We start from the raw sequence: 111,379 nt of genomic DNA, 5'->3' as shown, positions 1-111,379 counted from the left end.
TTGTTACGACTAATATGGATTGAGTTGAGCAACTAACACTCCAAATTAAGGTGGACACGCAGTTCGTCTCAAATGTAAACGACTCATTTCAAATAATAACAGCCAGGGGCAGAGCCACCTTTGCCCCCAATGTTTTGTAAGCGTCCACTAATCAATGTAATGTTTTGTAAAATATTAACATAAATTTGTATGTTTTCAGTTAATGGCCCCCCAAATTCAAATCCTAGCTCCGCCTAAACTAAAGTACGTTTAATTTTCAGTATGCAAATTGTTTATTGTAGAGAATTTTGTTTGTATGATGACGTATATTATATATAAAATGACATTAAGTATAATTATAGGATAATCATATATATTTATATATATATATATATATATATATATATATATATAGAGAGAGAGAGAGAGAGAGAGAGAGAGAGAGAGAGAGAGAGAGAGGCTTGTTTCCAGAACTAGAAGTCGACGTGTGAACAGTTTTTATCATGTATAATATATCTAGAAAGAAAAACCCTAAGTTTAAGAAGATAACATGAAGTTAAAATCTATTTCATGCTAACAATTGTGGTAGTGGTAGAACCATAACCAAAAACTCTTTTATATTAAATTTTCAACTGTGTATGTTTTAGTCTTTAGCAAAAAAATATGTTAATGTGTTTACATGTGGGCGCTAAACCAGTGACAGTGAGACCAGACATCCAGAGGCCCACAGCAAAGCAGCTCCCACAAGCCCACCGTCCAAGAGCTCTAAGCCTTCCACGTGCATGAACACGTGGCATGATGGAAGCATGTCGTCACTCATATATTTGTCACAATCTAACTCTAGCCCCTGATTTGCTGAGGACGGTGATTGGGATGAAAAACATCACAAATATCTAATTTAAAAAAGGAAAGGAACACGTGGCGAGCGATGGCTATCCTTTGATATATGCCGGTTTCGGCTAAGGTTGCGCAGCCATCATTACGTTAGGATTCCGCTACATCCATAATAGATAATACTTTGGACATTGAATTTGAGACACTTCTTGAGAGGTACACGCAAGGCAACAAGTAGTTGGAGTGCGTGCCACGTGTACAAGATTGTTAACGTAATGATGCTCATGGCCGCCCGCCCGCCCGACCGCCCGCCCGCCGCGCTGGTTTGGTTGGTTCGTTGGATTGAGATTCCTACCCAAACGATAGACTGTCTGTCTAGCACGTGCGTAATATTACTCGCCAGCTAGCTGGGAGGACGGCCAGATTAGACTGAATGGCCATATAACTGCTCTGCATGCACGACACGTAACACCAAATCATGCGCGGGTTTGGGGCCTACTTCTCTTTGGTCCTGGGCCGGGCTTTCTTCGTTTCGTTTTGTTTGTTTCAAAGCAGAGGGCTCTGTCCGAGGCTTCTGGTTAGCAACTTGGCATAATCTATCGGGAGCTTCTATAATGAGGAGCTAATTTGAGGAGGTTATGTGAGGAGGCCCATCTCACCATCAAAAGGGGTGTGGACCCCCCAATGCACCCCCCCATGTACTTTGTTTTTGGTTATTGATGGTGAGATTTCACCTCCTCAAATAACCTCCTCAAATTAGCTCCTCATTCTAGCATTTCCGTAATCTATCAAAGAAAGCCCAAAGGAATAAGCCCCAACCCAACGGTCACAAGGGCGGAGGGTATTTACGTCGTTTCATAAAAATCCCACATTCAAATATGCTTAACATTCCCAGGATCGCAAATGTTTCCCTCCACCGAGAAACCCTAATAAGTTTGCAAAGAATTGTTGGGTTCTCAAATCCTCCTTCAACAATTTATTTAATTAATAGGTGAAGATTGCTTTCTAAGTTAAGGAGTAAAAGTTTTGGATTTCAGATTCCGGTTCTTGGCAATTGGCATTGTCAATTTGTCATTATCATGGATGAAGAGTGCATACAAAGCTCAGCCTCAGCCTCAGTGGATTCGATTTTCAAGTTTGAAAAGATTCTTCCTGGAGTTGAGAAATCTGCTTCTATGTCTCCTGCTCGAGTGAAAAACCCAAGAATTCTTGAGAATAAGATTGAATGTCAGACACCGGAGAAGATAAACGAGCCTTTAAACACCAAATACCACGAGGGGCAAGCCCAACTTCAAGATCCAATTTTCCATGGCTTCTGTTTCTCTTATGTTTTATCTTCTCTAACAAAGTACGAACGATTGTTTGAGTCTAAAGCTTGTCATCTTTTTTAATTTGCAGATATAGGATTATGGCAGACTTCTTTGACCATATGAATTGTTCCTTGAGGTTGCTTCGTCTGCGTAAAAGGTCACCTACTTTTCAAAATATTTCTACTCAGGTGGAAGTCCTAGCGAAACGGTAATGTTTGATTTAGTTCAAAATATTTCTCCTTAATGTGCAGTTTCTTTTCCATGGTGGCTGGTAGGATTGTTTCGTTTTCGTATTGTTTTCCTTTTCTTGTTTTTTTTAACTTTTTAATCAATTGGACGAATAATTCACAAGGGATTGGTGCTTCCAATAGACTTAATAGGGTTTTGACTAATATGCGTCAATGAAATATGGTGCGATTCTCAAAAGGTTCAAACTTTTTAATGGATTGACGGAAAATAGGACTATGGCTTTTGTTCTAATATGAGAATTCAACCAGTATATACAATAAAATGGTTTTTATAGTATTGGTTCTCCAGTATCAAGATCATAATCTTAACTTATAAGATCATGCAGTTTAGCTGTCAATCATCTAGATTCACACCTGCTCCATCAATATCAACCTAATGAGTGAATGGAGAGAGCCAAATCCATCAAGGACCAGGATCCATTTTGTATTGTTAAGGACTTTAGCTTCTTGTTTGTAATTCTCAAGATGTTGAGAATAACTTCATAACTAGCAGCCAGAGAAATTCTAACTTACCCTTAGCTGCACTTCCACATGTTATTTTTCTAAGCAACTAGTACTTCCAGATGCTATTTTTTAAAACAACTAGTATGAGGATCTGGTCTAAAGTTTCCATTGTTTAATTTATATTTTGTTTTCTCTTATGAACTTACGAGTTATGAGTCATATATACTTTTTACTGAACTGTTCTTCTTTTTATTTTTCCAGAAAGTTCTTGTACAAGCATCTTGCTCAAATGAAATTTATACTTCCTGAAGCCATAAAGATAGATAGAATTTTGGTGCAGGACAAGAAAACTCCATGCATGAAGCCAGATATGAATATCACCTTGCTATTTAATATTGTGGAAGGTCACTGTGAAGTATCTGACTTTATAGCTGTGCGCCAAGTTTTTGCTTCTAGGCTCATTAATTTCTTTGCCATGCATCCTGAGGTACTGTGATGTCTCTTCTTTTTGTTTTTTCTTCCTTCTTCGAAGTGAGAGACTGTTGCAAGCTCCTTGGTTGGGCCTAATAAATATTTTTGTAGATTTCTAGGTTGATGGTCTTATTTTGGCGCATGATAAGTTGACTATATAAAACAGGAAATGTGGATCTGAACTGTTACATTGCTTGTGGTGCCACATAGGACATGAAACAATACCTAGAAAATGTCACTTTTGGTTCAGTAAGTGGCATATGATAGCCCCATGGTGTATAAATTGTTAAGCAATCAGATTGTGCTGGCTTCCACTTAGTGATTCTGTTAGGTGGGCTTGGGATTAGCTATTGGGTGCCATTTAGGAGATGAAACAGTGCCTGTCAGAAAGTTGGGTTGAGTAATTTGTAGATGAAACTCCCATTCTGTATGAAATATGTGGTGATCAGGTTAAATTGATTCTGTTTCCTTCACTTGGGCTTAGCTTTTTGCATCATTCATTTGATTAGTTAAGCCAAGGTGATGAATTATTTTGGTGTTAAAAGATAAAAGCAATGAACTCATGCATTTATATTTCTTCGGTCAAGGCTTGTGATGTTCCAGAGGCCATATTGCCAGAGCCTTTTAGCCAACGAAGAGAGATACCTGTCCTGGAGAAATTACCTATCAATTCTTCAATGGGATTTAAAGCAACTTCAAATGAAACTGAGCTGTTTTTAGAAAAAGTTCATCCATATCCATATGTGAGCAGACACTTCTCTCAGAATGCTGTTGTTGCTGAAGCAGAGAAGGCCCAACTCTTAGCATCTCCAGTCCCCTTGCCATCTTCTGGCGGTATGAATAACCAAGGTATTAAGAATGAGCAGAAGAAAGAATTTCCAGTTCTGTCTTCCAAACCTGATAGTATAACTGAGCTAGATATCAAAAAGGGGCAGCAGAACAAACCATGTTCCAAGTTCAGTATTATCAACCACTCAGTGCAGCTGAATCACCCTCAACGCTCTAGTGCTTCCGGTGTATCAGAAAGCCCTCTTGTAAAGCTCACCTCATCTGCTGATAGTATCATGATAGAAACACCTACACCCTTGACACCAAGGAGATCAATGCCCAGTTGTGACGCCGAGCATGTGACCATGAACAGCCAATCAGCATCAAGTCATAAGCCTGCAAAAAGAATTCTAGACTTCTCACACTTGGAAGGTGATAAAATTTCATTGGACTGCACTGCAGATGAGTCGGACTGCTACAAAGTTGTAAACGAAAACATCCCTAAAACTAAAGAAGGACTTTTCGAGGATGGAAATGTTACTTGTTCTCTGGCAACACTGGAGGTATGCTGGTTTCAAACTTCTCTAGTTATTCTACTGAATGTGGCAATTGCACAGGAATTTAATTCTTCACTGTTTTCTTAGACTTGCATTCTCATAACCTGTTTTTCTTGAGGGTGTTGATTGACGTGGGTAATCTTAAATCTGTCAGCCAGAATATCTAGTTTGAGGTTCATGATAAGATAAATAGATTGATTGGCATCTATTTTGCACTCCATCTTTAATCTGTACTCGTCTGCATGATATGACACCAGGAAATTTATTGCTGTTTATTTTTCCATGTAGATACTCTGATATTGTTTTTAGGTGTGGAAAGATGCTAGATTTTGCCCTTCTACATGCATTTTTTTTTTCTAAACTGTGCAGTTGTTCTGCTTCTATTTTGTACTTTTACCTTTTACCTGTTAGTCATTTGAACTTAAAAAATAACAAAAATCTCCTTATCTGTTTCCCACTGATTGGACTTTGCCATTATAGGTTGAGCAGATCCTTGGTTGCGGTAATGAGGATCTCAAGAAGAGCCAAAAAAGTGCATTGCTGTGCCAGCAGATGTCTGCTTGCCTGGATGACTTGGTTACTATAATCCACAGTATATTCAAGTCTCTTAACTGGTCTCCGATCACAAAAGAGGAGCTTGTGCACAAGATAATTATGAATAACTTTGATGTTGTTGAAAGAAGTGCGTATCAATGTGCTAACTACTGGTACATGTTTGATTGCATCTCAAAAGTAGGTGTTTCATGACTTTACCTTGTTTTCTTTGCAGGAGAAGTTGAAGAACAGATTGATCTTCTTGAAAGGCATGTTCCAGATTGGATACACAGGAAGTCTTCTGGTGGCGATACTATGTACAAGTGAGTTTTTATTTTCATTTCTTTTTAAAAAATAAATTCATTCATATCTTTGTGTATGAGAGATCTCTGTTACATGATTATCAGTGTGTTATAAGCTCTAAAAAATAGAGTCGTAGATCTTGAGCTTATAGCTGAGTTGATGGTGACTTTGTTCATTAGTAGCGGTGGATTTGGATTCGAAACTAGTGTCGTAGATCTTGGATCCCGCCATATTGTTTAGTACTTGATTTATCCGATCCACTACAATATGGTAGTGGAAGGGGATAGGAATTGGTGCGATGTTTTCTAGAAAATACTTTAGGGTAAGTGGCAGGAGTCTTCCCGTAAGTAAACTCTGTGGCTTGCATGCAGTTTCGCATACCTTTTTTCGATGCTTGGTTAGAGAGCAATGGGTTCGGGAGTAGTGATGTCATGATATATATATTGGAAGCTACCTGCATATTTTCCAGGATAGGAAGTTTGTGTGCATGCCTGTTGTTTGAGGCTGCAAAGGAGTGGGAAATTTGAAGGACCTTACTCAGTGTACCTAGTCAGCTTATTTATTTACATAAGAAAAGTAGTTCCCAAGTTTGTACCTCGTACAAGTTTATTTTCATTATGGATATTTGTTTTTCATCTTATTCAAAAGCTTGTCACGGCTTCCAAATCAGATTCAGAACATATATATGGTGTCTTTTACTTTTCAATCTCATGTTTTCTCCGACGACATGCAGCATCAAGAAAGTGCCAAACTTGAACTCAGTTCTATCAAAGCTTAAGGCGAGCATGATAATTTAGATCGAGCGACTGAATTTCTTATTAAGAAGGCTTCTTTTGAAGTTGGTGGCACTTGCAAAAAGGAAACTGCGGAGTCTTGCTCTACCAAGTTCCTAACGCAGCTTCACTGCGCAGATGCTTCATTTTAGAAACATGGTGTTATCTATATTTTCAAACCGTTGATTAAAAGAATATATATATTTTCAATTACACCACAGGGAATATATATACATACTAGCGCTTTTTTGTCTATTTGTACTCCGTTTCTTTTTTGTTATTTAATTCTTCTTCTTTTTTATACAATTTAATTTTTCTTTTATTAACAAGTGAAGATGTCAAAGTGCTTTTTTTCTTCTAACTTATTGGCTTTGAGGGAGGGGAAAATGGAACAAAGGACCTCTAATTTGTAGATAATTATCAATTGAATTAAGTTTAATTTGGCATGTGAGGTAGTTATTACTAGTAGTAAGAGAAATTAGACCTCTTTTTTTAATGTGTGTTAATTACCTTTTTACCCTTTGGTCCCGTTTGGTTTGCAAAAAGGTTTTGATGGAAATATTTCTCATTTCTTTTTCCAAGGGATGAAAAATGGAAGATTATATTCCCATATTTGGTAGTGCTAGGAAAGCAATCAGGAAATACCACTTTATTTCATTTCCCATGTTTGGTTTGCTTATAAATGTAAAACAAAGTTTGTTTAATTTTTCAATTATATCCATATTAGATTAAAAAAAAATTATGCATTTAATGTTATATTGTAATTATAAATTGTTTATAGGGACAAAATGGTCATGAAATATGTGCATTTAATGCTAATATTAGTTTCCTATTGAAAGGGAAAATGGAACCCAAGAGGGGTGGAGGGTTTCATTTTCCCCCTTATATGCCGGACAACCACTTCCCATGTGTGGCCATTTCCGATGAACCAAACGTAGTATGGAAGATTAAGCTTCACTTTTTATCTAACTTTTCTTTCTAAATCATGTTTTTATTTCAAGCTCATCCCATATATTTTGTAACATTCAATAAATAACATTACTTTCATTGAAAACAACATAGCGCATTCATTTATCCGGTAATCTTTTTACTGAGTAAATGTTTTAGATTTTTATTTTTATTTTCTTTCAAAATTTCCATAATTTAATTTCTCTTTGTATCGATATTTTTGTCAATTGTTTATATTATATTTCCTGTCGTATTTCATCAATATCCATTCGATAGTTTGCTACAATTATATTTTGATTTTTGTGCTCCAAAAACGTTAGGGGGAAAAAAAAGGGTGTGAGCTCAAACCGAATCCAACCGTCCTTAGATTTGTTCAGTTAATATGATGATTTGTGCATAAATCCGAACCAAAACTAACCGTTATATCTACAATATGGTTTTTGGTTTTGGAAGGGAGTCATATCGTACGCAATCGTATCCATCCCCAATACAATTTCATAGAGTAGTTTATGTGCAAACAAATATATTTTTATTAAATGGCTATAATATTTGTTTTTTGGGTTGCATTTTGTCGATACATATATTTGTGAGAAATTTGCATAAATATCATCTGAACTTTTAGCCATGTGTACAATTACCACATGAACTTTCAATTTTTACTTTCAACCACTTGAACTTTGTAAAATGTAGCAATTTACCTTCTATTATAACTCCGTTAAAATATCCATAAAATAAAGTTGCATGTTGAATATGTGATATTTTTTAAAGGACATTTTCATGAATTTATTATAATTAAAAACTTACATTTTTAAAAGTAACATAATTAGAAAGAAAAAAACAGAATTCAACCTAATTAATTATACCCCAACCTCCCCCACACCCCTTCTCCTACACTCCCCGACAGCCCCCTCCTCCCCCACCCTAAAACTCCTCTCTCTCTCTCAACTGCACAAAGAAGAGGCCAAACTCTGCAAATCAATAACAAATTCAGCAATATTTAATTGCCAAGTTGGATTTTATCAGCCTAAAGAAAAAAGGAAAACGTCATGATTGCTCGGTTTTAATGTTTAGCACTTTGAGCATAGCTTTCACTTTTTGTAAGACTTCACCTTGAATTGCAAATTGGTAGTGGAGGAGAAAGATGCAGGGGGAGGCGAGAGATAATATGCTTGATTTTTGTTTTTGTTTTAATTAGTTTCAAAATTTTAAATTTTTTTAATTGTAGTAATTTGACTTAATGGAAATTTTAACGGAGTTACACGCAGGTGGTAAATTGCTACACTTTATAAAGTTTAGGTGGTTAATAATGAAAATTAAAAATTCATGTGGTAATCTCGCATATGCCTAAAAATTCAGGTAGTATTTCTGCAAATTTCCCTATATTTTTTATTAAATTAAAAGGGACTTACTTTTATTTAAAATTTTCAAGCCACATGATTAATCAGTCAAATAAAAGAGTAATGTAAGAGAGATCACAAATTATATACCACATTATGTGAAAGAGCTAGAAGTCATCTAAACAATAAATACATGAATAATCATTAGAATGTCCCATATCTGTTTCACTTAAAATACGTCGAACATAAAATTACGAAATATGCTCAATCAAATACCAAATATATTGGACAATAGATCTTATATTCTAATGTAAGTGTATAGCCTTAGAGTGACATTCAACTTTTATCTTTTTTATTTTATTTTTTTTAATCAAAAGAAACTTCATTAGATTAACTTCAACAATACAATTAAAGATATGACATCTAAAGCACATATCCAAAGAGGACAACAAACGAACATGCTAAAAACAAAACTAAAGCGGATAAAAGTTGCACTAAAACTACTAGCTCACATTATCACAATTAAGTATAATCTCAAACAAAGCCCACAAATCAAAAGCCATAAAGCAACCCAAAAGCTTAAATATACCATACCACCTGAACAAGCCCCAACCACAACTTCTATCCCTGAAAATTGCAACTGAATAACCCACGTAAGTACTTAACAAAAACTCATCGCTTCAACATGCAAAACATTTGTAAATCCGGTAAAATAGAACCATCGACAATTGGATGATAATTTTTTTTAGTACAAGCGATAGTCCAAACTATAGGGGAGTCACACACACAAAACTACGATGCCAATTTTTAGTTTGTAAGAGCCTTTCCGACGGCTCGGGCTGAGAGGGGGAAGGCCTAAAAAGTGATTCCAGCGGCTAGGGCTAGCTAGGACAGTTGCTGGGGCCCACAAAACCAGGCTAGCCCTCAGGCAAGATGAGCTCGAGTTCAAGCTTGGGTTTGCTGATGTCAGGGACAAAAAAATTTAAAAAAATCTAAATTAAAAAAAAAAAAAAAGGATTTTTTTTAAAAATAAATACTTAGTCATATTTTTCACTTCCCACACCAAAACTCTATACAAATTTCTCTCCTCATATCTCATGGGAATAGTTGTTGCCATGGAAATGAATGGAAACACCACAACTTTTTGCAAGGGCAACCACTATTCATGTAGCTGCACTAGCCCCCCCTTGCCATGACAAAAGGCAAATGGGTGGAAGTGAGTCAAAGCCATTTTTCACTAGATTAGACCCGTTGACAATTGAAAGAGACTTTGAATATTGTTTAATGTTGAGATTGTATGTTTATAACAAAAAAAGTATTTGCCGCATAAAAAAAACGAAAAAAAGTATTTGTATTTTTCCAAATACTTTTTTTGCATCTCTTAATTTTTTTTAAATAAAATAAAGGGGGTTTCACTAAAACACCCAATCCTAGGCATGTATTTATAAAAAAACCCACACACTATTTAAACATAGAAACACACCCAAAACCCATCATTACACACACTCAAAATCCATTTATAAACACACCCAAAAAATATACAATTGTTGATTTTGGGTGTGTTTCTATGTTTAAATAGTGTGTGGGTTTTTTTATAAATACATGCCTAGGATTGGGTTTATTTATAATAATCTATAAAATAAATCAGTATCGAACACTTTTTTTTCTTTTTCTTTCAACTTTTGCCTAAATTTGTTATAATCAAACACCAACGCACGCTACTTCGCATCAGAAACGAGGTGATAATCAAACCCATCACAGTTGTGCCACGTGGCAATCAAAGTTGTTTGGTGACCGTCGGATGTTGAGCACAAGCCAGAGGAGGCTTTTATAGTGAGGAGAAAACCTAACCTTAGCGCCGTCTGAGGTTGAAGGCTTGGCTTCTTAATCTTTATCTCTTCTTATCCCACACACAAAAACCCTAGGAAGGCCAAAGCCTCAAAGGTGAGCTCTTTCGCACTTCCGTTATACTTCTTAATCATGTATAGTATCTGTATCGCTTTCTGAGTTAGGGCTCTTCTTCTTTGTTTCGATTTTGTTTATGCTTGTTTTCTGGGTAACACGGATATATAAAGGTATGAGGGTTATCCGGCAGGCGCTTGATCATCAACTGAAGTTTCAGTTTCTTTGTTATTTTACTTTTTATGTCTTTCAAATTCATTCGGCGGCCAGAAGGGCTGCTTTTACTTGGTGGGTAATGCAATTATGCCACCAGTGTTGTAGTGTACTTTTCTGGTTGGTTTATTAATTGTTTGCGCAGCCAAAGATTATGTTTGAAATGCTTTACTTGATGGGATTGCAATTTTGCTACACTTGTGCTCGTATTGTTCACATATATTATTACTAATACTTTGGAAGTGTCTTCCATTATTATAGATTTTGTATTTCTCTGTGTTCGAGGATGTGAAAATTCCAAAATTTTAATTCTAAGCGGGTTCTTACCATGACAGTGTTACCGGTATCATATTATCCAGATTCCGCAATTCTACTTGTATCACAGTCTTGTATATATGTATTGTTCTCTTAAATTTAATTAAGATAAACTCAGTTTTGGAGATAATTGTTGATGTTTATGGGATTTGGATGGTGTTCTGAACTACATGGTTTTGGTTTCGTTGCCAGTGTGTAAAATTGTACAATTGATGCATTCTTTCATCAGTTTCATGTTGGCACTTCATAGATGCTTGGTTTTCTTAGTAGATTGAAGAAACAAGATAACAGAAAATAGAATCTTTGTTCTTTATTTGAGACATTGTAAAATTCGTTCTGAATTTTTTTTGAGACATTGTAAAACAAATTTCTCAGTCGTGTCGGAGGTTTTATTGCGTAAAACACAGTCTACTTAACTTTAGATGCAATGTTTTGGATCTTGAATTATTTTCAATTGAAACTCATCCCTTCATCTTACAGTACCCACTTTTTATGCAGATGAATCGGGAGAAACTTATGAAGATGGCCGGTGCAGTTCGCACTGGTGGAAAGGGTAGCATGAGGAGGTGGGTTAACTTTTAAGCTTGAAACTCCTTTTCTCTACCAAGTTGAGTCACAGAGGCTGAAGTATCAAGTTTTAGTCTTAATGATTATGAGTTAAATATGCATGCAGTTGTATGTGGGCCAGTTTAATGCCTAATATGTCACTTAATATGGTTGATGCTCATTTGGTCTGCATGCATTATATTGAGCACCTGATGAAGTAGTTTGCTTCATCAAATTATTGATTTGCAATTTGAGTTCCTTATGTGAAGCAGTTAGGGATGGCATGTTGAGTGGACTGTTGTCTTTTGTTGTTTTACAATGTTTTTTTTTTCTTCTTATTCTTGTAATTTTTTAAGACTTTCATAGTCTGTTCTTCCCATTGGGAACGGAAAGTTTTATCTTTTATTGATTTGTATAACCATTGCAGTTGTACTAAAGAACCAACAAAGAAAAGTAACATGCAATCTTTATGTGGCGCACTGTGAATTTAAATACAATCATTTAGTGTATGCTGCATTTGGTGCTCATTACACCAGATAGTTCCCTAGTTTAAGGAGCTCATAACAGAAAGGTAGTCTCCAATTGGTGTAATTGCTTTTTCAGTAGAGAGCCTACTCTGGAGGAGATTTTGATGGGTTATTCTGCTCCTGTTTTGAGTCATAAGTCTTACACATTCGTGCAGTTCTTTGTAATTATCACATGTTTTTCGTGTGATCTTCATCTTGTTTGTACATGGTTTTGTATATTAATTTATGTTCCCAATTTCAGAAAGAAGAAGGCTGTTCACAAGACAACTACCACTGACGACAAAAGGCTTCAGAGCACCCTTAAGAGAATAGGGGTGAATGCTATTCCTGCAATCGAGGAAGTTAACATATTTAAGGATGATGTTGTCATCCAGTTCATAAACCCCAAAGGTGAAGCTAACCTGCCAGAACTCTGATCCTTATTTTGATTTACTTGTCCATTTCAGTTCAAGCTTATAATATTTTGATTTTCTCTAATAGTTGATGATTTTCCTTGTACATTTCAGTTCAAGCTTCTATTGCTGCCAATACTTGGGTTGTTAGCGGTTCTCCTCAGACAAAGAGTATGCCAATATTTATTCTCTATCTTTTAAATTTGAAGTGATGGTTGAACTTGTTAACCGTTCTGGTGTCTTCTATATTTTCAATTTAATAGTAATATAGAAAAATGGATAGAATATTGGTGTTATGGGCTTCCATAGTGTATTTACACAATCAATTTACTCTTGAGTTTTGGTTGTCAATATGTGCTTTGGATTGGAAATTTGTTTTGAATGTTGTACTATCTGGTAAGAGAACTCTACCTGAGTTTTGAAACAATAGACATATATACATGTTTGTTTGTGTTTGTGCCTGGATATTATGCTGCATTGAGCCTTTTATTACCTTTTGATTGACCTTGTTTAGATTTTTGTCATATTGGCATATAACTTGACATATGATCTTTCTCTGTTGTAGAGTTGCAAGATATTCTTCCCAGTATTATCAGCCACTTGGGTAAGTGTGCTTGTGATCCTTTTATTCTGTTCTTGCTTAAAGAGTAGTTGGGGAATTCCTTATGACACCTTTTATTATTTTCAGGGCCAGATAACTTGGACAATTTGAAGAAACTGGCAGAGCAGTTCCAGAAGCAAGCACCTGGTGGTGGTGGTGGTGGAACCGCTGCACAAGAGGATGATGATGACGAGGTCCCTGACCTTGTTGCTGGCGAGACCTTTGAAGCCGCTGCAGAGGAGAAGGACAAGGAGGAGGAGAAGCAAGCTTCTTAGAGAGTTTCAAGGGGATTTTGTGTCATTTTATATACTTTCAATTTTCTGAAAGTTTTTAATTTTACTTTTACCCCTTTTTTAAAAGTCTGACCGTGGTTGATGTGATTCTCCTTGTGATACTCTGGAGAGTAGTTACTTTTATCTTTTGGTTAAAATCTAGTTTTACTATTTTCTAATTCTTGATTGATTATTGTGTTTAATGATTATTGTCTTGTGACTGTCGATGTGTTAAAAGAAGCATCCTGTTTGAATGTAGTTAGGTGGTTGCATATGTTGTTTTATTTTAATTAACTTTTTATATTAGACTTTGGATTTAGAGGGAGTTTAGGGTAGCAACTAGGAGACAAAATATTACCGAGTGGTGGTGGGTTGATTAATGTGATCAAGTCTGTTAGTTTGTCAGCGAGTTGAGTTGAGTAGCTGCTGCTACAGAAAAGCGCCTTTTATTTTACGGTTGCGTTGCGCCAATTAATCGTTTAAGAAGCCATGTCCATTTGTTGTTGGTAATATTGAATTAATTTATTCCGCAAGATTTTTGTTTAATTACTACCAGGCAAGGTTACGACAATTCAGCTTGTCCTTATTTTATATCAAAATTTCCTGAAAATCAAACTCATCACATCATCAGAATTCAGATTTCAGATTTCAGAACCAAACCATGAAACAATAGCGTATATCAACTTGACATGATTATTACATGGTAGGCAGGCAGACATCAAAAAGCCAAGAAACGAAAAAGGAGGAAAATACAAGAAAGAATACCACAGAAGAGAGCTAGAGGTAGCTTGTTTGCAGCGTTCCCAAAAACACATATCATGTACCCTTAATGGTAGGAGTCGAGTCCGTTTGATGGATGGATTTTATAAATTTGTTCTAGTTTTGGTTGGTAATGGAAATGGCCTTTTCAAGATTTCTGAAAGCTTTTTCATAACGTAAGAATCCCATAAACCAGAACTCGAAATCATCCTCGGTAACTATTTCTATGTACTTCTGTTGTGGTTTGTTCACATTCTCGGTTTGGTTAGCTCTTTTGATCTTCCTTATTGGTATCTGAACCTGCAAAAAATCCATTCCGCCCGTTTATATAAGTTGTCGTCTTCGTATATATAAATTAGAATAGAAGATTAGATATTAGAAGAAGAGTAAGAAGCGAATAAAAACCTTGTAAGGCGTTCGAACGACTTGTCCAGTTGCAGTTGCAGTTGCAGCACAAGGGACAGAGATGGATCTTTCACTGCAAAAAGCAAGCTTTTGAGTGGAAATAAAAAGAAGGCCAGGAATAGGACCCGCCGTGGTTGATAAGTAGCACTGGGAGGCCTTCAACAGCTCCTCTCCTTCATTTACACCAAATATCTGTTTAAATATATTCCTCCTTCCACCCTTCTGAATAATTCTTGCCCCCAAACTCAACTTCCCCTTGACAGTTTCAGACAGCTTGGGCCCAAGTTTCACTGCATTAATATTTAGAGTCAAATCAAGTCAAGTCTTCCGATATCTAATGAATCATCTTGGTTGAGAAATGAGTTTCTCACCGTGCTCGCGTATCCTGTATGCGAAACTGCTACTTTTCTTCCCAAATTTGGTGTTGAGGCCTTTCCCTGAATCACCTTCTTCATCTATATATTATATTATATTATATTGTTAGCCAGGCAATATACTTACTTGATTGCAATTTGCAACAAATTGGATATTTATTTATTTATACATAATTATTAAATTATTAGCTACACACACCCATACATACATAGATCAAGATCAAGTAAAGTAGCAAGAGTATGTAATTACTGGTTTTGAAGGAGGAAGAGCAATCTGAAGAAGATGGACTGTGGCATAAGCTGATAGGTTCAGATAGAGAAGAGTGTTGCTGCTGCCTGTCTGTCTCTGGTGTTGTGTCATACGAGTTCATATACGGATTTGCAACATATTCATCTGCAAAATGGTGTTTCCTTTCCATGTATGAAGATCCTCTTTCTTCCTGCCTCCTGGTGCAGCTTGTCTGCGGCTGGCAAATGTCAATGAGCTCTTGGTCTTGAAAAGTCTGAGTCTCTCCTCTCTATCTCTAGCTAGCTACTTAATAAAAGGAGAGATACAACAATAACAATACAAATGAATGCTATCCATATAAATTAATATAATACAAGATACAAGTTTCAAAGATTCTCCTTGTGGAGTTGTTGACTGACTGTTGAAGTTGAACATATATATATATATATATATATATACACATTTTCTTTCTAGAAGCAACATCAACAATCAACATGCCATGTATGATGCAGCAGTAAGCAAAGCAATTTCGTGGCAATGGGCGAGCTTGGAATTCAAAGTAGCTTCACTTTTCCATCAACTTCCAAGTCAACAAAAGATGGCTGGCTGACAGACTGAGTTGGAACAACACACAGTCACTAAATTTGTGGTTATTTGACTGATTGATAGATACATGGAAATTAGAGTCCCATATTTGAAAATTGAAAATTGAAAATTAAAAATCAAAAATCAAAAATCAAAAGAAAAGACTTGATGAGTAAAATTTGATAAACAAACTTAGTAGTGAGCTTAGCTACTCTAAATTCTAATTATAATATTGGTTTAATGAACTCATTCAGGTTATAACTTATATTATATATGCTGCATAAATAATGAACAGCACATAGCCACATAGCCACATAGCACATACATACAGAAGAAAGAGATACTGTACATGCATCCTTCACTAAAATATTACTAGCTCAACCTGCCTGCAGGCTGCAGCAACAAGTTAGTATTTTCGGTAATGTTTTGCGCACATGCCATTGCCAGCCCAGGGCTGCTCTGCTTTTGTTTGTCTGCAAATTGCATGCAGTTCCTTTTTTAAAATTTAAACAAACAAGTTTCCCAGAAACTTACTTCACGACTAGACCGCAACAACAAAAAATAATAATCATAAACTCCATTACCATTTGGGTTAAAATTAAATTAAATAGAATAATAATAGTAATAATAATGTTTTCTTTGACCATATAATTATTAATTATTATTAGGTAAGGTGGAGGATGGATGAGGTTGCCTTGCCCACTTATTTAATAGTTAATTGTCTTGGCAATGGTAGGCACTGGCAGACAGCATTTGTTTTTGTTTTATAGAAAAGGACTTAGTAGTCTGGATCTGGAATAAATTGAATAATCTCTCTCTACTCTCAAATAATGGGGATAAGGATGATATGGCATTTCATCCGATTCAAAAGGTTTGGTTTCTAAGGAGCCAAGCTTTTTTCTTTTCTTTTTCTTTGGTCTTATTTACGAGACTATGAACATGACATGTTGTATTTTGTATGGGTTCAAAACATATAGTTTTCTAAATTCTCACTTGCAAGAGATGTGATCTAGTTCATTGCAATAGAAGCTAATCATACGACTCACATACTAATAAATTGAAGCTATTGAACTATACCATTTCAAGTAAAACTGCCGTTCAATTCAATAGATACTTGAATTATTGAACAATCATTATGATGCTCTAATAGTAATAAGTCCACTGCCTGCAATGCGATGCGAGTGTCAATTTGCCAAGTTGCCAAACACAAAACAAACTTGTGACTGGTTTGGTTTGGTAGCAGCACCCTCGTCCCCCTACTCTTTCTTTCCCTTGCATTTTGAAATTTTATCACTAAAAGCCGTTGGGTTGGGTGTACAAGTTACCAGCTTCGGCTGTCACTAAAACCCAAGTTGCTATGTGACTAACAATCCAGTCCAATTTGTTTGGGCTTAGAACTCCAAGTCCAAACCAATTTCCGACCATGATGGAGCCATCAAACAATCAATGCATATCGTATATACACACACACACACATACGTATATACAATACAGACAAAAACAAGAACCCCCCAAAACGAAACTAATTCTGCTCGAATATCATAAACCCTAGAAGTAGAAAGCCCTTTTTGAACGTAATCTCATGGATCCGCAGCCAGAGCCAGTCTACTACATCTGTGGAGGTACTGATTTTGGGTTTGTTGTTGGAGAAAGTTGGCTGGCTAGGCTAGCAAATAGACACTAAATTAGTGTTTGTGTTCTCTTGTGTTTGTGTTGTTGTAGATTGTGGGATGGAGATTCCCTTGAAGCCAAACGATGTGATTCAATGCCGTGAATGCGGTTACCGTATCTTATACAAGAAGCGCACTCGTCGCAGTAAGTCTCTATCCTCATTCTTTAGATTTCATTCATATTACCTACCTTACCACCATGCATGATGTATCCTTTCCTTTTATTGCGATTTTTTAATCAACTTTTTCAATGCTCGTTTTCTGCTGGGTGAAATACATTAACTTGTATATGCTTGAATTGAATTGTTGCATATTCAATTCATTACTTGCTATTGGAAAGTACATAAATTTGGGGATTGGGTTTTCTCAATGATCAAATTTCAGTTGTCCGTTATGGATTTCGGTGATTGGAATGGTATTGTGAGTTGAACTTTTAAAAGCCTGGTAAAAAACACTGTGTTCTTCTGGTTGCCGCCCTTTTAGTGTAAGATGTGGATATGCTTTACATTTCATGCGTTCTTCATGTTTTGTAATTAATAGCTGTTATCTTTCCAGTCCTAATTAAAAACTTATTACACCATGGCAACAGACAATTACTTGTAAGTAAAGTGATAGGGTGTGTACAAGGTAGTTATGTTGATGCCAAATGGTTTTAGTTAGTTTTTGGGCTTCTGGCTTTGAGGATATGGTTTTATGTGCATAAAACAGATTGTGATTAGCCTACACCACGATGCACCAATGCTGTCTCAGTGGGCTTGCTAGAGCAAATTCAATTAAAGCATTGCACCCAATTATGCGCCTTCAATTGAATTTGGTCCGGAATTCCTACTGATTATTTATGGTCAGTGATTAGTCTAGCAGTATTGGTGCATATTGGTGTAGGCTAATCACAATCTGTTTTGCGAACAAAACAATACACGCATATGTCTCTTGTTCCCTGCTTTATTTTTCTTCTTCCTAGAGAGTTAAACTGATTGATTAAAGGCAATTGTTTTGTTGTGCCATTTTGTTTATGTAAAGCATTAAGTTATATGCTAGCCCTATAGTAATGTGCTATATGTAGACTCATTTCTTTTCTTATCTGTCATATTGGGATCACCATGTTATACTAACTACCAGCACAAGTATCACACATTTGATACATGCACAAGTTATATTAATATGCTCCTCTTTGGAAAGAACTTCATCCATCGATCCTGTAGTCCTATTTGAAACACAAACAAAAAAGGGATATACACACGCACACACAAGTTGTATTGCTATCATATACATATATATTTTTCCTATTGCATTGTAGTGTCCTTTTTGTAGCACTTGGGAATGCCTTTTGGCTAGCATTTTGATGGTGTTGTGAGTCCAATTTCCGGTCCAAGTGTTGCTCTTTTGTTTCTTTGCTGATTATGTTAATCACCCTATCTATGTTTCTTTGCTCTTTTGTTTCTTTGCTTGATTTATACGACTCATGGTTGTTTTTGCAGTTGTTCAGTATGAGGCACGCTGAAGAAGAGACTTGGTGTGCTTGTGTCGGTCAGGGATCCGTGTATTGAATCTGTTTGATGTCTTTGAACTTAAGTCTCACTGAGATGTTTGTATAATATCCGTACGTTTTTGGCCACTTGTTAATATTGTTTTGTTCTAAATCTTGCTCTTTACATGGTTGTATAATTATTGAGATTCACAAAATAATTGGCATTTTGGTCATACATGGGTTTGATAAATATATACAAGGGACAATATGTGTCTGTCCCCGAACAGGATGTGAATGCTGAGTCTGAGTGGTTCTTCCAGGCTCCAGCTAAAGCAAGCACTCAGCAGCAGTTAAGCCCATGGAGTTGTGAATAGATTATATATGGAGTCTTGAAAGTGACATGTTTTTATTTAAAAATTTACAGAGAGAGTCATCTTTCTTTGTACTCTTTACTCGGCAGTGCTAATTGTGTTATCGTCTCACATCCCTAGTCCTATATTCATGTGTTCACATCCTATCAAACAAAAGAAAACTGTCTCGATATAACCCAAAACACAATATTAATGGTTCAAAAGTTCACGCATATTGATATAGAACCGGCGGAATATTCTGTTTTTGCATCTTCCAAGTTCCAGCTAAGAAGATATTATGTATCTTTGACAATTATTACTAATTCTATAATTTCGAGAGAAAGAGACATCACTGGCATTTAAAGTGGAATCAAAAGGTTATCATTTAGAGGACAAGGGAGAAATTTGCGCTCTTCATAAGAAAAGAAAATGTACCTCAATTGCTAAAATCACGTAGCGTGCCGTATGCAGCGGTGTGACAATCACACTTATGAAAATTCTTTCTATTCTCTCTATGTACAACTAACATTTAAGAAGTTGAATTTTGATTGAGTCAAGGCCGCAAGTTCGACTAGTTTGCTAAAGTGAGCGGATTTTATTGAAGGCCGTCTTGGTCTATATATGTATTCTTGTTATGCTTGGTTGCTTGCTAGTTGCTGTCTGGTCTTCTGATTCACATTGCATTTCAAAGTTGTACGCGTACAAGTTCTTTCAACCCTTGGAAAATGGCAACTACATCACATGAACGTTGATGTTGGATGGACGAACGATGCATCCACAACCACAAGGACAAGGCACCAGTACTCGACTACATACCAATTAATTCAATTTCCACATGCTTGCCTTAATTAATTCAATTTCAATAATATATTAGATGATGGATGGATCAGTTTTAGTTTGGTCCAAGCCAACATCTTAATTCACAATCATTTTATTTAAGGAGCTGATTTTCTATTCCTCTTTTGTTTGGTTTGGTTTGGTTTGGCTCCCAATCCATGAAAGTTATTTTCTTATTTTGTGGGGAGATGGGATAGGATAATCAACGTATTGGAAGTTGAAACTTGTGAAAAGGACGTGATATATTATGCCGTAGATTCCAAGGTGTGGCGTGAAAAGGGCTTTCGTGGGGATGCGTGGGCACTGGTGGACCAATGCAAATAAACTCAATTTCAATTAGAGAGAGAGAGAGAGAGAGAGAGAGACAACTTACAACTTGCAAGTGAGTGACATGTGGACAGTGATATCCTTGTTTAGCTCACGGACAAAATTTGGTGGAAAATACTTTCCAATGTATTTTCTTAAGGAATGGAAAATAGAAAATTCATTTCCATGTTTGGTAATACTGAAAAAATAACCAGAAAATACAACTTTATTTTCTTTACAATGTTTGATTCGTGTAGGAATGTAAAACAAAGTTTATTTAAATTTTCAATTATACCCATACATGAAATCAAATAAAAAAATTAATGCATTTAAATATTCGTTTAATACTGGCTTATTTTCCCAAAGTTTCTCATGAGAAGGGAAAATGAAACTCAAGGGGTAGGAGGGTTACATTTTGCCCCACTATTTTTTCCATGTATCAGACAACCATTTTTTATGATTAAACTTACTAAACATGGAAAAACAATTGATTTTCCATCCCCAAATCTTTTTTTTTCATGAACCAAACGCGGTCTTTCTTGATAGAGAGAGGCTGTCCCGGCTGAGAGCCATATACCATGGTATGGTATTTATTATGTACAATTTACAGTCTTACAGACAGATAGTATACAATTATTAGTATAATATAATAGTAATTATTAGAAATATACGACAAATTTAGTTGACTTGATAAGTCAATGGTCACTCAGCCAGCCTCTCACGATCTCATCCTCTCGCTGTCAGTGTCTGTGTCTGTGTGTCTCTCTGAGTCTCAGCCCAACCCAACCCAAGAAGAAAATCCAAATGATTAACTGTACGCATACCCTACCCTGTTTGTGGCATTGTGTATATCAACATTTCTATTAAATCCATGGATATCATGCAATCGAAACGCAAGCAATGTGGAAAATCTACCTTAAAACTCATCGTATATCTTATTAATTCTAAATTTCCAGCTCTCTCTCTCATCTGTTTCTCACTCCTTGGAAAAATCAACGAACCAACTGTCACTCTTTATCAAATTAGTAATTGTATAATTTGTATTCTAGTACGAAGGGTAGTGTGTATATTCTTGTTATTATATATTCAAAGGCAAACTCAGCCATTTCATCCACACAAAAAAGGCAAACTCAGCCATTCAATATAATTCGATATATTTGTTGCAACTTGCAAGTAATAAATAAAGTCAAGAATGAATGGGCCTAGCCTAGAGAGAGAAAACAACAAAGTCGGTTTCTTTCTCTCTCTGCAGCAGCAGCAGCAGCTTTACTAGTACTCTTCTATATATTTACTAGTACTCTTCTATATATAAAGGGTAAAGCACTTACATTACATGTGGCCCGGCCTCAAACTCAAATCAACAAGATTGATCAATACATTCACGAGTACCCATATATACATTAGGCTATCATAAATAATATTAATTATGGGTAGTCAGCAGCAACATCATGATCAGTTCGAGTCCCAAAGGGATCATCATGCGTCAGAAGCAGGACTTGTACAAGGATTGAGAAAAGATGATTTAGAGCTTGAGGCGCTGGATCCGAAGAAGAAGACCAAGTACGAGGAAGAGGAAGAGGAAGAGGAAGAGGAAGAGAAGGAGAATCTGGGGTTGGAGGAGGAGTTTTCAGTGGAAAGGATATTTGAGAAGCTAACAGTGCCGTCATGGAAGGAGCAGCTGACTGTGAGAGCGTTTTTCATAAGCTTTGTGCTGAGCGTGCTCTTCAGTGTGATAGTGATGAAGCTCAACCTCACCGTCGGTATTATTCCTTCTCTCAACGTCTCTGCTGGACTCTTGGGCTTCTTCTTTGTCAGGACTTGGACCAAGTTCCTCGACAGGTATGGCCTCCTCAAACAGCCCTTCACCAGGCAAGAGAACACTGTTATCCAGACCTGCGTCGTTGCTTCCTCCGGCATCGCCTTTAGCGGTATCTGTCTATCTATATATCATCTCTTGACTCTATCTCTTCTGATTTTTTATTTTCTATCAGTCTATGTACTACCTTCATTATATTCATTCATTCATTATGCTTTGCTAATTAATAAGCTGATGACATTAATTAAAATTTAACATATCGATCTTCTGCCATCTGCCATCTGCCATCCATGAAGATGAAGATGAAGATGAAGATGAGATCCAGCTAGCTTCATTCATTTTGATTTTGTTGATGTCGTTAATTATTAGTTTCTTTCTGTAAAATGACATCTTCTTTTATTTTTTATTTCTTTTATGAAACAAGGAAATTATTAAAACCAACCAACCATGTTTTTCGCATATACTTCATCTATGTTGTTGTTAAATTTAAATAGAATTTTGCTGCGCTTAGGCCGGCATGATTTTACATTATTAGTATTTGATGTAATTAAATAAATAGTGAGAGTCGTTAGGCTGCGGATTGTGTTTGGTCAGAATTTGGGATTACATGTTGCTGATAGGCCTCCTGTCCTCACTCCTGAGGATGTTTTAGAGACTTTTAGATCAGGATAAGATTGGCTTTCTGCAGTTACTGTTTATGTGAATAGTGACTACCTTAGTAATTTTTTTGATGCATTTCCATCTATTGCCATGACAACCCAAGAGCCAACTATTCACATACGATATGAGGAGATGAATTTGTATGGAGTTTTGGTGTGGGAAATGAAGAATATGACTAGGTATTTATAGAAAAAAAATTCTGAAAATTCTGAAGTTTTTGGTTTTTGTTTCTGTTTTTCAAATTTTTATATTTTTAAATTGGCTGCTGATATCAGTGTGAGGTCAGCTTGCCCAGGTTGATGGAGCCCAACGCTTGCCTTGGCAAACTTTGGCCACAAGAAACAAGATTGGGGCCTAGGGGGTCTCTTGTCCGGGTGGCCCCTCCAGCTGGAAATGCTCCTACTAAGTCGAGAAAAAAAAAAAAGAAAAAAGAAAAAAGAGATTAAGTTTAGGCAAGTGGTGTGGTGGTGGTCCCAATATGATATGAAGATAAATAGTGAGGGGAAAGATGATTGAATTGAAATTGATGGTGTATTGTATCATATATCTGATATCATCTATCATGATTCATGTATGTATGATATAATGATATGCCAAGCTTATATATTTATTTATTTAAGTACGTAATGTGTAAAGTAAATGTACAAACTGACAGGAGGGTTTGGGAGCTATCTGTTTGGCATGAGTGCACGCATTGCCCAGCAATCCACAGACCACAGTACTAGTGATATCAAAGATCCAGGCTTGCTTTGGTTCATTGGCTTTCTCTTTGTTGTCAGCTTTCTGGGCCTCTTCTCTGTCGTGCCTATTCGAAAGGTACTTAATGAACTTATAAGAACTTTAGTGGATCAACTCTTTCAACACTCACTCACTAGTCAAGATAACATGAGATTGGTTTCAGATCATGATCATAGACTTCAAATTGACATATCCAAGTGGCACTGCAACTGCTCATCTTATCAACAGTTTCCACACTCCTCAAGGAGCCAAGCTAGCCAAGTAACTCCTCCTTCAAAATTATTTTTTATTTATTTTATGGTTCTAATCTAAACTCCTTTTTTTTTCTTTGGATTATTATTATTCAATTAGGAAACAAGTAAAGGAGTTGGGAAAGTTCTTCTCCTTCAGTTTCTTATGGGGTTTCTTTCAGTGGTTCTATACTGCTGGAGATGATTGTGGATTTGTAAGCTTCCCTACGCTCGGCCTCAAAGCATATCAGAACAAGTACTACTTATACATTATTCTTATTTGAATCTGTCCGATTATATATATATGTAATGTAATGTGGTACGTAGCTCGATCGATCATGATTCATGAATTTCTATTTGCAGGTTCTTCTTTGATTTCTCGGCCACATATGTTGGAGTAGGGATGATTTGCCCCTACATTGTGAACATATCTGTTCTTCTTGGAGGTATTCTGTCTTGGGGTTTAATGTGGCCTCTCATAGAAAACAGGAGTGGCGATTGGTACAGCAAAGAACTCAAGCCAACTAGCATGAATGGCCTTCAAGGTTACAAGGTGTGTGATCTGTTTTCTTTTCTACTACTCCTTTTTTTTTTTAACAAGTTATACTTGTTATCTTCAAACTTACCTACCCCTGTACTGTATTTAATCAATTCATTAGGTCTTCATTGCCATTGCCATGATCCTCGGTGACGGGCTATACAACTTCTTGAAGGTGCTAAGTCGAACCCTCATCGCCTTGCAATCCCAACTCCGAGCCAAAGATGTGAACAACATTCTCCCGATTGAAGATCAGGTGTCTCCAGCTGTGACCTCTGCTCTCTCATATGATGACCAGCGCCGCACCCAACTCTTTCTCAAAGACCAAATTCCAGCATGGTTTGCTGTTGGAGGCTATGTTGCCATTGCTGCAGTCTCAATTGCCACTGTACCCCACATATTTCCCCAACTCAAATGGTACTATATATTGGTCATCTACCTCTTTGCGCCCACCTTGGCTTTCTGTAATGCATATGGCTGTGGACTCACTGATTGGTCTCTGGCCTCCACTTACGGAAAGGTGGCCATATTCATGATCGGGGCATGGGCCGGCTCCGCACATGGTGGTGTTCTTGCTGGCCTTGCAGCATGCGGAGTTATGATGAACATTGTCTCAACAGCCTCTGATCTAACCCAAGATTTCAAGACCGGCTATCTAACCTTGGCTTCCCCCCGCTCAATGTTTGTGAGCCAAGTCATCGGTACAGCAATGGGTTGTGTAATTTCTCCCTGTGTGTTTTGGCTCTTCTACAAAGCCTTCACTGACCTCGGCACACCAACAAGTGCCTATCCTGCTCCCTTTGCTGTTGTGTACCGTAACATGGCTATTCTCGGGGTGGAAGGCTTCAAATCTCTCCCCAAGCACTGCCTCTTACTTTGTGCCGTCTTCTTTGGCGCGGCCATTCTCATAAACGTGATCAAGGATTGCATTGGTAAGAAGAGGGCACGCTTCGTTCCACTACCAATGGCAATGGCAATACCTTTCTATTTGGGATCGTATTTTGCCATTGACATGTGCATTGGGAGCTTGATAGTGTTTCTGTGGGAAAGGGTGAACAAGGCCAAGGCAGATGCTTTTGTGCCTGCAGTAGCTTCTGGTTTGATCTGTGGGGATGGGATTTGGACTTTGCCTGCTTCAATACTTGCTCTTGCCGGGGTTAAGCCACCAATTTGCATGAGGTTTTTGTCAAGGGCAGAAAACGACAGAGTTACTAAACTCTTAACTGGTTAAACCTAAGGCTGATCAGTATGATTGATAGCCTAGGTATATGAATATGTGCAAAGTCTTGGAATTAGAAGGTTGCATATCTCTGTAAAATATCAAAAGCTGCTTTGGAGCAGACCAAGGCACTGCCAAATAGCCGTACCAAACTATGTTATTAAATAAAATTACATTAAGTGTTTTGCTTGCTTAAATTGATAATTAATCTCTCGTAGTCGATTTAGTTTACATAGCGCCATTCATTTTTAGGACAATATCCCCTCAGTGTATCATTCACGTTTCTATTCCATTTCAATCTTGATTTCATTTCTTCCAAATAAGCAATTAAAATCTCCCCTCAGTGTATCTAATACAACTTAATCACGGTTGATGAACATGTATATATAGTGTGACCAGGCTAATCAAGCGTTAAGTTTGACGAGCGATCAACTAACAATATGGATGATCAGAATCAGAAGGGTCTAAAAACATTCCATTGCCTAACTATGATGTCGCGTGGAGGAAGTAAGTATACCGTATATGTATGATACTATGATTTTTGAGAGGAGGAGGTGCGCCCATTTGATAGCAAGACGGACTATATAGTGTACAGGAAAAAAGGCTCTTCAAACGCAAGGAAAAGAAAGACAATAAACAATCGATAATGGTAAAAACAAAATTGGAAGTGCCACCCGAAATTTTTTTGGTCCTCTTTAGATTTGAAGTGCGTAAAATGGAAGTAACGACTTATGGGAATAACAAATGATCTAATACCATAAAATTTCAGGGGTTCACTTCTCTATATATTTACATATAAGCATCTCCACACTCCAAACCAAGGCAAAGAAAGGCTATCATCATCATCACTAGCCAAAGTAACCGAGAAAGAAAAAACCTCCTTTCAGTGAGTTAATTTTATTTATATTTTGTAAAACCTCCGTACAAGGTAATTAAATATTATCATTGGGAGGTTGTTCCGGCCATGGAAGGCAGGAAGACCAAGGGCAGCCAAAAGATTGAAATGAAGAGGATTGAAAACCAAGATGATCGCCTTGTTACTTTCTCGAAAAGGCGATCTGGTGTGTATAAGAAGGCCAGTGAGTTAGCAACCCTATGCGGCGCTGAGGTTGGTGCGGTGGTATTTTCACCCTCCGGAAAGCCATTTTCCTACGCTAACTCCTCCATTGACTCAATAGCCAACCGATTTCTAAATGGCCACCGCCACCATCATCAGCACCATGATAATATTAATGATGATATAATGAATATTGATGCTCTTGATCGTAGCCGCCATACTATTGTGGAGGCCTACAGGCAGGTAAGAATCGATGAGATGAATAAGAAACACAACGAGTTGGTGAGCAAGCTAGAAGTTGAGAGGGAGCGAGGGAAAGCGCTTCAAAAGAGGATGAAAGCAAAAGCAGAAGAAATATCATCATCAGCAGAAGCAGGTGGAAGCACTGGAAGCACTGGAAGCAGCAGCAGCAGCGGCAGCAAGAGCCAGTTACAGGGCTGGTGGGAGGCTCCTTTTGAGGAGCTCGACTTGATAGGACTTTCGTTCATGACATTTCAAATTTTGGGGTTTCACAAATGGATTTTGCATTTTGAAGTTTCTCATTTTCTAAATGAGTTCGCATTTTTGGGTTTCGCTATGAATTTTTGCACTTTAGGGTTTCGCTAATAAATGGTCACATTTTGGGGTTTCGCTAATGAATTTTCATATTTTGGGGTTTTTCTTAAATAAATTTACGCAATTTTTTTTTGGTTTCGTTAATGAATTTTCGCATTTTTGGTTTTGCTAACAAATTGTCGTATTTTGGGGTTACGTTGAAGAATGTCGCACTTTAGAATTTCGTAAATGAGTTTTCACATTTTTGGGTTTCGCAAATGAGTTTTCACATTATTTGTTTACGAATGAATTTTCCTATTTTAGGGTTTCACTAATGAATGGTCAAATTTCGGATTTTCATAAATGAATTTTTGTATTTTGATGTGTTGCTAAATAATTTTCACATTTTAGGGTTTCATCAATGAATTGTCGCACTTTGGGGTTTTGTTAATGAGTGTCGCATTTTAGAATTTCATATATGAGTTTTCACATTTTTGGGTTTCACAAATGAGTTTTCACATTTTTTGTTTACGAATGAATTTTCCTATTTTAGGGTTTCACTAAGGAATTATCAAATTTCGGAGTTTCAATGAATTTTTGTATTTTGATGTGTCGTTAAAGAATTTTCACATTTTAGGGTTTCATCAATGAATTGTCACACTTTGGGGTTTCATTAATGAATTTTCTCATGTTTCGGTTTCACAAATAAAATTTTGCATTTTTGAGTTTCGCTAATGAATTGTCGCATTTTGGAGTTTCGCTAAAACCCAAAAGGTGAAAATTAATTTTTGAAACTCTAAAATGCAAAAATTCGTTAATGAAACCCTAAAACTAGAAAATTCATTCATGAAACCCTAAAATGAGAAAATTCATTTGTGAAACCCCAAAATGCGAAAACTTCATTAACGAAACCCCAAAATGAGACAATTCATTCGTGAAACCCCAAAATGCGATTATTTATTTATGAAACTGTGAAATGCGAAAATTCATTTGCAGAACCCTGAAGTGCAAAAATTCATTAGCAAAACCCCAAATGATTAGTGAAACCAGAATACAATCAATAACCATTTTCCAAAAACTCAAAAATCAACAAAAACAAAGATAATTAGCTTAGAAATATACTTAGAAACTAAATTGAATCGCATCCAGATTTCAAGCCTCAAGGGCTTTGTAGCATCCCAAGTCAACAGTCAGCACCGTGGTTATACCTTGTCCATATTAAAATTTAAGATGTCAAATGCTTTATTTATTAGTCTCGGATAAAATCAAATATAAAGAAGAAAGAGGAACAAGAGGGCATATGTGTCATCTTAAAACATTTATGAAAACAATCCATGCCTGCAAATAATAAGAAAGTGAAGATTACAGTACGCGGCAGGCAGGCAGGCAGGCAATGTGTCAATTTTTGAGGAGCTCTTCTGATAACACTAGACGAGTGAGCGAGCAAGCTCTTCAACACTCCTCATCATCATCATCATCCCTTGGGCCTTGCACAGGGGACCAATATCACATCACTTTGCTTGACACGGGTGCATCTCAAATTCTCTATACACCCTCTGTCGTTACCATCTCAAGCAGCCCAATCCTCATCACTAAGATCAGTGTCCTGCACAACGCATAAGCTCAAAAACTCAGCCTTTTCCATACAAATGTTGTGCCATCGCCATCAATGGCTACCAAGAGCAACAATTAAGGTTCACTTTCAGTAAAAATAACAAAAGTAAAGGAAATGGTATTTTGCTAGAGCACTGCATGAATTATGCATATGATTGTTGTATCTCATGCATGAGAGGATCATACGTCCGTTACTCTAGCAAATATCAATCACAGTTTCAACTAGGAAATAACATCTTGAAACAAATCATTATCATCTGGCTTTACATGCCAATTTCCAGTGATCAGCACCCAACGCACCAACCCATCTGATCTGATATATACCATCACCGTTGAATTACCAATCACCTCTGTGCCATCTTCAAGGACTTACAAATTATATATATCCATCTCCAAAACAGTAGAAAAGAGATTTAAATAAACTAGAAATTACCTGTGAGCTACTTGAGAATTCTTCAATATCATCCTCTTCAACCTACATGTTTATGTACAATTTGAATTACCATTTAAGAGGTCGTGCTTGAAAGTAAAACTCAAGCTGCAATATAAATCACCTCCAAATTTGCACTAATACAAAAATATTCATACTAGGAAAAATCATTTATGAAGTCGCGACAACCTAATTTATGGCCAATAGAATATATTTCGTCACTATGAAGCATATGAAGCATACTTCTATGTAAGATAATGCTCTAAAAGACTTCTTTCTCGGTGGTTTGTTAGTTTTCATTCAAGGAGAACTAAGCACATGATCATATTCAAACAAGAGTGGGGCCAGAGATCCACTCTAATGAACCAATTCCCTCTTCTTTCCACCTCCATCCTCCAAATCTAAGGGAATCACAAGAATCAACAATCTTATGTTTACACTGAGAAATACATTTTGATTAGAGTAGAGCTTCTTTTGGAGGATAAATTAGAGCAGAGCTTTGATAACAATCACAAATATAAGTTCTAATGAAATTAAAATTTTAAAAAAAAGGGAAGAAAAAAAATTGGGAAACTGAAACCCTAATGACCAAAGTACAAAGAGAAACACATATTATCCCAGACACAAACATACCTCATCTTGTTTCTTCTTTGCCAAGCTTTTGCCTCCTACACAAACACAGAGGTCAATTATAAGCTAACTTGCCCACATGTAGATGCATACTTAAGAGAAGCTGTTATGAATAACTTTCAGAATAAACAAATAATACAAGCGGGAAAAAGTAACTATCCAGAAGAAGCATGATAATAAAAAGGTAATCAATCCCATAACATTTGAATATGGATTTTGTTGAGAGAGAGAGAGAGAGAGTGACCTGAATCCTTTTCCTCGATAGTTTTTGCCTTTTCCTTAGGTCGTCCATCCTGCAAGGACAAAAAACTACCTCAGCTGGGGTAACACTCCGATGCAAAGCAGCCATGGCTAAGAAAAGGAAAAATTAGCCAGAATTGTTGTTTGAAAGGGCAGGGAGAAGTGGAAAGGACCATTAAGAACTAACAGTAACCTGATTAACCTTCTTCTTTGAATCAGTTTGGTGCGACTTCTGGCCAGAAACTGGAAAACATCAACAGTTTTCACTGTTCTGAGTATTCCGATACCAATACATTCATAATAAGAAAACTAGTTGGGAAAATAGCAACCTTTTGTGGATGCAGGTTTCTTTGGATTTTTTGGTGTTTCATGAACCTTTGAAGAAGGAAGCTGTACTTGAGTTTGCATACTGGAGTCCACTTTCTGTATAAAATTCAGAAATTTCAGAGCATGGTAAGCATCAAGCAGGAGTTGAAGGCAAAATGGCAATGCATGGTGCGCTATTTTATTTTCATATGCCCAAGAAACTCAGAGATGAAGCCCACCCTGACCGGGTGTTTCATTTCGGTTTTCAGTTTCAGGCTTCTTAATAGTCCTGAAACATACCATAGCTACATAACAAAAAGTTCCCACGAGTAATAAAACTAACAATAAAAGTCATAAAACTTTACCTTTTTCTCCACTCTCTTAAACAATGTAGATATAGTAGCCTGAATAAGCGAACTGTGATTTCTATGAGAGTCCTCCACAGATGTAGTCACTGCAAAGGTAGAATGCGATTGTTTCTTTGATTTAGCTTCTGACACAGGGGACTCCTGATTTTGTTTGGGAATTTGAGCTCCTTTCACAGAATCCTCATTAACAATGTCAACGTCTCCAAAGCTGAGATTTTCAGTCTGTATCTACCAGTTAAGGGAATCAATCAAGGTATAGCTAACTGAGATGGAAGGTTGATGTAATGAATGTATGGTAAACCCAAGTTCAATTTACAAAATAGCTGGTGGGTACATACAAAAGTAAAATTTTAATGTCAGAATTCACCAAATTAAGACAAATATAAGGATATTCCCACTAGCATGCTTCCCGGATGATGAATCAAGTCCCTCAATTTTTTCATCTTCTCCTTCGCTTAAGTAAGTATCGCTTTCAAAAGAATCATCTCCAGAAGAAGCATTTCCAAAACTGTACCAACAAAAATGTTAGAGATAAATGGAAGGGTGAGCATGATACAACATCTACAATTAATTGGTGACAAAACAGGAGTTCACTGAAGCCTGTGTGGACACATCACAGGAAAATGTGTGCCTTCTGGACAATGAACAAGCACTCTCGTTTCTTTTATTATTCTCCAGTAAAAAGAAAATATATCAAAATGGTTAATTATCTATGATAATCTAATTAAAGGTTCCACAACATATCATGGAGATAATAGACTAATAGTTTACATATTTAATATCTGTAGAGGCTACATGACATTTCCACAAAACAACTCATCTGCTGAAAAGCAATGAGTGCATTCAGGCCTTCAATAAGTGACGTCAGAATGGACATTGGGCATCAGTGCCCTTTGTAACTATTTGCAATATGTTTCATCTATTTTTTTCCCTTTTTCTTTTGGATGATAAGAACTACTTACTCATAGGTATATGAGATAGGTCTGAAAAGGCAAATATGGTAATGCAGCACAAATGAAAAAAATATCTTTTGTTTCCAATATTATCATTCAGAGATGGCCTCAGCACCTATAAGGTACATGTGTGTGGGTGTGTGTGTTTGTATGTTCCTGTACAAATATGTGTACGTATATATGTATCTAGTTTGCATATTTAGTATGTGTGTACTTAATTCCCCTAGCTTCTGATCTCTTATGACAGTATCTAGTGAGTGCAATAAAATGTTTAGGCCAGTACTTGAATCGTTTTCTGGCAGTTCTTGCTGAATGTCGAACAGGTGTTGCTCTCACCAAATCCTTGTTTCCATCATCTGATACATTATCTTCAACATTAACATTTGGGGAATGTTCTACATATGTAGTTTCATTTTTACGATCACTTTGCTTGTTTGCAGATGTTGAACCTGCACCACCTTTAAAGTCATATTCTGCATGTTGTCCCTGAAACCAACAAATTCCTGAGAGTGGATCATCAAAAAATGATATGTACATTTTATCAACACAACAGATCTATATGAACAGAAACTAACCTCAGTAAGTTCCTTAGGGAAATCAAGTTGGGCTTCTTCGGGGTTCTCAGCTTGTGTCCCAATCCACCAAGCATCGGAAAATACGACCTGGGACATGAAAAGCTAATGCTGATATATATGTGTAAAAAATGCTTTGAGAAGCTCAGTTTCATATAACAAGCACATGGCCATAGACAAACAAAACGAAAGATGTGGATTTTTTGGAAAGGGGCTGCAAAATGGCGTTATCACACTCTGTAAGAAGAACAAGAAGAAGATTCTTGGTGGAAGTTGTATGAAACAATAGCTCTGAAACATTATGTACACAAAGAGAGGAGTTGCAAGCATAGGGTAATTAGTATGAATACAATGAAGACATGCTATTTCAATAAACCCAAAAGATACAAGAATAAAATTTATGTAGTTCTTTTGCCTTATGAGATGCAACTTTCAGAGTACAAGTTTCCAAGAAATATCAGCTTTGCAGTTCTTTTGCCTCATTCTCAACCAACTAATACTTAGTTCTATGAGTCTTAACTGAATCAGTTACCAGTTAAAAACAAGTAGCAATTCTAACTTATTCAGACATGCAACTATTGACTTCTAATAACCCTCAAAGAAAATCATTAGAAAATGGAAAAGAATTCAAATGATATGATAAAAGGTCAACTTGTCTTCAAATTTATATCATAATTGACAGTTCTGCACTGCTCATCAACCAAGCGTATGAACAAAATGGTATAAGATACGCATCTTTCTACGACCCCTTAAAATAGAAACTTAACAATCAATGTGGCAAACAGACTGTAGAAAGTAGCTGACCATATTATCGAAGTAGTCCTCGCACATGACACTCTTCCCACCCCTAGGGAACTGCATAGTCAGATACCTGTTCTTGGGGAACACAATAGTCCCAAACAACTTCATCCGACCCTGAAAACCCCAAAATTAAAATTTTTCTCAGAAACCAAACAAGCAAAATAAAATTAGAGAAGGATGAAGGATGAAAGTAGTAGACCTGAGGGAAATCGAGGTATAACACGGGGTTCTTGGTGCCCAAATCCTTGAGCTCACCGATCTTACCGCCTCCAATGGGAGCAAGGAGGCCAGGGAAGGAGAAGAGGAACCTGTTCTTTCGCTGAGATTTCTTGAGAATGTCTTTGCCATGGTGCTTAACAACAGTGTTTGAGGGGGTGAGAGGCGCGTGGGGCTTAGCAGGGACCTCTGAGAGTAGGTTGTTGGAGAAGGCGAGGGCTTTGAGCCTCTTGCGCTGCGTCACCTCTGGGTTTGGATCCTCTTCGTCTTTGCGCTTCTTCTTCGATGACGAGGTTCGCGCCATTTTGATTCCACCGGACTTTTCTCTTTTTCTCTCTGTCTGTTCCTCCGACTATTATTTTATATTGATTTGTAGGGTTTTATTGACTTCAGAAGGAAGGCGGGAAGCAGAGAAAAACCCCAACTTTATTCTTATTATCCTTTTATTTTATTTGATAATGTAACGTTTAACGGTAGCAATAATTTGATAATATAAATTTTAACGGTAGGGTGGGAAGGAATCTTTTGATAAATCAACAAAAATAGAAGCCATAGTGTGTATGGTAAGGATTTGTAAGTGCAGGCAGCGCGCATCCATCGCCTCACACCCGCTCCCCCACCCTTTTTTTTTTGGGTCACCAATCAGATTGTTACAAAATTGCCGTTGGCTCCGTATTCAGGTTTAAACTTATAAGTAAAAAACGTGCATAATCTGTCAACCATGCCCTAAGCGCTTCTCTATTGCAAGAGCTTATATTTATATTCTGGACACCCTTCAAAATACTTCATCATGTATGAAAAACAATCTCATAAACAAATTAATGGATCCCCAAACACCACCCAATGTGGCAAACGGCAGGGAAAACTCTGAGCACTCAAATGCTCTACCACAGTTGTAATCAGTGAAGAATTGGAGACAATCATGTTGTTTTGGGCATCCTGCCATAAAACATTATAGGCAGGTGACTGCAAATGAACTGCTATTGTCCAAGCTAATTCACAAGGCCCCTCTGTTTGAAGACGTCAAGCATCGCAACCCCTATTTTTGCTGGAGACTCCACCACTGTCACCCCAGCTTCCCTAAGGGTCTTGATTTTGTCTTGTGCTGTACCCTTCCCCCCTGACACAATAGCTGCACAAGCAGATGCCACCAATGGCAACATATGTGATTATCATGTTATGAGAATGATATGAAAGCACACTCAACCATAGACAATGAGAGAGAGAGAGAAATGAGAGAGAGTAATGAATAATATACCTCCAGCATGACCCATACGACGGCCAGGAGGAGCAGTTAGTCCAGCAATAAAAGCAACAATAGGCTTCTCAGTTCCACTTTCCTGTTTGATTGGTCAGATAATCAGTTGCCACCCATATACAGAAAACAGATAAAGATGGTAGCAGTGAAGCTAACTGCGAGAATTTACGAAGCTGAGAGTCGAGTGTGTGTGTGTGGGGTTGGGACTCTTTCCTTAAATGGAAAGGGAAGAGACCATTTCTTTTACAACAAACTGAAAATAAATCAAGTATTTATCTTAAAATGTTCATCTAAAATTAAATATGTGGATCAATTGATTCTTCAAAAGGTAAGGGTCAACAAAAAAATAATTCTCTCTGGTTATCCCCGTAGCAAAACTCAATTCTTGACTCGTAGAGCATATTTACGAGTACTATGTTATAAATAGAAATGCTAAAAGGGTTTATCAAACTTTCTACTCTGCTCAGAGGGTGGGGCTTAAAGATAGTGGGATTGTTACCTTTATCAATGCAGCAGCATCCTCTTCTGCAGTCCCACCTATCTCTCCAATAAGAATGATACCTGAAACACATACATCCTAGAATTACGTTCAAATCACATGTCCCCCACTTCAACACTTTTTTTTTCTGTACATCTTACCCAAAACATCCGCACAAATTAAAGGGTAAGAAACCTTACATCAAGTTAAAAGGGGCACATAAAAAAAAAATTCATCACACAAGAGTTACTTCATTTGTTTTTCTTATATCCAAATAATTCTTTTCCAATCAATGAAGTTTAGCTAACATACAACACTATATCAATAAAATGTGCTCAATGGAATTTTTAAGAAATCAAAAACAGTCAGACGAGCATCCACAATTAGAAAAGACAAAAGTCCTGAAGGTTGAACTTGAATGGTAAGTATTCAAGAACTCACGCAGAGGCACACCACACAAATCTGAATCACAAAATATCAAGCCTAGGTTCATTACTTTACAAATGGGCAACCACCAACATTATAGTTGATGGATATAAATATTTCAAGCAAATGGCAGAGAGAGAGAGAGAGAGAGAGAGAGAGAGAGAGAGAGAGAGAGAATTCTATACACTTGCTCTTAAGGCCCAGAGTATCCTGATTTTTTTTATATGATACACAACATTCTTTGTAAATGAGCACTAGTAATAGCTTACATGAAGCACAGTCACGCATTAAAACACGAACAGATCTGGTGAGTAAAAGGAAAACCATGGACCTATACATGCAACCATAAACAAATAGAGTGCATAGATATATCTCCAGAGCAAATTCATAGAAGCAAGCTCTGTCTGAGGATCATGCCACCAAAAAATACGAACTACTAACCTTCTGTCTGAGGATCTTCTAGGAATCTGTCAATGCAATCAACAAAGTTTGTACCGTTAAAAGGATCACCTCCAATACCAACACAGGTGGACTGTCCAAGGCCAACAGCAGTTGTTTGGAAAACCTGCAAGGTAAAGGGGCAAAATTAGTTAGAAGTATAAGAAAACTGGCATAATATGTAACTTGGAGGTGGTACCCACAAAATCCAAACATCGAACAAGAAGAGGATGAAGATATGACCATAATAATAGTGCCCAATCTTCCGAAAAACCAAATTAGTATCAAAATTTTCTGTTGGAAAGGCAAAAGATTTCTTTCTCCCTTCATACATCGTAATCAGAAAGTTCTCTCTGGGTCACAATTAGTACTCACCGCTTCATAGGTCAAGGTACCAGATCGAGAAACAATTCCTACACGACCAGGTTTATGAATGTAACCAGGCATAATTCCGATTTTGCATTCACCAGGCTTGATAATTCCAGGGCAGTTTGGTCCAATGAGCCGAGTTTTAGATTGCCTGTTAAGAGCAGCCTTCACACGTACCTGAAATTCATAATTATTAGGTTCAAGGACAGTTTCACATGAATCACAGAACACTAAACTCAAGCTTAACAACCGGGCTTGCAGTGAACTGAAATTAATAATAAGAGCCATGACCAAGTTCAATAAAGTTCACATTCCAAATCATATGATAGTCCAGGAAGGACAAAACTCAATAACCAAGCATTTGCAAGTCCCAAAAGATTTGATAACTGACATATCAGCTAATAGGATTGTGATACAAATTGAATTATATCGACAAGACAAAATGTTATACCCAAGATCCAAATTGTCATGTATGAACATGTAAACTTATCTTTCGTATTTAAAATGATAAAAATATACTACCATATCATGTTGCGGGATCCCCTCAGTGATGCACACAACAAGATCCAGCTCTGCTTCCATTGCCTCCATAATTGCAGCAGCAGCAAATGGTGGGGGAACATAAATGACTGAGGCATTAGCCTTTGTTTCAGCTTTTGCTTCTGCAACTGAGTTGAAAACAGGGAGTCCCAAATGCTCGGTCCCACCCTTCTTTGGTGTTACACCACCCACCTGTTTCAGCACAATAGTATAAAGAAATGAAAGAAAAAAAGGAAAAATACATAACAGTTTGAAACAAAGAAGGTGATTATAATTTATAACGTTACGTAGCATTTCAGAGGAAAACTTATCATGGGAAATTCAAACCTTCAAACTTAGTCAATTAATTGTGAAAAGTCGTGACCATTCTAATCTAGGAGTCCATTTAATTTTAATGCATTAGCATAAGAAACCCATATTCTCAGTTTCACATGTCAACAAGAACTCATTTTCCAATTATTTTCACCAACTCAAACTCCCCTTTTGATAGTAAGAGACATAGATGTTTAAGCAAATGAGAAAATGAATCTAAGCACAAATAATGCAGTACTGGTATCAATGAAAATCCCAAAACTGTAATACAGCAAAATAATCTCAGGCGGCACTAGAATAAAGCATAATTTTCTTAATTCCGTAATTGATTTCGGAGCTTGGGTTAGGAAAAACAAAAATAGAAGAAAGAAGAAGAACCCCAAAAACTCAATAAAGCAAATAAAAGAGACGAGAAGAAGAGAGAAAGAGGCATGTTTGTTATTGATACCATTTTGGTGCCATATTCGATGGCTTGTTCGGTGTGGAAAGTGCCATTCTTGCCGGTGATTCCTTGGCATATGACGCGAGTGTTTTTGTCGACAAACACCGCCGGCGGCGGTGGCGGAGCCGGGGAGTAATGTCGACGCTGAAGAATAGAAGTTGACGGAGACGGAGATGGTTTGCGTGATGCGATTGAACCGATCAGCTTGGCTACGGCTTGGCGACCCATCACCTCTTTTGATGCTGTGCTTCAATTCAAGGATTCGATCAACAAACTGCTTCTCTCTCTAGTCTAGTCTTTTGAAGGAGCTTCAGATTCTGCTCTGCTTAATATGGGCTTCTTCTTGAGAGAGTTTTTTAGTTGGGCTGCGTTCTGTGATAAAATGATGCCCTAAATCATTTCTTATTGTTCTGACGAAAAAAGAATAATATATTTCTTATTGTTTGATAAAAAGATATATATTTCTTATTGGTCCCTTTTTATCCGGTTTAATTAAGGTTGAAAACCAACTGATTACTAAATCTGACAAAACAGGAAAAGAATTAAAAGATCAAAACGTCTTCAACCTCCCGCAACGAAGAAATAATATTTTCTTAACCTAGCTAAAAGTGCAATTAGTAACGTCAAAAGTGTTAACATCACAAGCTCAAATTTACATAATTTCATCGAAAAATTAATAATAAAAAGACAATGCGCTTCAGTTCAGGCCCAAATAAACTAACAAGCACTCAGACCCAAAAAAAATAAACTAAAATAAGCACACTCAGATGACATATCGGATCCTCATTGAGTTAGATAATCTGTACAGTAGTCCGATAGTTCATGTCAAACAATTCAATTTCAATTAGCCTTAAATGCCTCTAGTAATCGGAGACAACGACACAGACGAAAGGAAACCAATAACTCTTTTCCGCTCATTCTATTTCAGCTACAAGTAAAAGTTATCAACATCAACAAAACTAAACAACCCAATTGCAATTTTGAAATTCTGCCAAAAACCTCCTAAATTTAGATCCACATTTCTAATTAGTTGGGACCTCCACAAGAAAAATTATAGATGCGAGGAACCAAGTTAGCAAAGCATTATTCGGTGTGGCAGCTGCTGGTTCATGCATTCCAGTAACTAGGCCAATGTTATGATGGTGTTTGCACTTCCCCTTCACAGAACCTCCATGAACCATCATCTGCTTGCCTTCTTAGAACATACCAAATTTTATACGTGCTGGAATCAATCCAAGAAAAAAGAGGTCAAATATCAAATTTAACATTAAAAACATGCAAACCAAAATCTAATACTCAAATGCAGATTCTCCATTAAATACACGTCATAAATTCAACTCACCTGTAATAACTTGGGTTCTTTTGTTCAGATTCATTAACAAGTTCAGCTGCTTCCTCCAGGACAGCCTCGATTTCTGCTCTCTCTCCTCCAACTTCATCTGATAAAATTTCAGCTCGCAGGACAGACAATTGTAGCAAAACAAATCTCCAATAACAAGACCTCAATTTTGCAGCATCAGCCAAAGCCTGCCACTGTGAACCATGCATGCGAAAGTAACCAAACAAATACATAGAGTAAAGCAGTAAACTTAAATGAAGTAAATTACTGAGCTTATTACAATAAAATGTTTGGACATATCCAACTTATTCCATGTCATAAGTATTCATAGACTGAACTTTGTTAAGATAATACTATTTAAATAACAATATCAAATATTCAACAACCTCCACAAATTATACCTGAACAAGCATTGACTGATCAAGGATTTCACAGAGGCTATCAATTTCATGGCTAGGCCCCAGAGCTTCAGCTTTAATTGCTTGCCATTGCTTCACAAGTTCTTCAGCTTCTTCAATAGACATAAGCCTCCGGAACACAGTTGTCGAAGAAGACAGATATGAAATTTGTGGATTTTCAGCATCTGAGCAGGTCTTGACCTGCTTCATAAAAGTCACCAAAAACTTCTTAAGCCTGCCAGATAGTCCATTTCCCTTGATATAAGCAGGTACTGGACTAGAATCCACAGATGAATCTGTTGTCCAAGAAATGGAACTTGTGTGCGTATTTGGCTTACTAGGGCTCCATTTAGAAGCACTTCTCATCTTGTTTCCTTTCATGCATGTTAACCTTGAGGAAGCAAAAACAATGCACCCCAGTACTGCCACAAAAGTGATCCTTCCCACCAAAACTCCTCTAGCAATCCAACCATTCCAAACTTTGTCACGGTGCATGCCAAGATTCCTTTTCAATTGAACAGATGATGCACTAGCACTGCTTCCACTGCCAGTCTTGCCCAATATTAAGGGACTCTGAAGATCAGTTGGAGCCAGCTGCTTAACAGCTGTTCCAAGATGTTGAGAAGAGTTCATATGGGAAAGAGACTCATCGAAATCTCTCCGCTCTGACACAAGAGTAGTGGAAATTGGTCTGTGACTTAAAATAGGCAAATTCTGTGGAGCTACTTTGCTTTTCTTGCTCAAAGAAGTCCTCCTTTCACCACCAAAAAAGTTGGCCTGCAAGGACATACATACATATATAAACCCTCTGGTAAAGTTAAAGCTATTATCCTTTAACAGTCCATTATCGTGAATCTCACCAACGATGGAGGACAATCTCGTGAGTCTGGAAACACAGCAAGGACAGCATCCTTCAGCCACATTTCCTGATCAAGTTCAGCAGGCAGTCCGACATGAGAAAGTATTGACCTTTAAAACAAACATAAAGTCTGTAGTGAAATAAGTAGCGTGTGAAGTGGCACAATATAGAACACATTGAATTTTTCAGGACCTTCCCATTACCCGCTGTTTCAAAGTAAAGATAAGCATGCTCCTAATGACAGCTAAGATGAGAATTCCAGCACACAATAAGAGATATACCAATGTTTGATTTGCTCCACAAGTATGCTTAACTTCCTTCCCTGAAATTGGATTTCGTGCAGCAGCATTTGAATTTAATTCAAGCTTCTGAAGCTTTTCAACAACCATAGCCTCATTACCCTGGAAACCGAGGTATCACCAAGTATTCCATTGAGGAACATAAGAGAAGGATTGAATAAGAAAAAAGGAAAAATAAATTCATAGTTTCTGCAAGATATCCAAAACTATTCTAATGAAACAGCACAAGAAATACAATTAGGAGGAAACTGAAAATTTTACCTGACCAAGAAGGAACAAGCAAAAAGTTTCCTCAAGTTTCAGATCAGTACCCTCTGATGCAATCAGACACTCGCATATAGTCTTTGCTTTGTCAATCTGCACAACCATATTATAAGGGCTGAATTAACAAAATGGAACATGTAGCAACGCCCTCTGCCCCAAGTAACACAGAGAGAGAGAGAGAGAGAGAGAGAGAGAGAGAGAGAGAGAGAGAATTTGAAGATTACTATTTCAGCAGGCTTCATATTCAAAAATAATAATTTGGACATAGGAGTAGAAAGAATTTACCAATTCCTTTTGCTTGCTTGAAAACCCCAGGGAAATATGAGCTATCAACACTATGTAGAAACAATTAAAATCAATAACAACCCTTTGATTCTGTGATTCAAGTGATTTCTTATTCTTCCTTGTAATAGCTAAGTCATCCCATGGAAGAAGATCAACTATCTCTGAAGCCATTAGTCTATTAAATGCTTGGCTCAAGAAGCATGGCCAGTCTTGAACTCGACACGACGTTTCCACACCAAGCCCCTGTCTGACCAATTCACGCAAGGCTGCAATTGCTCCTCTTCTTCTTTCAGCATTCTCAGGTGAGTGAGGCATGCCTAGCAATTCCAATGTGCAAGCAGGTGCAAGCTCCTCCAAAGATTCTTCTATCTATAAAACATGACCAACATATGCTTACTTTAGGGCAAGTACAGGCATGGAAAAAAGTTAAGTGCTGTCTAACAGAAATTTGTCACATTTTAAAATTTTCAACCACCAGGTCAATCTGACTAAGAACAACTTAACTTCTCAACATTTGGTCCACCATACTTTGATTTATTATGTAGATATATGTTCTCTACTTTGCAAAACAAACACTTAGATACAGTCAGATGATTTGAATTCTAATAGTTCCATTTCAGAGCAACAGACCAGATGCCAATTAGTGGATTGAACCAGTAAATGCCATGAAAAAATATCATATAAAAAAAATTGGCACAAAAGCACATAGAAGATGAGAGATTACCTGAGATAACAGTGCTATTTTCCCAATAGACCTTTTACTCCTTAGAAGACTCTGTGCACGAGCGAGAGCTTCAAATCCTTGGGACACCTTGTTCTTCTCAAAACCAATCTTTGCAGTTCCACACTTCAAGAAAGCACCTAGGATAAGAAAAGGAGGCATAACAATGCTGAAACAAAATGGAAGGTACAATATCCTGACCTCTTTGCTGATATGCCTTACCTCCGCTAGTGCCATAGAAAGAAGAAGATCATGAACATACGGCTTAGCATCTGGATGCTGAACAGCTACGCGACCAATATCTTGCACAAGCTTAACTTCTCCAACCTAGAATGAAGAAATCCAATATTATTATACCCACCTTCCAAAACAAAATCCTTTCTTCCTTTTTTAAAAAAAATTAAGCAAGAAAAAACTATTCTATAATATTACGAATAAGATAATGTTACAAACTTAATAAATGCAATTAGGCAACGTGTATCTACAAGAGGAATACACAATGAAAAGTAGGGGTGAAAAAATGAGTTTCACGACAAACTGTAGCAATCAAATTCTGAAAAGAATTCAATCCCTCTTAAATTAGTGTTTAACAATATTTATTTTTCTTTAAAGAAGAAAAAAAGAGCCTAAAAGGCTGAAGGCTGAAGGCTGAAGGCTAAACACTAAGCCACAAAAATCTATGTTAGACTAAGTAGATTGTACAAAGACAAATCTGTACCTCTTGAAGGAGGCAAAGAGCACCTGGCAACCAAGCCCAAGGGATTCGTAGGGAAGATTTAGGTGGGATCTTTTCCTTAATATTACCAGCATATTCTGGTTCAAAAAGAAGCTTATCTCTCACATCCATTAAAAGACCCTGCAAAGCAGCCCACAAGAGAAATAATTTAAAGATGAAATTAAACAACCCTCCTTCCACCTGGTATATCTACTACATATAATAAAAAACTTCAACGTCTCAACCTGGCGAGATGCAACAGCATCCATGGTGTAACCTTCTTCAATTTCAGCACTCTTCAAATCCATCACTGATTTAACAACCTCATCTTTTTCAGCTTGATCAGGAACGCCAATAAGCTGCAAATTCATTACATTAGCATTAAGTTACTAAATGCAAAGTCAGACTAATAATAAAGTTCAGGAAATATGGATATGTTAGCGCAAGATTCACATAAACATCACACAAATTGTACACACTAGACAAACTCTGATAACTTGATTATGCCACTTCAAGTGTAAGGATGGCAGAGTTTGTTCAACAGTTGACGCTCTTGAGAACAATGTTAAATATGGCACTATTGCAGATGATGCTACTAGCCCGCAGACTAAAGAGCGACTCAAGTGACTCGCAGGATCCGGAGCCAGAACAAAATGCAAAAGGAGGCGGAGGGAAAGCAATTTTATCCCCTTTCGATTTTCTCAGCTCCAAACCAGAATGAATACACATTTAACAAATAATCAGGATTTAACAAACACAAAGCCCACCAAGATTACACATTACAAGTAGCAAGAGAGAGGATTTTTTTTAAAAAAAGAGAAAAATGAAGCAGTGACCTGGTAACAGGTAATGGGAATTTCAACGGTGGTGCGAGGTGGAGCGGTCTCCACAATGTGGGTGTCAACTGCATTCACAGTCCAGCGACCGGTAATATTATTATTATCCTTCTTCCAGTAAACCCTAGAAACACCGATTTCATTGTCACTTATTTCTCTGGAGAAACCCCAAACGCAGACCTTGTGATCTTCCTTGTGATTACTGATTCGGCAATGACAACAGGAAGACAGAATGCTTGGAAAGGCGTGAGACAAAGCAGCCATGACTCTTTTTTCCCTTTGTAACTATCTTACTGATGAAGAAGAAGCTTTAGAAATGGAATGGTAAGGGTTTTTGCGTTGAACAAGAAACAATTTGCTTTTCTTAAAGGTGAAAGCAGAGATAGACTCATTGTTTTTGGACTGAGACATGAAAATGAATCTTTGGATTTCTTATGCAACCATTTTCATTTTCCTTTGCTTCTCCAAATTTTGGTGCCAAACAGAAAAACTAATTCCTCCATAACAAAACAGAAAGGGTAGAGATGGCATTTTCCATATTTGTGCAGTTCCTTTATTTTTTCCAATTATCTGCTTGTATATTTTTTTTCGCTCAGGTAGGTATCTGGTTGTATTTGTTGCTGTGAATTTATTTTTCTTACAATCTGGTTGTTTTTTATTGTATTTTATTTTATTTTAGTCAGAGTTTTTAATTATTTGGCTTGTTTTATGTAGTTTAGTTGAAGGTTAAACAACTCCTTGGTTCGATCCTTGCTCTCGTACGGAGTCACCACTTTGGCCAACACTTTACCCCTTACGGGCCAACCCGGTGTGAGTGAGGATTAGTCTGGGTTGTAGTTAAGGCTTAAAGGTGCCACCCATAATTGGGGCCCATCCAGGACCACCTCATGGTTTAGATAAAAAAAAAAAAAAAAAAAACTCCTTGGTTGCCATTTGAGAACTTATATATCTTGTGTCATAGTTCATCCTTTACAACACAAATCAGACCAACAAAAAAAGAAAGGTACAAATGAGATAAGAATGTTGTGAGGAGAAATAAGATGAAAAATATAAGGAGAGTATTATTATATTACACTCATGGAAATGCAGGATAGGATTACAAGCATGTCTAAAAGCTTCCTCAGTCTCAGGATAGGCAAAAGCCCATCATGCATGCAGAACTCCCAACTTCACTAAGCAGTCGCAGGATCGTTCTTTATTGTACCAATGCAATGCAGAACTGCAAAACAAAGGGAGAGCCTTTTGTTAGGCGGTTCTAATGAGACCAAGTGTGTCAAAAACTGACTATGGGTATGGCAGCTAACCAGGATCAAACAAGTAAGAGATTCATGGAAATGCAGGATATGATTATCCCAACACTCCACCGTTCAGTTTGATTTAGTGTTGAGAATTCAAAACATGGCACTGATACACAGCAAAAATCAGGAACAATCCCTTCTGGCTTAGTAAATATGTCATAAATTAATTAAAACAGAGAGGGGTTATACTTTCTCTAGAAAAAAAGGGTGGGGATATTATTTTGCTTCAATAAAAATTGGAAAAAAGAAAGCTAGCGATGCATGAAATTGAAAAGCAGCATATGGGGCGGAAAGGCTAGAATGAGGAGGTTGAGTGAGGAGGTTATTTGAGGAAGTGAAATCTCACCATCAACAACTAAAAACAAATGACATGGGAGGGTGTATTGGGGGGTCCACACCCCTTTCGATGGTGAGATGGGCCTCCTCAAATAACCTCCTCACATAGTCTCCTCATTATAGAAGCTCCCGCATATGGGGTGAGAGGCCAGCCCATCAAAAGGAAAAAAGAAATCAGGAAAGACCAGTTTGAGGCAAGAGATGGCCCATAAAAAAGTCCAAATGTCTACTCTCTCTCTCTCTCTCTCTCTCTAAACACTGAGAGGCCTCCAAGTCATTCATTCTATGAATCTATGAATCTATCTTTACAGTTCGCACATCAGTGTCTACATTTCCCTGTCTAGTGTCTGCTTACTGGAGTGGTGTCTCAGTCTCAGTCTTAGCATACTCTCATAGACCCAATCCAAATGACAAATCCCAAACTCTGAAATCAAAACCCCCAAATCCATAACTCATTTTCCTCTTCTTCCTCAATTCTCAAAGAAAACATGGTCGGAAAACCTGAGCCGGTCAACGGCACAGCCACTGCGAAGACCAGCCCATCTCCGTCCCCAGCCATCTCCATGTCAGGGCTGAAACCAGATCTCCTCAACAACCTCTCATTCAAAACCCTAAAACTCAAAACCAAGCAGCAGGAGCTCCTGATCCGAGTCTCCATCCTCTGCTTAGTCTACATCCTCGCCTTCATTACGCGCCTCTTCAGCGTCCTTCGCTACGAGTCCATGATCCACGAGTTCGATCCCTATTTCAATTACCGCACTACCCTCTACTTGACCGAGAAGGGCTTCTACGACTTCTGGAACTGGTTCGACTCCGAGAGCTGGTACCCCCTCGGCCGGATCATCGGCGGCACCCTCTACCCCGGCCTCATGGTCACCGCCGCCCTCATCTACTGGACTCTCCGATTCCTCAGCTTCGCCGTTCACATTCGCGAGGTCTGCGTTTTAACGGCGCCGTTTTTCGCCTCCAACACCACCCTCGTCGCCTATTTTTTCGGCAAAGAGATTTGGGACACCGGCGCCGGCCTTGTCGCCGCCGCTTTGATCGCCATTTGCCCCGGTTACATCTCCAGATCGGTCGCCGGCTCCTATGACAATGAGGGTGTCGCCATTTTCGCCCTGCTCTTGACCTTTTACTTGTTTGTGAAGGCCGTCAACACCGGCTCGCTCGCTTGGGCCTTGGCCTCGGCGTTCGGCTATTTCTACATGGTCTCTGCTTGGGGAGGTTATGTCTTTATTATCAACTTGATTCCGCTTTACGTTTTGGTGCTTTTGATCACCGGTCGCTATTCCATGAGGTTGTATGTCGCCTACAATTGCACTTATATTATCGGAATGTTGCTCGCTATGCAAATTCGCTTTGTCGGCTTTCAGCACGTGCAGTCTGGCGAGCATATGGCTGCCATGGGCGTCTTCTTCTTGATGCAGGTTTGCTTTTCCATGCACATTCAATTTACTCTTATCAATTATATAAAGTGTTTTGCATGTTTCCGCTTCCGTTCAGTGTATATGGTATGACATATAGTCCAATGAATCTCTATTATAAGATAGCCTTGTAACCACGTGGGTCATTTTACAGATTGGTAAAGTATAAATTAACTTACCCGATTCATTTACTTTTTATTCATTTTTCTTTGGTGGTGCTTGGGGATGGTGTTGGCAGGTATTTTACTTCTTAGATTGGGTCAGGCACCTGCTGAGTGACACAAAGATGTTTCAAGCCTTTCTAAGGATCACTGTCACCTGTGCAGTAGGCGTTGGTGCCGTTGCTTTGGGAGTCGGCACTGCATCTGGGTATATCTCTCCATGGACCGGACGGTTTTATTCCTTGCTAGACCCAACTTATGCCAAGGATCACATTCCCATTATTGCATCTGTCTCTGAGCATCAGCCAACGGCTTGGTCATCTTTTATGTTTGATTTCCATATCTTACTCTTCCTTTTCCCTGCTGGTCTCTACTTCTGCTTCAAGCGGTTGTCAGATGCCACTATATTTATAGTTATGTATGGTCTTACAAGCATGTATTTCGCTGGTGTCATGGTTCGGTTAATTCTTGTTGCCACACCTGCAGTTTGTCTTATTAGTGCCATTGCTGTCTCTGCTACTATAAAGAATTTGACACAGTTGGTAAGGGCAAAGAACAAGGTTTCCCAGACGGGTTCCACCAAAGGAGGCAGCAGCACAAAAGGCTCTTCGAAGGTGAGATCTTTACTCCTTTATATACATACATGCACACATACAAACAAACAAACATACATATACATTATACAATTTTGATTTCTTGCTTATTGCTGAGTAGAGAATCCATACTCACCAACTTTTTGAACCAAATCCAATGGCTGATATTCAAATCTCGAAAAGAAATTTATTTTCTGAATAAATATCTGCTGTCAAATTTTGATCCATAGTTAATTAGTACTGGAATTTTGGTCCGTGGTGATTTTCTTTTGATCTTTATTTTGGTGGTTTATGTCAAACACTAGTTTTTGTTTTTGTTTTTAAATTATAGTACATAACAAGTATCATTGCTCACATTTGTCTTACAAACAGGGCTCTGTTGATCAATCTCAGCCTTTTCAAAGAAATGGTGCTTCTGTCTTACTTTTTGGTGCATTTTACTTGCTTAGTAAGTATGCAACCCACTGTACCTGGGTCACGTCAGAGGCATACTCATCTCCCTCAATTGTTTTGGCTGCAAGAGGTGCCCATGGGAACAGGGTCATTTTTGATGACTATCGTGAGGCATACTTTTGGCTTCGTCAGAATACTCCTCCAGATGCTAAAGTGATGTCATGGTGGGATTATGGGTACCAAATCACTGCAATGGGAAACAGAACTGTCATAGTTGACAATAACACCTGGAACAATACACACATTGCTACGGTTGGGCGTGCAATGTCATCTTATGAAGATGAGGCATATGAGATAATGAGATCGCTTGATGTGGATTATGTCTTAGTTGTATTTGGTGGTGTTACTGGTTATTCTTCTGATGATATCAACAAGTAAGTTCATATGAATTTCATTGAAAATTTTGAAATATCTCTTGTTATTTGATAATACTTGTAGAACCATTTGATGATTGTGTTGGTGGCGCAGTGCAGTTATGCTCGTGTGTTTCTCTTAACTCTATCAATATTTCTGATTCATTTTCAGAACCCTTTTGTTCAATTTAATTGGAAGTAATATTTTGGGTGTTGTCGTTCTGCTTTCATCATATAGTAATACAATTTGTCCATGCTAGATTTCTGTGGATGGTGAGAATTGGGGGTGGAGTGTTTCCTGTGATTAAGGAGCCCGATTACCTCGTTAATGGTGAATATCGTGTTGACAAAGGTGCAGCACCCAAGATGTTGAACTGCCTCATGTAAGTTTCATAACACAGCTAAGATGTGTAAACTTATGTCATGTGTAGGTGCATTTAAGAATTCTTAACACAGCTAATAATTTCATATTTTTCCCAACGACACCTTACTTCATTTTATCAACATAGTAAAACAAAAAGCACAGGTGTCCAAAGGAGTTCCGTAATCCAGAACAATTTGTTCATGTTTGTGGGGGAGAAAGAAAAGAAAATTATTATAAAATGAGCATTTTATGCTGGAGCATATGATTATGGTTGTTCTTTTATGAATGAATTCTCTCAAACTTTAAGTAATAACTTAACATACCCTTCTTTAAACTAAATTAACATATTACATTTGCTTGAAATTTGTCAAAGAGATGATTGTGTTGACAATGTTTTGGGTTGCAATCCCTAATGCCTACTGATTGATGTAAGCGAGCTATAACGGAAAGTAAATGGAGTTTCATTCTGCTGGACCACTGGTTCTAATGTGGGATTTACTTCTCACTTAAAATTAATCTTAGACCCTTAAGTGAATTATTTATTTGGGAAATTATTATACTATTGATGTTCCATTCTTTGTATGATGTCAAGTTCTGTACAAAAATGATTTGTTTTTCAATTTTGTTGGCGATTAGGTACAAGCTGTCTTACTATCGATTTGGAGAGCTGACGACAGAGTATGGCAAACCACCTGGGTAAGTTTCATGTGTCTTGAATAGGTTATTTGTTTCCAGTGCAGTAGGTGTATCAAGTCTGGAATTTTCATGTCAAATTGCTGATTTTTTATTTTTTATTTTTTGGTTTTTTGATGCGGGCTTTTGACAGGTATGATCGTGCACGGGGGGTTGAAATTGGAAATAAGGATATCAAACTTGAACATCTGGAAGAGGCATTCACGACATCTAATTGGATTGTTCGTATTTACAAAGTCAAACCACCTAATAATAGGTGGTAGATCTGGCTCTCTTACTGCTGCTACAGAAAAGACAGTAATTGAACATGGTAGATGAAAGCCTGAGAGCTTGGAGTCTTGAAATATAGTTTTTAGTGGTAGTAAGTAAAGCGTATGGATTTCCTTTAGAGTTGGTTTGTGGCACTCAAGGCTTATTACTGATATGATCGGGAACCGCCTAAATGGATTTGCGGTCTTTTTTGCCTCGGTTAATTACAACGGTTTTGTTCATTGTATCGTTGAGACATAGATATGATTCACAATGTAACATTTTGAGCAATTTTAATTTTAACTTTAAATCCCATGATAATTTTAGTGCCTTACCATCATTACTGCAACAGAAGGAATACATTTTGGGAAGGAAAAAAAAAAAGTAAAATGCAAAGAACACCAGAATGCTTGTACTTCCCTAAACTCTACACTCCGCTAGTCCATGTGGGTTGCTGGTTTACCGTTAAAATTGAAGTAAAATTGTAAGAAACTCTCTTGTTTAGTTTCTCTCTTTTCTTTTATTTTCAATGGATGCGTTTACATTTAGTAGTTCTCCGATGAATTTTCTTAAAAAGGTTGTATTTCTTTCAAACAAACTGTTCATGAACTTGTAACTTTGGGAAATATTGCGCTGGGTGAAATGCGTGGGTAATTTCTGCGATCACGGTTGTAAAGCCTCACCAACAAGAAGTAATGAAAGTTACAAAATTGGTAAATCCACCACCATAGCCCTTGGAGCTCCCCACAACATGTAGAAAATGTACTTGTCGGCATTGTGTTGAGGGTTTTAAGATTTATTTTATTTTTATTTTTTTAAATTTAAACAAAGGGGCAGAGCCCCAGGAATAAGAATTTATTTCCGTAAAAAAGAAAAGTACCAATAGGTATAGGTCCATAAATTTAAAAGCAATTATCATTAGTGGTTAGTCCCTAAAAACATTTATTATAAATAAATAAAAAGGTCAAAGGTAAGCGACGGTCAGACGGACGGATGTTTAAGACCTGGTAGCGAGGTAAACGAGACAAACGCCAAGCGATTGAGCGATTGGGCGATTTGCGATTGCGAAGAAATCATCGAAGCATGAGCGGCGGCGGCAGAGCACAACGGATAACGAGCGGGAGCGTGACGACCACCATCACCCTTGAGAACCCCGACGCATCGGCATCGGCATCGGCATCTTCATCCTCGCAATCGGAAGCTTTGGTTTTGCGGCTAAATCGGAAGAAGAAAAAGAAGCAAGTGACATGGAAGGAGGGGACGGTGGACAACGAGTTCATGCAGAAGAAGAGCTCCAAAAAGTGTTGCATCTTCCACAAGCAGAAGCCCTTCGACGAAGACGACAGCGATGATGAGGATCACCACCATCAGCATCACCCCTCACCTTCGGGCCATCAAAACAACGTCTGTTCTGATGAATCGTAGAATCATACTTTCTTTCTAGTTGTTCAATCCAGTGAAGAGTGATTGGTTTCACAAATCTGGATCTGTGATTTCATAATTCTTTAGGAGTTGGGAGGATGAATTAGGATCTGTGATAAACAAACATATATAATATGTATATGTAATGCCCCCTCAATCTTTGTCCCCCTTGGGTGGTTGTGGTTGCTTGCTTGTTTTATTGTGATCTACATTCTACAAAACAAAGCAGAGGTCGGTTGTGATATGATATTGTTGATCAGTTGAGTTGATAATGATTTGATGCTGCTGATTGCTGAATGTCAATTAAAACTTGAAAGTTGATTTCTTGTAATGAACAATTGGCTCGTTCTGGTTATTTCACCGAAAGAAACGACCTAAAACCTTACATGCCTGTGCCACAAAGCAAGCTCGGATTGGGCTTCACATGAAATGAAACCTTTTCTTGAAGGAACCTGTAAATTACAATACAAGGCAATAGCCAACCATTGATGGATTAATTCAGTATCTACAGCCCACACAACATCAATCGCAAGGAACACATCTGTATTGTAAATTTGTAATCAACAACCAACCCATTACCATTGTTAATTCTTACGTCTGTCTTTCTTTCATTGTTTCAATATCGCCTTTCATGGAATAAAGCACTAGTGATTTTCACAAGCTAAAAGGGAAAGGGAAAAGGCATTAGTGTAAGTCAGAGTGTTGTGCCAAAAAAAATTCAATCTCCATTACCAATAATGATACAATTGTACTGTAATGCACAGCTTGAAATTACTACCTTTATTAAGATAACATGACCGATCTTAACTTAAATTCCCAGTCCAAGTGGGATTGCTATTTTTTGATACAAAGTAACACATCACAAGAATAACGAAATAATAAATAATTTGGTCACATACCATCTCCATTACAGCTTTTCTCAAGCTGCTGCAGCTACTGCTTCAGACTTGAAATGCTATTTAGCATATTGCTGCATATCATTATCATCTAATAGTTTAAAATGAATCTTTATTTACCGTATTCTCTTTCTATAGTTCTCCCCCTCTGATTTTACTGCAGCTATATCATGTATAATTTTGTAGCTGAGATATTTCATCCCATTGGATCTAGTGCACGGAAACAAATCATCTATATCAAAGTGCAAATGAATTTCTCTAATCAAGGGCAGCTTTCCAGCGGCCAGTTATTGGCTTCGGTAAGCCATCAAAGATTGGTCTAGCCATCGTTGCAGTTGAGAGAGCTTGCAAGTCTTGTTTCAAGCTCCACCTTGAAGTTGGCCACACTGATGCTGTGTTATTACTCTCCTGGTCTTTTAAGCTTGATGTGCTTGATGATTTACGAACAACAGCCATTTCGTCAGTCATGATAGAATCGCCTAATCCCACTGGAATGGAGTTCAACCATCCTGACTCTGAATCAGATTGCAGTACTGTTCGGCTTGCTGATTTCTGCCTCATGGCTAAACCATTTCCTGTTGAAGAAGAGAAACCACTGCTCCCACCACTGTTTTCCCCTTTTAACAGCCTTTCTGGTGTACCACTACCATTATCAACTTCAACTTTCTGACGCCTTCGGACCGATTTCTCATCAGATTTCTCACCCTCCCCATTTCCAGGTTCTGCAAGGTGCGTATAATCAGCCATTGCACCATTCTCAGCTAAAAGATCAATTGAAGAATGCCTAGACTTGTTAGGGTGACTTTCAGACAATGGTGAGAGCACCTCATCATTAAAGTATTCTGAACTTCGACTTCTGTAGACTGCCATCTCCATGCCTTCAGCTGTACCCCTCAAATTTGGAGATCTTAGACCATAGTATTTTTGTAAAGTGCTCATTGCTGTAGTGACTTTCTCTTTGGGAGCTTTTGAACCTACAGAGCGGAATGGTTCTAGCACAATAGCTTGGCCAAGACATGGGTTGGATTTTTCAGTGTTGTTTTCTCTGCAGTAAGACATAGAAACTATAAGCTAACTGAAGTTTATAAATACAGACTAAGATCGATTGATGCACTTGAACATCCAGCTACCAGAAACAGTGGGAATTTAGAATTGCAGATTGCAAATTCTTAAGGCAGAAGCCGTAACCTCAGTTTTTTTTCAGCAATAACAGATGTACATTAGATATGGATTACATATATAGAGGCAGGACCGGTGTAGAACTATAGCATGTTTAGGGTGATGCTTCGGTGGATGTATTATAGTTACAATGGAGAAGGTAGCATGTGAAAATGTAAGTAATAGTAACATTTGATATTATCTTTTTGTTGTTCGTATTTCATGCTTATAGATTGTTTGGAATTGGAGTTAAGAAGAAAGAGGGTAGAACAGAAGAGGAAGGCGGGATAAAATGAGAGAACATGGAAGGGAAAGAATTGAGAAGATGTTGATTACCGTAGAGAAAGAGGGGAAGATGGCGGATGTCTTCCTGGCAAAGGTATTTTCAAAGTCTTCAAAGCAAACATTTGAAGATCTGTAGCAAACCCATTCATCCTTTTAATGTCAGCCACCTGTTTGTTTCATTACAAATTTACAAAGCATCATCAGCATTTACTCTTTAGCAATAGCACGACACCATTAAAGAAAAGTTGGAAACTTAGAACAAGACCAACAAGAAGAAGAAGAAGAGGGCATGAAGCTGCAGCTGATGATAGCAATAATAGCAAGCAATAGACTAGAACTAATAGTAATAGAGCGCGAAATAATCAGAGCCAGGGAACGAGCCAATTAAAGACAGGATTTGAGTAGAGCATATATAAATATAGCAGGGGGATTTCAGAGAAAAATTAGAAACCTCGACGCCGTATTTGATGGCAACGCCGGCAAGTGTGTCCATCTTGGAGACTTGGTGCTCTATGAAATTCTTGCCTCCTCCTCCTCCTCCTCCTCCTCCATTATTGCCATTCTCCACCGACCTTGTATTCGAAGGAGACATTCTTCCCCGATCTCTTCCCTTTGTTGTATTTATATGTATATATTATAGCTTAATTAGCTGCTGCTGCTGCCCTCAAATCCAATCTTTGGTTTCTTTCTTGAGAAGAGTTTTAGAAAAGAAAGAGACACAAAAGCAGATCCATACATACAGAACTAAAATATTAAACTAAACAAAATGGAGTCTACATAAAAGTCAAATGCTTCTCCTGTCCGGGGGAAGCAGCATCAGCATTTCTATTAAATTTTGATTTTTTTTCTTTCTCAAACGCAGGAAGCAAACTAGCCAAGTCTCCCCTAAAGAAAAAGAAGAGAAGAGACGAGAGCTGTGAATTTGTGAATTTGTGAATTTGTGAATATAAAATGATAGAAATGGTAAAGTAATATATTAATTTTGTATGTATTTCCCCTGACGCGGAATGATACAGTTGAGTTGAGGACTTGGAAGGATGAGGAGAGAAGAGAGAGGAGAGAGGAGAGAGGAGGAGGAAGACAGCGGGGAAGAGAGAGAAAGAGGGAGAGAGAGAGATACCGACTACCGACACATCTCAGCAGCACTCATTCATTTTTATGATATTTTATTCCATATATTAAAAAGAAGACTCTCCCTCAATACAGTCACGCAAACGAACGACTCTGCCTCTTTGCGGCCCCCACCTCCACCTCATCTCGTATGTAAAATTGTAATGTATATTCCGGTTCCGTCCTTCTTTTCTTTATTTTCTTTTATTTGTAGATTTATTTTATTTATTGTACTTATTTGATGATATGATATATCACGCAAGTTTTCAATTTTTGAGAACAAAATGACTTAAAACCCTTTATGCATAAATGTAGAGTAGTGGAAGTGGATGGACATGGACTGATGCAATTTGAAGTTTAATATTTATGGTATTACCATTTACTAAATCAAAACTTACTAGCACATAATATGGATGTATATCACTAAGGGCTCGTTTGGTATCTTATTTAGATTGAATTTTATAAATTTTAAAACAGATATTTAGTCCAAAGTTATAAAAACTCGTTTGTAAGCCCATTTTTGAAAACTCAAAAACACCCTTATTATTAAAAACAAAAAAGGTGAAATTTTACAATTTTTTCTCTATTTACAGTCTCCTCTCTCTCCCGAGTCCCGCTCTCTCTTTCATTTTTTTTTCCTGGTAAACTTAGGCAACACCCCTCTCTCATTTTTTTTTATAGTTAATTTCAATTTGGGAATCTAGGGTTTCTAATTTTAATTTCAATTTTTTTAAGATCTTGAAAATAATTTGGAGTTCAATACCAAACAAGTTTTTAAAAAAATTTAAATCAGTATTTAGAAACTCATGTTTTGAAAATAAATCATAATTTTTGAGTAGGATACCAAACAAACCCTAAATAATTAAATAAATAAATTTTATCGTCAGTGAAATTTGAAGCGATTTCTTCTAAGGAAGTCGACTATGAGTGTTATTAGACTGAATTCTGATTAAATATACTAGTAAAATTGTCTCTAGCCGCCAGGTGTCCCAGCTCTTCTTTTTTTCGGTTTTCCTTCTTTCCTGCTTCCTACTTCCTGCCACGCAATAAATAAACTTGCGGATAGCATCAATATCACAATCCTCTCCTCTAATTCGAGTCGCCCAGGGAAAAAAGGAATACAGTGAGTCAGTCAAATCCTCTTTGGCTCTGTTTCTTCTTCTTTTTTGGTCGAATGGCTCATTGTTTCCTTTGGTAAGGCTTTTTTTGGGAAGTAAGGAGAGGGAGAGGGAGAGGGAGAGGAAACCTAGATAAAAGATGGAAAAGAAAAGGCCCCAGCGAGCAGAGCAGTATTTATTTATTTATGCGTATTATTATGTTTATGCATAATGCATCACCACCACACGAAGAACGCTTGCAGCAAGCAATGCCTCTTTTTAGGGTCGGCATGTGTATGTCATGTCCGCAAAATGGAGAATGAAAAGAAAGAAAATAGATACAGCACTTGACGACACCTCTCAACTCAAATAAGCCCCCTTGTAGTAGAAGAAGAAACAAGGCCATGTATTACAGACGACATCCAAAAATTACCATGGTACCCAAATGGAAATTTTTTACAGGACACAACACAACGCTGATAATGCACATCAAATTCGCACAAAATGATGATGAACCTATAAAAGAATTCGCAACAACAACATTAACAATAGCATTTTACCTATGATTATCAGGGCAAAATATTTTAAAAAGCAACTGTCACTAACTGTTAATGTATAAGATCTTTCTTTGTTCAACAATGGTTGCAGATCCATGCTGCTCATTGCACCTACCAAAAAGACAGAAAATTACCTTTTAATTGAAATCTTCGTAAAACTATAACATGAGAGAGAGAGAGAGAGAGAGAGAGAGAGAGAGAGAGAGAGAGAGGGGCGGGGGGAAGCCAGGCAAAACTGCACTCAACACATATCAAGCCAGAAGAAAACACACACACACACACACACACACACACACAAAATGTCTTACAACTTAGAGTAACTAAATCACCTACTGCATGTAAAACAATTATACATGATAAATTAAACGAATTATATGCATAAATTGCTGCAAATATAGTAAAATATTCAGTCGAAATGATCCAACCAGGGCTCCATATTGATTCCTCAAGTTTCAATAAAGTAGAACAAAAGAAATTTGTTACATATGGCTTGCGCTAAAAAACCTTAACTCATTCAGACATACTCATAGTACACAAGACCGCACACAAACAAGACAGTTAAAAAGCGAAAGAGAACCAAAATATGCTTTCTACACTGGACTCACATAATGCAGTCATTAATGATCCTAGATTCGGATGAAACAAAACACAAACATTCCGTGGTCCAACTCTTTAAAATAGAACACCTTACAAAATCTCATCAGCACACAAGTTCAGCTGATTTTGACAGCAACAACTATGCTCCTATCAAGAATCTGATGCATCAAATGATTCCAATAGTCAATGTATCCAATTATCATAAGTCATAACTATACGTCCAACCTCATCTCTCTCGACTTTTTTGAGATTTAGCTTCAAAAGCTGGACTTCCAATAAAAGCAAAAACTAGGAACAACCTCTACCATATAACCCTGACACCCAACTTGATTTTGTCATAGAAATCAGGAACAATAAGCCACATATTCTCAATTCTGAAGGGACTATGATAACCGCTGATCCCCTAATCAAACATTATCAGGATGTGATTTACAACTGCCCTGGGCAGGGGACACCTGAGCAACACAACAAAAGAACATCCCAATCACTAGATATGGGGAACGATCAATCCTACAAAGATTAAGGATTATTCGAAGAGTTTAGACCACATAAACCTCCTGTAGCAGAGGATGATCAATAATGCCATGGGACATAATAAAACCTAGTCTGTCATGGAACTGGTGATTATGCACCTTGTAGATCTCTCTCCTAAAAATAAGTATCCTACTGTCTAAAATATTATACAATATCCTACAAACGTCATGAAAGTCACCTCCTACAACTGTCTCATAAGATACGGATGATTCATATCCACATTGCAAGAAGGCAGATATGATACATATCGAGAATATCAATAATTCCGTGTAAAAGTCGGTGCAGTGGCATTTCTGTGTGTTACCACTGATAGACTATGGTATGATTTCTAGAATTCTTCTGTATGCATTATTTAATTGACGTTTACTAGTTCAAAGAGGGCTAACATATGATTGTGGGGGTTTGTTGGGAGTTTAACATGAAAGGAGCTCTACCGTACTTCTTTGTCTTTTTACTACACAGTACATACAACTTTTATCTCATGGTAATTCAGAAACAATTTATAGCTACATGTATTTCATGTCATATCATTGGTTGGTTGCATGTTGTTGCAATAACTTCCTGCTTTTGGAACAAATATGCCCCCACTCCGTATGATAGCTTTTCCTTTCACCAAACCTTTAAAGACCATCATATGTCATTCGTCCCCCATTAATCAGCTACACATAACTTTTTTTGAAGCAACATCTACAGATAACTCAAGCAAAACAACGTCACTAAGGTAAAATAGAGTTGCAAATTTGCCACATGAAAGGCCTAACTCTTAAGTAATCAACATAAAAATTCAAGTACAGATACAAGTATATTTGTCAATATTAATCAAGCATTTCACATGAAGCGCAATTATAAGAAAAATTCCCAGTATGTATCAGTTAAACTACTGGTGCAAGCATGAAAAGAGTAAACGATGATTCCCTTTGCATGACATACAACAGAAACAAAATGGAAGACAAAAATGAATGTGTATGGTAACAAGTGCAATACCAATTGTGTTTAATCAAGATCTTCATGCCTAGGCTCCTCCGATCCAGAGTTATGACCTCCCCTAGTCCCCGAGTTCGACTCATCATTGTTTCCACTCCCACTATTACTAGTCTCAGCAGAACCACCAAATACCCTGAAAAGGCGTGGCAAGGAGATGGTAAATCTCCGCTCCACCGTTCGGGGAGTTGGACTCTGATTGTCTAGAGATGGCGCACCAATCCCAATCCCAATCCCACTCCCACTCCCACCACCACCACCTCCGGCAAAAATATTGACCCCACCAGCCGCCGCAGATTGATTAGCTCGATTGGCATTGGCTGAGGCCCCGCTAAGCCTCTGCTCGTAATCAGTATCATCGGTGGGCAACTCGTAGCGACAAACAGGACATGAGTTGTGCAATTCCAGCCAAGGCAGAATGCAATCCGAATGGTATATGTGCTTACAGGGCATCTGCTTGGCCTCCTCGCCGAGCTCGAACGAGTCCTTACACACAGCGCACTGGGACGAATCGGAATCCAACAACTCCTTTGAGATTTTCACAACCGGCAAGCCCTCCACTGCGGATTTCGAAGCGGGTGGCGTGCCGTACCGGTTTGGGTCGTTCTCCGCGAGCTGCTGGATCAATTGCTCGAGGCCCGGGCCGAAGAAGTAGTCGCCGAGATTAAGATTGGGGGGGACGCGAAAACCTGTCGGGTCCCCCCCGGCGCCGGGGTTGTTATCGATCACGAACTGGACATTGGCACCATTTGCTCTTAGGGTTTGCAAATAGTTTTGAAGGAACACAAAGGGGTTGAAGGCGTCGGGGTCCTGAAACGGCGAGGAGCGTGCGGGTGCGCCGCCGAAGAGGGCAGAGAGATCGTCGGAGAAATTTCCAGGGCCGGGGGCGGAGAAGAGGAGGGGAAAGCCGCTGGAGGCGAAGGGAGGAGCGTCGGAGGAGGGGACGGAGAAGAAGGGATTGGGGGGAAAAGTGTTAGGGTTAGGGGTTTCCATCTCTTCGACGAAGCCACCGCTGCAAATAGGGCAAACGAGATCGGACGTAGGTGGAGGGGTGAGGGAAACCGTACGATCGCACTGGTGGCAAAAGTAAAGCTGAGGAGGAGCGATCGGGCCACCAACACCGCCGGAGTTGCCGCCCGAGGACGACATGTCGCTTTGATTGAGAAAGAAAGAGAGTTTCGACAGGCGAACGATTTATATGGAGGACGAAACGAGGAAGACCGGAAACTGAAGGAGGGAGGGAGGGAGTTTTTCTTTTTAGAGAGAGAGAGAGAGAGAGAGAGAGATTGTGGAAAGTTGAAATAAATAATAAATGGATGAATGGTGAGTGTTTAGGCGTTGTTCGCGAGTGTACGCCGATATACTAGTATACGACGGATGAGGGTGAGGGTGACTAGGAGCGGACTCACAGTCCTAATATGACACAAATTTATTTACGTCCTATGGTTTTTAAGTTACAAATTCTTTTTTCCCACTTTTCCGTATCTATCCACAAACAACGGCAATTTTCCTTTTTCTTTTTTCTTCTTTCTTTTTGAACATTACAAGTAATTTATTTATTTACGTGTAATTTATTTCCTTTAAAGCACTTCCACCCATTTATCATGGCAAAGGGTACGGGCAAGTAAGGGCGGTTACTGTTTACATGAATAGTATATGCCCTAACAATATTTTTGTTGCTTTTCCAATCATTGCCATGGCAATCTAAGGGCAATTACTATTCATATGAGATTATTTTTATTTATATGTATGAGATTAATAATTAAAAAATTGCTAGGTATGTATAAAAAAATATTATGTATTTTTTGGTAATTTTTCAGAATTTTTTTTCTATTTTTTTAAAATTATTTTTTTCGTTGACGTCACAGCCCTCATGCAACAGCTCAGACTGTTCTTGTCTTTAGACTTGTCCAATCTTGGTGGACACACCATTTTCCATTGCTGGAATGGGTTTTGGAAACCTAGGGGGCCTTGTACTCAGGCTAGCACTAACACTGGAAGTGCTCTTACATGCCAACTCTTATGTTCTAATGCTTGATTAATGAATTATCATTTGTTCTTAAAAAAGAGGGCATGATCATGTTTGGGCTAGTTTCATCTCTAAATAATGATAAAACTAATTAATTATTAAGGGTTTAGGGGATTTAAGCCTAAGCTCAACCCTAGTTTTTTTTTCTTTTTTCTATAGTGATTTAGCTTAATGACAATATAAAGCTATAATTACTTTTATTGTTTCATTTTTTAGAACTTGTATTTACACACTTTTCAAATTTAATAGTCATGCAAAATGAAACACAACAATTCTACACTTGAAAATTGAAACAAACACATCAAAAATTTCTTACTTATAATCTTATGGAGCCAAAATCATCAACCTGACAATCTGGATCATTTTTTGGAACACATATAAAGTGAACATTGCATCCATCATTATAATTTCTAAATTAAATAAAACCAAACTAATCACGATCAATTCAGTTCAGTGTAAAATTATGCTTGTTTGGTGTTGAAACCGAACAAAACTAGTCATATTGGAGTCGGTTTGAACAGTTTGGTTGGTTTGATGCCCACTCATAATTATGAAACTCTACCAAAGTTCCTGAAATAGATTTCAGTTAACATCTCTCAAGAACAAAAAAATATGTTGGAGCTGCAATCTTCCTTTAATTGGATACTCTACGTTATAATGAGGAAGTCCTTAATACCATGGATGAATTGCATCTAGTGTTGGACGTATGGAGGGTCTACTTTTTATAGCTTTTAGTATTTTTTTGCCTTACTGGGCTCGAAAACTGATGCATATGGGGGCCGATTAAGTTGCAAGGAAAGGCTCAAAGAGGCTCTGATCCGTGAAGAAGCAGTCCGCCCATAGTTGAATTTCCGTTGCAAGACGAGCGCTTGAGTTTGAATAGGGAATGAAATCAAATTTTGCCAGAATCGCGATCACAGATCATATGACTACTTGACTTGGCTTACCCGCCAAGAAAGAAATCAAATACAAAAGAAAGTAGAGTCTTTAAGGACAATATAGTTCATTACTCGATCTCACACTAGATTGAAAAAAAGTTGATCCCCCGTCACTCCATTTCATTTCAAGCAAATCTTTTGAGGGCTAGAGTTGGTCAGTGGCCTTTTTCCAGTTCAATCCAACTGGATCCAGGCAATTTCTTTACATCCCTAGACTCCATTAGTTTCCTCAGCATCCCAGCACTGTCCCAGTTGCTCAAACCAGCAAACATGTTTGACAGTAATACATACGTTGATGGGTCTGTTCTGTTTATATCTAATGCATGCTCTGCTGCACGCTTTCCAGTTTCTGTATCGCCATGAACCTGACAAGCACCGAGCAAAGTTTGCCAAACCAGAACACCTGGTTTAAAGGGCATGTTCCGGATAAATCGCTCAGCTTCCTTTATACGTCCAGCTCGGCCTAGAAGATTCACCATGCATGCATAATGGTCTTCTCCAGGGGAGATTCCATGGTTATGAGTCATGGAGGCAAAATACTCCCATCCTTCATGAATAAACCCTCCTTGGCTACATGCATAAAGCAGGCATATGAAAGTGATGTAATTTGGCTCAACACCTTCCTCCAGCCTCATCTTATCAAAAATGTCAAGAGCTTCTCTAGCTTGCCCATTTTGTGCGCACCCCATGATCATTGTGGTCCATGACACCACAGAACGATCCTTCATTGACTGAAAAACACACCATGCACCCTTCATGCATCCACATTTTGCATACATGTCTAGCAGAGCGTTATCCACGCACGCATCAACATCAGTGCTAGTTTCGAGTTTAATTCTCAAGCCATGGAATTTCTTCCCTTCATCCAAGGAAGCCAAATTGGCACAAGCATTCAGGGCAGTTGCAAGCGTGAACTTGTTTGGCTTTATACCCACTTTCTTCATTTGAGCAATAACCTCAAGCGTTTTGCTTGGTTCCCCGCATTGTAGGCACCCGGCAGCCATTTGGGTCCATGAACACACATCTTTTGAAGGCATCTCATCAAAGGCTTTGAAGCCATCCACTAACTTGTGATTTTTAATGTACATATCAGCCAAAGAGTTCCCCACACACATCTCAGCCCCATGACCACACCTGACAAGCTGTGCATGAACCTGGACACCCATTTTAAGATCTGTGAGAGCAGCCAACCCAGTGAGAACACTCGAAAATGTGTAGCCGTCGGGTTTCACTCCCTCGCGATTCATACGACACCAGAAGTTTGGTATTTCCAAATAAGAACACTGCAAGTAGCCAGCCATGATAGCATTCCAAGACACAATATCTTTATTGGGGCAATTCTCAAACACTTCCAAAGCCTCTGTTAATTCCCCCTGTCTTACTAAAACAGTCAAGAATGCATTCATCAGGAAAGCATTCCACTGGAATCCTAGGCGAACTATGAATGCGTAAACTTGGTAAGCTTGAGTCAGATTGCCATACAAGGAACATGCGTGGAGCGCGCTAACCAAGGTAAACTCATTGGGCTTGGTCGTGCCATCCTGGTGCATACGACCAAACAAAGATAGGGCTTCTTTAGGACAGCCATGTTGGACAAAGCCCGTAATAACCGCAGACCACGACACAACATTCTTGTGAGGCATTTCATCAAACAGTTGGAGACCATTGCTAAGATCGCCACATTTAGCATACATGTTGAGTAAATTATTTTGAAGAAAAGGAGAAAAGGGCAGAGAGCCCTTGATGAGTTTTGCATGAATTGCTCTGCCATGGGGTAAGTTAGAGGTTTGGCCACATGTACGCAACAAGTCGGAGTAAGTCTCTTCCTCTGTGGCCAAGATGTGTGTGGATTTTGATGCGGCAAGCGTAAATGTGTCTCCAAAAAGAGCACGACTACCTGGGCGCGGGCGGAGCATCTGTCTACTTAATTTAAATTTTTTGTCTAACGTGATGATTTACACACATGGTCTATCATTTCTACTGCTTCTAGCCTTAGTCCAGCTTTTGACACCGGATTTTAGCAGCAAAAAAAACTTGTTACTTTGTTACATAAAAATAATATGAGATTAATATTTCTTGTCTAAATTTATAGGGGGCGTTTGAACTCGGTTGCAATGAAGCGGTCACGTTGGTTTGAACAATGGTTGTACAATTCATAATGCACTTCACATCCAACACAAGGGTATTTTTATATTTTTTTTTAGTGGAGTACAAGCGATAGTGTAAACTAGAGGGGATGAGGATTTCTCACACACACATCTACAATGCCATGGCCGTGGGGATTCCCTTTTCCATTGGAATAGACCCAGTATTTTTACTTTTATTGTTCTTTATAGTTACATAACATTTCCGACACGCAACTACATGTGCATGTTGCCAAAAGATGAAGGTAAAAAGGTATTGCATATGAAAGAAGACCATAGCAGTACCCTTGCAAGCGAGGAGATGACACATGGACTCTGAAGAAAGAGTTCCCTTCCCTGAATAATATTCTTGAAATGAAGAAGGTACAGAAGCAATCCAGAAACCTTAGGAAATAAAAAAAGAATGATTCTCTCTCTCTTAAAAGGACAACCATAAGAAACCTCTAATATCAGCTAGCTATATAGTTAGCTTGGTGCCTTTGTATTCATTCATTCCCCAACAAAAAAATTGGGAGTATAAATAGAGACATAGAGACATGCCTTAGAATAGATCTTCCTTAGTATCAAGAATTAATATTTCTCTAACATATATATATCTCGACATCAATTCTTGTATTCTAAAGTCTAGATATGACCATGGAAAACAACGCCGGAGCTGAACCCCAACGTATTTATGAAGACTTTGAACCCTACTGCAAATGGAATAAGCCAGACACGGTTGAGATCCAGCTTCCAGCTGGTATGTATTTGTAATTTGTACTAGCTAGTAAATTAGTTTTTGTATTGGGTTTATATAGGTAAGCAAGGGTTTTATATATAATGAATTAATGTAGTTGTGTGTGTGTGACTGTCATATCAGGTTTCAGAAAGGAACACCTCAAGGTCCAAACCAATAATGCGGGGATACTTACAATCCATGGAGAACGTCCCCTGAGTCTCATGAAGACATGGAGCCGCTTCCACAAAGAAATCAAACTTGCAGACAAGAATTGCGATCCAAATGAAGTTCATGCCAAGCTTGCGGGAGGAGTTCTTACAGTTACGATGCCTCAGAAAGTTTCCAACGTCCACATTTCCAATCCTCCTCCCAAGAACACTACTACTAGTACTCAAAAGGAAAAAATAGTGGTACCAGCTGATCATCTTCAACAAGACAAAACCACAATTAAAGACCAAATAAGTGATTACAATAATAATAATTATAATAATGAATGTAAAGGCCAAAGGACTTCTTCTTGTGGTACCAGTACTGCTTTACTTTCAAGATCCAAATTAGTGGGAAAAAATGTTGCGCTCAAGCTTGGGGTGGCGGTGGCAGTGGTGGTGGTCGCTTTTGGTTTCGGGGCACTTGTTGTCAAATATTGCAAACATGGACACCCATATTCCTATTCATATTAGTTATTTGTTTCCAAAATTAGATTCAAACTCATGATCATCATGTTAAACTTAACACTTATGTATATTATATATATACTATCATTTAATTAAGGTACCTAGCTCCGTCCAGCTTTTAATTAACTAATAAACATGCCCCTTTGAATTTGAAATTACGGGTGTATGATTCGTATATATGAATATATTCATATGGTTATTCTTCTGTATGTTGATTTCTACATGCTGTTATGTTAGAGATAAATAACTCTATCATTCAATAAATGTCAACAATTGCGGGGATAGCTCAGTTGGGAGAGCGTCAGACTGAAGATCTGAAGGTCGCGTGTTCGATCCACGCTCACCGCAGACTTTTGTTTTTTCCTTCCCTTTTTTAATCTTTGTTTTTATTTTCTTCCATTTTTCATATATCTCTAAAAGAATTATTAAGTGAATGCACAGCCTCAACCTCAACCTCCTGACTGAGTAGTGTGTGAGTATTGTGTTTGTGCTGCAGCTGGAGTGAGTGAGTATAGGGAAGGAAGGAAAAAAGAAAAAGAAAAATGGGTTCAAGGGGAGGAGCGAAGGTTTTGCAGCTGTCTCGAGCGAGCAGAATGAGGACGAAATTGCAGACGGCGTTGGAAGCGAGCGTTTTGGAGATAGAAGACGTGTCTCATCAGCACGCAGGCCACGCCGCCATGAGGGCCAACGCTAACAACAATGATGGCGAAACGCACTTCAACCTCAAGGTCGTGTCCCCGAAATTCGAGGGGCAGAGCCTGGTGAAACGACACCGCATGGTGTACGACTCCTTAGCTGACGAGCTCCAGTCTGGTCTCCATGCGCTGTCTATTGTGGCCAAGACTCCCCAAGAGATTGGCCCCAAATAAGTTCTTCCAATTTCCACCTGATATTTCCTTCCTTGTCACTGTTTATGAGGGTTTCTCGTTCTATCTTTTATGAATCGATTTATCAGATGATGTATGCATTTTTACTGAGTCGAACTTTGAAATTGAAATACCAATCTCTTTCAGAAATATGCGTTATAATTTTACAACTATAAATTTGTCATCTGGATTCTGTTGTTGAATGTGTAGCAGGGCATAATGCTTGCTTTTTGCGGTGAGATGGTCAGTCAAAATTCAAAACTCAAATAGATTTATATATATATAGTATAGTTGGAAGGAAAATGGAAAATTGAAGTAACACTGACTGTGGCATGTTTTAAGGAATGCCAACCGTTTCCCCTTGGAATTTGTTGAGCCTCTACCTTCATTCAAGACTCAATCTGCGTCTATCTCTGTCTGTCTGTCTGCTTGCCTCTCTCTCCTTCTCTCTCTCTCTCTCTCTCCGCGTTGCTTCTGTTGTCTATGTGTTATTGTGTTGTCGTTGTTTCAGGTTCCATATCAACCAAACCAACACAGTAACGAAGGGAGGCACACTCGCAATCAACAATGAATGACAAAGCCTCCGTTTCCAAGGAGCTCAACGCCAAACACTCCAAGGTCTCCTTTCTTTATCTGTTTCAACTTTTTTTTATTAATTTGACATTCATCTATTACAATTGCAATTATTCTGTCTGCTGTGTTGTTACATGCGCGTCCAGCTTTTAGAAGGTCTTCTTAAGCTGCCGCAAAACAGGGAATGTGCTGATTGTCGGAGCAAGTACGCATTTCGCAATCCATTTCCTTCTTTAATATGTCGTCTACCTTTTTTTTTCTTCTGTCTTAAAGTACTTTAATTTGCTACATTTCATAGTATTTGGTTAAAATCCGATTATTTGATGGCCATTTCTTGATGATGCTTAATTAAATTTAAGGCAGACTCATATCTGCGAATTTCTCTCTCTTTCTTCTTGTGTACACAACCATGTTCATGTTCCTGTTCCTGTTCCTGTTCCTGTTCATTTAGTTTGTAGGTAGAATAATTTTGTATAACACACAATCTTGAAATGGAGAATCCTTTGAGTTAGAGTTAGTCATCTCGGACCCTCAATTATTTATCCCAAAATCTGTTTCCTTAGGTTTGGGAAGGTTCTTTTAAGTGTTAAAGCTTTTTAAACTAACTGCTAAAACTCTTCAATTTCAGTTTTAGATTTGTTTTCCCAAGCCTGGTGGCAATCTGATAGTGGATATTAATGAAACTTTTGTGCTGCAATATTTTTCTTTCAGAGCCCCACGATGGGCAAGTGTGAACCTGGGAATATTTATTTGCATGCAATGTTCAGGAATTCATCGTAGTCTTGGAGTGCATATTTCAAAGGTTTATTTGCCTACCTTTCATTTCTCTATTTCCTCTACTTCATATCCTTTTTTAGTCAGTAAACTTTTCTTGTTTTTATTCTTTCCTTCTCTGGCTTTTAAAATTCAGTTGGATTGGTACTAATGAGAAGTTATCGGGGAATGGCTTCACTCTTCATTATTATATAGTCATGTGAATGTAAAATTATGTTTGGTTACTGGCATAGCCTGAATGTACTATAAGCTATTTATATGTTCTGGCTACTGACCTGTTGGTTTACCAAAATTCAGTAATTTTCTTTATTTGATCATTAATCTGTTTGAATAGAATATGTCTCATATAATTGCAGCTCTATGTTCTAATGATAGCGTAGCCTGGTTTGTTTTTGAAATAGGTACGGTCTACTACTTTGGATACATGGCTGCCAGAACAGGTTGCTTTTATGGAATGTAAGAACACCATTCAGCTTCTCTCTCTCTCTCTCTCTCTCTCTCTCTCTCTCTCTATATATATATATATATATATATATATATATATTTATATATATATATATATATATTATCACCTATGATAGATGATCTATCTATCTATCTACCCCACATACATGCATGGTCATGTTATACAAGCATAAACACTCAATTTAGTAAGACAGGACTACACAAATTTGGTAAACCATACAAGCAGGCAACTTCTGTCATCATTGTTTATATGGTTCAGAAACATGGGCATTCCTACGGTAACTGGTGCATATGCATTGCTCTCATCTTAGTGATATATATTTTTCCTCTATTTCCTTATTTTTTCCCTAAATAATTGGACTGAAGTAGCTGTTAGAGAACATCACTTCAGTATTCACATTTTTCTCAGGATGGTTTTTATCTCTTGTCTAACTGATTATTATGTTCTGATTCATTATCATACTAATCAACTTTCTGTGTATCTTTGCGTAGCTATGGGTAATGAAAAGGCAAACAGTTATTGGGAAAAAGAATTGCCGGCACATTTTGACAGAAGCGAGATCGAAAAGTTTATTCGTGCCAAGTAAGTTGTTTGGTGAAGCTAATTATGAGCTTTCATGTGCAACTTGAAGAATTTGTTATTTATTATTTCCTTTTGTTCTTAACTTTCTTAGTAACTTTCAGGTATGAAGGAAAAATGTGGGTTGCAAAGAATGCAAAACAACCGGCTCCTAAACCAGTTGAAATGAGCATCAGTTCCGACAAGTTGGTAAAAGGTGGATCTACAAGCGAAGTTCCAAAGAAAACAAGGAGACATTCTCTTGAAGAAGCAGTACTTTCTAAGCACCTGGGACACAGTGCTCCTTCAGTGGCAAGATCCCGTGGGGTAAATTTTGTATCTTATTAAGTTTTTTATTTTTTCTTGCTTAAAACCATTAATTTGTTTGTAGTTATTAGGTACGTAAAAATGTTTATTGCTCCTTCCTCGTACTTTGCATTCATAACTAGATGTCATTGATTAGGGTGCTTCTACCACTTGGTGTGTTTGTAGAATATTCCACTATAATTAGACTTCTTTATGCTTATTTCTGATCCTTAATTGAGTTGGGTCATGCTCATTCGTGGATCAATGAGGGAGCTTTAGAACTTGGCGGTTTAAAGCTGAGAGTAAGAAAGTCCAGATTCTTTCTGGGCGGGTTGCTTTCTTTGGAGTTTATGGGATTGTGAAATTAGGTCTGATGGTGAAGCATAAAGAAGTTTTACAATGTTGATTTTCCTAGTATTTTTTTATATAAATGATCTATCATTTGAGTTCATGGGTTGTTAAGTTGCTATTTGCCTCTGCCCTTTTTAATATACCTAACATACCATATTTAGGCCTCTCTTAAAATTGTCTTCCACAAAATTTCTTTATCCATAGCAGTTAACATATAACATGACTGATTTCGAGTGTCAAAAAGATAAAACAAAAGAGAAAGGTCACTACTTTCCAGGACCTATCTGCTTCTGCGATTTGATGTATGCCTTGTAATCTTTCATGTTTCTCTACGTGCTTTTTCAAATGTGTTTGTAATGCTCCTTTTGCTACAAGTCATTTTTTGTGGTACATTTGACAAGTTTAAGGAGTTCACTGGGTTAATATTTGTTTAGTTGGTTGCAGATTTCTTTAGATTTGAATCATAAGTTTACTTCTTCACCTCCACCAAATGGGCCACCACCTATGATGGAATGTGATACAGCCTCAAACAAGAGCAACGGTACAACAGATCTATTCAGCTTGCTTTATGTCCATGATGCAAAACAGGACTATCCCACTCCTCCACTCTGGCAAACTTTTGATTGTAAGAGAACTGGTGCTACCTTTTTTGAAAAAGAAATATTGTTATTTATTTAATATTTTTAGTTGGGTTTCTCAAGAAACTACTGAAATTGAACTCTGGGTCAGACGTGGAAGCAGTCTTTCCTTTTTCAACCCAAAAAAAAGAAAAGCCGGATAAACATAAGCTTATCATGGCATTGGACTCAGCTCTGACCTTTGTGATCATTCAAGATTTGCTACATTCTGAACTCTGAAATCCAAATCAATTTTTGCAGGAGAAGATATTTTTGAGTGAAGCCCATGGAATTACTGGAGTGGGCAGTGTGTATTCGTACCGTTTAGTTTTGACAGGATATATATATGTACCTCTTCACCAAGGTTTGGAGGCCCGTTTGGGCCTATGGACAAACACAAGAGAGGAGATAACCTTGTTGAATTTGAAATCTTTCCCCGATACCAAAAGACTTACCAACCAAACTACCTGTCACGTTTGCATCTAATGTTCGTACTAGCATCTGAGAGGAATGGTTTTGTTTTGCATTATGTACTGGAATGAATTCCATGTTGTAAATTATTTGATAAGATCCCAGTAAATATAGTGTGTATTGCAATACCTTAATGTCCTGCATCTTCCTCTAGACCTTAATGTCGCAAATGTTGTGTGTCAAAACTTTCCATTATAGTATACCTTCCAGTTGCAGCAACTGCATCATCTCGAGAAGGAGGAAGTAGGTTTCATTAGATTATGGGTCAAACTTAGCCTTCATTATTAGATTGTGTATGAATTATTATAGGGTCAAATTTGCCGACACATGTTCTTGAGCTGTTAATTAGAATGCACGCAGAGACACACACACACATATATATATATATATATATATATATATATATACTTGAATTAGATGCTTGGCCAACCAATCAACCATTTAAAACAAGTAGCGTTTGTTGTCTTGGCCTCATCCCTCATCCCTCATGGCTCATGGATTGGGTTCATTTTTATACCAGAGAATGTCAGAAAAACAATAATTGTATGCTATTTATTTATAATTATAATAAACTCAACTCAACTCAACTCTTGTTAAATTAAAACAAATGTCTAATTCGAACGGGTTTGGCAGGCTTGACCCATTTGCCTCTAACTTTCCCAACATTATTATTATTATTATTATTATTATTATTATTATTCCAAGCAATAACAGTGAAATGACATCTCAACTGTTCTCTCCTTCGTTCCTTCCTGATCACATCTTCATTCTTCTGATACACATGACTTGTACAAAGAAAAGAACTGAACTAATAGGACTGATGCATGCATGCTCTCTGTGCTCTGCAGAATGATACACATATATACACAATGCATGGCAATGGCATACTATTATATATATATATATATATATATACACACTTCTCTTTTATTGAAGGATTGTATATTGCTAAGTCCACGATTCTGTAGCCATATATATAATGAAAGACAAGGACGTAGCAAATTAATAAAGATTGTATTTGAAAGAAAGGGGAAGTAGGCCAAGGTTGTTAGGGTACGCGTACATGCATGGACATTTCTTATTCTTCTTGTGCCATAGAATAGATTAATTAGAAGATTAATTATCTTTTTGAATGACAGAAATGAATATATATATATATATATTGCAAAGGATCGTCGTCAAGCCAAGCCAACAAAATCATGTGCACATGGGTTGAGTGAGTCATTAGATGGAAATTGATTTCTTATAATACTGTCTCATGTTTCGTTGTGAAACTAATTAACAACTAACAACCTAGATAATCTTTCCTTTTCTCTCTCCAATATTCCAAGACACACTAATTAATTAATTCATTCATTCAGGGCATGGCCAGTGGCCCTTCTCTAATACATAATACATATATATAGTTGGTCTTTGGAACCAACTGTGTGGAAGTGAGTGAGCACTGAGCACTGAGCACCAAGAAAGAAACTATTAATTTGACTTGGCATGCAAGGGGGCATAGTAAAATGTCAAAGAAAATTAGAACACGACATTTCTTATAAGTATAAATATATGTACAAGAAAGTACAAGTGCCCAACCTATCCAAAGACAAGAGTTTTGGTTTTCTGTTTTGTCCTTGCTTTTTTATCTTGTGGAGGAGGACCAGGACCTCCTCTCCTGGTATCTGGTATTTGGTATTTGGTATTTGGTATTTGGTATTTGGTATTTGGTAGGGTTCTCTCAATCATAGAACCATAGATTCTTGTCCTTGCCCTAACAACAACTCTATAGCATTGGCATTGGCATTGGCTTTGGCACGGCACCAACCAAGTCATCACTCATAGAACCGTTGTTAAACGGAAGCAACAACTACTGTATCATAATTTAAACTTATTGGTGGTTTTGGTATAGCATAGCAGGAATTAATATATCTTTACCATCACATATATAATATTGTCTTGGGTTAAATACTCGTTAATTAATCAACTCTATACATGATTTAGTGATTAATTTGCATTAATTCTCTTCAAATATAAAAGATATATAGGTTTCTTTTCTTTTACGGAACTATTTAAAAGGTGCAACGCAATGCAACAACACTTGGTAAGTTCAAGAGAGAGAGAGAGAGCGCTGTGCTTTGAAATGCTCGTGTTATATTATATGGTGCTGTGGAAATAATTATATTGGATAAAGAAAGAGGACAAGTTAATGGCACCAGAAGAAGATATTTAGGGTGATGGAGAAAAGAAATCATGAAAAGAGGGGCCACCCACACACCCACACACCCACATATAATAATTATATAAGAATAATATTTGGTAAAAATACGCAAAAGCGCAATATTAGTGCTTAGCTTAGCTTGGGAGCAAAGCAGGTGCCGCCCAGCAAATTGGGGGCCTAGCCTTCCAGCCCAAGCAAGCAATTTATAGACGCTTGCTCAGTACAAGACCACTCCAATTTTAGACTTGAGGGGTGGGGACCCATTCAGCCAGCCATTATTCACAATTCAAATGATTCAATAAAGATCATGAAACATCCAAATCCATGTTAGATTGTTAATATATTAAAATTAGAGCTGAGCACAGGTTCCGTACTATACCACTTTAATCAGCCATAGAATTGTCACTCATGTCTCAAATTAAATACAGTGTTACGGAAAATCACTAGTGTAACCGAGCCAAACCAAACCAAACCCGAATCTTGTAGGTTAGATATGTTTTGACAATTCAGTAGTTTTTATGCCCATCAGCCTAATCATGATGAGCTTTCCTTGTGTATAATAGTACTAGTGACAGTGAGAGAAGAAGTTAAAAGGAGAGCCAGGGCCATCGGCCACTTGGCAATTGGGTAATGGAAAAGGTTAAACAAAAGGGATAGGGCGCCGCTTGGTGGAGACTCACCACTAGCGCGCGCCTCTCTCTGGCTAATGTGGTTTGGTTTCTAGTGGATGGATGCCTCAACACAACTCAACATATTTGAAATTACTAATTAGGAATAGGAAGGAGGCTTATATATATATATATAGAATAGAGCCCCCTAGCTACTACCAATGTGTCTCCATCTTGCTAAAAGCTCGAAGAATAGTGCATTCCATTGCTAATAAATTGTTACTGGAATGGACAGCACTGGTTGGCTTATCCCTTGGCTTACCATTCCTAGGTTGCAGAGCAATGTGCAGGTGTATATGTATATAAAGTTCTGGGTTCAATTGTAATAATTATTACAAGTTTCTGATTAGGTATTAACTGAACCTCAACCTCAACTCAAGATGATCACCTCACCTGCATTATCGCATTATCGCATACATACCATATGGAACATTCCATTCCATAATGATATGGAATTGTTTAATCTTGCTGCCGATCCAAAGAAAATTGAACTGGCAGTCAAAGTCAAAGTGGAACCTTCTCAAACCATTTTAAAATGGTAGAGAGAGCTGGTTAGTGGTAACTTATAAAATCAGTCTTTGGACAAATTTCACCTATCTATTATTCTATACTGCAAATATAATTGTTACACGACACCTGCCTGCCTGTATTTTTAATATAATATATATGGAAAAAGAAATCTCAATAAAGATAGAGATAAGGTTTTTCAATTCTTTCCTTTTGACTCTTTTTGCATATGATAAAGTTTTTTCATTATATTTTTGTCTAGGCTCTCTGATTTTTGAATTAAAAGGAGGATTAGAGGAATTCAAACTTGAGACTTGTTAGCTAGTCTGATTCATAAATATAAAGAAATAATATTACAACATCTTGAATTCTATTGTTTTGACTAGGGCTACAGTTATAAAAGATGTATGTATGTTTGCGCAGCATCATCAAATGAAAAAGGAAATACTCAAGAGCATGAGCAGATAGATGACTGTTGGCCATGACCACTGATGATGGCTGATGATGGAGACAGCCAGCCAGCACCTAGCTAGTACTAGTGAGTGATCCATCCATCCATGTGTGAAGAAGATATGAATTTGTTCAACGACAGCAAAATATATATACCACTTACTGAACTTTCATCTCTCTTAAAGTTGATGTTGTGAATTCAATGTCTTTGTAAATTATATTGTAGCTAGCTCTCATAGCAGCAAGTGACGTTGTTTGGATAGCTAAGTTTTAGTAATTTTATGGGTCATCGAAAATGGGTGGGTACTGGGTACTTCAATCAAATCAATGCATGCTCTTCTGAACTGAATTGACGGTTCCCAAACTTACACCAAGGCCTTAGTTGTCTGTCTGTCTGTCTATCTGTCTGTCCCACATAATCTTGAATTTTCTTCATCAGTCTCGTCCTCCTTGTCATTCCTCATCTCTTACTCTTGTTGGCAATATAAGAATGAGAGCATCTGCAATAAGGCAAGGCAAGGCAGTACATATAGGAACAAACAAAAACAAAACAAAACAAAACAATGAGAGCCTCTGCAACTTTTTGGGATATAATGATGACGACAAGGAAGGAAGACTCTATCTACTACATGCACAATCAACTCTTGAGTGATTAAGTGAAGGTGAAGTGACAAATTTTAAGACGGATCGATCGATCGAACCGGACACTAGTTTAAATCAATGAACTCTGTGTTTGCCTTTATCTATATATTTATATTCACATAATTACAACAACAATATGTATATAAATAAGGAAGCATGAAAAAATCAATGGATCGAGATTTAGTGAGTAATTGGAATGGAATCACATAGAAAATGACTAGTTGGAGACTCTGCATGCACACAGCTCAATTAATCAATGAGATAATACTTACTGATAAATTTGTTGGGGTTTGGCAATGGCATGCACAGCACAGCACAGCACAGCACAGCACAGAGTGGCTTTTGTTGCGTAGCTAGTGAGCTATCACTATTAGTTTGATGAGGAATATTTATATAAATATTTCAAAATAATAAAGATATATAAAAAGAAAAGGAAAAAGGGTGGCTTGTAGGAAGGAAGGAATTAAGAAAGCTCGAGAGCAGGCAGCCTAACGGTGGTTGGGGTGGCTACTGAGTGCATGGCTGTGAGTGTTCCCTGGGCTCAGACAAGAGAGAGACCCCAATGCCGACAATCTGACCCTAAACCTAAATACTAATTAATGATATTTCCTTCATTCATTATTTCAATTTGTAATAATTCAGTCAGCTAAACAATTAAGTTTGTGCTTTTGAGTGGGCTTAACTTAACTTAACTTAACTTAACTTTACTTAAGGGTATGCAAATTCATTAAAGTAGATATCTGTGTCAGTAAAAAGAAAGAAAGGCATAGCCTAGGTTTGACATTTATATATACGACATGGCTCTGCGGTAATGAGTTGGCCACTCATCAATACGACATGGCCGCGGATGAAAGCGGCGCGTTTATGGAGATTAGATTTTGGTTTAAATATCCTTCACTTTTTTTCTAAGATGAACTTGTTGGGCCATGACCATAATAAAGTAAACATACAAACGGACAAGTAATAATGAAATCTTAAACGTCAAATAATTCAGCAGAGGATTTGAACATTGGATGGCAGAGATTTGATCAAGGAAGAATAGTTGTTAGGAGTTTAAGCCCTGCCTCTCACACACACATACATAAAGGCAAAGGCCATTTCGTGCATTTAAGCCATGCCTTGCCTTTGCCTTGTGGGCTTTTTGGTTTCTTCTACTCTGCCTGAGACTCTCCTCCTCCTCCTCCTCCTCCTCCTCCTCCTCCTCCCTGGCTAGCTACTACCTAGTAGTGGTCTTTCCTTTCATTTCATATTTCATATATAGGCAGCAGCAGCAGCAGCAGCTGGTGTCTGGTATATGTTAGTACCTTACCATAACCATTGGGAAGTTGAGTAGAGATGCAAAGTCCCTCTGCAAACTGCATCCAATCTTTGCTTTACTTCCTGGCCATTCTTAGCTGTTTATGAAGGTCAACCTTAATTTCATATGTTCCTTTTCACTCTCTCTTTCTCTACCAGGCTACCAGGCTACCAGGTAGCAGCTGCTCACTCTCACTTCAATTTCATTTCAAAACTTTTTTCTTCTCTTTTTTTGTGTGCATATAATATGTAGGAGGAAAGGAGTGATCCAACTTTTTATGTGATCCTGTAATTCCTAGCTAAGCTACTTTCTCCTTCCTTAACCTCTGCTGAACCATTTTTCATCAAGTGGCAGGTAGACACTTCTTCTTCTCTTGAGACTTGAGTCTTCAGTCTTCAGTCTTGAACCTTGAGGTCTACAAACCAGCAATTATATTTTTTTTTAATGCTGATTTAGGAACCCTCCCTTTTGCTGTCTCTCTGATCCACCTCTTCTTTGTATAGTATAGTGTATCCAAATTCCAAGTCCCTGTGTTAAAATGGCGGTTTTAGATGCTATTTCGGGTCTCTTTTGTTGAGCAGGAGCAGAGCATGTGGTTTTTGACACATTCATGCTTGTTTCTTTCTTTCTTTCTTTCTTTCTTTCTTCTTCATAGCATTAATCTTCCACAAGTTTATTAGACTTGATTGAATTTGAATTTCTCAATTATCTCAAGATCGGTTTGTTTTGAATTTCGGAGAGAAAGCAATCGGATCAGGAAACATGACGGTGGATGTGTTGAAAAGAGCAAGATTGGAAACAGCAATCTGGGCTGCAAAGCTGTTACTGCTTTGCGTAGGGACAGTCTCCACTTTGGTATTCTTCAAAGCGGCAATCATTCCTTACCTTCTGAATCTCACTGTTTCCATTGTTCCCCAGCTATGGACCTCTTTCAAAAGCTGCTTCTTATCTCCACTTTACATCTACATCATCCTCAACTTCATCATCATCACCATTGCTGCCTCCTCCACCTTCCAAAACCAAAAGCAACACCAGCAGTACTCCTCTTCTTCTTCTTCTTCTTCTGTAGGCTTCAGCTCCTTCATTAGTGACAATGCAGCCAAAACCGCCGACAATATTGACAGTGGTAGCAATTATATCTATAGTCCAGACAACAACAACAACAACAGCATCCAATCCGAGTCTCTGTCCCAGCAGCAACAGCAGCAGCCCAAAATCCAAAGTCTTTCCAAAGAGGATGCAACTGCTCTATTATTTTCTCCATCCTCTCATGGCCACTCGAATAATGAAATGATGAGCTGGCATGACATACACATAGTACAAGCTGATGATGGCAAACAAGAAGCAGCAGCAGAAGATGATGATGATGATGATCAGGGATTTGACCCTTCACCGGAAATGTCCTCCGGCGACTACTTGTCGAAATCTGTGGAGATGCCGAGGCTGGAGGTGGAGGTGGGAGAGGATATTAACACACTGGACACCACATGGAAGGCCATCATGGAGGGGCAAGGCAAGGCAATTGGTAAGCACCTAAAAAAGAGTGACACTTGGGACACCCCTCCTCGCTTAACCGAATTGGCCCTCACAAGGACTAAATTCAAAGGGGGTCTTGACCATCAATTACAATTACATAACTCTAACTTAGATGGTGATGATGATGATAATGATGATGATGGTCATGGAGAGGATGATGCAGTGACATGGGCTCGGAGGGAGCTGAAGAAATCAGACACTTTTAGCGACAGGGTGTCGTTGAGAAGGGAAAAGTCCATGACTCAGGAAGAGTTGAACCAGCGAGCAGAGGCGTTCATCAAGAAGTTCAACAATGACATGAGGCTTCAGAGGCTAGAATCTGATCAACGCCGTTTCAGGGAGATTGTGAACGGTGGCCTCTAGCTTAGCTTCTCTTAATGTAATGATATATATGCTTATTAATTTTGGTGTGTTTGTACTTTGTTTATCTTCATGTAAATGCAAATTTTGTGTGTTGTTGTTGAATGCTATAACCTATAGACTAAAGACTACTAAAGACTATAGACTATAGTATAGTTTGCTAATGCTTGCAAGTAGTAAACTAAATAGATGTAGAAGAATATGAGAGAATCTCAGAGTCAACTTTGAAGGTACATCACATTCACATTCCTATCACTGGTTATTTTCATTCAAGTTTTATCAGTAGAGCTCAGAGTCAGAGCTCCCATGTGTGCGGAGTTTGCATTTGCTTTAGTCAGTCCGTAGTGGGTTAGTACAGAGTGAGTACCTTTTGAATTTATAAAGGGACATAGAAGAAACAGAGGTCCCCTTAATTTCCTTGACCAAGGTAAGGTAGGAGTAGGAATCAGTATTGGAAGAAGAAGAAGAAGAAGAAGAAGAAGAATCACATAATGGAACTTTCTCCCATGCTTGTGCTTGAGTTGAGCCTAATAAAGACTTTTTGGGCTCTTGATGGGGATGGAATATGGACATTGAAATTGACCCAACTATTAATATTGGGTCCATCGACCCACTACCCCCACAAAAAAAGGGAAGGGAGTGAGCATCGTGGATTTTGCTGGTGAAGAAGTAACTATTGGGTGCCAACTCAAATTCAGAGGTGGTCGGTTGAAAGCGCCACCAGCCACTAGCTGCTTCTATATGATATGAAGCCCCAACACAGAAAAAGAAAAAGAAAAAGCATTTCAGAATTTGGGATGATTACGTTAAGTCACGATAGATAGACGGGAAAACTTTTATATTATCAAATGCTAGACATTTTGATAACCTTCAATAAATTGTCTTCTTTTTGTTTTTTGTTTCATTCTTCATCAATACACCTTTTGGTAGTAGCATTCGTTTTGCTTGGCAGAGAAAATGGAGGTTTAAAAGTTCACCTGACTGGGCCTCATAAACCCAAAGGAAAGGAAATGATAACAATTGAGTGAAGATAAGTAGAAATTATTTGTACTGAAAAAAGAGAAAAAGTAGAAATATCAAGGCTATGTAACATACATGAATATGAGTTTGGTGTGTGTGTGTGTAAGATTGTAATTGAAATGAAAATGGTGAATTTGAGAAAATAATATTGTGTGAGTTGAATTCATATAACTAAGCAATTGGTGATTGTTCATACTAGAAGTAGACAAGTAAGTAAGTAGTAAAGAGGGATCAAATCTATCAAATGGGTTGGCAGTGCCAAACATATCATCAGCCTTGTAATAATATTTGCTGCATGCAGAGTAGAGTAGAGTAGAGTAGAGTAGAGCTATTTGGTATTTGGTATTTGGTATTTGCAGGCAGGCAGGTAGGTGATGGATGATATTTGGTATTTGAAGATTAGAGTAGAGTAGAGTAGAGCTATTTGCTTGCTATCCTATCCTATCCTATGATGCAGAGTGCTCTGCAACTGCATGCATAGTGAAGAAGACAACTACTAAAAAAGCAGCACCAGCAGCAGCAGTAGTACTAGTAGAAGAAGTCTTGGCTGCTACGGCATCATTATTATTGGAGTAATTAGAATCTGCAGGCGGAGGAGAAGGCTGCATCATCCCATGGCTGCTGTTGTTATTGTCGTTTGGATGATCATGATGATGATCATAAGTAGTAGGAGGAGGAGCAGTGGGCGAGGTTGCATTATTAGTCATAAGCTGTGCAGGGAAAACTTGGACATGGAGCTTGAGGCCCATAGCGCAATGTCCCAGCCGCCCACATATGAAGTACCTGTTTCCTACTTCCTTCAGCTGGATCACTGTCTCCCCGTCGTCGTGCGTCTCCATTGGGTCCACTGTGTGACACCTATCGTAGTCTGTTTTCTTCACTTCCAGCACATCGTGCACCGGTGTGTACCTGAACACTGCCACACTCACCCATCCACCACCATCAATCATGCATACAAGGATTCATTTCAAAATGATTAAGCAATTAATAAGTTTCAACCTTTTTCTCTAATTCCAATATCCACCTACCTCCCTCTCTCTATCGAATGCCTATATCCTATATAGCCTATACCCCATATGCCCTGTTTTGTTTCTCTTCACCACCTCAATTCCTCACTCACAGGAGCCTACCATCAAACAGTTTCATATCATTTTACTACACATTACAATTTAGGGAGCGTTTGTTTGGTAATCAAGAAAATCAAAGAAAATAAAGTGAAAACAAAAACAAAAACTCGCATCATCTTCAAATTACTAAATCAAGAAAATCATAATCTTTCTTTCCCTTGTCATTTTCCGACCAACCAAGCATATATACTGAATTAAAGATGAAGCTAATAAAGAAAGGCAGAGATGGATGGATGAAGGTAGAAAAACAGAGTAAAAGGATGATTAAATTAAATTAGATACGTACCAAGAGAGTCGCCGACATGGAAAGTGGCGTGAGTAGCCCATGCTTGGAGATTAGAGGAGAGATCCCAACCCGAAGCACCGCCAACAGAGTGGTTGGTGTTGATCGTAGAAGCAGCAGCAGCAGCAGCAAAAGCAGAGACGCAACGGAACCACATGGATGTGAATATCACCACAACGATCGCCTTCACTGCCAATCCTGCTCTCACTCCTCCCTTCATCTTTTCAATCTGGATCGAAATTATATAGTATTCTTTCACAATCCTGGTCACCGAAATCATCAGCAACCAAACCAAACATGCATGCAGATGCAGTGCTATTAATATTATATATATATATCAATCAAACATTTAATGAATTAATGCCTTGTATTTATTTATACATAATATCACATTAATTAAAGAAAACAAGAACAATTTGCTGATCAAGAAAATAACCAACCAAATTACACACTGATTTGAAGATAAACGCATTAGACTTCAGTTACATATATATAATAAATTAGATGAAGAAAATCTTAACAAGAAAGAAACTGAAATTGAAACGTCAATGGAAGTCAAAGAAAGGCAGCAGACTAAATTTCCTTTCTCAAATAATGCGTACGTACTTTTGCGGTTCTTGATTCGTTGAAATGATGAAAGAAAATCGTCCAACTTTTCTCACAGCGCCTGTCACTCAAACGAAGATGACGACGAGCGAGAGTGTATAGTGAATGAGTAGAAGAAAGTTCTAGAATATTAATAAATGCTGGAGAAGCGAAGCGACGAATTGCTCAATCGATTGGACAGCGTACTAGTAGCTAGCATTGTATTGGCTCCTTCCTTGCGAACTTTTAGTTAGTTATAGAGAGAGAGAGAGAGAGAGAGAGAGAGAAAGGTGGCACACTGTCGTTGTTTCTCTTCTGGTGAGAATTCTGTTATAGGAAATGCCACGTGTCCCTCGTTCTATTTCTATTATATTATTCATGGTGCCATTGGTGCGTGCGTGCGTGACAAGCCCACATCATTTACCAATCATCGCCTTCAAAGTCCACAACATATAAACCCACTATAAATTGTACTTGTTGTTAAATAATTAACATTTAAACTCCGTTCAAATCATGATATAATATTTTTCTTTTTAAATGGTTAATCATTGTATTTTGATCCAACAATTGGCCCTAATACAGCATTTTATACTATATTATTATTAATAGACTATCGATATAATAATTATTGTTTTAACCCGAATTCATAATTAATACTAATTTCATGTATTTTTGTACATTGAGTTGATATAATACATCACTTCACATGTGTTAAACTTAAACCGGTGGATTTGAATCTAACACGATTTTAGAAAGTTATGCACTAATTAGATTTAAATTGGAGTGTCTATGTTCTACTTGATTGAAGTCGGCTCTCAAATTCAAACTCGAATGTAACTCAAATAATTAGTAGCATTTAAAACCAACAAATTTATATTCCATTGTCTTCTCCAAATCCAATTATATTCCGAATTGCACCCAAGCAATGACCAAATTACAAGATACTTATTATTTTGGTTGAAAATTACAAGCAACTCCAGATTCCAGAATAATGAAGATTATTTTATATTTTTAAGTCGGCACAAATTACACACACCAATCTATGGTCGCCGGCCAAATAGTCCAACCTCACTCACTAGTCACTTGCCAGTAAAGCCACAGGCCCAAGCTACTGTTTTGTCCTGAGTTCCCCAAATTAAACACAATACCGCATCAGAGATTCAGAGAGAGAAGAGGGAGGAGGCTGGGATGGCAACGACGTCGTCTCATCCGAAAGAGGAAGTGAAGAAGAAGAAGAAGAAGGAGGGATTGGGATGGATAGAGTGGGCAAGGGGTTGGTTGTATCTGGTGTACGAGATGCTGTTCCAGAGAATCACGGCCAGCCACTTGCAAAACCCCATGCCTTTGCCTCCTGTCAACGATCTCACTTGCATTGTCACTGGATCCACCAGCGGTATCGGCCGCGAAATTGCCAGGTCAGAGTCTCCTTCCTTCAAATCTACAAAGATTGATGAGTTCATTTCATTTTCTTTTTCAGTTTCTTTGTTTGTTTTAGTAATAACTTAACTCACTATGCAAGATTGGGTTGGGGTGTCCTCCTGTTTGGTTGCTGAGAAAATGATACAAAAGAAATTTGGTCCCAATTTCAGTTTTGAATTTTGAATTAGACCGAGTGCCTGAACATGAAAACTGAAAAGGATGTGTGGTCTGGTGGTCGTTATTATGTACTGAACAGGCAGTTGGCGGAAGCTGGGGCGCATGTTGTGATGGCAGTGAGGAACACGAAAGCAGCTAATGAGTTGATCCAGAAGTGGCAGAATGAATGGACTGGAATGGGCCTTCCTCTCAATATTGAGGTCTGCCTCAACTCCATGTTGCAACACCTTTAAATCAATAATTTTTTTTTTTATGAACTTAGGGGTGGTAAAACCCCAGAAAAACAAACCCACTAAATCAAATTTATAACATTTATTAACGTAGAATAAGATTGTGACTTTTTTAGGTAATGGAACTTGATTTGCTCTCCTTGGATTCTGTCGTGAGATTTGCTGAAGCGTGGAATGCACGCTTAGGACCTCTCCATGTTCTTATCAACAATGCTGGGATATTTTCAATTGGAGGTTGGTCTTTTTATTGACATAATTTACTTAATTTCAAAGCCACACCCCTTCAGAATCTGATTTGTCATTTACTGATATGCCTTTGGCTTTGGTGTGTTCAGAGCCACAAAAACTTTCAAAAGATGGGTACGAAGAACACTTGCAAGTCAATCATCTTGCTCCAGCACTGCTCTCAGTATTGCTACTGCCATCCCTTATCAGAGGCTCTCCAAGTCGTATTATTAATTTGAATTCTGTTGTAAGTTCCATCATCATCATGCATAACATTTGACAGCATGTGCTTATGCTTTGTTAAGTATATATGATACATATACATGCACACACCGATATAGAAGCACACATGGAAAGAAAAGCTAGTCGGTGTACATGCTAACTAGAATTAGATCTATTCATATGCACTTTTAAAGTTAGTTTCACATTTTGATACTCGTATTTTATTGTCATGTTATTCAAACCTGAGAAACCTCTGTCCTTCTTTATGTAGATGCATTATGTTGGCTTTGTTGACACTGAAGACATGAACGTTGTTTCTGGGAAAAGAAAATATACAAGCTTAGTGGGTTACTCAAGCAGCAAGCTGGCACAGGTGCTCTAGGAAATCTTTTTTGATTGACGGTTCCTATCTAGGCTTGTCGAACTGAATTCAGGTCCTTTGGATCTGCAAATTGTTTAGCTACTCAATGTACATTTATATATATATACATAGATGAGAGATTCTCCAATAACTATTTTATGTTAAGGATTGGTTACATACTTTTAATATTGGCTGTTGGATTGCATTCATTAAATGTGTTGGTACTCTCTTAGATGCAATCCAACGGCCGAGATTAGAAGTATGTAACCAATCCTTAACCTTAAATACTTATGGGAGAATATCCCATACATAGATATAATATTTATATATTCGAAATACAGATGTGTCTGCCTTCAGTTAGATCTTTTTAATTAATTGGTGCTGTACATTGGCTTTTTTTTTGGCTGTTTCAGCTCTGATCTCTTTTCTCTATTTGTTTGTGAAAGCGGATGATCTATCACCCAAGGCTGCACACTTGCACATAATGAAACGTGAATTAACTATTGTGGTTATCTATATAATTTCTGAAGTTGTAACAAGAAAACTATAACGTAGTTGTATTTGGATTGCAGATTATGTTTAGTAGTGTTCTACATAAGCGGCTACCTGCTGAATCTGGCATTACTGTAGCATGTGTTTCACCTGGAATTGTGCAGACTAATGTTGTAAGTATCGTGATGCATTCCTTCCCCCTCCCCCTCATTTTTATCTAGAAAAAGGATGTGCCTTCTATTTTTTATATAATAGTTCTAATTGACAGTGTATCATGTTATAGGTTTTATTTTCCTTCTAGATTTTATATTCAAATCTTCTTTATATATAAACTATAGTGCATTGGTGCATCACATTGGGTTTCAATTAATTGCAGGCAAGGGATCTTCCCAAAATTGTTCAAGCTGCTTATCATCTAATACCCTATTTTATCTTTAGTGCTCAAGAAGGTGTGTCTTCTTGCTATTACATTTGATTTACCTTTCCACCTTCTTATATATAAGTTAAAGAAAACAACCAGAAGTGAGGATGGTAACTGTAATCGTTGATGAATTAATATCATTACGTCAGTACAATTAGAGTTTTGCCATAATTAAAGTCATATAAGCCTGTAACTTGTTAACCTTAAGAAGAATTAACCTATCAGGAGGTGCTGTTGAACTAGCTAGCTCCAAGACAGTCAAGATTCTATTCAACTTTTCTAACCACATAAGGCATAGGAGACTTGTATTGATAACATATCGAACATGTAACTTGAATAGAGGCAAAAAATTTGAAATCTTTAATGTAGTACCTCTCTACTTTTCGACTCTTGTACTTGAAAGATCTCCAAAAGTGATCTACTTAGCAGATCTGATCTCACTTACTGAAGTCGCCTAATTTAACTGCTAGCACATTAGAAATCTTTAAGGTAGTACCTCTCTACCTTTGGATACACGTTAGAAAACTGAGCCACTGATCACCATATAGGTCATTGCAAAATGTGACAGGAGATCATATCATGAGCTTTTTAGTTTTTTTTTAAAAGAACAAAAGCTGCTTTTCTTTGATGTTTTCCAATAGTGGGAATAATGAGCCCAAATCAAAAGAGAGAAGTACAAAAGAGGGGAGGTGGGGAAATGTGAAAACCAAGCCTTGTAACGGTTTATTCAATGCAGGTTCCAGGAGTGCTCTCTTTGCAGCCACTGATCCTCAGGTTCCTGAGTACTGTGAATTGTTGAAAGCGGATGACTGGCCGGTTTGTGCTTTCATTTCTCAAGATTGCCGTCCAACGAATCCTTCTGAAGAAGCCCATAATGTTGAAACTTCTCACGAAGTGTGGGAGAAGACATTTGAGATGATTGGCCTTCCTTTGGATGCCGTGGAGAGGCTTATAGAAGGGGAAGAAGTTGCTTGCAGATATGGTGGTCATAAGGAGTAGGCTTATTTGATGATACGAAAAGTGAGCCGAAATGGAAAAGCTGAGCTTATCTCAAGGTTGTTTTGGTTGTTGAATGGCAGAGCAATTGCGATTGAATTTTGAAAAGGAGGGAAGACTGACTGGAGTACCACTAACATCTGATAGGCATTTGAAGAGATGGTTCTGCTTTGTACACCATTTTTATTGTTAGATATGTTTTCATGGGTGTGGAGTGTGGACACATAAAAGAAACTATTATGAAGATTTGGTGTTCCTATTTGCTTCACGCGCGCCCTTGTCAGTTGTGACTGGTGGAACTGTTTCTGTAAACTAATGTTTCAATTTAGAGAATTCTATGAAGACAATAATACTACGAGTCTTAAGTTAAAAAGAATGAGTAACTAATTAATGTCTGGTTGAGCAAAGCAATGTCTATGACTAACAGTTTATTCAAATCTTGTGAGTATCAGAAGCAAATACCAGCTTTTGCTGCTTGATTTGCATATAGAAAATTTGAGAAACGCAAATGCAAAGCAGGAAAGCCAAAGAGAATTTGAATTGAAATGAGGGAGGAGGATGGGGAGGGGGGGGGGGGGGGGGGGGGGGGTGAGAGAAAACACGTGTCGGACTCTGAGTGGAGAAAGAGAAGAAATGGAAGGAAATAATTGTACTAGTACATTTATTTATTAGAGTACATATAGTAGACTCAGACCACAAGTGTAGTCGTCTAAACACAACAGCCATTCCCTCCTCCTTCGTCTCATTCGTCTCATTCATCTCATTATTTATTTATAACATCATCAAACGTTACTCTGTCTGTTTATTGAGTAAGAGGCTGCTGCTGCTGCTGCTGGGTTTTCCAAATTGGTACAAAAGGTAACTCTTCTCTTGTATTGTCTTGTCTGTTCTGCTTGCTGCTTGGATCATTCTTCTTCTACCATCAAAATATAAACATATATTATTATTATTATTATTCATGTATACGATATGTATGTGCTCCTCTTCCTCTTCCTCTTCCTCTTCCTCTTCAGGATCAGGAACTTGTTATTAATTAAAGCCATTTTCATGTTATTTTTGCTTGGCTAGGTAGCTGCTTCATACTCCCTATTATTAATTATAGCAATTTCAAACTCATCATCATCATAGCTTTAATTTAGCTTCTTTCTGTCAAAACTAACAAACAATTAAGAACTAATCATGGAGCTTAAAAGAAAAGAAAAGAAAAGAAAAAATAATAATGTGCATGGGGAATTGAGTAGTGGGGAGTCCTCATGAGCAAGTAAGTGACTGCTGTTGCAACGCGGTGATGTTCATTGATATCTATGAATAGTTTTGATTTGATGTTTCTCTTTTATTATTATCATTATTTGCATTTCTTGCTTTTCTCGAGATCTGCGCTTTTTGAAATGTCTTCTCCTTCTCTTCTTCGCTTTCTTCGTCTGTTGTACAATACAGGCTACAGGCGACAGGCCAGAAGAAGAAGGGCAAAGCTTTTGTATTCTCACAAGACAAGTCAGAAGAATTAGATAGAAGAAGACAATTGTAGGGTCTCGTATTTAATGCGTTTCACAAACCACTCTTCTATTTCTATTCTCCACTCCTCCCTCCATCCCTCCTAATGATACTGGTCTGATCAATGGTTATGGTAGTAATAATATTAACAAGTATACTGTGTATAATAATAATAATAAATGTATTTGTTCTGTTCATTTGAGTTGTTTTGTGCTTTTCATTTCAAGTTTATTGACCGACTCTCTCTGTCTCTGCTGGTAAGGTAACGTGTTTGGTCATAAGGACAGAGAGATATGAGGACACTGGAGAAACCAATAATGATGTCGGCTTCCATTCACTCAGCTCCAAATCCAAATCCAAATCCAATTCCAAGACGGAGGAGCTTAAGCAGTAGCAGCAGCAGCAATAACAGTTGCACCACCCCCTCCACCGTGAAACCCAAATGGCTTTTGTCCATCCTTGCTGGTACCAACTCTCTCTCTCTCTCTCTCTCTCTTTCTCTTCCTGTTCCTGCATCTGAATCTTAATCTGAATCTGATGATGTGATATGACACTGTGCTGTGCTGTGCTGTGTAATTTGAATTTGAAACTCTGATTTGACGAAAGCTAAGCTACTATAGGCTTTTTCCTTGTCGCACTATATATATAATTGATTTTGTTCATATTCGAGGTAGCGACCTTTCTCTCCTAACGTCGCTTTCAATGCGCATTCCTCCATGCCCTTTTTTCAATTTATTATTACAATTTGCTTTGCTTTGCTGCCAATGATCTGTTTCTTTTCAAATTCGATTTAAACTTGAAGCCTTAAATAATTATAAGAGGGAATCTTCATGGAATGGAAGGATGGATAGTGACATGTCCTTCCTTTTTTCGTTTGGTTTGGTGTTTTCTTCTGCTACAAATAAATAAATAGGCACACTACTAACTTGGATAGGAACATGACTCTCTCTCTCTCTGACCAATGACCATACATTAAATACGCGTCAGCCCCTTCTGCTTTCTTCTATCATTGTGAAATTCAATATCTTTTTTTCCAATTTGGTGCTTATCTCAATTTCTCTCTTCAAACTTCAAACTTCAATTTGGTGCTTATCTCAATAATGGATGTGCTCGTTGGAATTGGAATGCAATTTGAAAATATGGGACATGATGAATAATGGATGTCATTTAAATTTAATTGTAATATTCAAACAAGATTACAATATTTGTAAATGTAATTTTATGTCAGATGTGGAAGAGAAGATGAAGACGTTGGGCTGTAGCAGAGCCTCATCTCAACAAGAGATTGGGGACACCTTCGCAGAACGTGCTGAAGCTTACTACAAAAGACGTCCTCAGCTGCTCTCCCTGCTTCGAGACTTGTACAATTCCTACCTCACCTTATCTGACCGTTACATTCAGACTGTCGCCAAGACTCAGCATCACCTACCACCCTCTTCCCAAATCTCAGTAATAGATAATGACTACTATGACTATGACGACCAAGAAGGGTTTGATGATGATGCTGACTTAAGCCACATTGATTCGGACGTAGAGAGTTCCCTCTCCTTTCAGCAATTGCCTCCAACATTACTCCTCGCTGCTTCTGTTGCTACTCAACATGATGAGACCATGTTGTTTGATTTAGATTCCATCGTTACCGAGATTGTGGTGAAGAATGTCGAATATGATATCTTACTTGATGAGGCCAACATGACGGAGAGGCGATACAAGGATGCATCCAGGAAGATAGAGCTGCAGAAGAGCTTGCTAGAGGTGTTGGAGTCTGAGAGGCTCATCTTACTCAATGAGAATGCCAAGTTGGGGTATAAAGTGGGTGCCTTGGTGGAAGAGAACAAAGCCCTTGCGTCCGAGTCTCTCTTCATCAGGAGGAAGGCCGGCGAGCTGGCTCGGTGTTTGCTCAAGATGAGGGAAGACCAGAGGGTGTGCATGCTTAGCCGTAAAATCGAGGACCTTCAGGGACAGATTTACGGCTTGGAGAAGAGGAACAAGGACTACTATGAGCAACTTGTGAAGAGAGACGAACGATCCTTTCAACTTGTACAAGAAGAAGAAGAGAGTTGCAACATCAACAAGAGCAAGATAAATGGTAATCAGGTGAATTTGGAGGTTTGCTTTCAGATACGGAAGATTAATCGGAGGCTGATCAAGAGAGGAGGTAATAGTAATGGTAGTGGGAAGGAGATTGGCGTCAGAAAGGAGAAGAAGGGTTCTTCTTCTAGTTTGTGGGAACGGGTCAAGAACATGGATTTGTTTCTATGTGGACGTAATCAAAACTCTACGTAACTTAATGGTTGTACCCTGTTGACTTCACTCCATGGTCATTCTAGTAGAGTACTAGCAGCCTAGCATATTAAACTTTTCTCAATAGAGAAACTCGGATACTACATTCTTATGGCGACACTTGGTACCCTAATATCATCCAAATCCAATAGAATCTTATGAGATGATCTCTTGCAATGTCTACATTAAGTTTATAGGGGTAGCAAATTGAACACCATAGGCCCCAAATCATGAATGTATTAAATATTTAATCCCTGAAAAAACTTCTAAGCCTTGAAATGAATTTGCGGAGTTTGAGTTGTGTTTTGGCAACTGTACAGTAGGCAGTAGGACTTGGCGGAACCCCTTCTTTAAACATATTCGATTCCACCACACACTCAAGAGTCGAGATGAAAAAATGACACTTCTGAAACTCGTCGATGAATGTCTCTAAACAATTGGAAATGAGAGCACTATGTAACGTAACGTGTTGTGTAGATTAGAAGATCAGTAGAAATAAACAATGGATACTGATCCTTAGTATAACAAAAGTCTAAGGTTGATTACACGACAACCAAATCAAGTGACATCAGCATAATGTGAGCTCCCCCCACCCACCCTATGACATAGTGCTAGGCTCATGAACCCAAAAAAAACCTTACAACTTTGAATATATACATACTATCATAGCAGTTGCAATTGATTCAAAAGGAAAAAGATAAAAATGCTCCTCCTATAGCAGACCCATTCATCAGTACAATCATCTTCCTCCTTCTCCTTACCACCTTCCTTTAATACAGTGGTACAACCCACACCATCGAGGCCAAAAATGGCTGGACACTTCTCTCAAATTCCAGGAACTGAGATTGGGAAATAGAATTCATGTCTGTGATGTCCTGGTAAGTATAGTGCAGTGAAAGGAACATAGTGTTTTTTTTTTTTTTTTTTTTGGGCTTGTTTCGATTTATTATTGTTTTGAAAAATTATCATTAGTATAACATTCTTAAAATGATTTATTATTAGTATTGCTATTAGTATTTATAAGTTTCCAGTGAAAAAAAGTCTGAAACCTGCAAACAGTTATAGCAAGAAAAACTGATGATGTATGGGTAAAATTTGAACCTGGATAGAAGATGAATAAACACTCTGCCTTTTATCATCAAAGCTCTGTAATTGATTTATAAACAGCTCCAGGCACATTGCAGATCTTAAGGCATATTTCCAGTTGTTAGTTTCTCAAGGTTTGCAATCCGAGCCTGCGTAAATGGTGAGAAAATATGACAGCATTAAAATGTGAAACAATGCAATGCTGATGACATCAAGGATTATTTGACTGTACAGCTGAGCTATGCAGAGATCGTAAAATAAGGAAAGAAGAAACTATTACATGCAACTTCCAAAACACTCCACAAAGAACTATTTAGAGGAGTGACCAACTTTCCCAAGATTAAAACCAAAAGATCAAAATAGAGATATACAGAATCTGAGGTCGGTCATCGAAATTGACTAATAGCTAATACATTTATACCTTGAAAGCTTTGGAACGTCGAAGAGAAGGATCTATCTCTAAAGATGCCATATATGAGTTATGAGCAGAATCAAATTGGTTCAGAGCCAAGAATGCATCACCTTGGCAAATGTAAGCCTGCAAGATGCACATTATGATGAACTTTTATAGGACTTTGAAAGTGAGTAATAAACTTGGTGGAATGAGAAATTAATTAATGAATGAATAAAATAATGAGGGCACCTCAGGATAGAGAGGATTTAGAGCCAAAGCTTGTGCAGCATCTTCAAGAGCCCCGGAATAATTGCCCAATGCCAGTCTTGCAAGGGACCTGTCTTTATACATAATATGGATACCACCAATTGGTTTTAATTCTATAGCCTGCAAGGAAGCAAGGAAGCAAGGAAGCAAGCCATCCACCAATTAATTCAAGGCTCAGTAAATCAAATTTCAAGCACGCAAGCAAGGAAGGAAGGAACAACCAACATGATTAATTAATTAATCATGAAATTAATATTAGTGTTAATAGTAACCTGAGAGAGGAAGAGGTCAGCCTGGGAGAAATTGTTGTTGTGAAGAAGCTCATTCCGAGCCTTGTTTCTCAACGCAAGCGCTTCCAAACTCTTGTTTGCAATTTTTTCAATGTTCTTATTAGCATTAGCACTGTCCGAATTCGAAACACCTCCTCCTCGTCGGCGGCGGCTGAGTAGTACTAGTGCCACGAGGACCTCCACGGCTCGAGCGGTGGTCCCGCAGTGAGAGACAAAAGTGGCGGCAGGCAGCGCGACGAGGTTGGGGCCGGCGCCGCAGCGGCCCAAGCAGCCGGAGGACTTGACGGCGAAGTTGGGGGGAGCGAGAGCGGTGAGGGTGTCAAGGGTTTGAAAGGAACCTTGTCTACGGCAAGTCCGGTTGGTGCACACCCTGATTTCCTCAATCTGGATGTCCTCCTCTGCCTCTGCTGATGAAGAAGAGTGAGAACCGTTGATGGTGGAATTGGTGACGGCGACAATACGGCGTCGTCTAAAATACGATGTGGCGGCAGCGGTGGAGGAGGAGAGGCCGCAGAGGGACTTGTTATTGGATCCGGGACCAGGTAGAGGTAACACCACCACCTCCATTTCTCGCTTCTCGCTTCTCGCTTCTCGCTTCGCTTGGTTTGCTCCCTTGCTTGAACCTTGCCACGTCTCATTCACAGCTTACATTATAATTACCACTTTGACCAACTTACGAGTTTTACTAACTTACTGTGTGCACTGTGCTATGCTGAACCAGTTTCAAATAATTATTCCATGACTTTTATTAGCGATTGTAATCGTCAATTAAGGTCGTTAATTTGGTTGTAACATGGATAAGAAGAACAATTACTCTAACTCGAGTCATTATTCATGAAAGAAAAACCAATATTTTAATTTTAATTTTGTATCGATGGAGATACGATGAATGAACACGCATACAATACGATACGATATGAACAGTTTCAAGCATTCAAAGTTTTAAAACACCAAGATTTAGATTTGGTAATAATAGAAAGGGATAACCGAATACGGTATCATCTTCCCAGTCAATAATTCCCGTTTGATTGATGTCAGTCAATAATTCGAGTGAAGTAATATTATTAAGTTGAACAATTAGTTGCTCTTGCTAGTGGAAAATCAAAGTAAAAGATAGGCTCAGGAAAACAAGTCCAAGTAGAACTCACTCAGCACGTTAAACTGAAAAGAGCTACGACCAAAGCTTAATAACCTAGAAGAAATTAGTGGGGCCCATAGCCCATAGCCCATAGCCCATAGCATAGCACCCTACTAGACCTACTAGTACTAGCAAGCAATTGAGCTTTTGAGCTTTCAACTTTGCCTTCTGCTTTCGTCAATATACATAATGAGCTAAATAAAACAATATGCATTTGTATTTCATTATAGACGGAAAAGACAAAAATAGTGTCCCTTTTACAGTTATAAAAAAAAAAAAGAGGAAAAAGATCAAACACTAGACAGTAGATACCATCAACAACATTAAGCCTAGTAAACCTGTAACCATCAACAAGCTCCCACCACCAATATTCTGACTGTATTATTACCTGCAAACAACAACAACATTTAATAAAGCCTCACGTGTTTCCAGTTCAACTCTCTATGTTACCATAAGGTACCAACCAGGAGCCTAAAATATATACTATGAACGAGACGAGAGGCACATTATATGACAAAAAAGGAAAGTAAAAAATTACAAACCAGGAAGTTGACCATGACATGCTCAATGTGGTAGCATAGCATCCTCTGAACATCTCCTAAACGATAAGTTCATCTTCAAGATAGTTATATTCAAAAGTAAACTCGGTTTTGATCCTTTGACACCTGTACCATATCAAAACATCACATATAACCATCGTTAAATCATTATGTAATTGGAAAAGAGATATTATATCATCAAAGGAAACAGAAATGTCAAGCATAAGCCTGCCTCCCAAATTAAGTGATTGTTTCACTATTCAACTGTGTGTTGTTTGGGAGGATGTGCGTGCATATGCGTTGTGCATGCCAGGAGGATCAGCACCACTCCCTCATGCAAACCAAGCCCCAAAGCCACCAAAATGTAAACAGATTAATGATAATGACTGTCAATCATCAAAGCATCAAAGAGCCAAACAGGGAGAAAATTGAAGCAAATTTTACATCAAAGAGACTCTCCCTGCGCTAGATGCAGACAAAATAACAGCAACCACATGCCTCATAAATGATCTCTCCAATAATAAAATCTTGCTCCTCTTACTCAAATATCTTGAGGCAAAGGGAGGTATGAGTATCTCCACAAGTTGAAATATACATAAGAGCTTCCAAATGAAAACTTGCACCTTAGACTTCACATAAGAACACCAAGTACGAAGAAACACAGAAACTTGAACTTGAAACTTAAGGATCAATAAAATCATACCATCCATGTTGTAGATCATCATTTGCAATATGGAAGTCAAAGTACACATATGTCCCCTGTTCATATTCATCAGTGGCAACTTTTGGCTCCTCGTGTCGTTGAAACCAAGTGTTATATTTCCTGTGGTATCTCCAAGATTGCTTCTTCAACTCTTTGGCCGCCAAATATTGCTGATAAGTGTTCTGCATACAGTAATGCACTTGAGAACAAGTTCATACTTCATAGTGATTGTATTAAAGGACAGCATCAAATGTAAATGAACTTATAAGAAGTACCTGCTGATAGTAAAATGCAAAGAACAGGGTATCAGTGCCGTATGGTTCAAGACCCAAACGTTCCCAGTAGGCAGGATTGTTAACAATAGGTGCTTGTGCTTGGGGGTAGCTAGGAGGAGTTATTGCAGGGTGCCTCTGTAGATGGCAAAAGGAAGGAAGATAAGTATTGAAGAAAAAACTTAAGCTTCATGCACAATAAAAAGGAGATTAAATAGTAAAGATAATTGGGTCCATACTGGAGTGTAGCTCCTTGCACGTTCCGAGTCTTTGGGTTGTGGAAGTTTGTAATAAGCAGCCTCAAGCATCTGCAAATTATACAACTGATCGTGCGTTCCCCCAGAATTAGGAGTTGATCCAGAAAGGTTATCACCAATTGCACCAAGGTCAGAAACACTTCTTCGGCCAATAACACCAAGACTACCGGAAGGTTGATTGGGCTGTAAAGGTTGCCCGGGAGAGAGATCGATATCTCGTGGTACTTGAGCAGGCTCTGTAGAAGAGCCAGAAACTCCAGCCTACAAACACAAAGATTTTACAAGTAAGTCACATTCACCATCCATTCTTCTCCAAATAAATCAGCATGTCCATGATGCACACTGCAATAATCTTACAGAAAAAATATGATTTACACATATCAGAACCAAAACAATGGCCCGATAAAAGAAAAAAGACACCACCAGCGACTCTGATATAATATATGTTCCCAAATGTATTAAATAAATAATATGGGCCCTAAGATTAGACATATCAAGTAAACAATTATATTTAAACACATTATGAGGATTATATTTGAATACAAGTATTGATATTGATTGACCACAATGAAAAGCATGAAATAGTACGTAGAGAAATGCAGAGAGTTATGGAGAACATAAACATTTGTAACTCAACTAAATTAGCCTAAAGACTTGTATAAATATATCGAATAATCATCATTATTTATTGGTAATTTATTATATTTAAGGCATTTTGAAATAAATTAAGTTTGACACAACTTTTTATGCCTATCGTTGTATAGAATCCACTTAGGCAGGCAGTACATATACAGTAGCCACCATGTTCATCTTACCCTGTCTATCCATTGTTTAACAGAATCATATAGTGAATTTTGATAACAATTAACTACCTGACCTATGCAAGAATAATGTATAACTAGTAAAAAATTATATAGTCGGCAAGGACTCATAATATAGTAATCAAGAAAAATATTCAGCATACCAGAGAATCAATTGCATATGAGGCTTTCAAATCATCCTCATTAATTAGATTCTTTACGAGCCCAGAAACCGGAGTAGAGTCCGCAGTTGAATCATCAGGTATATTTTGTTGTTGCTGCTGGTCCTCAACTTTTGGATGACCAACATCTGCATCGCATAAAACAGGAGATTATTCAGTTTCGATCATATTGCACCCACGTACACAGGGCTGCTCAATACAGTCCACTACTTTTTAAATCAGACCCCACGTGTTTGAGTAGTGGGAGTTTGGACAATACACTTTCACTCTTTGTTGGTTATGGACTTTTTATTATTTCAGAAGACATACTTTGCACTTTCTGCATTCAATTCAGAGTTTCAATTCTTGGTGGAAGAAATCAAAGTGTCCTCATGACAAAAAAGCGCCAGTAAATAAAATGAAAATATTTTAACAATAGCGTGAACTGAATAAAGATGGAGATTACCAGCTTCTTTTGGTCCACTCGACATCAATGCCTGTTGGTTAGACTGTTGATGGATAGAATTTAGCTGCTGCTGTAAGGTGGTAGGTGCAACAGTACCAAGACCTGGGGCCTGTACTCCTAGTCCGAGGCCAGCTTGAGAAGATACAGATGAGTTCTGAGAATTAAACTGCGCATATGATCAAATCTCATGTAAAATAATTATTTTGCAACTTTTGTTTTTGTTTTTTGCTTTTGATACCCAGAAATCCACCAATCCGCTTAGTGGACATAGCTTTTAAACTGGGGCCGCCCCTACAATCTTTGGGAGGCAGGAAACACTAACAAATAGCTACACAGGCACCCTTTGGGATTTAGAACCTCAGTCCACATGGAAGCAAACCATGGGCCTGAAACTAACCCCAGGTTGGTCTTTTGCACCAAATAAACATATCTTATTCAGTAATAGAAAATAAATGTTGCTAATTGGATCAACAAACAAAGTGCGACCAACGGGATGTTTCTGGAAAAAAAAAAAAACATAAACCTGTTTCCATGAAAGTATGATATAAATTAGAAGCAATAAACTACAGTAATTGCTCTTTTTCAAATATTGAATTTGTCCACAAGAAGTTCGCGGAATCAGAAGAAAACAGAAGTTCAAAGTTAAATCTACCAAAAAATATATATATACCTGTTGTAAGAGTGGATTTTGCTGCTGTCCAGAAAATTGCTTATGATTTCCACCAGCAAGAGGAGGCATGCCGAGAATGGTACTGTGACCTTGCTGCACTTGTTGGAGCCGCTGCAAAAATTTCTCCCTCTGATCAGGTGCTATTTCAGTTCTTCCACGAAACAACCCCTGATAATTGGTAAGTTCAATTAAAATAGCACCACATTGATCTGGTCAACAAAATTTCTATCCTATGATTCAGTCAAATAAAGATATATAATGGCAAAGCAGCAATACACAAAAATATATTGAATTCTACAAATGGTAGATATGCAAGGAGCTAATTAATCTAGCATTAGACATTGCATCCATATGAGCATAAAAGGGGCAGAGGGAGAAAGACAGAGACAGAGAGGGGAAAAGCTTATTAGTGGAAAGTAACATACCGCTTCGTTCTGGTTTTGGAAGGAACTTCCAGGCCTCCATTGCATGCTAGAGACCATAGAAGGAGAAAATGCTCTGCCAGGAATAGCAGCAGCCTCACCAGCATTACCAGAATCAACTGGAATACTTCCATCACTAGCCTTGGCAGCTTGAGGCAAGATCAATCTGTTACTTAGAGGGGAAACAAGAGGCTGCACTACGCTACTACTCCCAATTCTCTCATCAGCTCCCATTATATTTCTCTTTGTCACATCAGAAACCGAAGGAGCTGCACTAAGAGTACTATTACTAGGCGCTACATTACTAGAACTAAGAGGGATACTAGATGGAATCTGTGCAGAGAGGCCACCTCTACCAACGCCCCTCACAAGCCCAGCATCAGAAAGAGATGGCGATGGTCTACGGCCCGGGAAGCTTGCTAATTCTTCTTCCTTCACAGAAGCGGACAGACTTACAGGAGATGAAGAATTAGAAGCTCCTGCATTCTCTGTGACACCACGAACAGCAATTGGACCTGGAACGGCTGAAACACTTGGTGCACCAGGCAAATTGTGAGATGAAACACTCACAGAGAGAGGACTTGCATGACCCCCAACTGGTGTTGATGCAGGAGAAGAAGCAAGTGCACTACTTTTAGGAGGTGGAGTCCTAGGAATATTATCAACATTACTGTCCTGGGAAACTGTATCTTCAACTGGCTCTTGTACAGAAGTACTCTGCTGAGTAGTGGAAGTAGCTGCGGCCTGGAAAAAAATAATAATTAACCCTTAGTACAGCAGCACCAATTGAGATAAAGCATCTTACAGAAAGAAAGCAGAGGTCATCAACATATCTCCAAGTTCTAACAGATTCTACTGAGGAAACCAGAAGGCAAAGAGACTAGGGTTTAGGGTTCAATTTAAACTTCCTACAAACCAAAGATAACTTAAATTGATTACCAAATTTGATATAAAATCTACTATAAACGAAAGAAAATAAATAAATTAAAAATTAGATAATTCTTTCATGTTTAGTGTTCTATGTCAGCAAGCAAAATGACACTTTATATTAGAAGTGAACCTAATTCCATTAACGATCACCTTAAGTACATGCTAGTCAATCAACTGCACAGTAATTTTTATAGGCAAACACAAGTGCATCTTTGATCAAGAACAGATGACCATGCTCCACCAACTATTGAACCCATCCTATGAGACAAGGATGACACCATGTGATAAAGGTAGCAAAATGTCTACTACAAACACATCTCAACACCATTCTGCACCATTACACAATTTAAGGATGCAATTTTTTTTTTAAAATACAAAATTAAATATGTGAATTTCAGCTTCTTCAACAGAACCCATACAGCTTCAACTCCTCAACACCCTACTCATTACAATAACATTGACTCAAGATTTTGAGGACGTACAGGCATTGGAGATGCGGATACTGCCAAAGAAGTCTTCAAGCCAAGCACAGGTGCACCCTGCCCCCCAAAAAAAAGAAAAATTAAACTGGGTTTTTACGTGCTCATTAATCCTTCGATCTTAGTATATTAAGAAATCAATGACACCTGATGCCAGGAAAAAGATCATGCAATCCAGATCACAAAAGCAACAAAATTCATAAGCAAACAATTGATTTGTAAAGTTAAAGAAACAACTGGGAATAGGCTTAAATTAGTCAACCACAAGTCGCAACTAAGAACTCAGTTAACAGAGGATGAGTCAACATGGCATCTGAACATAAATACTAATGAGAACCTCTATTAGTGTGGAATATGGAAGCCATCTAGTTTCCAGTTTTCTTACACGTCAGGAAAACTTGTATAAAATGAATGACAACACTGAGGTGTAGAAACTATGGTTATTTGAATGGAGCACAAGATCCAAAATTAACTTTCCACAAACCACCGAACAGAAATCTCTGCCGGCATTGCAGAGTTTTGCGATCAAATTCGAGTAATTTGACTTTGCTCTGTACTTAATAAAACAACATGAGCAAACTCTTATACATGATGCCCATAAAAAAAGGCAGTTGGTTAACAATTTCCTTTTTCCACATATCCATTTCAACTGACAAGAGACCTTTCTGAAAAAGTTATGATAAAAAAAAATACAAACTCCAACTGAACATAAGAACCTTAAATTTAAACTGCAAAAAGAAAAATTACCTTGACAAGACCAGGAGGGACGATAGTAACCAGATCTTCAAGGGACTCCACTTTGTCCAATGGTAAGGTGTTGTAAAGCTCATCAACTTCACTAAATTCATCAAAATCCTCCTAAAAATAGCATTTTAAAAAAAGTCTGATAAAGGTAATGCGAAGTACATACATAAGCATGGTGGAGAATGCCATATATGGATTTTTAAGAGATGCTGAAGAAACAAAGGTAAAATGTAAAGCACCAGAAACCTGATTGCGTTCAACATAGTCTTCCAAGAAGTCTTTGACATCATTGACCTGCTCAGGACTCAGTTCATCATTATCCAACAGCCTCAGGATCAGTTCTAACTTCATTATGTGAGCCTTATGCCGAGTAATAGATGTCTCTAGATGGGTCTGCCAGAACAAAGAAACAATGTCAAAGTATTCTGAAAACCCCAACATTTTCTATTGGTGTGTTTTTATTTTCTCCTACCAGTCTGGGTGGTCTGCCCTTCCCTTTCCTGAAAGATAGGCCTTCAATCTCAGCTTCAAAGCTGTCAATCTGAGATTCCAACTCTCCAACCTTCTCAACACAATTGAACTCAAAAGTATTAACTGAATGATAATTTACAATTTCAACTTATAAATTAGACTGCATAAAATGTGATTGAAAGACCATTATTTACAAGTTATAATGAAACAACATACAATTGGGAGTTAAACAATAATTGAACCAAAATAGAACAACATTACAATAAGCTCAATTAGTGGACCAGGCACCAATTTCAACCATCAGCCTATTAAAGAACCCCACTTTTAAAACACCACAACACATGGAAGAAACACAACCATTCAACAGTATTAAGACATAATTAAACATATATCAGACACAAGCCAAACATGAAGCAGGGATGATTAAACTACAAATGCAGCAGACACGTCTTAAAACATATTGCTTTCTCTACTCATGCGCTTTCTAAGGTACATAAATTGGTAAAAATAGACCTTAAGCAAAAGCGTTTCACATACCACATTGTTTATCCAATCCCTTGTCTCAGACTTGGCCTTCTCCCTCGGATCCTATTATTAAGAAGAATGGCGATTAGATAACAACTACTAAATAAATTCTCATAAGGATAAAAGAGCTACAAGGTATAAGCTATAACAAGTACAATAATGATGATTACTATTATTATTATTATGACTACTATTATTACTATTCCTATCATCATTATAGCTATTATGATGATTATTAGTATTACACTAAAATTACATGAAATCAGAGTATGCACCGCTCATTATAAACAAGATGTATAAAGAGTAACTAATTACATTCCAGAAAACAAGATCAACAAATGCAATGAGGAAATAAGCATTTCCACAATGACATGATCAACCGAAAAAATAAGGAATCGATTAAAAATGAGGTGGGAAGAGAAGGAAATGCAAAGGAGTGGCAATTACGGTTTTAGGTTGTTGGCCCAAGCCTTCTTTAGAAAATGCTTTTGTTTTGGTCTCCTTTTCACAAATCTTAAACCTTTCCATTTCACGCTCGATAAGCTTGCGAGCATCCACCAGAGCTTGCTCATAAGAGGCACTGACCTACGTCAACATGTATCAAAATGAATTAATTGTCATGTCCAAAATGATCAAGTACAAGGTAGAAAAGAATTCATAATTGCATATTGAACATAGTTCACACAACTAGTAAGAGAAAGACCTTCTTATCCTTGATTTCGCTGGATTGAATCCAAGTCTTGATTTGGTCCCTGTACCTCTGGAGCTTCTTAATCTCCTTCTTTAGGTCCGCCTCAAACTTTTCCTTCTGGTTCGCATTGTCCGTATCATAAACCTAATCACATTGCACAGAACCCATTAGTCATTTATCAGTTCTGGTTTGCGTTGTCTAAGCAAAAAAACGAGGCACAAACCTTGTTCCATATGCTATCGAAGACATCCACGCCTTCTTGGACCTTCTTGAGAACGCGGTCGATCTCGCCCTGAAGTTTCCGACTCGCCCCCATCCTTTAATTCCCCAATCGAATCGAATCGAATCGAAAAAATCTAATTGCAATACCGTAGGGTTAGGGTTTTTGATTGCTTGCGTGCTCGCTGCGCTCAAACAAGAACAGCAGAATCAATCTATCTAGTTATTTTCTTTCTTTTCTTTTTCTTCGGTCACAAAGCATATCGAGTCATTTTTACTTTTTTTGTTGTTGTTGGATTGAATCATTTTTACTTGCAGCGTAAAGTTAAACCGTATTTAAAAAATAAAAAAATAAAAACTGTACTTATTTATTTATGCCTCTTTTTTTTGGGCCTGGGCCTGACTTGTTCAGCTACGGCTCTTGGCCTCATCTGAATCGGGCCTCCAATTTGGACTGGGCAACCAAGGAAAACCTGCTAAAAAACGACACCGTATAAGTAATGGAATGCTCGCTCTCGTCACAGTCAGTAATTTCAGACTGACGGATTGCTGAAACTGAAAGTAGCTCCTCCAACAGATAAGAGGCTATTAGAGAGAGAGAGAGAGAGAGAGAGAGAGAGAGAAGATGAGAGGGTGTTTTCCGGCGCCGGCGGTTACCTCCGGTGCAGCGAGCTCTACAATGACTCAAATTGTTTTAGGGGGCAGAAGAAAGAAAGATCCTTTTGAATTATCTGTCTGCTCCTCAACCTCAACTTGCTTTGCCTTGTTAATCCATAAGGAGCATAACCAGCAAAGCCAAATTCAAAGACAAAGACAAAGACGAAGAGAATGCGTTTGGTTTTCAGAAAGAAGCAAATGGAAAGGTGGACGTGGTGTGGGAGTCGCTTTACAAGTACAACAGCAACAATGCACCTACGAAAGCAGAGAGGAGAAGGAGTGGGTGGTCGTCAATTTTTACCATTTTGTGTTCATCAAGGACGCAGAGGCAGAGGTGGCCAAGCATCTCTCATTCTTAGAGGGTCGTGACATACGTGGGCGGATTTATGTGAATCAACAAGGGATAAATGCACAGGTATGTATTTTGGTCTTGGTATAAATAAACTATAATGATATTGCTTTGGTTTCCTTTTGTAATCAATCGTTTGTATGAATTTTTATGTGCAGTACAGTGGACCGTCAAGAGATGCGCTTGCATATGTTGAATGGTTAAGAGGGGATGAGAGATTTTCCGACATTCTTGTGCAGATTTCTGCAGCACAGAATGGGCATGCCTTTCCAAAACTCAAGTTGCGCTATAAGCCTTCACTGGTTCAGGCAAGCTCCAATCGCCTTCTTCTTCTTCTTCTTTTTCTTCTACATCTTGTGCTTTCAAATCCTTTCCATTCGCTTTTAAACTTTTTCTTTTTTTCCTTCTTGACTTTTGAATAAATTACAATTTATGTGAGTGAGCTAATGTCTACATCTATTTTCTTTTCACCCCCACGTCCAGTTAGAAGGAGGTATTTCGCATCTTCCTTTGCTGGACCCTTCAATGCGAGCAACACCTCTTACGCCATCCGAATGGCGGAAAAGATTAGAAGCTGTCAATACAACTAGTGAAGCATCAAATAAGGATCTTAAAACGAACCAAATTTTATTGGATGTGAGAAACGGTATTTACTTCCCAGCCTTTTCATTGAAATGATTTTTCCTCATATGCTTTAATCTGGAAATTCTTTTCGATTTTGTGTTCGTGATGGATGGAACAATGCTGTGAATCATATACATTTCTGCTTAACTGTACATTTGAATGGTTCTTGATAGCTAACTTTGTTTAAAATTGGTAGTTTATACAGCACTTCTTATGTTGTTTGACATGTTGCCCTTGATCATGTTTCTGATGCATGTTTAACGGTGAGTGCAATTCCTGTTATTTCTGTAGCCTCTATATAATTCACAGCAATCATGTTCATAATTTCAGCCATAGGAAGTTTGAAGATTTTGTCACTGTTTGTTATCAGGTTATGAGTGGGATATTGGTCATTTTAATGGGGCTCAACGACCCGATGTGGACTGCTTTAGGAGCACTTCTTTTGGGTTATCCCAACCAGAGGTTTGGCCTTATACACTATATTACCAATTGGTGTATTTGGAACTGTAACTTTTGCTATGTGACTTTTAGTTCAATAACATGCTGCATGTGGAGACATTCTGTTTGTAGCCAAGTTGTGATGGTTGGAGTAGTGTTGTTTTAGCCAAAAAACTGTGTAGAAGCATGATTAATAGAGAAAGATCAAGGACTTATTGCTGGCTGAATTGACAGCCAAAAGGTGTAAATGGTTTGACATAAAGTTCTGATGCGCCTTTATCTTAGTCTTAGTATGTCTTTCTCCCATCATTTGATGAAGATCGTTTCTTTGTTATGGGGATTTTAAGATCAGGCAGAATTACAGGTATAAAATTTATAGCCAAGCAACACATTTATTGTAGCCATCTTGTCATTTTCTTACTTCCTCTGCTGTACATAAGTATGTCAACATGAATCTTGCAGCCTCTCCTTTTTTTATATTTATTTATCAGTCCACAGGAATACGAACATTTAGGCATTATTATGTTATGAAAGACACAAGAAACTTCAATTTCTGGTGATGGATGTGAACATACTACTTTCTGTCTCTGTTCATGCTCATTCAGGTCATTGCTGCAGATCCATTAGAAAATGTTGATAAAGAAAAAACTGATATATTGATGTATTGCACTGGAGGTATTCGTTGTGATGTATATTCTACAATTTTAAGGTAACACAACATTTTTTCTACCACCTGTTTTCCTTTACGCAGACCAACCAGGTTAAATTGTACTTGTTTCCGATGCACAATTGAAAAAGTTGTGTGTGTGTTTTCATTTCTTACTGCAAGTGAATATCACCTGCACTACAACAGCTAGTGAATATCATTCAATCTTTGTATTAGTGTGATCAATTCGAAGGCCTGCGTATTGGTCTAGTCATGGTTACTACTTTTCCAATACAATCACTCACCACAGATTTGCTTTGTTAAAGAGTCACCCATTCAACTGCACTGCATGATTAATGAAAAAAGTTGTGAGGGAAGGATAATGTTGCAATGTTGGAAGTAGCTCTTTTTAATTTTTCTTATTTTGGCCATTTATAGGAGTCTAATTTAATTTCATGTGGCAGACAACAGGGCTTTCAAAACTTATACACCTTAAAGGGAGGTGTTTCTCATTATCTGGAGAATGAAGGTCCTGTCCAATGGGTTGGGAATTTGTTTGTATTTGACTCTCGTCTCTCTCTCCCACCGCCTGCCTACAAGCCTGAAGCCATAACTAAACCAAACAGGCATGAAGTTTCCGAGAACAATACATTTGCTCAATGCTATATATGCGGTTTACAAGTCAATGACTTAAGGCATAGAAACTGTGCAAATCTTGACTGCAACTTGCTCTATCTGTACGTTCCTTTTGCCAGCTAATCTTTCTCCCAAAATTTGGAAAGCCAATTTCTGTCCAGAGAAGCCGTTTGGGCTTGGGTGTTGGAGTCTGTCTGTCTACTACTACTAGTTGAAGACTGAATGCTTACTTACATAAGCACGTTTCTGTTTCAGATGCTGTATGAACTGTGTGAAGAATTTAAGAGGATGCTGCTGTTTGGAGTGCACCGGTGCTCCTCGACTTAGACCTGTTCTTCCTGGTTTCCAGAGATATAAAAAGTGGCACACATATCGAGATACAATCTCGCAAAGCAAGTTGACAACTTGATCACTCTCAAATCCCTTGAGGCGGAAACTACATATTCATCATCATCACTTATCCAAACCAGTGCATCTTGTTTGTGCTTCCGTTGACTTCTTGCAAATTGCAATGCAAGGTGGAGCTGTTCCTTGAATTTCCCTTTTATTTTCTTTTCTAGGCTAGCAAATTGCAATATTCAGCTTGCAGCCTTCTCTCTCAATCTCTGCAATCTACATCAGCCTATTATAGGAAAAGACAAGCAGATGCCAAACAGAAAGAGACCAGGACCTAAATTATCTAGGCAGAAGAATAATTCAAAGCTCCTGGTGCTTGCTTGCTTGTATTGTATACCATTTTTGTTCTTTTTTGTGGAATTATGTTCCCTAAATCTTGAAGGGAATTGGCATATTCAAATACTGTAATGTCAACAGTAAAGTGTGACATTATCTAATAACTGAGACAAAAAAAATTATGTCCAGGTACTAACGATGTGCCGGCTCGGTGTTAATATCCCACTGTTTTCATGCTGGGCCTTGCATCATTTGCGTCCTACATTCTGAGATATTTTTCTTTGGCTCCTTTGTCAATTGTATTTTAAAAAGTTGAATATAGTAATATGAAGAGGAGTAGGTACATACAATGCCTACTCTCTAGTCTCTACAGCGATTTTCATTTTAAAAACAATGAGAAAAGAATTTTCCTGAACGATCGATTCTGAATTCATATGCTTTCGATCATCAACCAACTAAACTAATGGCTGCAGACTTTGCATTCATGCGTAGACTAGATCAAGAGCCAAAATTTAAGAGCTTGTGACTAAGTGGCAGTGCGAGTACAATTATAAATGGATCCATTCATGCCTAACTAACATGACAAGGTAAGGTAAAAACAAACAATAAGATTCAGAGCAACAACAAAATAGGCAACCACAAGATGCAGCGACGCCCGCTAATAGAACATATTCAGGGGTACAGTAAGCATGGAGCAATCTTTGAATTAAACGTACAGAACTGAGTACGTTTGGTCAATTATGCAATGGCAGTCTCTAAATAAGAATTCCTGCAAACTCAGCAACTCCACCATGCCGTTCCTGCCATCAATTAAATCAAAATCATGTTAGGAGACAAATGAGCAGCTTACTGTACTTGTGCATGAGCACATACTTCTGGAAGGCAACAAAGAGGGTATGAGACAATTTAGTAACTTGCAACAAAAACAATAAGGAACAAGATGCAACATGATATTGATGTAGGAACGTAACATTAACATCTTTTCAACTACCCCACCAAAACAAGTTTTAACTTTTAACTAGGTTCAGCTGATACTAGATGCTGCAAATTTCTACGAATCTTGTACAAATTAGAAAAAAGTTGTAGTGGGAATCAGGATGAGATGCATGATTGATAGTGATAATAGCCCTCATAACAAATTAAGAGTCAGTTGTTGAGACCTCTAAGCAGAAGATCGGCGGCAGAGCACATGAGCAAATATTATACGCCATGCATATTATGATTATTCTATTGGTACAAAAAAGATAAGAAACATGTAACAATTCAGGAACATTAAAGAGAAAAATGGTTATTTGAAGTGACCAACTTACATAGGTGAGAAGGAAGGCTATAGAATCTTCATAAGGAAATGTGGATCATTTGTTCCAAACAAAAGAAACATTGATCATTCAATTCAAATTCAAAGAAACCAGTAGCAGCTTAAAATAAATGACAACAAAAAGAAACAAATTTCACACAAGTATAACACACAATGAAGCATAATTTCAATAAAACATTAAGAAATACTGAAAGCACATCCCTACCCTAATAATAAATAATTATAAAAATAAAGAATTGAACGAGTAAAAGAAGAAGAAGGGGACGGACCTGGGAATTGGGAAGAAGAAGAAGAATAGGAAACTGATATGTGTGAAATTGATATCTATTTACAGTAGCGGTCGGCTTTCTTCTTGACACGGTCGTCAAGAGCGTCCTCGATGGACTTGTGTGCGACAGATTTGGGATCGTAACCGAACTTCTTGGCCTCGACGGGAAAGAGTTGATCGTACTTCATGCGCTTCGCCGCGTCAATGGTGTAAGTCTCCGGTCCTCCGGCTGCTGCTTCTGCGCCTGCGTCCTCAGGCACCACATCAAGGTCGGTGGGCCCAGTAGAGTTAGGGCCATCGTCGTTAGGATTAAGCTGCTGCTTCTTCTTTTTCTTCTTGTTCTTCTTCTTGTCGATGGCTTTGCTGCGAGTGGCCACACTTCCATCTTTGAAGGTCAGCCTGCCTGCTTTCACTCTCTCGAACGGATCTGACATCCCTTCCTTTGTAATCTTTGATTTGCCCTCTTCTTCTTCTGAGTTATTTATGAACCACTATCCTCCCTCACTCCCTGTTTTCAATTTTCCTTTTCCTATTTCTCTCTCAAGTTTCTAAGCTGGCTAGATGCCCAAATCCCTAAATCCCAAATCCCTTCAAGTCAAGAGTTCTACCACGTGCATGTCACATGCTGATTATTTAAGGCCCAAATAAATACAACTCAGTGGAATAGGCCAGCCCAACATGAACATCATGGAAATCTTTTTTTTTTCAAAGCACGCTCGTTGGTTAGTCAATCAGTCAAATCAACCACTGGATGGACTAATTCTTTTCGTTTAATTTAGGGAAAAATGTGGGGATGGATGGATCATGGATGGATGGACCTGGACCTAATTTCTTTTCAATTCATTTTAGATATATATGTACATTAATATGATACTGCTTAGTGGTTGCCCAAATATTTATTCTCCTGAGTCATGTGGCTTTCAAAACTATATTCCTCCGTATATATATCAATGGGTAATGATAGACTTATTATATTTATATACCGCATTGTCATTATGTACTACTTCTCTAATAGAGACAGAGCCCACTAATACAATATAATCAACCTCTATTATAGGTAGGATTATATTTCCTTTGTTCATGTCGTGTGGTGTGGATATCCGTCTTCATGCAGCTCATATTGTGATTTAAAATACTAATATTGTCTTCCTTTAAAAAAAAAACAAAAAAAAAACTAATATTGTCTAAAACAACTGGAATAAATCCTTATATATTAGTTTGTTTTCATTGTTTTCCGCCAAACAAAATAAAACAAACATACAAACCAAAAAAGTTGTAAAATGACTGATTTTGTAATCGCGTAATTGATTGATTGATGAGCAAGGTGGCATTTCCATAGGTGGCATGGATGGGATTGGGACTTGACAAAACAATCCTTTTCTTCTACCTGAAATATGACAATATATCAAATTATTGTTTGATATAAATAATGCAAACATTATAAAAGTGTTTTCGGACACATCACATGATTCTTGTATACGAGTTAGATGTATTCGAGGCAATTCAATTATAAATAATAATAAAAAATACATATATTTATACACAAGACTTAATTACCTGTAAATTATATGTTACAAAGCTCTACACATCGTAAGGTCAATATTCCCTTCTCTTGTCACGAGTGCTTTCCAAGGCGTTGGAAGGAAGTACTTGGAATCGAATAAAAAGTCAGACAGAAAAACATCAAACCTTCTAGTTCTACATTCTAGAACAAACTGCCAAAAAGTAAATAAAAAGAGAGAAAAGACAAACCGTATGGTTCTAGAAGAAAATGCATAAAAAATGAATTATTTTGCTTTCAATTTCATCACATGGCGTGGGGGGCCCACCCACGATTGACTCCAATGTAAAAGTCTAAAAAAGATATGAAAAAATGGAAAATGTAAACAAAATAATTAATTAGGATCCATAATAAAATACCTGCAATTTTGTGGAACGGTCCATGAAGTATGTGCCGTGGTGGTGGCGTTGGGAGGCAAAGCCATGAACTTTCTCCAAACTTGAAGCAAAATTCTAAGATCATTGACTTTGTTATCGAGACCAACACAGCAATTCGCATGCATGGTACAAACTTTGTTAAAATCGTCACTGGGCTGACAGAAGCCACCGAAGTATTGGGTATCCAAGAACCTCATTTTCAATCCAATACGGGAAATCAAGGGATCCGATTTGATCTTGTTTAGTACGTCCTGGTCATGCATCTTTGGATACGCCTTTCTGGAGAAGTACCAAAACTTATAGAACCAAATTGTGCGCTCATTGGACTTGACATAGGTAAATCCACCGTTGGGCAAATTCTTTATGCTGTAAGAATCACCCTTGAAGAAATCACATGCGATTTGAAAATCCGCATCCGTATAGAATTGTGGGAAGGGATTCCGGAGCCACATTATATCAGTGTCCTGTGCATTGGATGATTGCAAAAGTAAGGAAAAAAATTCAATTTGAATCAGAAAAACACAAAATCAAAGGAGATTAGATTGTTCTCACCGTAAAGACAAAGTTGTAGCCTTTGTGGAGAATTTTGGACATAAATTGGATCCGTCTCCACATCATTTGCAAGTAGTCGGAAGACATAAAATATGCCTCGCTGGTGAAGTTGGCACCTTGAGTGTAGAGCTCGTAACAGTGAGGGTGCAAGGCTAAGCAACGAGCATATGCTTTCTGGTCCAAGCAGATCACTACCAGATGGTTGAGCAGCCATGTCGTGTTGCTTCCGATGTGAAAGCTCTCCAGAAACAGATCAAATATGGAATTGGGTTCGGCCCAAGCATCGTTTAATGTAGTTACCAGAATGGTTCTGTCCTTCATGGATGCATTTTGCAGAACCGCATCCAATACATGGTCGTTGCCCTGCAATTGCAATTGCAATAAAGGATTGGATTTAATCATTTAAACAACCAACCAACCACCCTTCTAAGTGTTGGTAGTGGGAAGGAATTGCATAAGATAAGATGGGCCCATGCTGGGCAGGCCCCAGGGGAGTAAAGCCCGCCACAGTGGACAGCCGGGCATACATGTGTAAAAGCATTATGCCTTTTTGAGTCAAATTCATTGGTTGAAGTTGAATTGAAACAAGTAGCATCCACAAACAAAAAAAAGACAGAGGAAACAAACAACGATATAATCATATATACTAAGAAGAGAAAACTGAAAAGTAAAGAATAATCCAAATGAAGCAAGCATTGATTGAATAATAAAGTTGGGATGGCATGGAATCCATGGATGGATCCAATGAAGATATTAAAATTTATAAAGGCTGGTTTAGTTTGTAATGAAATTACAGCAGCTTTGACCGGAAAAAGAATCCACCAGTGTGCAACTAGTATTTGATTGTCAATTTGTCATGCTCATGTGTGTAAAATAATAATAATAATAATAATAATATGAATCTTCATCACACAACACAAGAAGTAAAAGTAGAGCAGAGCATGCCGGTGTTGGGATTGGGATTTTGACTCCCCCAAAAGAAAAATAAATAAATAAATAAGAATTGGGATCAAGACATGATCCAGAGGAGTTTGAATATTGGAATTTGATTGATGGCAGAAAAGAAGTTGACTTGCCTGAGAAGATGTGGTTCCGGTGTAGTCATATAAGGATATGGGGAGAAATCTGGAAGGAAAGACAGAATTGTAGAAAATAAAGCAAGCCACAGTCATCCCCACAAACAGCAGTGTCATCCTCACAATATTCATCTTCTTCTTCGTCACCAATCCACTGCCACTCCCAATCCCGCAGCTGGATATCATTGGATTCATATTCTGATCAATACTACTAGTTGTATTATTGATAATAATATTGGCCTTGTCGTTGCCGCCAACTTCAGGGTCATGGAAGACTCCTCCTCCTCCTCCGCCGCCTACCGGTGATTTACTCATTCTTACTTACTTGTGGTCGATGTCTCACCTAGAATTATGATTTATGAACTGGAATCTGGAATCTGGAATCTGGAATCTGGATTGGCTAGCCTTCCTCCCTCCTTGTTTTTGCTAATTATGCATCCTTTATATGTTCAAGTCAACTACTGGGTTGCCTGGCTAGAATCGCTTGCCTTCTCTGCCTGCCTGCCTGCCTGCCTTGCGCTATAATATTACTTCATTTTTTTAAACATAAAAACCTCTCTCATAAAGTAAAATAAAAAACAATCTACATATAAAATACCCCCGAGTCGACCCCACTATTTTTTATTATATATAAATGGAAAATCGAAGCGAGCAATCGAAGAGGGAGGGTACTAGGTAAGGTAACTACTAACTGGGGCAGTCCAAACAAACATACCTGTATTTAGTGAAATTTAGACCGTTATAATAATCTAATGACACATCATCAAGTATTTTTTTTACTTTCCTAAACAGATGTTAAGTTTTATTTGTGAGTTTATGCATGATGAAAAAAAGAAAAAATCTATTTTTAACTTGATTGAGTTTGAAGATTAATACAACCACGGTTTTAGGGAGAGGCCATCAATCAGGCAGGAAGAAAGAAGAAGATGACAGAACACACGGAAAAGAAAAAGCAAAACTCTGTAAGTTGACCAGACAACAATGCGAAAGCCAAAAAAATTCCAAACTAACAGAAATAGTTAACATCTGTTTAGAGAAGGAAAAAAAATTGATGATGTGTCATGTTCTAAGGGGTTAGATTGTTATAACGGCCAAGATTTAACGAAATGCGGGTAAATGCGTAGTCTTTAAATGGAGAGACCCGGCATCCTATATAATAATTATAATATTTTAACTTGAATTGAAGCGGACAGACAAAACAAGGCCCTTTCTAAGTAGTGTTTAGGAATTAATACATGTCATGTCCACTAAATGTAAAATCTTTCACACACCAAACAAAAAGCTTTATTCAAAATTTAAAAAATAATAATGAATTTGGAGTTGTAAAAGTTTCTAGAGGAAAGAATTTTCCTGAATTGAGTTAGAGAGGGTTTGGGCAAAGTCAACAGATGGCTGCCTAATAGTCTAATAGATAAACCAAAGACCACCCATTCGTGTTTAACATTTTATGGGGCCTTTTATTATATTATTACTCTTGTTTGTTTTTCCAAAAGACTTGTTATTAGACACGATGATTCGGAAGACGTTGTTGACAAATTTACAAAGAGAGATATTTCGAGGGAGGGAGAGGACTTTTCAAACTGTTTTCTTTTGTGTCAATGAAATTCAGCTACAAGAACTATGAATCTATGATGACGATGAGGATGAGGAATTTGCGTATTTGATTTTGATTTTCAGTCGAGACTCAAGTGAATTATTATTATTATAATTCAAAGATTCCCAAATATATTCCATCCATCCATCCACAAGCTTATTGTCTTATCTCGTGAACTCGTGGGTGGCTCTCATTCATTTCCTACATTATTACGATACCAAAGGGACTATTAACTAATTAATGATCACATACATCAATTCAACTTTTATAAGAGTCGCCATATCAAAATTAATAATCCCATAACAAATCAATTTCCTTTTATTTTTTTCCCTCTAACAAATCATCCCATATCTAGAACTAGAACTAGAACTAGAAAGATAATTTGTCCAAATTTATTAAGAAATATCCTTACTTGCCCAAATTAGTGTAGGTCAAATCCCATTAATATTGGATCACGGCTTCAAAGCATTAATAGTAGGATTGATAGAAGGCTATACATGTATATTTTGACGTTTGTAATACAACAAAACTTTCAACCAATTACTTTCTTGAGAAAATTAGGGCTAGCCAAATTCCTAGTTGATTGATTGATAAACTTTGGGATACCTTTCATGTTAAAATGTTATGTTTCTTTATTCCAAGTATATTGTGCAAAATAAATGACGTGTATTTAAAGAGCAAGTGGGCAAATGCATGTGCAGCATTGGCAACGGCATGGTCGTCGTTTACTTCATTTTTACGTCCGAAAAGTAATTCAAAACCAAAGTGGTCCACCGAGGGTTTGCATCTGCATCTACATCAGCCAGCAAGCAAAGCAAACACCACCCACTCATTTTCTTCATCTTTCTTCATATTTCTTCGTCTTCACATATTTATCAAATTCAA

At 37.9% G+C, this 111,379-nt stretch overlaps 24 protein-coding genes, 1 non-coding gene and 1 pseudogene across 37 annotated transcripts; 14 read left to right on the top strand and 12 right to left on the bottom strand.

Annotated features, from left to right (window-relative positions):
- Positions 1-1,593: 1,593 nt before the first annotated feature.
- On the top strand, positions 1,594-6,474 carry LOC110745430 (CDT1-like protein a, chloroplastic). Its single transcript, XM_021945513.2, has 7 exons — positions 1,594-2,092; positions 2,212-2,331; positions 3,077-3,302; positions 3,874-4,617; positions 5,092-5,293; positions 5,381-5,468; positions 6,182-6,474. The coding sequence occupies exons 1-7, from the start codon at positions 1,893-1,895 to the stop codon at positions 6,243-6,245; spliced, it is 1,644 nt and encodes a 547-aa protein (XP_021801205.2). The 5' UTR covers positions 1,594-1,892; the 3' UTR covers positions 6,246-6,474.
- Positions 6,475-10,290: 3,816 nt separating this feature from the next.
- LOC110746344 (Nascent polypeptide-associated complex NAC) lies at positions 10,291-13,453 on the top strand. Of its 2 annotated transcripts, XM_021946569.2 has the most exons (6): positions 10,291-10,450; positions 11,435-11,502; positions 12,251-12,399; positions 12,516-12,572; positions 12,967-13,005; positions 13,090-13,453. In XM_021946569.2, the coding sequence occupies exons 2-6, from the start codon at positions 11,435-11,437 to the stop codon at positions 13,275-13,277; spliced, it is 501 nt and encodes a 166-aa protein (XP_021802261.1). In that variant the 5' UTR covers positions 10,291-10,450; the 3' UTR covers positions 13,278-13,453. The 2 variants fall into 2 exon arrangements, with proteins under 2 accessions (XP_021802261.1, XP_021802252.1); XM_021946560.2 differs by lacking the exon at positions 10,291-10,450 and having other exon boundaries at positions 11,429-11,502.
- Positions 13,454-13,898: 445 nt separating this feature from the next.
- On the bottom strand, positions 13,899-15,465 carry LOC110746333 (putative GEM-like protein 8). Its single transcript, XM_021946549.2, has 4 exons — positions 15,063-15,465; positions 14,810-14,893; positions 14,439-14,728; positions 13,899-14,333 (listed from the first exon to the last, which is right to left on the bottom strand). Exons 1-4 carry the CDS (start codon positions 15,229-15,231, stop codon positions 14,151-14,153), a joined length of 726 nt encoding a protein of 241 aa, XP_021802241.2. The 5' UTR covers positions 15,232-15,465; the 3' UTR covers positions 13,899-14,150.
- Positions 15,466-17,087: 1,622 nt separating this feature from the next.
- LOC110746323 (DNA-directed RNA polymerases II, IV and V subunit 12) lies at positions 17,088-18,997 on the top strand. Its single transcript, XM_021946539.2, has 3 exons — positions 17,088-17,248; positions 17,349-17,441; positions 18,775-18,997. The coding sequence occupies exons 1-3, from the start codon at positions 17,209-17,211 to the stop codon at positions 18,795-18,797; spliced, it is 156 nt and encodes a 51-aa protein (XP_021802231.1). The 5' UTR covers positions 17,088-17,208; the 3' UTR covers positions 18,798-18,997.
- Positions 18,998-21,448: 2,451 nt separating this feature from the next.
- LOC110746314 (putative metal-nicotianamine transporter YSL7) lies at positions 21,449-25,655 on the top strand. Its single transcript, XM_021946530.2, has 6 exons — positions 21,449-22,185; positions 23,389-23,549; positions 23,635-23,732; positions 23,823-23,957; positions 24,065-24,254; positions 24,361-25,655. Exons 1-6 carry the CDS (start codon positions 21,684-21,686, stop codon positions 25,468-25,470), a joined length of 2,196 nt encoding a protein of 731 aa, XP_021802222.2. The 5' UTR covers positions 21,449-21,683; the 3' UTR covers positions 25,471-25,655.
- Positions 25,656-26,422: 767 nt separating this feature from the next.
- On the top strand, positions 26,423-27,121 carry LOC110746263 (agamous-like MADS-box protein AGL62). Its single transcript, XM_021946473.2, has one exon. The coding sequence runs from the start codon at positions 26,423-26,425 to the stop codon at positions 27,119-27,121; it is 699 nt and encodes a 232-aa protein (XP_021802165.1).
- Positions 27,122-28,267: 1,146 nt separating this feature from the next.
- On the bottom strand, positions 28,268-33,587 carry LOC110747142 (DNA-binding protein RHL1). Of its 2 annotated transcripts, XM_021947344.2 has the most exons (12): positions 33,163-33,586; positions 32,967-33,077; positions 32,166-32,252; positions 31,874-32,076; positions 31,030-31,145; positions 30,635-30,861; positions 30,293-30,386; positions 30,157-30,206; positions 29,968-30,016; positions 29,727-29,761; positions 29,097-29,138; positions 28,268-28,655 (listed from the first exon to the last, which is right to left on the bottom strand). In XM_021947344.2, the coding sequence occupies exons 1-12, from the start codon at positions 33,481-33,483 to the stop codon at positions 28,620-28,622; spliced, it is 1,371 nt and encodes a 456-aa protein (XP_021803036.1). In that variant the 5' UTR covers positions 33,484-33,586; the 3' UTR covers positions 28,268-28,619. The 2 variants fall into 2 exon arrangements, 1 of the variants encoding a protein (XP_021803036.1); XR_002525131.2 differs by lacking the exon at positions 30,157-30,206 and having other exon boundaries at positions 33,163-33,587.
- A 366-nt stretch (positions 33,588-33,953) lies between these two features.
- LOC110747169 (succinate--CoA ligase [ADP-forming] subunit alpha-2, mitochondrial) lies at positions 33,954-37,857 on the bottom strand. The gene is made up of 7 exons (XM_021947365.2): positions 37,449-37,857; positions 36,671-36,880; positions 36,155-36,325; positions 35,783-35,906; positions 34,937-34,998; positions 34,438-34,519; positions 33,954-34,311 (listed from the first exon to the last, which is right to left on the bottom strand). The coding sequence occupies exons 1-7, from the start codon at positions 37,668-37,670 to the stop codon at positions 34,172-34,174; spliced, it is 1,011 nt and encodes a 336-aa protein (XP_021803057.1). The 5' UTR covers positions 37,671-37,857; the 3' UTR covers positions 33,954-34,171.
- Positions 37,858-38,060: 203 nt separating this feature from the next.
- Positions 38,061-43,650, bottom strand: LOC110747135 (plastid division protein CDP1, chloroplastic-like). The gene is made up of 12 exons (XM_021947336.2): positions 43,159-43,650; positions 42,568-42,681; positions 42,326-42,463; positions 41,830-41,934; positions 41,611-41,733; positions 40,887-41,255; positions 40,599-40,694; positions 40,320-40,439; positions 40,040-40,105; positions 39,183-39,956; positions 38,785-38,975; positions 38,061-38,664 (listed from the first exon to the last, which is right to left on the bottom strand). The coding sequence occupies exons 1-12, from the start codon at positions 43,420-43,422 to the stop codon at positions 38,577-38,579; spliced, it is 2,448 nt and encodes an 815-aa protein (XP_021803028.1). The 5' UTR covers positions 43,423-43,650; the 3' UTR covers positions 38,061-38,576.
- A 1,339-nt stretch (positions 43,651-44,989) lies between these two features.
- Positions 44,990-49,403, top strand: STT3B (staurosporin and temperature sensitive 3-like b). Its single transcript, XM_021945676.2, has 6 exons — positions 44,990-46,219; positions 46,455-46,991; positions 47,343-47,797; positions 48,037-48,159; positions 48,777-48,836; positions 48,967-49,403. The coding sequence occupies exons 1-6, from the start codon at positions 45,281-45,283 to the stop codon at positions 49,094-49,096; spliced, it is 2,244 nt and encodes a 747-aa protein (XP_021801368.1). The 5' UTR covers positions 44,990-45,280; the 3' UTR covers positions 49,097-49,403.
- A 1,803-nt stretch (positions 49,404-51,206) lies between these two features.
- On the bottom strand, positions 51,207-53,993 carry LOC110746548 (uncharacterized). The gene is made up of 3 exons (XM_021946777.2): positions 53,295-53,993; positions 52,895-53,010; positions 51,207-52,445 (listed from the first exon to the last, which is right to left on the bottom strand). Exons 1-3 carry the CDS (start codon positions 53,433-53,435, stop codon positions 51,659-51,661), a joined length of 1,044 nt encoding a protein of 347 aa, XP_021802469.1. The 5' UTR covers positions 53,436-53,993; the 3' UTR covers positions 51,207-51,658.
- A 1,417-nt stretch (positions 53,994-55,410) lies between these two features.
- On the bottom strand, positions 55,411-59,094 carry LOC110746385 (E3 ubiquitin-protein ligase RING1-like). 3 transcript variants are annotated; one of them, XR_015835993.1, is made up of 3 exons: positions 57,723-59,093; positions 55,657-55,718; positions 55,411-55,566 (listed from the first exon to the last, which is right to left on the bottom strand). XR_015835993.1 is itself a non-coding variant. In XM_021946602.2 (2 exons), the coding sequence occupies exon 1, from the start codon at positions 58,866-58,868 to the stop codon at positions 57,732-57,734; it is 1,137 nt and encodes a 378-aa protein (XP_021802294.2). In that variant the 5' UTR covers positions 58,869-59,093; the 3' UTR covers positions 55,411-55,718; positions 57,723-57,731. The 3 variants fall into 3 exon arrangements, 2 of the variants coding, with proteins under 2 accessions (XP_021802294.2, XP_088109657.1); XM_021946602.2 differs by having other exon boundaries at positions 55,411-55,718; XM_088253531.1 differs by lacking the exons at positions 55,411-55,566; positions 55,657-55,718 and adding an exon at positions 55,770-57,425 and having other exon boundaries at positions 57,723-59,094.
- A 1,396-nt stretch (positions 59,095-60,490) lies between these two features.
- LOC110745951 (pentatricopeptide repeat-containing protein At2g13600-like) lies at positions 60,491-62,724 on the bottom strand. Its single transcript, XM_021946118.2, has one exon. The coding sequence runs from the start codon at positions 62,600-62,602 to the stop codon at positions 60,842-60,844; it is 1,761 nt and encodes a 586-aa protein (XP_021801810.1). The 5' UTR covers positions 62,603-62,724; the 3' UTR covers positions 60,491-60,841.
- Positions 62,725-63,338: 614 nt separating this feature from the next.
- Positions 63,339-64,465, top strand: LOC148294669 (uncharacterized). The gene is made up of 2 exons (XM_088253891.1): positions 63,339-63,569; positions 63,690-64,465. Exons 1-2 carry the CDS (start codon positions 63,461-63,463, stop codon positions 64,226-64,228), a joined length of 648 nt encoding a protein of 215 aa, XP_088110017.1. The 5' UTR covers positions 63,339-63,460; the 3' UTR covers positions 64,229-64,465.
- A 32-nt stretch (positions 64,466-64,497) lies between these two features.
- On the top strand, positions 64,498-64,570 carry TRNAF-GAA (transfer RNA phenylalanine (anticodon GAA)). Its single transcript has one exon. It is a non-coding gene; the product is annotated as a tRNA-Phe (tRNA).
- Positions 64,571-64,635: 65 nt separating this feature from the next.
- LOC148294667 (sufE-like protein 1, chloroplastic/mitochondrial pseudogene) lies at positions 64,636-65,238 on the top strand (annotated as a pseudogene).
- A 149-nt stretch (positions 65,239-65,387) lies between these two features.
- LOC110746026 (putative ADP-ribosylation factor GTPase-activating protein AGD15) lies at positions 65,388-69,357 on the top strand. 2 transcript variants are annotated; one of them, XM_021946234.2, is made up of 8 exons: positions 65,388-65,706; positions 65,808-65,866; positions 66,373-66,463; positions 66,837-66,891; positions 67,393-67,483; positions 67,585-67,786; positions 68,561-68,741; positions 68,995-69,357. In XM_021946234.2, coding segments are annotated over exons 1-8 (732 nt in total). In that variant the 5' UTR covers positions 65,388-65,655; the 3' UTR covers positions 68,997-69,357. The 2 variants fall into 2 exon arrangements, with proteins under 2 accessions (XP_021801926.1, XP_088110016.1); XM_088253890.1 differs by lacking the exon at positions 68,995-69,357 and having other exon boundaries at positions 68,551-68,829.
- Positions 69,358-74,779: 5,422 nt separating this feature from the next.
- Positions 74,780-76,993, top strand: LOC110745991 (uncharacterized). Its single transcript, XM_088253025.1, has 2 exons — positions 74,780-75,145; positions 75,717-76,993. Exon 2 carries the CDS (start codon positions 75,734-75,736, stop codon positions 76,868-76,870), a length of 1,137 nt encoding a protein of 378 aa, XP_088109151.1. The 5' UTR covers positions 74,780-75,145; positions 75,717-75,733; the 3' UTR covers positions 76,871-76,993.
- A 1,052-nt stretch (positions 76,994-78,045) lies between these two features.
- Positions 78,046-80,158, bottom strand: LOC110746055 (early nodulin-like protein 15). Its single transcript, XM_021946253.2, has 3 exons — positions 79,904-80,158; positions 79,301-79,560; positions 78,046-78,803 (listed from the first exon to the last, which is right to left on the bottom strand). The coding sequence occupies exons 2-3, from the start codon at positions 79,515-79,517 to the stop codon at positions 78,334-78,336; spliced, it is 687 nt and encodes a 228-aa protein (XP_021801945.1). The 5' UTR covers positions 79,518-79,560; positions 79,904-80,158; the 3' UTR covers positions 78,046-78,333.
- Positions 80,159-80,867: 709 nt separating this feature from the next.
- LOC110746001 (dehydrogenase/reductase SDR family member FEY) lies at positions 80,868-84,801 on the top strand. The gene is made up of 8 exons (XM_021946199.2): positions 80,868-81,297; positions 81,558-81,678; positions 81,825-81,942; positions 82,044-82,180; positions 82,427-82,528; positions 83,089-83,181; positions 83,385-83,457; positions 84,166-84,801. Exons 1-8 carry the CDS (start codon positions 81,071-81,073, stop codon positions 84,426-84,428), a joined length of 1,134 nt encoding a protein of 377 aa, XP_021801891.1. The 5' UTR covers positions 80,868-81,070; the 3' UTR covers positions 84,429-84,801.
- Positions 84,802-85,124: 323 nt separating this feature from the next.
- Positions 85,125-88,218, top strand: LOC110745971 (kinase-interacting family protein). 3 transcript variants are annotated; one of them, XM_021946155.2, is made up of 4 exons: positions 85,125-85,283; positions 85,863-85,949; positions 86,182-86,384; positions 87,148-88,218. In XM_021946155.2, exons 3-4 carry the CDS (start codon positions 86,213-86,215, stop codon positions 88,203-88,205), a joined length of 1,230 nt encoding a protein of 409 aa, XP_021801847.2. In that variant the 5' UTR covers positions 85,125-85,283; positions 85,863-85,949; positions 86,182-86,212; the 3' UTR covers positions 88,206-88,218. The 3 variants fall into 3 exon arrangements, with proteins under 3 accessions (XP_021801847.2, XP_021801856.2, XP_088109616.1); XM_021946164.2 differs by lacking the exon at positions 85,863-85,949 and having other exon boundaries at positions 85,128-85,283; XM_088253490.1 differs by lacking the exons at positions 85,125-85,283; positions 85,863-85,949 and having other exon boundaries at positions 86,070-86,384.
- Positions 88,219-88,694: 476 nt separating this feature from the next.
- On the bottom strand, positions 88,695-90,871 carry LOC110746017 (uncharacterized). Its single transcript, XM_021946219.2, has 5 exons — positions 90,222-90,871; positions 89,932-90,069; positions 89,710-89,826; positions 89,304-89,437; positions 88,695-89,041 (listed from the first exon to the last, which is right to left on the bottom strand). Exons 1-4 carry the CDS (start codon positions 90,804-90,806, stop codon positions 89,390-89,392), a joined length of 888 nt encoding a protein of 295 aa, XP_021801911.1. The 5' UTR covers positions 90,807-90,871; the 3' UTR covers positions 88,695-89,041; positions 89,304-89,389.
- A 701-nt stretch (positions 90,872-91,572) lies between these two features.
- LOC110745899 (transcription regulator NOT2/NOT3/NOT5 family protein) lies at positions 91,573-99,993 on the bottom strand. Of its 4 annotated transcripts, none has more exons than XR_002524900.2 (17): positions 99,731-99,993; positions 99,520-99,651; positions 99,264-99,401; positions 98,829-98,879; positions 98,293-98,382; positions 98,067-98,213; positions 97,824-97,934; positions 97,080-97,136; positions 95,671-96,411; positions 95,246-95,413; positions 94,576-94,729; positions 94,113-94,258; positions 93,131-93,409; positions 92,895-93,029; positions 92,620-92,801; positions 91,920-92,042; positions 91,573-91,765 (listed from the first exon to the last, which is right to left on the bottom strand). XR_002524900.2 is itself a non-coding variant. In XM_021946064.2 (16 exons), exons 1-16 carry the CDS (start codon positions 99,821-99,823, stop codon positions 91,976-91,978), a joined length of 2,703 nt encoding a protein of 900 aa, XP_021801756.2. In that variant the 5' UTR covers positions 99,824-99,992; the 3' UTR covers positions 91,918-91,975. The 4 variants fall into 4 exon arrangements, 1 of the variants encoding a protein (XP_021801756.2); XR_002524893.2 differs by having other exon boundaries at positions 94,576-94,741; positions 99,731-99,992; XR_002524903.2 differs by lacking the exon at positions 97,080-97,136 and having other exon boundaries at positions 94,576-94,741; positions 99,731-99,992.
- A 282-nt stretch (positions 99,994-100,275) lies between these two features.
- Positions 100,276-103,973, top strand: LOC110745958 (Rhodanese/Cell cycle control phosphatase superfamily protein). The gene is made up of 7 exons (XM_021946131.2): positions 100,276-100,798; positions 100,891-101,040; positions 101,216-101,378; positions 101,727-101,818; positions 102,400-102,503; positions 102,905-103,177; positions 103,332-103,973. Exons 1-7 carry the CDS (start codon positions 100,352-100,354, stop codon positions 103,483-103,485), a joined length of 1,383 nt encoding a protein of 460 aa, XP_021801823.1. The 5' UTR covers positions 100,276-100,351; the 3' UTR covers positions 103,486-103,973.
- Positions 103,974-104,248: 275 nt separating this feature from the next.
- On the bottom strand, positions 104,249-105,898 carry LOC110746070 (uncharacterized). Of its 2 annotated transcripts, XM_088253203.1 has the most exons (3): positions 105,336-105,898; positions 105,059-105,084; positions 104,249-104,548 (listed from the first exon to the last, which is right to left on the bottom strand). In XM_088253203.1, exon 1 carries the CDS (start codon positions 105,766-105,768, stop codon positions 105,391-105,393), a length of 378 nt encoding a protein of 125 aa, XP_088109329.1. In that variant the 5' UTR covers positions 105,769-105,898; the 3' UTR covers positions 104,249-104,548; positions 105,059-105,084; positions 105,336-105,390. The 2 variants fall into 2 exon arrangements, with proteins under 2 accessions (XP_088109329.1, XP_021801967.1); XM_021946275.2 differs by lacking the exon at positions 105,059-105,084.
- Positions 105,899-106,514: 616 nt separating this feature from the next.
- Positions 106,515-109,482, bottom strand: LOC110745983 (uncharacterized protein At4g15970). Of its 2 annotated transcripts, XR_002524909.2 has the most exons (5): positions 108,901-109,481; positions 107,825-108,187; positions 107,255-107,736; positions 106,892-106,983; positions 106,515-106,721 (listed from the first exon to the last, which is right to left on the bottom strand). XR_002524909.2 is itself a non-coding variant. In XM_021946176.2 (4 exons), the coding sequence occupies exons 1-4, from the start codon at positions 109,213-109,215 to the stop codon at positions 106,950-106,952; spliced, it is 1,194 nt and encodes a 397-aa protein (XP_021801868.2). In that variant the 5' UTR covers positions 109,216-109,482; the 3' UTR covers positions 106,891-106,949. The 2 variants fall into 2 exon arrangements, 1 of the variants encoding a protein (XP_021801868.2); XM_021946176.2 differs by lacking the exon at positions 106,515-106,721 and having other exon boundaries at positions 106,891-106,983; positions 108,901-109,482.
- Between the last annotated feature and the right edge of the window lie 1,897 nt (positions 109,483-111,379).

The sequence above is a fragment of the Prunus avium genome, chromosome 5, assembly GCF_965620075.1.
Source record: "Prunus avium chromosome 5, drPruAviu1.hap1.1, whole genome shotgun sequence".
NCBI classification, from domain to species: domain Eukaryota; kingdom Viridiplantae; phylum Streptophyta; class Magnoliopsida; order Rosales; family Rosaceae; genus Prunus; species Prunus avium.
Note: the sequence above shows the minus strand (reverse complement) of the source record. Positions and strands in the feature narration are given on the sequence as shown.

Excerpts from the sequence above, each read along its gene's own strand:
- LOC110745430 (XM_021945513.2), top strand. The coding sequence starts at position 1,893 with ATGGATGAAGAGTGCATACAAAGCTCAGCCTCAGCCTCAGTGGATTCG. Across the intron at positions 2,093-2,211 it reads AACACCAAATACCACGAGGG|ATATAGGATTATGGCAGACT; the intron begins GCAAGCCCAACT and ends TTTAATTTGCAG. Across the intron at positions 4,618-5,091 it reads GTTCTCTGGCAACACTGGAG|GTTGAGCAGATCCTTGGTTG; the intron begins GTATGCTGGTTT and ends TTGCCATTATAG.
- LOC110746344 (XM_021946560.2), top strand. The coding sequence starts at position 11,429 with ATGCAGATGAATCGGGAGAAACTTATGAAGATGGCCGGTGCAGTTCGC. Across the intron at positions 11,503-12,250 it reads GGAAAGGGTAGCATGAGGAG|AAAGAAGAAGGCTGTTCACA; the intron begins GTGGGTTAACTT and ends TCCCAATTTCAG. Across the intron at positions 13,006-13,089 it reads CAGTATTATCAGCCACTTGG|GGCCAGATAACTTGGACAAT; the intron begins GTAAGTGTGCTT and ends TATTATTTTCAG.
- LOC110746333 (XM_021946549.2), bottom strand. The coding sequence starts at position 15,231 with ATGGAAAGGAAACACCATTTTGCAGATGAATATGTTGCAAATCCGTAT. Across the intron at positions 14,894-15,062 it reads CTCTTCCTCCTTCAAAACCA|ATGAAGAAGGTGATTCAGGG; the intron begins GTAATTACATAC and ends TATAATATATAG. Across the intron at positions 14,729-14,809 it reads ATACAGGATACGCGAGCACG|TGAAACTTGGGCCCAAGCTG; the intron begins GTGAGAAACTCA and ends ATATTAATGCAG.
- LOC110746323 (XM_021946539.2), top strand. The coding sequence starts at position 17,209 with ATGGATCCGCAGCCAGAGCCAGTCTACTACATCTGTGGAG. Across the intron at positions 17,249-17,348 it reads AGTCTACTACATCTGTGGAG|ATTGTGGGATGGAGATTCCC; the intron begins GTACTGATTTTG and ends GTGTTGTTGTAG. Across the intron at positions 17,442-18,774 it reads CAAGAAGCGCACTCGTCGCA|TTGTTCAGTATGAGGCACGC; the intron begins GTAAGTCTCTAT and ends TTGTTTTTGCAG.
- LOC110746314 (XM_021946530.2), top strand. The coding sequence starts at position 21,684 with ATGGGTAGTCAGCAGCAACATCATGATCAGTTCGAGTCCCAAAGGGAT. Across the intron at positions 23,733-23,822 it reads CAAGGAGCCAAGCTAGCCAA|GAAACAAGTAAAGGAGTTGG; the intron begins GTAACTCCTCCT and ends TTATTCAATTAG. Across the intron at positions 23,958-24,064 it reads CTCAAAGCATATCAGAACAA|GTTCTTCTTTGATTTCTCGG; the intron begins GTACTACTTATA and ends TTCTATTTGCAG.
- LOC110746263 (XM_021946473.2), top strand. The coding sequence starts at position 26,423 with ATGGAAGGCAGGAAGACCAAGGGCAGCCAAAAGATTGAAATGAAGAGG.
- LOC110747142 (XM_021947344.2), bottom strand. The coding sequence starts at position 33,483 with ATGGCGCGAACCTCGTCATCGAAGAAGAAGCGCAAAGACGAAGAGGAT. Across the intron at positions 30,862-31,029 it reads CGGGAAGCATGCTAGTGGGA|AGACTGAAAATCTCAGCTTT; the intron begins ATATCCTTATAT and ends ACTGGTAGATAC. Across the intron at positions 29,139-29,726 it reads CAAAGAAGAAACAAGATGAG|GTTGAAGAGGATGATATTGA; the intron begins GTATGTTTGTGT and ends ATAAACATGTAG.
- LOC110747169 (XM_021947365.2), bottom strand. The coding sequence starts at position 37,670 with ATGGGTCGCCAAGCCGTAGCCAAGCTGATCGGTTCAATCGCATCACGC. Across the intron at positions 36,326-36,670 it reads GGATCCCGCAACATGATATG|GTACGTGTGAAGGCTGCTCT; the intron begins GTAGTATATTTT and ends TATGAATTTCAG. Across the intron at positions 34,999-35,782 it reads AGAAGATCCTCAGACAGAAG|GTATCATTCTTATTGGAGAG; the intron begins GTTAGTAGTTCG and ends TATGTGTTTCAG.
- LOC110747135 (XM_021947336.2), bottom strand. The coding sequence starts at position 43,422 with ATGGCTGCTTTGTCTCACGCCTTTCCAAGCATTCTGTCTTCCTGTTGT. Across the intron at positions 41,935-42,325 it reads CTCTTTGCCTCCTTCAAGAG|GTTGGAGAAGTTAAGCTTGT; the intron begins GTACAGATTTGT and ends TCTTCATTCTAG. Across the intron at positions 41,734-41,829 it reads TTTCTATGGCACTAGCGGAG|TGTGGAACTGCAAAGATTGG; the intron begins GTAAGGCATATC and ends GCTTTCTTGAAG.
- STT3B (XM_021945676.2), top strand. The coding sequence starts at position 45,281 with ATGGTCGGAAAACCTGAGCCGGTCAACGGCACAGCCACTGCGAAGACC. Across the intron at positions 46,220-46,454 it reads GCGTCTTCTTCTTGATGCAG|GTATTTTACTTCTTAGATTG; the intron begins GTTTGCTTTTCC and ends TGGTGTTGGCAG. Across the intron at positions 48,160-48,776 it reads AAGATGTTGAACTGCCTCAT|GTACAAGCTGTCTTACTATC; the intron begins GTAAGTTTCATA and ends GTTGGCGATTAG.
- LOC110746548 (XM_021946777.2), bottom strand. The coding sequence starts at position 53,435 with ATGTCTCCTTCGAATACAAGGTCGGTGGAGAATGGCAATAATGGAGGA. Across the intron at positions 53,011-53,294 it reads CCATCAAATACGGCGTCGAG|GTGGCTGACATTAAAAGGAT; the intron begins GTTTCTAATTTT and ends TGAAACAAACAG. Across the intron at positions 52,446-52,894 it reads TCTTCCCCTCTTTCTCTACG|AGAAAACAACACTGAAAAAT; the intron begins GTAATCAACATC and ends GTCTTACTGCAG.
- LOC110746385 (XM_088253531.1), bottom strand. The coding sequence starts at position 58,868 with ATGTCGTCCTCGGGCGGCAACTCCGGCGGTGTTGGTGGCCCGATCGCT.
- LOC110745951 (XM_021946118.2), bottom strand. The coding sequence starts at position 62,602 with ATGCTCCGCCCGCGCCCAGGTAGTCGTGCTCTTTTTGGAGACACATTT.
- LOC148294669 (XM_088253891.1), top strand. The coding sequence starts at position 63,461 with ATGACCATGGAAAACAACGCCGGAGCTGAACCCCAACGTATTTATGAA. Across the intron at positions 63,570-63,689 it reads TGAGATCCAGCTTCCAGCTG|GTTTCAGAAAGGAACACCTC; the intron begins GTATGTATTTGT and ends CTGTCATATCAG.
- LOC110746026 (XM_021946234.2), top strand. The coding sequence starts at position 65,656 with ATGAATGACAAAGCCTCCGTTTCCAAGGAGCTCAACGCCAAACACTCC. Across the intron at positions 65,707-65,807 it reads TCAACGCCAAACACTCCAAG|CTTTTAGAAGGTCTTCTTAA; the intron begins GTCTCCTTTCTT and ends ATGCGCGTCCAG. Across the intron at positions 67,484-67,584 it reads GAAAAGTTTATTCGTGCCAA|GTATGAAGGAAAAATGTGGG; the intron begins GTAAGTTGTTTG and ends AGTAACTTTCAG.
- LOC110745991 (XM_088253025.1), top strand. The coding sequence starts at position 75,734 with ATGACGGTGGATGTGTTGAAAAGAGCAAGATTGGAAACAGCAATCTGG.
- LOC110746055 (XM_021946253.2), bottom strand. The coding sequence starts at position 79,517 with ATGAAGGGAGGAGTGAGAGCAGGATTGGCAGTGAAGGCGATCGTTGTG. Across the intron at positions 78,804-79,300 it reads CCATGTCGGCGACTCTCTTG|TGTTCAGGTACACACCGGTG; the intron begins GTACGTATCTAA and ends TGAGTGTGGCAG.
- LOC110746001 (XM_021946199.2), top strand. The coding sequence starts at position 81,071 with ATGGCAACGACGTCGTCTCATCCGAAAGAGGAAGTGAAGAAGAAGAAG. Across the intron at positions 83,182-83,384 it reads GAATTGTGCAGACTAATGTT|GCAAGGGATCTTCCCAAAAT; the intron begins GTAAGTATCGTG and ends AATTAATTGCAG. Across the intron at positions 83,458-84,165 it reads TATCTTTAGTGCTCAAGAAG|GTTCCAGGAGTGCTCTCTTT; the intron begins GTGTGTCTTCTT and ends TATTCAATGCAG.
- LOC110745971 (XM_021946155.2), top strand. The coding sequence starts at position 86,213 with ATGAGGACACTGGAGAAACCAATAATGATGTCGGCTTCCATTCACTCA. Across the intron at positions 86,385-87,147 it reads GCTTTTGTCCATCCTTGCTG|ATGTGGAAGAGAAGATGAAG; the intron begins GTACCAACTCTC and ends ATTTTATGTCAG.
- LOC110746017 (XM_021946219.2), bottom strand. The coding sequence starts at position 90,806 with ATGGAGGTGGTGGTGTTACCTCTACCTGGTCCCGGATCCAATAACAAG. Across the intron at positions 90,070-90,221 it reads CTGACCTCTTCCTCTCTCAG|GCTATAGAATTAAAACCAAT; the intron begins GTTACTATTAAC and ends GCTTCCTTGCAG. Across the intron at positions 89,827-89,931 it reads TAAATCCTCTCTATCCTGAG|GCTTACATTTGCCAAGGTGA; the intron begins GTGCCCTCATTA and ends TGCATCTTGCAG.
- LOC110745899 (XM_021946064.2), bottom strand. The coding sequence starts at position 99,823 with ATGGGGGCGAGTCGGAAACTTCAGGGCGAGATCGACCGCGTTCTCAAG. Across the intron at positions 99,402-99,519 it reads GCGAAATCAAGGATAAGAAG|GTCAGTGCCTCTTATGAGCA; the intron begins GTCTTTCTCTTA and ends ATGTTGACGTAG. Across the intron at positions 92,043-92,619 it reads GATGATCTACAACATGGATG|GTGTCAAAGGATCAAAACCG; the intron begins GTATGATTTTAT and ends GATATGGTACAG.
- LOC110745958 (XM_021946131.2), top strand. The coding sequence starts at position 100,352 with ATGAGAGGGTGTTTTCCGGCGCCGGCGGTTACCTCCGGTGCAGCGAGC. Across the intron at positions 102,504-102,904 it reads GTATATTCTACAATTTTAAG|ACAACAGGGCTTTCAAAACT; the intron begins GTAACACAACAT and ends TTCATGTGGCAG. Across the intron at positions 103,178-103,331 it reads GACTGCAACTTGCTCTATCT|ATGCTGTATGAACTGTGTGA; the intron begins GTACGTTCCTTT and ends TTTCTGTTTCAG.
- LOC110746070 (XM_088253203.1), bottom strand. The coding sequence starts at position 105,768 with ATGTCAGATCCGTTCGAGAGAGTGAAAGCAGGCAGGCTGACCTTCAAA.
- LOC110745983 (XM_021946176.2), bottom strand. The coding sequence starts at position 109,215 with ATGAGTAAATCACCGGTAGGCGGCGGAGGAGGAGGAGGAGTCTTCCAT. Across the intron at positions 108,188-108,900 it reads CCGGAACCACATCTTCTCAG|GGCAACGACCATGTATTGGA; the intron begins GCAAGTCAACTT and ends TTGCAATTGCAG. Across the intron at positions 107,737-107,824 it reads GCTACAACTTTGTCTTTACG|GACACTGATATAATGTGGCT; the intron begins GTGAGAACAATC and ends TCCAATGCACAG.